This window comes from Pan troglodytes, chromosome 20, assembly GCF_028858775.2.
Source record: "Pan troglodytes isolate AG18354 chromosome 20, NHGRI_mPanTro3-v2.0_pri, whole genome shotgun sequence".
Taxonomy (NCBI): Eukaryota; Metazoa; Chordata; class Mammalia; order Primates; family Hominidae; genus Pan; species Pan troglodytes.
The window spans coordinates 45,612,206-45,754,350 of record NC_072418.2 but is presented as its reverse complement, the minus strand read 5'-3'; the positions used below and the strand labels follow the sequence as shown (position 1 = coordinate 45,754,350).

At 42.3% G+C, this 142,145-nt stretch overlaps 2 protein-coding genes and 1 long non-coding RNA gene across 4 annotated transcripts; 2 read left to right on the top strand and 1 right to left on the bottom strand.

The window, feature by feature from the left end:
* The first annotated feature begins 76,067 nt into the window (after nucleotides 1-76,067).
* On the top strand, nucleotides 76,068-87,873 carry LOC468898 (pregnancy-specific beta-1-glycoprotein 8). The gene is made up of 5 exons (XM_016946915.4): nucleotides 76,068-76,634; nucleotides 77,876-78,241; nucleotides 83,885-84,163; nucleotides 86,902-87,180; nucleotides 87,581-87,873. Exons 1-5 carry the CDS (start codon nucleotides 76,571-76,573, stop codon nucleotides 87,871-87,873), a joined length of 1,281 nt encoding a protein of 426 aa, XP_016802404.2. The 5' UTR covers nucleotides 76,068-76,570.
* A 13,828-nt stretch (nucleotides 87,874-101,701) lies between these two features.
* On the top strand, nucleotides 101,702-118,276 carry PSG3 (pregnancy specific beta-1-glycoprotein 3). 2 transcript variants are annotated; one of them, XM_009435701.5, is made up of 6 exons: nucleotides 101,702-101,861; nucleotides 103,092-103,457; nucleotides 109,113-109,391; nucleotides 112,122-112,400; nucleotides 112,801-113,055; nucleotides 118,193-118,276. In XM_009435701.5, the coding sequence occupies exons 1-6, from the start codon at nucleotides 101,798-101,800 to the stop codon at nucleotides 118,234-118,236; spliced, it is 1,287 nt and encodes a 428-aa protein (XP_009433976.3). In that variant the 5' UTR covers nucleotides 101,702-101,797; the 3' UTR covers nucleotides 118,237-118,276. The 2 variants fall into 2 exon arrangements, with proteins under 2 accessions (XP_009433976.3, XP_063657838.1); XM_063801768.1 differs by lacking the exon at nucleotides 118,193-118,276 and adding an exon at nucleotides 116,495-116,562.
* LOC134809113 (uncharacterized) lies at nucleotides 117,487-130,698 on the bottom strand. Its single transcript, XR_010153882.1, has 3 exons — nucleotides 130,556-130,698; nucleotides 118,109-118,326; nucleotides 117,487-117,581 (listed from the first exon to the last, which is right to left on the bottom strand). It is a non-coding gene; the product is annotated as an uncharacterized LOC134809113 (long non-coding RNA).
* Between the last annotated feature and the right edge of the window lie 11,447 nt (nucleotides 130,699-142,145).

The window sequence follows — 142,145 nt, the reverse complement described above, 5'->3', positions numbered from 1 at the left end:
CAAGAAAGTTCGGAAGTGGTGTGACTAAAGTACTTCTTACCTAGCCAGGTAGTCTTGAGTTTGAAGGCCTGTCTTGTCATTCAGGGGCTGTGGAATGGTCTCACTGTTGGAACAGGGAGTGGCATTTGATGCCTGGTGTCATCCTAACCCCCACAGTCACTATAGTAGTATGCTAGGGCTGCCATGACAAAATACTGCAGAGGAGTAGATAAGCAACAGGAGTTTATTGTATCACAGTTCTAGAAGCTAGAAGTCCATGAACTTTCCTCCTCTGTAAGAGGTCACAGCGTTTCCCATGAGCTCATATATATGGCGGAGGGAGAAACAGAAGGAGCAGGTGCCATGGGAGTCTGAGTCACCCATTGGGTCACTGGTGCCCTGAGACCTGCTTGAGCCTGACCCCATACACAGCTCTCCCTGGGACGCTGGAGGCTGCTGTGCACGCCCCAGGTAACTCAGAGGTCACCACCACATGATGTGTCATTCAGGTCCCAAAGCCCTTGGTGTCCTATGGTCAGGTATTCCAATTCCACTAAGCCCAGGGATAAGCCAAGAGCTGCTTCCTGAATGGTCTTTCTGCTTCCTGAGTGGTCTTTCTCTAGAATCTCCAGTTCTGCACGGTGAATCTTTTGGAGCTTGTGAAAGCCTGCATAAAATAATACACTGCATTTGGAACATAGATGCTCTTCGTTCGTTAATTTCTTTTCTTTTTTTTTTTTTTTGGTTGAGATGGAGATTCCCTCTGTCGTCCAGGATGGAGTGCAGTGGCGCCGTCTTGGCTCACTGCAACCTCCGCCTCCTGGGTTCAAGCGATTCTCCTGCCTCACCCTCCCAAGTAGCTGGGATTACAGGCGCCTGTCACCATGCCTGGGTAATTTTTCTATTTTTAGTAAAGACGGGGTTTCACCATATTGCCCAGGCTGGTCTCAAACTCCTAACCTAAAGTGATCCGCCTGTCTCAATCTCCCAAAGTGCTGGGATTAGACGTGAGCCACCTCGCCCGGCCCATTTTAACCACTTTTAACTGTACATCCAGTGGAGGAAGTACATTTAGGTTGTTGTTCAACCACCACACTGTCCATCCCCACCCAGAACTTTTTCATATTCCTCAACTGGAATTCTTTACCAATTAAACACCAACTCCTCTTTCCCCCTCCCTCCAGCCGCTGACAACCACCTTTTCATTTTCTGTCTATGCATTTCATGACGTCAGGCACCTCTGTTAAGTGGAATCATGCAATGTTTGTCTTTTTGAGTCTGATTATTTCACTTAGCAGAAAGAACTCAAGGCTTATTCATGTTGAAGCACGCATCAGAACCACCGTTCTTGTTACGGCTTAATCCCATTCATTTGTACGTATAGACCACATTTTGTTTATTCATTCATGGATGGATGGACACTGGGCTTGTTTCCAACTTCTAGCTATTGTGAATAATGCTGCTATGAACAAAGACATGCAAATATCTGCTGGGGCCCCTGCTTTCCGTTCTTTTTGGAATACACCAGAAGCCGAATTGCTGCATCTTGTGGTAAGTCTATGATTAATTTTTTGAGAAACGATGACAGTGGGTGCGCCATATTTCATACACACAAACACTACACAAGCATTCCAATTCCTACCTGCCAACACTTGTTCTTTTCTGTTTTTCTTTTTTTTTTTAAGAACACTCATCATAATGGATGTAAGATGGTATCTAACTGTAGCCGTGATTTTTATTTTCCAAATGATTAGTGATATTGAGCATCTTTTCATGTGCTTATTGGCCATTTGTAAATTAATTTTACATTTCCTCCTATGTAATGTAAGAGGTAGCACACCGTGCATTGTTCTGCTTCTTGTTTTTCTCACTGTGCGGTATATCTTGGAAACCTTTCCCAGTACACAGACAGAAAGATACCTCATTCTTTGCCACAGCTGCACAGTATCCATGATGTGGATCACGGCTCATGACCCAGTTCCCTATGGATAAACGTCAAGGTCGTTCCTGGTCTGTGGCCATCACCAACACTGCTGTGACTAGTCTAGAATGGGTGCCATTTCATGCATTTGCAATTCCCAGAAGTACATTGCTTAGTCAGCAGGTGAGTGCATTGGTGAGAGGATGTGACTCCAATCTCAGGAAATATGGAAGCCTTCTTCCCTTTCTAGCTGCAGCACCCCTAGTCTGGACAGCATATGGAAAGCACCCATGATCATTTGAAAATCACAAAATAACTCAATTTCTGCACAAGTAGGTCATCTACCACTTGTCATTCTAATCCCACACTAGGCACTTTAAGAACATGCACCCCTGGGCTTTTGCTACACTCTTTTCTTATGCTGGTACCCACCTTGTGGTGACTGAGGGTACTCTTAATATCTCCAAGTCTGAGGAAACTGAGGCACAATTCGATTATCCACTTATGAAGTGGTGAAGCTGTGGATTAAACTTATAAGACATATCCACTTCACACTCCAGAAAACTTCATCATTCCCAATATTATTGTCTTCCACCATTGGGAAAGAAATACTTTTCTTGGTAATTAGACGAGAAAAGGTGTTTGGTGTTTCATTGTCACTTTCCTGGTGTGGACCAGATACTTGCGGGTCTTTCCTAGGGCCAGTGAGTCCTAACATGTTTGAACATCTACCCATGCTATTTAAGGCAGCACACCAAACACATTCCTGCTTTGACTGCAGTATCTGTTTCATCAAGAAGAGTATTTTCCTTAAATAAGTTTGAGGTGCCTACTACTTGGGGAAATACTAAGCCTTTGGTATGCTTCTGCTCATCTAGGCATGAGAGGGCTCCCTCATTACTTTGGTCTTCAGTTTTCTAAATCTGCTTCTGGAAAACACTGCAAAATGTCATTTTTGAGAACTGCTGCTTTTCAAATACCTTTCATGCCTATGTGATGTGCTGTTATTCTCTCTCATTTCCTTGCTAACGTACAGTCATGTATATGAAGCAAGTTATGAGCCAGTTAAGACTGGATCTGAGTCAACTAGATTTGCATGCATTTTCAGCCACAGTGCAGGTTCCTAAAAGACATCACATGTCTAGTCTCAAAGTTCTTATAGAATAGCATCTGATTATTATTAAGTAGATTTTTTAAGGCCTCTCAAGGATAAAGATCCGAGATATTATATCCATTGCTTTCCTCCCTCACACTGTTTTTGACTTTTATTTCTTCCCTTTCTCCACTTTAATTTCTAGTCTCCCACTGCTAATTCTCCATATGACCCATCCCCACCACCACCATCCTCAACAGCCACCAGTGAGAATTCTTACTACCTGAACTTCACTGTGACAAAAATCAGCCTTGGACCTGTGGGCTAAATTGTTCCAAAAGTCCTGATGAAGTTCTCAGATTCAGGCAAAGCTAGGTCTCCTGATACCCTGTCTTAGTCAGTTTTGCATTGCTATAAAGGAATACCTGAGTGAGGCTGGAAAATTTATAAAGAAAAGAGGTTCATTTGGCTCACAGTTCTGCAGGCTATACAAGAAGCATTGCACCAGCATCCGCTTCTGGTGAGGCCTCAGGGAGCTTCCACTCATGGTGGAATGGGAAGGGGAGCTGCTGTGTGCACAGATGACATGGTGAGAGAAGAAGCAAGAGAAAGAGGAGAGGAAGGTGCCAGGCTCTTTCTAACAATCAGCTCTTGCAGGATTGAAAAGAGAACGCACTCATTACCATGAGGGCAGCACCAAGCCATTCATGAGGGAGCCGCCCCCATGACCCAAACACCCCCCTGTAAATCCTCATCTCCAACATTGGGGATCAAATTTCAATGTGGGGTTTGCATTTTCCTGCAAACTCATGTGCTGTGCACTCCCTCATGTCATCTATGAATGATCACCTGCCCCAGGACTTCCTTGAAGGAACAGCTCAAATCATTTTGTAAGAGTTCTGGGGATAAAAAAGCAAAAAAACTAACTCTACTGACACCCTTCTTTGTCTCCCAGTGTTTATGGAGTGTAACCAGTGTTCATAGCCCTCTGCCAGGCATCGCAGATACAGAGGTCAAGGAGATAGACATAGCCCTGCCCCTGTGGAACTTGTAATATAGTTGGGGAGACATATGAAACCATTGCTCACATAAAGGTCTGATTGCCAATTATTACACAGGCTAGCAAGGGAAAGAACAGAGTCGATGACAGAATGGCTCTGGGCACCTAACTTAATTCAGGTCTTGTAAGGCCAAGGAGTGGGCCTCACTACAGAAATGGTGTGGAAGGTGAAATCAGGAAGGAGTAGAAGTCCAGCTTCTGAAATGTTAGAACACAGACTCATCATACAACACACCAATTCTATTCTTTGATGTCTACCCCCCCAATAAAAATGAAAACATATGTCCACCCAGAAACTTGTACATGCATGTTCACAGCAGCTCTATTGATAATAAAAGGAGGAAATGACAAGAAACTACCAAAAGAGAACAATGTGAAGGACTGGGTGGAAGCTGGTTCTTCAGTGAAATCTCAAAAATTCCAGTGTTTCTAGTACTTGTTACCAACACTTACATGTATTCACCCTAATTAGCTCATGTGAAAAGGATCCTCCTGTATTTCTAACAAGTGTAATTTGGAGAGTAGATAGATCTCAGGTGAGGACTTTGGAGTGTGCCAAATGAATTAATGGACTCAGTCCATTCTCTAACTTAATATCACTCGCTTACTTAACACTCGCTTACTTAACAATACATGATGTTGGTAAGAAGAACCAGCGGAGGACACAGGAAGCAGAAGATGAGCTCACATCTGCCCATGATTTCTATTGCATTTCAGTTTATGTTGTCATTGGAGACTCAGTTTGTGAAGGTAAGCCAATCCTTGCTTTGAGGAAAATATACATCTTTAGGGGATGATGGGTCTTACTAGATGAAAAGATAATAAATGAAAAGAAGGAGAAGGCAATGCATGGTGGCCCCGAGAAGCCAGAGAAGACAATTACATGAACATGGACATCAACTACCAAATGTTGTATAGGTCAAAAAAGAAAAGCAAAGGACTGGAGACCAAGCAGAAGGGCTCACACCCCTACCAGCTACTCAGGAAGATGAGGCCAGAGGATCTTTAGAGCTCAACAGTTTGAGATCAACCTGGGCAACAGAGTGACACCCCTGTCTCAAAAAAAAAAAAAAGAGAGAGAGAGAGACTGGGAAGTAGAAGCTGAGATGATATGAGGGTCACCTGTGGCTTGGACAGGATTAATGCAGGGACCATTGGACATCAGGGACAAACTGGAGAAGGTTGCACTGAAGAAGCAGAGATCATGAATGTAGAAAGCTTGAGAAGTTTTTCCAATCAGGAAAGCCAAGACATGGGGCTGTCACTACAGGGCAAAATGGAGCCTGCAGGGAGTCATGCAAAATTATTTGTCTCTTTTGAAGTTTGGTGTGACATGAGGGATTCAAAGAGAGTTGACAGAGGAGGGGAAGTTTTTAAACTCCAGATGATGAAAGAGCTCAGAAAGGAATCTTAACTTTCTTCCAAAGGGGATGAGATGGACGGAGTTTAAATTTCTCTTTAAAAAATGATGCCTTCAAGGAAACAATAAGAGGAGAGCAAGCTAAGAGGTCAGCCAGGTGGACAAAAAGCATGCTTTTTACACTTAAATGTGTGTAGTCCTGCAAGTGTAACACAGCCAGATAATTCCAGAGCTCCTGGGTCACCACTGCCTCTATCTTCTCAGACCTCACTCAGCGGAAGAGATGTTTGTTTATGGCTCCGCCCAGGAAGCAACTGCAAGCTCCTATGACTTCAGCATCTGAAAAGTACTTCAGATCCAAACTCTCACTTCCTGCCCTGAATGGAGCTCATCCCCACTCCCCTGTCACTCTGCATAAGATTCCAGGGTGGCATTTTCAGATATGGTCATTAATCTCCTTTTAAAAATGCAAATCCCCTCAGAATGTGACTCTGCTCATCAACTGTTTAATCAGATCGCTTCCTTCTCATTTGTAGCTGAGAAGTGCTTTGAAGAGGGAAGCAGGGAAGAGGGCAAGGAAAGAAGGTGAGGATAAGAAGCAAAGCACTTTTGAAGAAGAAGCACAGCAGGAGAGGAAGTAGGTTTGAGTGGGTACTTGTTAGGATGCTGGAGAGGTTGAGTGTAACAGGCCAGAAAGAAAGAGGGAGCTAAGAAGAGGGGTGTCAAGAGATGGGGAGAGGGGGTCTTAGGAAGGGGATGACAGTAGACAGCATGATGTCCCGAGCACTCATGTCTGTTATTCAGTTCTTGGGTGGAGGAGGTAAATGTGCATGTGGGAAGACAGGATTAGAAAACTACCATCTGAGCTGTCAGGGGCCTTTCTTGAATATCAGAGGAGCCTGATACCATTCTTAAAAGTAGAACACCGCATGCATGCTACAAAATTCAAGCACTTATTTTCCTTGCACAATTCAGGGCCTGCTGTCTTCTTTGAAAACTCAGTGGTGCCCCTACTGTGGGCAGCACAAATGTAGCAAGATCAGGTTTGGAGAGGAGCATGGCCTGTACTCTTCAGGGAATAGTGTCCAGTGTCTGGAGGCAAATCACTGCGACCTTTTTTTGTTCCCCTGCCCTTTCCTGGGACACTTCCCCAGGGCAGCTTTTCCATGTGTGAAGAGCCCTGTAGTAGCAGGCACTTGGCTGGCTCTTTTCTATGGTGGGCACAGATTGGATGGGAGTATCCTGTCCTGAACCAGCTCCTAGAGCAGACCCCCAGCTCCGGGTAGGCACAGGTGCCCACACATGAGGGTCTGCATATGAGGGTGATGTTGTGTGGGTCCAGCTTTCCAGGGGAAGCAGAATTGGGGCCCAAGTTCATAAAGAATCCCACCCCCACACCAGTGCCCAGGGTGGGGATGCAGGCCAAGGGGCTGACCACGGGTGCTGGGAGAGTTCCTCCATGCTGAATTTTCAGCCTTTGTTTGGATAGAGAGTTATATGAAAATGGCAGATGTCTGTGTGATGGTCTCTTAACTGTGAAGGTCAGAGGTGGTGAACTCACAGAAAGAAACCCAAAATTCTGTGTTTTAGGATGGGAATGGTTAATATTCCTCCTCCTAACCCAACCATGATATGGCCTGGAGGGCATTTTTAAACATTATTCTGTGCCATTTTCTGCACTGATTGGAGTCTGCATTTCTTCCGAAGAATATCAATATTATGCCCCCAAATTATACACTCACTCATAGCAGCACCCATAAAGATAAAGTTTTGAACTCAACACTGGATAGTCATTTCCAAACCAACATTGTTATACATTATTTAAAGAAAGTCTTTGCACTCCCATTAGGCTGCTCAGGCAGCCATAACAAAGTCCCACATATGGGAAAGCTTAAACAGCAGAAATTGTTCTTACAGTTCTAGAAGCAAGAGGTCTGAGATCAAGGTGTCAGCAGGGATGGTGCCTCCTGAGGCCTCTCTCCTGGGCTTGTAGATGGTGTCTTCTCCCTATATCCTCACAGGGTCATCTATCTGTGTGTGTCTGTGTCCTCATCTCCTCTTCTTATAAGGACACCAGTCCTATTGGATTAGGGCCCACCCATGTGACCTCATTTTACTTTAATTTCCTCCTTAATGACCCATCTCCAAATACAATCACATTCCGGGTACTGGGTGTTAGGATTTCAACATAAGAGTTTTGGGGTAGGTGTGGCACAATTCAGTCTGTAACATTTCTGTTATATAATGCACTTGTAAATATCAGATTAATTTTCAAGTAAACCTTGTTGATGGTTGCTCAAATCTGCCTTTCTTTTAAAAATATCTGTTGTGAGATATTCAAAGGAAAACCTTCCTTCATTAGAAATGAAGGGACACACCTGTAATCCCAGCACTTTGGGAGGCCAGGGCAGAAGATCGCTGAGCTGAAAAGTTAAAGGCCAGCATGGGAAACATAGGGAAACCCAATCAATACCAAAAAAAACTTAAAAATTAGCGGGGCATGGTGGCAAACACCTGCAGTCCCAGCTACTCAGGAGGCTGATGCAGGAGCATCACTTAAGCCCAGGAGTTCAAGGCTGCAGTGAGCTATGATTGTGCCACTATACTCCAGCCTGGGAAAGAGCAATACTTCATCAATCAATCAATAAATAAATAAATACAGAAATAGACCCCATCTCTAAATAAATAAATGCATACATAAGTGAATGAATGAAATGAAGGCACAATCCGAGGAAAGAACAATATTCATCCCAATGGGATCTTGAGCTCTGAGTAAACCTAGGATTTTCTTCCATCCTTTAAATGTATGACTTTTTTTCCTATAATTTCCTTTTTGTTGTGTTAATATAAGTATATGGTAACATGATGTGACTAAGTAATATGTATTCATTTCTTCCCAATCACAATGGTATGAGTTTTGAGAATAATATTGGTCTATTTATCAATTTTGAACTTTTTTTCCCTACCCATTGCACTATACCACTGGGAAGAATCCCTGTTCTTTTTAAACCTTTTAGTTTGTTTATGTCGGTCAAATGCTACAAGCAAGAGGTATCAAAACTAATGTCTTTCTGTAATCTCTCAGAAATCTACACACTCCACCTAATTTTAATTATTTTTAAAGATTATATTAAGCATCATGAAAATGAAAAGAACCCCCTATGTGTTCACTGTTGGGGGCTCTAAGGGTGATTTATACAACAAATTGGAATCCTCTTTCGTGTATTGCCAGCCTAAGTCACATAGCCCAGATGGATGCTCCCTAATATTTCATGTAAATATCTGCTAGGCTCACCTGGGCCAAATGTCTGCTGCACTCATCTGGGCCAACATTTTGGGAACTCCCAAGAGAAGGCTTTCTACACAACAGCATGTTGAGCTCAAGTGGGAAAAACGTACTCTATAGCACTGATAAAATGGGAGGGAAAGAATAAAATGGAAGCTAAGATAAAAGGATATATATATATATATGCATCCTCTGGTGCATTTCAATCAAATACCTTAGAATTGAATGTGACTGTCTATATAAGCAATCTAATTGTTTTGGATTAAAGAAAAAAATGATGGCTATATACATCCCTCTAATAGAATTACAGTTCCTCATCAGGTTTGTTCCTGTAGCTCCTCATCCTCATTAATAGCATTTTTGCATAGTCTGTCCTTATATAGCATTAAAACTGCCATCATGAGACTGGTAAAATTTTCTGTGCCTTATACCTGTGACTTTTTGGATTTGAGTAGACTGGACATTCCCTTCAGTCCTCCCCTCACCCCATGAGATTCATTGGAAAGAAACAAAAAGGAATGAATTTGAAAGAAGGAATTTATCTTTTCTTTTCAAATGGTAGGATATTTTTGTCTCATTTCCTTTATGAAACCAATCCAAAGCAAACAAGAGAAGAAGAAACAAACAAATGTTATCTTGAATGAAGCTACAGATCCCCTATAACACTGGATAACAGTAGATGCAGGAAGACAGCCAAGTGTATGAGAAGTGGATGGAGGTATTTGGGAACTCCAAGAGAAGGTGTATTTCTATGTGTGACTCAGGCAGAGTGGACCCAGCTCATAGTTATCCAAAGTGGATGGGTGGCACCCATTGAAAAGAAATGTGTCTATCCCATGCTTAGAAAGTTAAGATCAAGGTTCATGGCCTGGTTTTGGAAGCCTACATCATGTTTCAATCATGGTATAGGATAGAAGGAAGAGTCAATAAGATAAAAGCTACCTGGCCGTCTTTGCCCAAAGCTGCCTGGTGAAGATAAGTCAAGGTAAAATAATCACATTAAAATGTTCTGTAAAATGCACAGCCTCCTTGTGAGCCTGGAAGATGTCCTGCTATGCTGGACCAGATAACCCACAGGCCAAGTCCAGCTGAGAAACATCCTAGAGATAACAGATTGAAACCCAATCTTCCCATTTGTTTGGCACATTCTTCTTCCCCTTTCCCCAGAGCTTTGCCCAAAATTCTAGTCCAAAAAGATGAGGAACAATGCTACTTAAAAAGGGTGGAGCCAGCGGGGGGCCTTTAAAATGATGCTGAAATAAAAAAGAACAGAACATGATTTACGAAGATGAGAAATGGAAAGATTATATACCACAACGCAGCCAAAAAACATGAACAAAGTTATTTCTAAGGAATCAATTAAAGACACTACTGTTTCTCTGAAATGAGAATTTGAAGAAGCAATATAAGGCTTTAAGGAAGAACTGATAATACATTAGGTTAGACGGGAATGAAAAGTGAGTGGGTAAAGCCTCAGAAATAAATTAGTAATAAATGAGAATGAGAAGCGAGTAGACAGAGTCTTGGAAACAAATTAGAAACAAATGAGAATAAAAACAGAATAGGCATAGCCTCAGAATCTGAGAGAGAGAGAGACACAAAAAGAGACCAAAATCAAAGGTCATGATAGAGGCAGCAAAAGGGAGATGAGACACCACTGAAGGAATTCGAAGGATGGTTTTGAGAAGAAAAAATGAGCATGTGAGATGGAAAAGAACGAAAAGTAAAAGACGGAAGACAGAGATAGAGAAAAAGAGGGGGATGGGAGGGGGTGGTAGGGAAGAGATCAAATATCTTTAACACTAAATGTCTTGCATGGGTTAAAAAATGAATGGAACATGAAAACAAATTTTCAAAGATACAATTCAAGGTGAAATTCCTGAAATACAGTGAAATTTGAATCTACAGACAGAAATAGCCCAAGAATGACAAGGCTGTGTTTATATTGAATAATTAACAAATACCCCAATAAATTCCTGGTATTTGAAGTTATGGAAAGAATTCTGTGGATATTCAGAAAAAAAAAAAACCTAGGAGGCTAAGATTCTTTATGGGACACATGAAATGCTAGAAGACAGTGGGGCAAGATATAAAAAGTCCTGTCCCTTTTGTGTTGCTATAAAGAATACCCGAGGCTGGATAATTTATAAAGGAAAAGGGATGATTTGGCTTATGATTCTGGTGGCTGGAAAGTTCAAAATTGGGCATCTTCATCTGGTGATGGCCACAGTCTGCTCCCACTCATGGCAGTAGAGGAGGGGAAGCCAGCATGTGCAGAGATTACATGAGAGAGGAAGCAAGAGAGAAACCGGGGAGGTGGCCTGCTCTTTTAACAACCAGGTCTTGCAGGAACTAATAGAGGAAGAATTCATTCACCATCAGGAGAGGACATTAATCTATTCAATGGGAGGGATCTGTCCCCATGACCCAAACACCTTCTATTAGGCCCAGCCTCCAATATTGGGGACTAAATTTCAACATGAGCTTTGGAAGGGTCAAATATCCTAACCTTAACAGTCCTCAGGGAAAGAAAATGTGCCCCAAAAATGCAACCAAACAAACTTCCATAAACTTCAAAGGCTACAAATAGCTATGTACAAACATACAATTCAGGAAATATATATTCATGAAGAAAACAAATGAGTAAAGGTTGGATCCTCAGCAACTGAGAGGAGCTGTGTCTAAAAGATTTCTTGTAATCTTTAAGGATGCATTATGGTTAAATCTGTGCAAATTATGGTCACAGAGAAGAAAATAAATACCATCAACTGTGACAATGTACAGATAATGTAAGAAACCAATTAAAAATAAAATAGCAAGTGCAGTTGGAACTGAAACTGACATCAAGAGGACACTGATTTTCTCATTTTTAGTTCCAAGATTCCAATATACGTTGTTTTAAAACTTGTATCAGGCAAAACTGCATGTACGGCATGTGTATTCATTTCAGAAAAATAATTGCATAAGTGGTTAATGACACCAGGAAACCTAATTTTTGCAGACTATATATATATTACCTCAAAGTAAGAATATTATAGCATTATATTCATTTTAAGAATATTTAGTAGTAAACCCATATGTATCTTATAAAAAGTTATAGTCTATTTTGTTCCAATTCAATAAAAATCATTGATATTAATTAAGCAACTTCTATACAGAAGGTGAGTAGTTTTCAACTGTGAGTCTGTTTTGTCTTAAGGAAGTTAATATCCCTTAATCCAAACTTTCAAAATAGTGTTCAAGGAACAGGAATGTTATTCTTAAGTTGAAAATACTTTGCCCATACACATAATCTAGTTGAATCCATCAAGAGATTGTGGTATTTTGATACCTAATAATTTCTTAATTAAAAAAGATTTTATCACCTAATAAAATTAAAAATAACTCTCTATGAAGATAGAGAACTAGACCTGCTGATGTTAAAAATGAAAAACTCACTTGGATGTTGCAGGTTTTCATGAGCAGCAGAGTGTCAGATCATCGGACATGAGCTGTTTCACTTTGCATTTCATAGCCCTGAGTCCAGAAACTTGATTTTGAAGATTAGACAAAGTGGGGAGCAGAGGGCGGTATGGGCCAGTCCTGTAAATTTTGCAGTTCTGCATAGATAGATTATTAGATGGATACACAATAGATAGATCATAGATGGATAATTATGATGACGAAGATAGATAGATACATACATATATACATACATACAGAGATGCATGGATGGACAGATTTGTTTTTTGTAAAAATTAAAATTATAAGAAACACCCACAAGACTCTACAATAATTATTAGAACTAAATCTCTAAGAGATGTATGTCTTGACATTCCAGGCCAGAAATGATATTTTTCTTCTTTTTTAAATACCTTTCCTAGAAAGAGTTGCATGATGAATACTTCTTGAGGATACTGTTGAAAAAAATCGGCCGGGCGCGGTGGCTCACGCCTGTAATCCCAGCACTTTGGGAGGCCGAGGCGGGTGGATCACGAGGTCAGCAGATCGAGACCATCCTGGCTAAAATGGTGAAACCCTGTCCCTACTAAAAATACAAAAAATTATCCAGGCGTGGTGGCAGGCGCCTGTAGTCCCAACTACCCTGGAGGCTGAGGCAGGAGAATGGCGTGAATCTGGGAGGCAGAGCTTGCAGTGAGCCAAGATTGCACCACTGCACTCCAGCCTGGGTGACAGAGCGAGATTCCATCTCAAAAAAAAAAAAACAAAAAACAAAAAAAGAAACAAAAAAAAGAAAAAAAATCTCCACATAGAAGTTTGAACTTTTCATGTAAAAAAAGTGCATGTGTGAATCCAGAAAGCACATTTGTGTTACTCAGTATCACCACTTATATCAGTTGGGATGGTTCAACTTCAAGTTACATAATACCTGAGTCAGATTGGCTGAATCAACATGGACATGGCTGTCTCAAGTTAAGGAAAGGTCCAAGGTAGGGCTGGTGCCCTGCTTTGTCTTGTCCCATCCATACACTTTATTCCAAATCTCTCTCTTCCACCCTACCCTACCCCATAGCCAGCAAACTGTAATATGTCCTCAAATGTTTCTTAGAATATTCTTCTCAACTTCTATCCTTAATTAAAACTAGGTTGTCCTCTGAGGACCCTGACTCTGTTCCTATCTGTCATTGCTTAGGGCTTGGGTGGGTCATAGACATAATTGCTGCTTCAGGACCATCTCCCTTCCTTTCACCTTGAAAAGTCCTGTCTCTTGACAAGTCATGCTATTCTGCTCTATTGGCATTCACCCCTCTCTCTTTGCTGTCTTCTATCAATCTGCTGGTCACACCCCAATACGTATTGACAATTGAAGCTCTGGGGTTCACATGATACCTTCCACCTCACTCTTAGCAGTACATTGGCTTGGTTCAGCATCCATGTTGATGCCCTCCCTCCACTCCAGTTGTTCTTCCCTGAACTTTGTCATCACCACCTTTGGCACCCCCTGTAAAATCCCAATGTACCAATTCTCTCCAACCCCTAGACCATGAGCTCTAGGGAGCCAGGAACTATATGTTCATTACATTCACCCACTCCACACCCCACACTCAGCCCCTGCCACATAGGACACGCTCAACAGATATTTGTTGAACAAATTAATGCCAAAATCAATTTTCCTGTCTTTTACAAATTCATTATTAAATGAAAACTTTAGACTTATTCTCAAGTTTCAGACAGAAAGTCTTTTTGGAGGTTGAGAAGATATTTATTGTTAATTAAGGCATAATTTCCATTTAATAAAAATGCATAACTGTATTACTCAAGGTTCTCTAGAGGAACAGAAGTAGTAGGATAGATGTATATATAAAGGGGAGTTTATTAAGGAGCACTGACTCACATGATCACAAGGTGAGGTCCCACAATAGGCCATCTGCAAGCTGAGGATCCAGGAAGTCAGTCCAAGTCCCAAAGCCTCAAAAGTAGGGAAGCCGACAGAGCAGCCTTCAGTCTGTGTTCAAAGGTCCGAGTCCCAAAGTTGAAGAACTTGGAGTCTGATTTTCGAGGGCAGGAAGCATCCAGCTGGGAGAAAGATGTAGGCCAGAAGACTATACCAGTCTAGTCCTTTCACGTTCCTCTGCCTGCTTTTATCCTACCACGCTGGCAGCTGATTAGATGGTGCACACCCAAATTGAGGAAGGGGCTGCCTCTCCCAGTCCACTGACTCAAATATTAATCTCCTTTGACAATACCCTCATAGACACACCCAGGAGCAATACTTATATCCTTTCAATCCAATCAAGTTGACACTCAATATTAATCATCACAATAACTTTTTGTGGTTTTTTAAAATTCTATTTTGAGTTGTAGCATCTTTTTATATATTCTGATGAGTTTACACAAATATATTCACCTGTGAAAACATCATCCTAATAAAGATATAGAATATTTTCATCACTCCAGAAAATTTCCTCATATCGCCAAACCCCAAAACTTCAGGCAACTGCTGTTCTTATTACCATGGCATTCATGTTGTCTCTTCTAGAACTTTATATAAATGGAATCATGCAACATATTCTCTTTTGTATCTGGCCTATTTAACAACATACTATTTCTGAGATTTATATGTGTTTCCGTTGCAGGTAACAATAGTTATTCCTTTTATTATCTGTTAGTATTATGTCATTATATGAATATGTAACAGTATGTTTATCCATTCATCCTTTGATAAGCATTTGGATTCTGCTCCGATTGAAGTTATCATGAATAATGCTACAATGAATATCTGTGTACAGGTCTTTGTGTGGATGAATATATGCTTTCATATCTCTTTGGTATATATCTATAATTGGAATTGTTGAGCCATAGGGTAGTTATTAAAAGTGTTTACACCATTTTATATTCTCACCTCAATACATGAGCATTCCAATTGCTCCACATCCTCATCAAAACTTAGTATTGTCAGTCGTTTTAACTGTAGCCATTCTAATGGGTATGAGTATCTCATGGTTTTACTTTTTATTTCCTTGATAACTAATAATATTGAGCATCTTTTCCTGTGATTGCTAGCTATTTGCATTTCCTTTTTTGGGAGCTTTTTGTCCAAATAATTTGCTCATTTTCTATTTTTTTTTATTTTTGGCATGTGTTTTTGTTTTCTTTTTGTCTTTTTATATTGAGTTTTAGAATTCTTTTACATATTATGAACAGAAATACTTGGTCTCAAAGTCAGTGAATTGCCTTTTCATCTATCTTGAAGAGCAGATGTATTTTTGATGAAGCACAATTTATGATTTTTTAATGTTTAGTGCCAGGTATTTGTAGAAGGAGTCTTTATCTACCTTTGTTTTATTGTAAAAGCTTCGCAATTTTAGATTTTACGTTCAGATCAAATCTCAGTTAACCTTAATTTAATGCTTGTGCAGAGTATGGGGTAAGGGATCAAAGTTCATTTTTATCCATATAGGTATCCAGTTTTTCCAATTCCATGTGTTGAAAAAGACTATTCTTTTCCCATTGACTTGCATTGCCAGCTTTGTTTAAAAATCCATGGACTGCGTAAGTGGCAGGCAGTTGTTTTTTTTTTTTAATATAATTGAGCCTTTAAAAAGGCCAATCTTTGTTAAAAGTTAAACAAAAGTTAAAAGTGATGATGACAAAGGCCTAACTGGCTGTCCTTGTGGCTTTAAAGCAGATGATGGAACAGTGGAGCGAGTTTAGCGTGGAAGGGTGAAGCAAGCTTTAGGGACACTCATCATTACGTCTCAGGGGAAAGCTGAGACTTTCTTTATACCCAGAGATATATGTCAGCCAATTCTGTTCAGGTTGCATTGCCTCTGATGTCAGTGTCTGAGCATTACCTATTACATGTGTCAGAGACATGTGAACAAGAGCAACTCCATCTTGAATAAAGGCTGGGTAAAATGAGGCTGAGACCCACTGGGCTGCATTCCCAGACAGTTAAGTCATTCTAAGTCACAGGATGAGACAGGAGGTCGGCACAATATACAGGTCATAAAGACCTTGCTGATAAAACAGGTTGCACAGAAGCCAGTGAAACTCCACCAAAGCCAAGATGACAACAAGAGTGACCTCTAGTCATCCTCACTACTACCTTCCCACCAGCGCCATGACAGTTTACAAATGCCATGGCAACATCAGGAAGTTACCCCATATGGACTAAAAAGGGGAGGTATGAATAATACACCCCTCGTTTACCATATCATCAAGAAATAACCATAAAAATGGGCAAGCAGCAGCCGTTGGGGCTGCTCTGTCTATGGAGTAGCCATTCTTTTATTCCTTTACTTTCTTCATAAACTTGCTTTCATTTTATGGACTCGACCTGAATTCTTTCTTGGTGAAATCCAAGAACCCTCTCTTGGGGTCTGGATCTGGACCACTTTCCGGTAACACATCCACCCTAATTATTTTATTTTTGGCAAAATAATGTTAGAGCCAGTAACGTCTGAGAGGCCAACGTTCCATGGCCTCTCGCATATGAGGAAGTACAGTTTACAGAGGGACTAAATGAGTCACCCAGTGTCACCTTGTCAGTGTGTGCCAGAGCCAGAACTGTGCCCAAGCTAGAGAGTGGCCTCCCCTCTCTTCAAGCATATTCCAGAATGTGTGTTTTGCATACTGTTCATCCCACAAGATGGCCTGAGCAGGGGCTGTGCAGGTCTGGGATGCGGGGTGCTATGCCATTCTCCTGGAAATACTCTAAGATTTTCAGCATGGTTAAGGATTTGAGAAGCGTCCAACACAAAACACCGTTTGATTTTGTTTAACTCAGCTTCCCCATTCTCATTTCATCATGGAAGCCTTTTATCAAGTAGCTTGTATTAACTTGCTTCAAAACATTCCCCAAGAGATGTGGATCTAGCACACCATGGGGCAGGTCATATTAGTTTTGTCGTTATTCTTGTCATCTGGATGGCAAACATTTACATGGGCTATCAATACTAGGTTGTGTTGGCCGCCATGAATCTAAAACCCTGGTAGGTCTTGGTGTTTCCTAAAGATGATTTACTGAGATTCCTATAGCAGAGTAAAATGAGAAGGAAAGATAGAAATAGCCAGTGTTTTGGTGAGGACTGACATAATGATTTTTTTAAAATACACCTGATTCTGCATTCTGAATCCTCCAGCCTCCTCAGCATGGGGATGGAGAATTGGAATGGGGCAAGACACACACATGCACACACACACACACACAAGCAGACACACACCCACAGAAATAGTCCTCTGAGGATTCATTTAAGATTGGCTTAGAAGAGCTTTAGAAAAAAAAAGTCAACCTTTCTGAAACTCTCAATGCCTCAAAATTAATCTTTCTTGAAATAACATTTTCAAGACCCTTTTTAGGAGCCTGCTCCCAATCTCCATCATCCCTCCAGCCAATGAGTGTTGGGTAAAGTGAATGAGATCAAATTGCCAGTTAAGAATCTAAATGAAGGCTATTGATTTACTCCATGGCAATGAACAGGTTATCCCCAGAAGGTGGACTGTGAAATGCTTCACTGAATTCCACAAATAAATAAGGGAATTTCTCCCCACCACTGTAATCCCTCAAGTGCCAGTGTCTGCAGGGATATTTTCTTTTACAGCATACTAAATGAAAATCTATCAGGAGACTGAAATAGGCACTAATAAGTGAGCATTTCTCACCTCTATCACTTTGGGCTTGGGGAATGTCCTTGATACGTTCGATTCCTCCCCCTACATGGGGTTTGCCTGAGAAGTCTCTATTACTTAAATTGTATCTTTTCCATATGTCGTTATTTAAGCAACCACTTTCCTCAAAACAAAGACTGAGAACGACCATTAGAAGTCTGCTGTTATGAGCTGAGTCGAGGCCCCCTCACCCAATCCATCCATGGAAGTCCTAGCCCCCAAGACCTCAGAATGTGACTGTATTTGTAGGTAAGGCCTTTAAAGAAGTGATTAAGGCAAAGGAGTCCAATCTTTTGGCTTCCCTGGGCCACAATGGAAGAAGAAGAATTGTTTGGGCCAAACATAAAATACACTAACAATAGCTGATGAGTGAAAAAACAGGTCCGTGTATAAATCTCATGTTTTAAAAAAGTACGAATTTGTGTTGGGCAACATTCAAAGCTGTCCTGGGCTGCATGTGGCCCTAGGGCTGCAGAATGGACAAGACTGGATTAAGGTAAAACAAGGTCACTAGAGTGGGTCCTAATCCAACAGGACTGGTGTCCTTAAAAGAAGAGGAGATGAGGACATAGACCTACACAGAGAGGGACCACCATGTGAGGACACAGGGAGAAGACAGCATCTCCAAGCCCAGGAGAGAGGCCTCAGGAGGAACCAGCCCCGCTCACACCTTGTCTCAGATTTCCAGCCTCCAGGACTACGAGAGAATCAATGTCTGTGGTAAGCAGCCCCTTTAAGGAAAGCCTCATTTCCTGGCTCAACATGGTGGCATCCCATTCAAATGGAAACCATCTTCTATATCCAGAGAAGCTCTAAAAAATAATTCCGTTGTTTCACCAGTGTCTCGAATAGGCACACATTAGAACCTCTTAAGCCCATATTCCCCCAACTGGTCTCCTCATTATCTCTCCAGCATGTCAGACGTCCACAAACCCTCCTTCCACCTCACTTTCCCCAATCTCCCTTTCTCTCTCTCTCTCTCATTCTTCCTGCATCCTCCTTCCAGTACTATTCCTTTTTTTTTTCCCTAAGATAAATTCCTGGATCTTTAAAAAAAATTCTCCCAATCTTTCCTAAATTTTTCATGTTACATCTGAACTCATTATCCTTGCAGAGGCCAAGGTAAAACCTTACTTTTTGCTCTGAAGTTTTCCTGGAAAATAAACTCATGAAAGGCAAAATTAATTGGAGAAAAGTCAAACAAATATACTCTCCTGCACACAGGGAGCATCGTAGGGTAACTCATAGGGTGATTACCCAACCCCATGCCCCGGATGGAGTGCAGAAGATTTCACACCATCTTGCGGTTGAAGAATGGAGGCTTGCATTGTGGCAACACAGGCTATGGGAGGAAGAGAAGAAGAGGCCAAGCTAGCCGAGGTGGTCTTGTCATATAGATGAAACCTCCCGGGTAGCAGGCCTCAGAGAGAATAGATGGCGAATGTTTCTTTCAGACCTTTAAAGATGTCAAACTCTCTGTCCGTCTTTCCTACAGTAGGACGAGGGAGGATGGCCTCTGAGAAAGCCTGGCTGCATCCGTGCAGAATTTATCTGCAGATGCAAATTGCCCCATACAAGACTGCTTTGCAGGGCTCCTCCTGTTTGCTGGCTTTCTGAACAGCCATCTCAAACTATACCATAGAAATACATTTTGAAGTAAAAGAGTTTTATTTGCTTCATCCTGATAAACATAACAGCTGCCTCCTAAATTGACCAGGTGGATATGTTACAGGAAAAGGGTCCCGATCCAGACCCCAAGAGAGGGTTCTTAGCTCTTGGGCAAGAAAATTCAGGGCAAGTCCACAGTGCAAAGTGAAAGCAAGTTTATTAAAAGAGTAAAGTGGTGAAAGTACAGTGACTCCATAGACAGAGTAGGGCATTCCAGAAAGTAAGAGAAGGAACACACCCACCCCAATGTACAGTGCTTATTTATATAGAGAATTAAAAAAGATCATGGGGAGATGTACTCTGCTACAAGGGTTTGTGATAAAGGATTAATTTTTTTAATTACTATATTTTTCAAGAATCAACATTATTATCTTTAAAGCAAAATTAGGAATGCTTCTGTTCTCAAGATATCGGGATATCAGGACACTCCCAATTCTGGGTCTGTTTAGTGAACCTTATCAATCTATTCCCTTAACTGTAAACATCTAGAGGCTAGGAACACCTAACTTTCTGGGAATGCCGACCAGCAAGTTCAAGCCTCATTTTCCTAGCCCTCACTCAAGATGGAGCCACTCTGGTTCAAATGCCTCTGACAGATACAACACCCTTCTTGGAAAGGGAGGGAGGAAGGAAGGCCATGGAGAACCAGCAAGTTAGCATTCATTAGCATTTTTGCATTTATCAATAAATACAATCTCAAAGGAGACCACACTCTCATTGTGTTCCATGGGAATCAACAACATCGCCATTGCAGAAATGAAAAACACATGGCCTGATCTATAAACAATGAATTTTTGTTTCTTTAGCTTTTTGCAACAGTTGGTTTTCTCCAACGTGCATTTAAGATATCAAAACGTCATTCATTCAACTCCTCCAATTTTTCTTTGATTTAGACCCAATACACCAAAGGTGTGCTGGTCATGAGAGACATTTGGGATTATGAGTAAAATTACAATCATATATTATTTTCCTTATTTATAATTGTGTGTGCTTGGTGTTGACCAAAAGATGAAATGAATAGTTCTTTTACTGGAAAGGGGTCCAGATCCAGATCCCAAGAGAGGGTTCTTGGATCTCGCCAAGAAAGAATTCAGGTCGAGTCCATAAAGTGAAAGCAAGTTTATTAAGAAAGCAAAGGAATGAAACAATGGCTGCTCCATAGACAGAGCAGCACCAAGGGCTGCTGCTTGCCCATTTTATGGTTATTTCCTGACAATATGCTAAACAAGGGGTGGATTATTCATGCCTCCCCTTTTTAGACCATATAGGGTAACTTTCTGACGTTGCCACGGCATTTGTAAACTGTCACGGTGCTGGTGAGAGTGTAGCAATGAGGACCACCAGAGGTCACTCTTGTGGCCATCTTGGTTTTGGTGGGTTTTAGCTGGCTTCTTTACTGCAACCTGTTTTATCAGCAAGGTCTTTATGACCTGTAACTTGTGCCGACCTCCTATCTCATCCTGTGACTTAGAAGGCCTTAACTGTCTGGGAATGCAGTGCAGTAGGTCTCAGCCTCATTTTACCCTGCTCCTATTCAAGATGCAGTTGCTCTGGTTCAAACACCTCTGACAATTCCACATGGGCTCATGTTACTTCTGTTTTGGGGGAAAACATTGGGTGGGTTTATACCACTCATCAGGCTTTGGTGTGTATGCAGGTTGGCATGAGTAAAGTAGATCATATATAACATCCAATTCTAGGAAGAACTCTGAGAAATCTCAGCTGCCAGGAGAAAAGAAAGACTTGTTTTTTCTGCTGATGCAGGTAAAATGATATCTATTCTCACTTCCCACAGTCCTACCAGCAAAAGCTGTTTTAACAGCAGGAAAACTGAAAGCAAGATTGCAACTGGAACATAGAACCAAGAACTTGCAATTTACTCTGTCCCATTCCTCATTGCAGTGGGATGTGTGGCCTGAGAAACTTGACAATAAATAATATCTCAGGATGCTGCTGTCATGGGCTGTGAAATATGCAGACTTTATGGTCATAAGAGCCTTTAAAGCAAGGACCTTTGTTTATTCACCTGTTCCCTCACCCTTCCTGAAATAGAGTGAATAGAAGGGCCTTTGAGGAGACCTAAAGAATGTGGTGCATTCGATATGTTTAATTGCAGAAAAAATGCTCTCCTGGCTACTCAGAAACTAACAACATCTATGCAACAATATAACATGAAAATGTGTAAGTGCAATGCCTTAGGCTTCGACTCTGTGTGCAGTGGCAGCTGATAGTGGAGGGTTTCAGCCAGTGGGGTGAAGCCCTGTGACTTTTCTTCAAAAACAGTGTTTGCTGTAAAGTCAACTCCAGAGCCAGGTTATCAATTAGGGGGTCACTGCAGAAGTTGAAGCCCAAGGTGATGGTGCATGGGACCACAGCCATACCATGGCAGGTGGTGGAAAGTGATGGATTCCCGCAGATGGATCTTGTACATGGAAACAATATCCTGGACCCCTGTGGAACTGGAGTCTCAAGGTCTGGGGTTGTGACCAGCCAAACACCACGTCTTTGCTTGCATGAGAATTATTCCCAACATTGGCTCCAGTGTTCCTCTGCCCACACTCTTGACCTCCCCACTGTCCAGCACCCAAAAAGATACTTCCTTCCAGTGCTCCATGAGCAGAGAAAAGACCCTCCTTACTCCCGCTCTCATCTTAATCACAGCATCCTGGCCTCCGTGGCATTAGGGTCACTGAACCTCGTGTGGGCTGGAGGTCATGGAGAAAGGTATAGACCACTCTCTAACACGGTATGAATCCTGAAGTTCAGGAAGGGTCTCAGATGGGCATATGATAAATGTGGATCCCATTATTGAAATGGGTGGGGTCAGGAGGACTTTATCTTATGCGACTCAATCGCTTTTCCTGTCCCTACCCACCAAAGGTGTATGACAGGCCTATGGGTGAGAGCATTCCCAACTGGCTCATGTGGGAGTCACAGTTTGATAGTTAAAAAATAGAGATTCTTATATGAACTTCCCCCATGACCTGAATACTGGTTCTAGGTCTAAGGCTCAGAAAGCAGTACCCCAAAATCAAAGCCTCAGAAGTTCACCACACCTTAAACTCCTGGCCTCAAGCAATCCTCCCGCCTCAGCCTCTCAAGTAGTTAGGACTGCAGGTACATGCCATATACCAGGCTATTTTTTCAAAATTTTTTGCAGAGATGGAGTCTTGAAATGTTACCCAGGCTGGTCTTGAACTCCTGAGCTCAAGGAATCCTTCTGAAAGAGCCTCAGAAGCAAAACTTTCTCTCTGAGCTTCTTCTGCCCTCCTGTCTCTGACTCCCATTCTCCCTGGAGGCACCTTAGAAACTAGAATCCCTCTTCCACATGACGGGTCCTAGAAACCAGAACCCCTTTTCCCCAAGGCCATAAAACCTAAAAATCGGACTCTAATTTTCCCTCTACCTTTCTGTGTAAAAACTGGCCATACAGAAATTATCTGGGTTTGGTGTGGTGGCTCAAATCTGTAATTTCAACACTTTGGGAGGCCAAGGCAGGAGGATTGCTTAAGCCCAAAAGTTTAAGACCAGCCTGGGTAATATTGCAAGACTCCATCTCTGCAAATTTTTTAAAAATTAGTCTGGTATGTTGGCACGCACCTGTAGTCCTACCTACTTGAGAGGTTGAGACTGGCAGATTGCCTGAGTCCAGGAATTTGAGGTTGTGGTGAACCATGGATCAGGCCACTGCACTTCACCCTGGGTGACAGAATCAGACCCAGCCTCTTGAGAAGAGAAAACAAAAGAAGAAATGATCTGACCTACTTTGTTTGACTGTAGGTCCTAAGACCCCCGTTCCAGAAAGTGGGTTATTCATTGGTTCTCTCACCCTTCCTGAAATAGAGTGAATAGAGGGGTCTTTGAGGGGACCTAAGGAATATGGTGAATTTTTCCCACACCCAGAAGGAAGAAGCACTGCTCGGAGAGGCCAAGAAGAATCCAACCTTATTTCTATATGGCTGTCCATACTTTGTCCTAGGCCCCTGTATCTTTGGGTTTTCATTCTAAAGGCTCTCATGTCATAAACAACTGTGATGAAATAAATATTTAAGCTTTTTCTCCTGTGAATCTTCCTTTTGCCAGTTCGTTATCAGCAAACCTTCAGAGGGTGAAGGGGAAGCTTTCCCTTGGCCCCTATACAGACAAGAATTTGGAATGCCTTATTTAATTTTTGCTTTCTCAGTACTAAGCAGAGTAAGAGAGAATTTGATATATTCTGTGTCATCCCAGAGAACAGAAACAAGACCAGGGAGTGAGTAAAAGTTATCCAAAGACAGATTTTGATTTCATATTAGAAAACACTATAAACACTATTAAAAAGTGATGTTAGTTATTATTGCAGTCTTGCAATTTGTTGAATCTTGACTTCCGGTTCCTGACCATATTCTAACCTAATTAAAGGCTCCAGGTTGGGTTAAATGCCTTGAGGTTGCCTAAAATACGCCTCTGTTGTGCTTCATCCTGTTTCTAGAATTTCCTAGATAAGATTAATCTCTAATTTTTTGGCTGTCTTCCACACTAGTTTTCATCTTTTTAGGGACAGAGATTAATAATGTCTTACTCATCTTTGTATTTCTAGCATCTAATACAGTTTTGAATACACAAAGTTACTGAAAATATAACCCTTGAATTAGGAACTGAGGAGTGGTGGAGGTAATTGTATTGACTGAGAGATAGTATTCGATTCATTTTTAAATCCTGCTACACTTGAAGATTCACCAAGTCTGCCCCTACCAAAAGAATCTATTGCTAACTCATCATTACCAAATTAGATGCTACGAATTGGCACCCTAGTAGATTGAGTGCATTCACTCCTACTTTCCAACCTCCAAATTCTGGGTTCATGTTGTGACCACACATTCATGAAATTGATATGGACAGGAGACAGGGAAATACTGGGTAAAGAAGGTAGTTCCCCAGCAAAGGCCCCACCCTCAAGCCTGGAGACCCGCGGCCCTAAGTGGGAAAAGTTGCCTTCTTGCCTGCCATGTCCCCCTATCCTGTACCCATATAAAACCCAAACCCCAGGCTCCAGAAGCAGATGAGGAGATGAGGAGACAAGCAGACAAATGACAGATGACACAGCAGAGAAAGAGAGAAGGGAAGGAACGTGTGAATGCCAGGAGTTAAACTGGGGGTGGTCAGAGGGGAGTTTGGCTGCTGGATGACCAAACTCCAGGGGAAGATCATCTTCTCACTCCATTCCCCCTTCCAGCTCCCCATCCATCCTGCTGAGAGCCACCTCCACCATTCAATAAAACCCCACATTCATCCTTCAAGCCTGTGTGTGTGAACCGATTCTTCTGGGACACTGGGCAAAAGCTGGGAATACAGAAAGCTGTCACACTGGCCCTCTGCCCTTTTGAAAAGGCAGAGGGTCTATTGAGCTGGTTAACACTTAAGCCATTTGCAGACAGCAAGACTAAAAGAGCATTGTAACACTTGGGCTGCAGGCACCCCCCCTCCCCAGACACTACTGCCAGGCTGGAGCCCAAATCACTCACTCCAGCCCCTGCACCTGCCCATCTCTGTGCTCCATCTCCCATTAGGGGTTTGAGCAACCAAGTGGGCGAGCCACACGCCTGTTGCACATCGTGTGAGGTGGATCAGGGAACTCTCCTCCTTCAAAATGGCTAGTGGTAGATATAGAGTATAGATTACAGCTTACATACCAGGGCCAGCACTCTGTTTTAATCACTTTTAGCTCACCAGAGACACTCAGCAAAGCTGACAAAACACAACTTATTCCCATGACAAGAGATTCCCCAAATCAGCATTCCCAAATTACCACATTTGCTGCAGAATCATAGCATGGAAAACCAGCCTATGCTTGCTATTCTAATTATTTTTCTTCTAATTTCATCTCTGGTTGTTGGCCTATTCCCTTGAAGTTGATATTGGATTGATTAGATCCCAGATTCTAGGAGTAGAACTTATTAAAAAGTCACTCAATTTTATTCCCTGGAAAATCAGTCCAAATCTCAGTCATCCTTTTTCAGGACCACTGAATGACATGTGTGATTTTCTATGCCAAGTCTCACCAAAAAAAGGAAGCTTTTGTTAGCACTGGGTCAGAGCATTCACTGTGGTATTATTTTTAACTTCCTGTGCCTAGACACATCTTGAAAACTAATCAGGAGTAAGCCTTTTGAATTCTACTTTTATTTTATTCTTTCAGCATTTAATGTAATTAGTCACTGAATTCTATATCCTCTTGATAAATCAGTCTCCACTTACAGAAATGAAGAAAAAAATTAAGAGTGAACTTAATGCTACTCACATAGAGAGGAAATTACACCCTCCCCCACTACCATCAGACACTTCTATTTTATTCTCACAAATGATCTTTCTCCATATTGCTGAATGGACAATACTTTTAACAGAAGAAAATGCCTTTAAGATCAACAGAGGACATTACGTTTCTGACGAGTTAGGAGCAGGACTCCTGTAGAATAATTCTATACATCCAGGGGCAACCCATTTGCAGAGAGAATTCAAGAGAGTTCCACGATGCACTCAGGTCTGAGTGGCATCGTCTCTCGCCAACCTGTAACGTGTGCACCATCGACTTTGCACATTGGCACTTACACGTAGTCCACTCACTGTTGTGCTTCTGCAGGTTTAAAGTCCTCTCAGTGAGAGAACGAGAGGATCCCTTTTCTTCCTAATCTAATCCCTTCCCATCACCCACCCTGCCTTGCTGGGATCAGCAGCTACTCTAACCATGACTCTGCCAAGCGGAATGAATACCTTTCATCTGAATGTGCGGTAGTGACTCTCTCAGCAAAGAACTATGTCTATCCTTGTGGAGCCAAGGGGATCTCTGTAAAGAGAGAGCTATCAGGAACATGTGTCCAGGTGCTAAAGATATGAGGCTTTAGAAGAGAAATGCTTATTAGTTTCCAAAGATAAAACCTCAGCAGCTTGCTAACAATATTTATGTAGCACCTAAGTGCCAAAAGATCAAAGCTTTTTTCTCCTATAATCACATAACTGGGCTGGCATCCAAACATGTCTCCAGAATGGCTCAGGGGTATCTATTATCCCCATTTTCTCACAAAGGAAACCAAGATAAAAGGTTTAAATGGTTTTGCCCAGAGGGACAGAGGAGACATTAGAAGTAGGGTCAGAAATAGAAGAAAATCACTCAATTATTACTCTAACGGTGTTATACAACTCTCTGAAATAAATAAATGTTTTGATGTGCATATTTATATACACAAATCATACACACTTCTATTCTCCAACTGATACAGTTTCTTGATGTTGTAGTATTTATTTCAAAACATAAATGATCTCAATGAAAATACCTTAATGCTAGTGCAAATGCTAACCTTGATATGAGCCACAGGTTCATAAATCAGACCATAGCAATCAAGTCTTTTCTATGGATGTTGTTTCCAGAAGGTAGGTGCCTACTCAGTTTCTTTTGAACTTATGTTTAGTTCTTGAGCCCTTGAGGGATCCAAGAAATTACTCTAGAGGAGGTTAAAGTGAACATGCTCTGACGAGGAAAGCTGTGGATAGAAACCAAGGTGGGAGAGCAATGTATAAATGCTACCGGGCAGTTGCAGGGGTGCTGCCTGCTCCCCACACCCTTTCTCCCCCAGGCATTTTCTTGTCTTCATGCTGATAGAAAGTCCCCTGGTAATGGCATGAGCATGGTGATGTGCATAAGTAAATGGCTTGTGACTGGAGGAAAGAATGGCAAAGGAGCTATGCTTTCATGAGGGAAGGAAGGAAGGAGGGAGAGAGGGAGGGAGCGACGGAGGGAGGAAAGGAGGAGAGAAGGCAGGAAATGACAGAGTCAGCATACAGTACACTGTTGGGTATTTTCCACTACCAGACACAGTGTACAAATGCTGTTTGTCATCCTGCACCCTCTGTTACTATCTTAAATCTCTAAACGAAATCCAGAACCAAGTGGGCTACTTCCTAACTGATAACCATGATTTCATGGAGAGAAGATTCTGTTGTTTTGCAAGCAACAAAACTGGTGGGAAGTAACGATATCGGAAGATACCTAGGCAGTTCATCTCACTATCATGAGGACGTCCTCATTGTCTGCAATTTGGCTTGTCTCTCATGGGTTCTTACAAACAAGAGGCAGAAAGGTACTCGATATCTCTACAATTCGGTTAATTAATAATCATGGTAGCAATCAAATCCAAAGAGCACATTTGCCCCAATCATTATCAACCCGAGATGTTTCTAATGAAGAGCCTTTAGAACCTGGGTTGAAAGTAGTAATTGATAGTTGAATGGCCAAGGCTTGGCACTGGTTTTCTTGAAGACATTTAATCAGATATGACTCCAGGTTCTCTGTCATAACAGTGCTCACCCTCTTGGATTGTGCCGTGCTGTATTGAATAAAGGAAAGGGTCAGAGTGAGAAACTGTCATCTTGTACCCATGGTGGGATGCCAGGAAGGCCGGGCTGGGCACATTGCTGAGGGCAGTGGGCTTTAGTCTTGGTTTCATGTTAAATGAGCCTGGGGAGATTCCAAACATCCTGATGTCCAGATCTCACCCCATAGCATTACATCAGAATCTTGGTGGGTGGGATTCAGCATGGGTATCTTTCAAAGTTCCCCAGGCAGTTCTGGTGGGTGGCTAAGTTTGAGAAACACTGCTGCAAGGACTTCACTCTGCCCTTTGTCTCTATGGGCATCTTTTCGATGAAGATTTATGGACATTGAATCACATGAGTCAAAAAGTGTGTCTCCCATAAGAGGCTCTGCACATCTGCTGACAGACCAGTGTATCACGTTTAAGACTTTTAAAGGGGCTGTTCATAAGAATATGCCCTTGGATTCAGAACCCTTGGTGCAGCATCCGCAGTGGTGCAGTGTCCATAGTGAATGCGTAACATGGTGTGTGGCCAAGATGGTAGAGAGTCTTGGAAATCAAGCCCCGTGAAGAATGGATGAAGATGCGGAGAGTCTTGGGCTCTAGGGACAGAAGATTTGGGTAGAATGACTGTTCCAGGATATTGAAGTGATGCTTCATGAAACAGAGATGGATTAGCCTTCTCCTACACTAGATGTGAGCAATTTGAGGTATTTTCTGATTGCTCCAAAAGTGCCAATGGGTCCTCACCAGATACGTCTTAAGTGACTATTCCAGGAAAGATTGCTAGGATGAATTGTGGCTGTGACAGTGTATTGACTTCCATGAATGTTTACTCAGCCTTTTTGGTAGACACTGGGGAGGGAGGAGAGCAAAGACAAAATTCAATATGACTGTTTTCATTATTCCAAACATTGGAACCTTCATTCAATGACATATTAAAATTTGACCTTGGGACATCCAAGGACACAATTCTTCTAGCTTGAATTCTGCACCTCTGGAATGTTTTCTTTTTTATTTAGATATAGTTTTCTTTCTTTTTTTATTACACTTTAAGTTCTAGGGTACATGTGCACAATATGCAGGTTTGTTACATATGTATACATGTCCCATGTTGGTGTGCTGCACCCATTAACTCATCATAGATACTGTTTTCACTATTTACCCCAAATAAAGTTCAAAGGACATGCAGCTGTCTCATATCTAGCTCCACTCCAAAAGTAGGTAACATCACCAAACCAATGATGCCGCTAATAATAATAATAAAAAAAAACAGTGCATTCTATGCCTACATCGGTCCTTCATCATAAAGTTCCTTGCTAGATTGATTTGTCTTCCTCAGAATCTGTTTTATGCAAACTTTCCATTCTTTCTGTATGGCCACAGAATTAATTAGCCTTTTCTGAACACTTAAAATAACACCACCTTCATTGTACCCCAGATTAACTAGTAGATGATGCATGTTTTCTTCAAACTACCTTAGCTTTTCTTTTGAATCAAAAACACTTTTTACCCTCCGAAGTATCTGCCTACCCTTCACTTCACTGCTTCCCTACTTTCCTAAATCCTTAAAATTGTCTCATGTCCCTCATTACTTATGATCATAACACTGTATTCCTTTGATTCATAGGAAGAATATACCAACTAAACAAAGTTCTCTAGAAGGCAACTTCGGAGACAATTTGATGCCCGACATTTACATAACATAAATATTTTCATTTCTATCTGTAGTAGATATTTGTTGGACATTCCAAGTGTTTTCTTTGACATTGCATTTTTCTAAAGGTGTTTATTTCATATGTGATAGAGATTATATTTTTCTTAATTAGGTCAGAAATGACTTTATAAAAATCTCTGTCTTATTACTTTCAAGTACTCCTATTTCAGTATCTACTTCTATCTCAACAATTCCATGAAACCACACATTAGAAAATGTAAATAGTTAAGTAGTAAATTTTATTTTTGCTTAACTGGTGTTTGACTACATTGTAAACCTCAATGTAGTCGTTTTAGTCCTTCTAAATTTTTATACTTACTACTCCAAATGCTATTTTCAATGTTTCGTGACCACAATGTCAGATTATTTGGACAAAAACCTTTGAACGCAGGACTTTTCCTTAGGCAGAATGTATTTCTTGATTGTCGTCTTAAGGCATGGGTTCGGTTTATTTCATTTTAAAGCATGGGTTATGGTAAAGAGAGAATGCCATTTGAATGATGTCTATGTCTATGTCCCCATTAGTTACTCTGGGCACAGAATTAGCAAGAAACACCCTTATAAGTAAAGCAGTTAGGGAAGCATTTTCCTACTTCCAGAGAAAAATCAGACACTGAAAAATATTTCTTTGAATGCCAGTGGCCTGGGCTATAGAGAAAGAATGTGCCCTGCCATAGCCATCCTGGTGTTGACCACCGAGGAGCACCACCTGTCCCTGGGTGTTTATGTGTTGTGCAAAGATCATGCAAATATTAGTTGAACTAAATTTAAGTTGTGCCAACACTAAGGCAGTATCAGCTAAGATAAACACCTGACTTAGAGGTGATTCACCTACCTTGGGATTATATGGAAAAGAGAGCACATTAAAAAAAATTTTTTTGGCCGGGTGTGGTGGTTCATGCCTGTAATCCCCGCGCTTTGAATGGCCGAGGCAGGCTGATAACAAGGTCAGGAGATTGGGACCATCCTGGCTAACACGGAGAAACCCCGTCTCTACTAAAAATACAAAAAAAAAATTAGCCGGGCATGGTGGTGGGTGCCTGTAGTCCCAGCTACTCCAGAGGCTGAGGCAGGACAATGGTGGAGCTTGCAGCGAGCCAATATCGCACCATTGCACTCCAGCCTGGGCAACAGAGCAAGACTCCATCTCAAAAAAGAAAAAAAATTTTCTGGGAGAGAGGAGCCAAGATGGCCGAATAGGAACAGCTCCTGTCTACAGCTCCCAGCATGAGCAATGCAGAAGACGGGTGATTTCTGCATTTCCATCTGAGGTGCCGGGTTCATCTCACTTGGGAGTGCCACACAGTGGGCGCAGGTCAGTGGGTGCGTGCACCGTGCGCCAGCCGAAGCAGGGCGAGGCATTGCCTCACTTGGGAAGCACAAGGGGTCAGGGAGTTCCCTTTCCAAGTCAAAGAAAGGGGTGACAGATGGCACCTGGAAAATCAGGTCACTCCCACCCGAATACTGCGCTTTTCTGACCAGCTTAAAAAACGGCGCACCAGGAGATTATATCCTGCACCTGGCTCGGAGGGTCCTACGCGCACGGAGTCTCGCTGATTCCTAGCACAGCAGTCTGAGATCAAACTGCAAGGCGGCAGCCAGGCTGGGGGAGGGGCGCCCGCCATTGCCCAGGATTGATTAGGTAAACAAAGCAGCCGGGAAGCTCCAACTTGGTGGAGCCCACCACAGCTCAAGGAGGCCTGCCTGCCTCTGTAGGCTCCACCTCTAGGGGCAGGGCACAGACAAACAAAAAGACAGCAGTAACCTCTGCAGACTTAAATGTCCCTGTCTGACAGCTTTGAAGAGACCAGTGGTTCTCCCAGCATGCAGCTGGAGATCTGAGAATGGGCAGACTGCCTCCTCAAGTGGGTCCCTGACCCCCGAGCAGCCTAACTGGGAGGCAACCCCCAGGAGGGACACACTGACATCTCTCACAGCAGGGTACACCAACAGACCTGCAGCTGAGGGTCCTGTCTGTTAGAAGGAAAACTAACAAACAGAAAGGACATCCACACCAAAAGCCCATCTGTACATCACCATCATCAAAGACCAAAAGTAGATAAAACCACAAAGATGGGGAAAAAACAGAACAGAAAAACTAGAAACTCTAAAAAGCAGAGTGCCTCTCCTCCTCCGAAGGAACACAGTTCCTCACCAGCAACGGAACAAAGCTGGATGGAGAATGACTTTGAGGAGCTGAGAGAAGAAGGCTTCAGACGATCAAATTACTCTGAGCTACGGGAGGACATTCAAACCAAAGGCAAAGAAGTTGAAAACTTTGAAAAAAATTTAGAAGAATGTATAACTAGAATAACCAATACAGAGAAGTGCTTAAAGGAGATGACGGAGCTGAAAACCAAGGCTCGAGAACTACTTGAAGAATGCAGAAGCCTCAGGAGCCGATACGATCAACTGGAAGAAAGGGTATCAGCAATGGAAGATGAAATGAATGAAATGAAGTGAGAAGGGAAGTTTAGAGAAAAAAGAATAAAAAGAAATGAGCAAAGCCTCCAAGAAATATGGGACTATCTGAAAAGACCAAATCTACGTCTGATTGGTGTACCTGAAAGTGATGATGAGAATGGAACCAAGTTGGAAAACACTCTGCAGGATATTATCCAGGAGAACTTCCCCAATCTAGCAAGGCAGGCCAACATTCAGATTCAGGAAATACAGAGAACGCCACAAAGATACTCCTGGAGAAGAGCAACTCCAAGACATATAATTGTCAGATTCACCAAAGTTGAAATGAAGGAAAAAATGTTAAGGGAAGCCAGAGAGAAAGGTCGGCTTACCCACAAAGGGAAGCCCATCAGACTAACAGCGGATCTCTCAGCAGAAACCCTACAAGCCAGAAGAGAGTGGGAGTCAATATTCAACATTCTTAAAGAAAAGAATTTTCAACCCAGAATTTCATATCCAGCCAAACAAAGCTTCATAAGCAAAGGAGAAATAAAATACTTTACAGACAAGCAAATGCTGAGAGATTGTGTCACCACCAGGCCTGCCCTAAAAGAGCTCCTGAAGGAAGCACTAAACATGGAAAGGAACAATTGGTACCAGCCACTGCAAAATCATACCAAAATGTAAAGACCATCGAGACTAGGAAGAAACTGCATTAACTAACCAGCAAAAGAACCAGCTAACATCATAATGACAGGATCAAATTCACACATAACAATATTAACTTTAAATGTAAATGGACTAAATGCTCCAATTAAAAGACACAGACTGGCAAATTGGATAAAGAGTCAAGACCCATCAGTGTGCTGAATTCAGGAAACCCATCTTACATGCAGAGACACACATAGGCTCAAAATAAAAGGATGGAGGAAGATCTACCAAGCAAATGGAAAACAAAAAAAGGCAGGGGTTGCAATCCTAGTCTCTGATAAAGCAGACTTTAAACCAACAAAGATCAAAAGAGAAAAAGAAGGCCATTACATAATGGTAAAGGGATCAATTCAACAAGAAGAGCTAACTATCCTAAATATATATGCACCAAATACAGGAGCACCCAGATTCATAAAGCAAGTCCTGAGTGACCTACAAAGAGACTTAGACTCCCACACATTAATAATGGGAGACTTTAACACCCCACTGTCAACATTAGACAGATCAACAAGACAGAAAGTCAACAAGGATACCCAGGAATTGAACTCAGCTCTGCACCAAGTGGACCTAATAGACATCTACAGAACTCTCCACCCCAAATCAACACAATATACATTTTTTTCAGCACCACACCACACCTGTTCCAAAATTGACCACATACTTGGAAGTAAAGCTCTCCTCAGCAAATGTAAAAGAACAGAGATTATAACAAACTATCTCTCAGACCACGGTGCAATCAAACTAGAACTCAGGATTAAGAATCTCACTCAAAACCACTCAACTACATGGAAAATGAACAACCTGCTCCTGAATGACTACTGGGTACATAACGAAATGAAGGCAGAAATAAAGATGTTCTTTGAAACCAACGGGAACAAAGACACAACATACCAGAATCTCTGGGAAGCATTCAAAGCAGTGTGTAGAGGGAAGTTTATAGCACGAAATGCCCACAAGAGAAAGCAGGAAAGATCCAAAATTGACACCCTAACATCACAATTGAAAGAACTAGAAAAGCAAGAGCAAACACATTCAAAAGTTAGCAGACAGTGAGAAATCACTAAAATCAGAGCAGAACTGAAGGAAATAGAGACACAAAAAAACCCTTCAAAAAATTAATGAATCCAGGAGCTGGTTTTTTGAAAGGATCAACAAAATTGATAGACTGCTAGCAAGACCAATAAGGAGAAAAGAGAGAAGAATCAAATAGACACAATAAAAAATGATAAAGGGGATATCACCACCGATCCCACAGAAATACAAACTACCATCAGAGAATACTACAAACACCTCTACACAAATAAACTAGAAAATCTGGAAGAAATGGATAAATTCCTCGACACACACATTCTCCCAAGACTAAACCAGGAAGAAGTTGAATCTCTGATTAGACCAATAACAGGAGCTGAAATTGTGGCAATAATCAATAGCTTACCAACCAAAAAGAGTCCAGGACCAGATGGATTCACAGCAGAATTCTACCAGAGGTATAAGGAGGAGCTGGTACCATTCCTTCTGAAACTATTCCAATCAATAGAAAAAGAGGGAATCCTCCCTAACTCATTTCACGAGGCCAGCATCATTCTGATACCAAAGCCAGGCAGAGACACAACCAAAAAAGAGAATTTTAGACCAATATCCTTGATCAACATTGATGCAAAAATCCTCAATAAAATACTGGCAAAAAGAATCCAGCAGCACATCAAAAAGCTTATCCACCATGATCAAGAGGGCTTCATCCCTGGGATGCAAGGCTGGTTCAATACACAAATCAATAAATGTAATCCAGCATATAAACAGAGCCAAAGACAAAAACCACATGATTATCTCAATAGATGCAGAAAAAGCCTTTGACAAAATTCAACAGCCCTTCATGCTAAAAACTCTCAATAAATTAGGTATTGATGGGAGATATCTCAAAATAATAAGAGCTATCTATGACAAACCCACAGCCAATATCATACTGAATGGGCAAAAACTGGAAGCATTCCCTTTGAAAACGGGCACAAGACAGGGATGCCCTCTCTCACCACTACTATTCAACATAGTGTTGGAAGTTCTGGCCAGGGCAATTAGGCAGGAGAAGGAAATAAAGGGTATTCAATTAGGAAAAGAGGAATTCAAATTGTCCCTGTTTGCAGAAGACATGATTGTATCTCTAGAAAACCCCATTGTCTCAGCCTAAAATCTCCTTAAGCTGATAAGCAACTTCAGCAAAGTCTCAGGATACAAAATCAATGTACAAAAATCACAAGCATTCTTATACACCAACAACAGACAAACAGAGAGCCAAATCATGAGTGAAATCCCATTCACAATTGCTTCAAAGAGAATAAAATACCTAGGAATCCAACTTAAAAGGGATGTGAAGGACCTCTTCAAGGAGAACTACAAACCACTGCTCCAGGAAATAAAAGAGGATACAAACAAATGGAAGAATATTCCATGCTCATGGGTAGGAAGAATCAATATCGTGAAAAAGGCCATACTGCCCAAGGTAATTTACAGATTCAATGCCATTCCCATAAAGCTACCAATGACTTTCTTCACAGAATTGGAAAAAACTACTTTAAAGTTCATATGGAACCAAAAAAGAGCCCACATCGCCAAGTCAATCCTAAGCCAAAAGAGCAAAGCTGGAGGCATCACACTACCTGACTTCAAACTATACTACAAGGCTACAGTAACCAAAACAGCATGGTACTGCTACCAAAACAGAGATATAGATCAATGGAACAGAACAGAGCCCTCAGAAATAACGCCGCATATCTACAACTATCTGATCTTTGACAAACCTGAGAAAAACAAGCAATGGGGAAAGGATTCCCTATTTAATAAATGGTGCTGGGAAAACTGGCTAGCCATATGTAGAAAGCTGAAACTGGATCCCTTCCTTACACCTTATACAAAAATCAATTCAAGATGGATTAAAGACTTACATGTTAGACCTAAAACTATAAAAACCCTAGAAGAAAACCTAGGCATTACCATTCAGGACATAGGCATGGGCAAGGACTTCATGTCTAAAACACCAAAAGCAATGGCAACAAAAGACAAAATTGACAAATGGGATCTAATTAAACTAAAGAGCTTCTGCACAGCAAAAGAAACTACCATCAGAGTGAACAGGCAACCTACAAAACAGGAGAAAATTTTCGCAACCTACTCATCTGACAAAGGGCTGATATCCAGAATCTACAATGAACTCAAACAAATTTACAAGAAAAAAACAAACAACCCCATCAAAAAGTGGGTGAAGGACATGAACAGACACTTCTCAAAAGTAGACATTTATGCAGCCAAAAAACACATGTAAAAATGCTCATCATCACTGGCCATCAGAGAAATGCAAATCAAAACCACAATGAGATACCATCTCACACCAGTTAGAATGGCAATCATTAAAAAGTCAGGAAACAACAGGTACTGGAGAGGATGTGGAGAAATAGGAACACTTTTACACTGTTGGTGGGACTGTAAACTAGTTCAACCATTGTAGAAGTCAGTGTGGCGATTCCCCAGGGATCTAGAAGTAGAAATACCATTTGACCCAGCCATCCCATTACTGGGTATATACCCAAAGGACTATAAATCATGCTGCTATAAAGACACATGCACACGTATGTTTATTGCGGCACTATTCACAATAGCAAAGACTTGGAACCAACCCAAATGTCCAACAATGATAGACTGGATTAAGAAAATGTGGCACATATACACCATGGAATACTATGCAGCCATAAAAAATGATGAGTTCGTGTCCTTTGTAGGGACATGGATGAAATTGGAAAACATCATTCTCAGTAAACTATTGCAAGAACAAAAAACCAAACACCGCATATTCTCACTCATAGGTGGGAATTGAACAATGAGATCACATGGACACAGGAAGGGGAATATCACACTCTGGGGACTGTTGTGGGGTAGGGGGAGGGGGGAGGGATAGCATTGGGAGATATACCTAATGCTAGATGATGAGTTAGTGGGTGCAGCGCACCAGCATGGCACATGTATACATATGTAACTAACCTGCACAATGTGCACATGTACCCTAAAACTTAAAGTATAATAAAATAAATAAATAAATAAATAAATCCAAAAAAAAAAAAAGAAAAACAATTTTTTTTTGGTTTAGCATCCTTTGAAACTTCATCATCCATAATAAAGCCCTTGTGTACCTATTAGACTTTGGAATTTGTATAGTTTTCTTGGGGTTTCAAAGAATAAGATAATCGTTAATGAATGATGAAAATCCCCACAATCCTTTTACACTAGGCAGCACCATGATGACCTTCATTTAATAGAGGACAGAGATTAAAGGACTAATCCTGAAGTCTGTCTGTGTCTTCAGTCGTGGAGCTGGCAGCAGGATTTGGACTTCTGTGCCTGTTTTGGTGCCAAATGATTTGCCTGCATAGGAAATACGAGGAATGATTTAAGCTAAGTCTCCACTTGCAGTGCTCATATGGCTGGATCTGGTGAAATTATTAGGGGAGAAGTAGCAAAGTGGCATCTTCAGAGATGCCTCATTGCTCAATATAACTGAGTAGACAAAGGGAGTTCACTGAGCTATACTGTCCCAACACACCACTTGTGTCATGCACTCTGTGTGTGTGTCAAAAACTGCTGGTGTTTTACTTATATTGCATCATTTAACCCTAACTGTGATAACTGGGGGGAAACCAGCTCAAGTTCCACATAGAACTGATATTTACAGGGTTTTTGAATAAACATAGAAATTGACCCATCTGGTCTTAAAACTTGAAACTTAACATTTGTCAGTCATCTGAGTTAGGAAACGGACCTTCAGGCAAGAGACTGAAATTCACCACATCACCATCAGACAATGAGACACCAGACTCCTCATTTATCATGATTGCTTCCTTACCCCTCCTTAATTGTTGTTTTCCCTGCAGGTAGTTACCTCCCTTCCCAGCTATATAAACCCTCCAATTTGAGTCAGCTGGAGAGATGAATTTAAGACTGATCTCCCACCTCCTTGGCTGCAGCACCCAAATAAAGACTTCTTCCCTGGCAATGCTCATTGTCTCAGTGGTGGGCTTTCTGTGCAGTGAGCAATGGGACCTAGACCCAACCCCTGGTGTTTCAGTAGCATGGGAAAACTAAGGCATGTTGTTATCTCACAGAGCCAGGATTTGAACCTCAGATTCTGAACCTAGAGTCTTCTTGCCTGGCCACTGTGCCATTGTCTATTTTTCTGCTTACTTGCTCCTTGAAGCTGATTCTGCATGTTAGAATCACCTTCTTCCAGTGGAAAGTCTCCCTTTCCACCTGTTCTTGTGTCAGTCTCATGTGTAGCCTGCTCACTGTCATCAGGCTGAAATTCTTTAGCAGAGAGCAGTCACACCATGTTCTTGCTCCTGGACCCTTTGTGGCTTCTGGTGAAATTCACACTGAATTTTGGAAAAGGCATTCAACCCCAGCCATGATTGAAACCAAACACACATTCTAATACCTCATACAACTTCTTGTGAAATCAATGGCCCAGCACTAGTGAAACATCACTGGTATTCAAAGATTGCCTTCTCTACCTAAACAACAGAAAAAAAAAATTCAACCCAATTTAACAAAATAGGCAGATGACCTGAATAAACATTTCTCCAAAGAAGATGTACAAGTGGCCAGCAAGCATAGAAAATATTGATCAATATCACTAATCATTAAGGAAATGAAAATGTAAACCACAATGAAATTACACCTTATGCCAATTTAAATGGCTACTCTCAAGGACAAAGCAAAAGCCCCAGAAAATAGTAAGTGTTAATGAGACTGTGGAAAAATTGGAACCCCTGTGCACTATTCATAAGAATTAAAATGGTGCAGCCACTGTGAAAAACATTATGGTGGTTCCTCAGAAAACTAAAACTAGAGGTACTGTATGATTGGCCATTCCACTCCTGGGTATAAACCCAAAATAATTGAAAGCAGAGACCCAAACAGATATTGGTACCTCCATGTTTATAGCAGCATTATTTACAATAGCCAAAAAGTGAAGGCAAACCAAGTGTCCATGGATAGATGAATGGATAAACAAAATGTGGTCTATCCATACAATGAAATATTATTCAGCCTTCAAAAGGAAAAAATTCTCACATATGTTACAACATGGATGAACCTTGAGGACATTATGCTAAGTGAAATAAGCCAGTCACAAAAAGATACACAGTGTATGATCTCATTTATGTAAGTCCCTAGAGCAGTCACAATCATAGAGACACTGGAATAGTGGTTACCTGGGGTGGGGAGGAGGAAGAATGAGGAGTTAGTGTTTCATGGATATGAATTTTCCCTGTTACAAGATGAAAAATACTCTCTGAAGATGGTTGGCGCGGATGGTTGCACAATGCAAATGTACTTCTGAACTGTGCACTTAAAAATTTTTAAGATGGGGTCAGGTGCAGTGGCTCATACCTGTAGTACCAGCACTTTGGGGCTAAGGCAGGAGGATCATTTGAGTCCAGCAGTTCGAGACCAGCCTGGGCAACACAGGAAGACCTTGTCACTCCCAAAAATATAAAAATTAGCTGGGCGTGGTGGTATATGTTTGTGGTCCCAGCTACTAAGGAGGATGATGTACGAGGATTGCTTGAGCCCAGGAGCTGGACGCTACAGAAAGCCATGATTGAGCTACTGCACTCCAGCCTGGGCAACAGACACTGTCTCCAAAATAACAATAATAATATGGCAAATATTGATGTGTATTTTATACCACCATTAAAAAATTAAAACTGCTCACTCTTGCCTCACTCCTGTACCTCTGCTCACTTTCACTCTTCCTGCTTCCATATCCTTGCTTTTAAATCTACCAACTTTTTAAGGTCTAGTCCAACATGACCTCCTCCATGAAAATAGTCCTTCTTGCAAACTGTGGAATGGAACTCTACCTTCTCTGAACGGCCATCAGTTTACTTAGGTTTTGATAGCCCTTGACTCACAAGTCCATACTTAGCGCTGCTCCAGGCAGGTCACACCACCACCCCTAGTGGCCCCCACAAGACTGTGAGTTCCCTAGGGGTAGAAGTCATATTTCCCACCTCTCTTCATCTGACGACTGACTTATACATACACAATAAGCATTCGAGTTGAATAATTTGATAGTTATTTTCCTTTTTGTCAGAAGTTTAGGGAAGATACTGGAATTGTCTCCTGTGCTTCTAAGGCTTTGCATTCTTTCATCATTGGACTATATATGGTTTCTCATATAGCAATTTACATTTTGCAGAAAGACCTCAAACTCGCCTAAATCTCTTTGAATGAATCCAGATAAGCTGCTTCCTAAAGAAAGAACCTCCTGACTTCCTAATACTCCTTTCATACCCTAATCTTTAAACAATGTTTCTAGCAATAATTCCATTTTCCACATATGTAGCAGAAGATCTGAGTATCATCTAAATATAAAATCACTATTTTTCAAATTTTATTAGGTTTCTGCTTAATGGAGAATTATTGCTGTCAGTACATCAGATCTAAACATATGGTCATTTAAAGGAATAAAAGGCAAACCTTTCATTATGATCTCTACGTTGTGGTAAGTTGCATATGTTTGTATAGAAAATTCTGGAAAATGAGCAAACTGTTTGGGTTGGATCAACTATTTCATATCAGTCTTTGTTTGTAAGCCACATTATTGTTAAGGAGTCAGTCAGAACCACCCTTTTTGATAATTTTACCTGGCTCATACTTGGCAGATCTGGCTGTGAGCAGGGTTTAAAATTGGCTTACTATATGGAATTATTTTTAGGACACCTTCAATGCACTCTACACTGAGCTAAAACAAAAAAAAAATGAGGCTTAGCTCCTGACTCTGGACAATCTAAATCTACATTTGCTACATCCAAAGCAAATAATTTCATTTATTTATTTATTATTACATAAGGAGTTCATTCTTATTATAAAAAGCATGAAACCGGCAGGAGCAGTGGCTCACACCTGTAATCCCTGCACTTTGGGGAGCCAAGGCGGGTGGATAACTTGAGTCCAGGAGTTCAAAACAAGCCTCAACAACATGGTAAAAGCCCATCTCTACAAAAAATACAAAAATTAAGCATGTGTGGTGGTGTGTGCCTGTAGTCCCAACTACTCAGGAGAGTGAGGTGGGAGGACTGCTTGAGCCTGGGAGGCACAGGTTGCAGTGAGCTGAGATTGTGCCACTGCACTCCAGCCTAGGCAACAGAGTGAGACCCTATTTCAAAAAATAATTGTCTAAAACCCTTGCTGTCTTTATTATTTATTCCTTCTCCTCTTTTTTTTTCCATGACAGCTGCTTCAGGATAAGAAAGTTCTTTTGGTCTCTCAGTTGGGGACACTGTCAGCATCATGACTGGAGTACTGGCTGGAGTTACTCCCTTTCTTATACCAAACTCTTATCAGAGTTTTAGCAATAGTCATTTTACATGTTGGTCATTCACAGATAGTTGTTTTGGTTCTTCCTGAAAGCATTTGCAATCAGCTACAGTCCAAAATTGCTTCTATTTCAAAAGATTTATGGAAAAGATACTGACAAGTACTCTTGCATACAAGTTTCTGAGCAGTTCAAGATTATATCACTGGACCATCTATAGACTTCCAAAACTTTAACAAACAGGATGATGCCTTCATGAAATATGCCAATCTAGACCAAGCAGAACAAAAATAATTTCATTGAAATAAATGATAATGTGGATAATGTTTTTATAACTTTTATTTGAAAATTTGCTGATTCTTTAAATGATTTTTTCCAGATTTATGGAATTTTTCTTCTTTTAAGCTAGCTATATCTAAAGAAATTTAGTAAAGTATACTTTTGGAAACAATAATTGAAGCTCATTGATTTTTGCTCTTTACCTAACTGTCCCAGGATTGGGAAACTATTCATGAGTATTCATATGATTATGCTGATACAGCTATTTGCACAAGTTTAGTAAGAATCTTCTCTCTTTACAAAAGGACACGTTTCAAAACATTGGTTATATTACCAAGGCTTTGGACTGAGATGTTATATTTGAGAATATACATAGAATGGACACATATGTACTGCAGGCAAAGTCTGAAGATGGCTTTCATTCAGTTTCCGCATCTCAAGAGGTTTGTAAAAGCTTAATCTGAGGCTACTTATAAAAACTTCTAGCGAACCAAACTTTAGGAAGAGCCTCTGTGGTCCATTGCTACTCTTGATGCGCTTATGTAAAGAATCCCAGCAAAGGTTCATAAGACTAAACCTACTTTGTAAACAAATTTGTCCTACTGGGATTGTCTTTGGTAAAAATAGATATGTCTATAGAGAGAAAAATAATGTTGAAAATAAAAAGTGTAGTATACCTGCTATGAAATTGCAGCTCTGTTCATTGTTTTTGAGTTTTTATTATTCACCGGTAGACTGGACTAGACCCTGAATTCTTCTAGTTCCTCCCATCCAGTTTTCTCTTATTGAATCAGTAAGAACAAAATCTGCTCTGTTACTGAAGTCCTATAAGTTGGAGATGGAAAGCTCAATGTAAATTTCACAGGAAAACCCTCGTGCCTGAAGTATGAGTCACTCGGAGCTCACCAATATGTTTGACACCATAACTACAGACACTCAAACTGAAAACCAGGGTAAGAAGTTGACAACTTCATACTGTCAAAAGCTTTTCCCAAGTTGTCAGAACAAGTCTTCACATCAAAATCAGGCTCTTACCCCTCTTAATTTGTCCATGCTTATGCCTGCCTCTTTCACTTGGCAGGATGATGGTATCATTAGAATCTCACGTGAAGTAGCTTCTGAGAGTAGCGTAACAGAGTGACAGATATATCATGTCACCCTCAAATTTTTACATAAGATATCATTTAGTCCACCCAATGGCTGACATTAGCAGCATTTTTAACACAATTGTTTCTTCAAATCTACAGTGGTCCCTTTTAAAGTTACATTTTCAGACTCACTTGTTCTCACTCCCTGTTTTAATTTAATGAGCCGTCGAATGCTACATAATAAAATTGTTCCCTACCAGCTAAAGAGGGAGGAGCCTGTGCAGTTTCTGACACTGATTGTTGCACATAAACAAATACATCGAGTATCATAATGACTCAATCACAGAAGTTACCAAACATACTACTTGGTTAAAATTGCTAGACTCTTCTGGCTCATTCTTTGATCTATTCTATTTTACTTGGTTTGCATCTTGCCTAAAGTGCATACTCCAAACTTTTGGTATTATCCTCCTAATAGTCATACTAGTAGCCTCTCTGGTGTGATAAATTCTACAGGTTTTTAAATTCTACATTTTGGTGTGGTGAATTCTACAAAAGTTTTTAAAAAGTTTTGTGTGCAGCCATCAACAAATACCAAAGGGTCTCCCTTTGGCTGAAATGACAAAAACTCAAAGAAATGTGTGATCAGGAAGACATCATAAACCTATAAATGATGGAAGCCCAAAATGATGGTTACTGAGATGAATGCCAATGCTTTAAATTTTGGTCACACTCTCACCTAAGTGAGAGCCTAGAGACTCCAAAATAGAACCACTCCTGCTAAATGCTACAGTCTACAACTGAAATTTTAATGAAGCAAAGAGATACCAGAACAGACCTTTGTTTTTTGTTGAAAACAGAAGGTTCCACTCTACCTGAGACAGCATAATAAAAGTTTCCTCTGCTTTAACTTTTACAGAAAAGCAACCTGAAGTACCCTAATGTTAACCGATTTATTTATTTATATGGCTTTGTTTACTGGTTCCCACTTGACAAAACCCACTGTTTTGTTATTGTATAGCCCAGGGAGGGCTGTCACTATATTTGTAGAGGGAGAGCTGCCTCAAATAATAAATGAAAAATAAAATCTATAACTACATTAGTTGTAATTTTGTCTTTTGATGCATGCTCACACCCAGCATTGGCCAGTGGAGTTTCACAGGCTCATCATTCTCACACGGATGCCCCTGCTTTTCTTTGTCACTTACAAGGACACTTCTGATTACACTGGGCCCACCCAGATAACCTAGAATAATGTCTACATCTTAAGATTTTAATTTTATCACCCCTGCACTGTGTTTTTACCAAGAAAAGTAAATGCACAGGTTCTGGAGCTAGGGTGCAAACATTTTAGGAGTGCATTATTCTGCAAACACAGGTAACTTTCATAAATGTCACCCACAGCAAAAACTTGCTTTGCCTTCCATGTCTCACATTTCTGTCTGTGCGCAAATGTCAAGGTGAAACATCCAAGCTCTGTGAAGTAGTTGGATGACTCTAGACCACTCATTTGAGCTCCCTCAGCCTCTTTTCTCATCTTCAGCAGAAGGGTGACCCTTTGTGCATCAGAAAATGAAAGTGGAAGAGTAAATCAAAATGTGTAAGATATTAGTCACAAAGCAAGGTACCAGATGAGCCCTTGGGTAAACTTTTTTTTTTTTTTTTTTTTGAGATGGAGTCTCACTCCGTCACCCAGGCTGGAGTGCAATGCTGCATTCTCAGGTCACTGCAACCTCCGCATCCCAAGTTCAAGTGATTCTCCTGCCTTCAGCCTCCTGAGTAGCTGGGATTACAGGTGCATGCCAGCATGCCCGGCTAATTTTTGTATTTTTAGTAGAGATGGGGTTTCACCATGTTGGTCAGGCTGGTCTCAAACTCCTGACCTTGTGATCTGCCTGCCTCGGCCTCCCAAAGTGCTGGGATTACAGGTGTGAGCCACCATGCCCAGCCGGTAAACATTTTTATCAGACCTTTCCTTTCACCATTCCATTTCTGTCACCCTCACCCATCTTCTCCTCTGACTTTTTTCTCTTCAGTGACTTACTCGGTCTAATACGCTGTTTAGCATCAAAAGCCACACTACAAATTCTTTTGTAATTCTCTTGGAATGTTCCTCTGATGCCCGGAACCTTGGAAGCCTAAGTCTTACATCAGTGTGCCCTGAATATGAGATATGGGGTCAACGGAGATTATTTTGGAGCTTTAAGTTTTAAAGACTGTGCTGCAAGGTTTCAGACTTTCATGAGGCCTGTATCCTATTTCTTTCAGCCTATTTCTTCCCTTTGGAATGGGAGTATTTACCCAATGCCTAGACCTCCCTTGTGTCTTGAAAGTAACTAACTTGTTTTTGAATTCACAGGCTCATAGATAAAAGGAACTTGCCTTGTCTCAGATGAAACTTGCTATTTTGGGCTTTTGAGTTAATGCTGGAATGAGTTAAGACTCTAGAGACTGTTGGGAAGCCATTCTTATATTATTAAATATGAGAAAGACATGAGATTTGGGAGGGAAGATGGAGAGAATAATAATTTTTTGGACCTTTACACCCACCCAAATCTCATGTCAAATTGTAATCTCCAAAGTTGGAGGTGGAGCCTGGTTGGATGTGATTGGATCATGGAGGTGGTTTCTCATATGTTAACACCATTCTCCTTGGTGCTGTTGTAGCAACAGTGAGTTTTTATCTGGTTGTTTACCAGTGTGCAACCCTTGCTCTCTTCCTACAGCTCCCATTATATAAGATGTCTTCCTCCACCATTGGCTTTCTCCGTGATTGTGAGTTTTCTGAGGCCTCCTCAAAAGCTGAGCAGATGCCAGAATCATGCTTACTCTACAACCTGCTGAATCATGAGACCATTCCAACTTTTTTCTTTATAAATTATTCATGTTCATGTATTTGTCTGTAGCAATGTAAAAACAGACTTATACAGCCTTATTTTCAGTAGAAAAAAACTAGGGAGTGAACCGTTCTAAATATGTACCAGATGCAAAGCCCAAGACAAAGAACAGAGCTATGAAGAAAATGCCTGGATAATCTCACCTCTCCCAGCATGGCCAAAAGGCACAGCCGGAGGATGGGATGGGTTTTGTCCCCAGTTCTTACTATGGTCACTCATCTAGAACTCAGAATTTAAAGCTTCAAATATAAAGACATAAGCTCACAGACAAATTAAGAAAATGTATATATATGGAAGCAACTGTTTGATGACCTTAAAACATCTAGTAAAGACAATATAAACCTGCCTGCCAACAGACCTAGGCAAAAACATATAAATTAAATTATGAAGATGTTTATACTTTATTTTACCAACAATTTTAAAACTATCTATATTCACCAAAGGTTATTAAAATCACATGTATAGAAAAGCATTTTGGCTTATTCACTTAATTTGTGAGTACTCATTTATTTTTACATTAATTTGAAACTATGTGTCAACAGTATATAAATGTGTGACATATACATATATGTGATAAAACATATATACATGTTCACATAAAGATAGAGAGAGACAAAAGGATTTTAGAATTTTGATTTTAGGGCTTTAGGCATGAGATCAGTAAAACCCACCATTTTAAAGGATACTTGGATTCAAATTGCTTTCTTGTAAATGGTAAAGGTTAACGTTTATCTGAGGAAGGTTTTACCAAGTTTTAGAGAAAATAAATAGCACATTTACATCTCGAAGCAAAGAGAGAGAGAGAGAACTTAAGCTTTTTCAAGAAAAAATTTGGTGTGTTCAAGGAAGATTAAAACGAGATGCCAAGGTAACACAAAAATAATAGAAATTTACCATGGGGTTTTATTTATTTATTTTTTATTATACTTTAAGTTTTAGGGTACATGTGCACAATGTGCAGGTTAGTTACATATGTATACATGTGCCATGTTGGTGTGCTGCACCCATTAACTCGTCATTTAACATTAGGTATATCTACTAATGCTATCCCTCCCCTCTCTTCCCACCCCACAACAGGCCCTGGTGTGTGATGTTCCCCTTCCTGTGTCCATGTGTTCTCACCATTCAGTTCCCACCTATGAGTGAGAACATGCGGTGTTTGATTTTTTGTCCTTGCGATAGTTTGCTGAGAATGATGGTTTCCAGCTTCATCCATGTCCCTACAAAGGACATGAACTCATCATGTTTATGGCTGCATAGTGTTCCATGGTGTATATGTGCCACATTTTCTTAATCCAGTCTATCATTGTTGGATATTTGGGTGGGCTCCAAGTCTTTGCTATTGTGAATAGTGCCACAATAAACATATGTGCGCATGTGTCTTTATAGCAGCATGATTTATAATCCTTTGGGTATATACCCAGTAATGGGATGGCTGGGTCAAATGGTATTTCTACTTCTAGATCCCTGAGGAATCACCACACTGACTTCCACAATGGTTGAATTAATTTACACTCCCACCAACACTGTAAAAGTGTTCCTATTTCTCCATATCCTCTCCAGCACCTGTTGTTTATTTAGAGATGTAGCTTTTTATTTGGTCTCTGTTCTTCAACTGAATCACTGTGCTCAAGGTAGAGCCCATTAAGGAAGAGGGCCAACAAAGTCTTTGCAATTTTTAGATTCTAATCATTTAAATATGTAAAAAAGGGAACCAGTTGGAAGGGACAACATTTAGACATTAAAAATCAAGGATTTCACTGAATCCCAGGTCCCCAAGAAGAGGACAATGCAGTGGGGACCATACTGTGCAACACTTCCACAGAGTACTTTGCTACAAAGGCATTTCCTTAATTGTTTAAACTGTGTCTTTTGCATCTAAACATGCAAGGAAATGAGTAGCACTCTGAAGCCAGAATAATTTATTATAATCACTGTTAGTCACCTTCAAAACCATAGCTCTTACCACTGACCCAGCAACCATTACACACACAAGGTCAAATATTTTTACAGTTCAAAGTAATGTAAAAGGCAAAGAGGTCAGGTAACACAATGGAGAAAAGAGCGGAGTTTTAGACCTGAGAGAAATCCATTCACTTGCAACTCTTGGGGCTCCATGAGAAAAAAAACTATGGTTACTTTCCTACAGGAGAGTCCCTGTCTTCTTTTCTGTTTTCCTAAAGGGGTCCTAATACAGGAGTTATTGAGAAATTATTTTTAGGCAGCTAGAAAGGGTAAAAGAATTCTTGGTGGAATTTTCCTTTAATAAAATGCAGCCCCCAAACCATTTCTAACAGAAAACAGACTGAATGATCAGGCTGCAAGCATAGATAGGCATATACAGATGCAGGCAACTAAGAGCCAGGTACTCCAAATATGGCAGTTCCTGCACTTTTTTCCTTGTCACCACATGTGCAGGTGTCATGGTGACCACCAGGTAGAAGCCACATTGTCATAATAAAAGATTAAGGTGGGAGGGCCAGTCTTTTCTCGGGCTACATAAACAGCACACCAGGTCAAAACAATACCCTGGACCCTATGTAAATCAATCACTGCCTCCTCAAGTCTCTGTACAAAATCAATTGCATTCCACCACAAATTGGAGACCCTCTCTTGGGTGACTGCTTTCTAAGTATGAGAAAGCTTTTTCTCTCTCTCTTCTTTATTATCTGTTAAATTTTTCACTCCTAAACCCACTCCTCATGTGTTTCCATGTCCTGAATTCTTTCTCAGTGTGTGACAAAGAACCATGAATAGATTCCCAAACAGAGCCATTTTATTTGGGAGTTCTCATCCGGGATTGTGATCAGAACAGAAGATAGAAACATCAGAATGGTGAGTATGGAGCAAACCTCAAATCTGTCCTTTAATTTCAAGGTTCTCTTCAAACTAGTTTCCTTTCATGGAGAACCTCACCATCACATGACGCTGGGGGATGTCATGGAGCAGCTGAGAATTTCTGGCCAGGAAACACCCTGATGTTATTCAAAGGCTTCTGGACTGAACACAGCTTCCGGCAGCTCATCCAGATGTTGGTAATGGGTCTCCTAATTTGCTATCCTGTTGAAAATTTGTTCTTCCTGTCTATCCGTGGTCTCTATGTCTCCTGTTCTTTTTGTGTTTGCAATATGTGGAAATTTTTATGGTTCAGGGAAACAGTTCTGTTAGGAAAGATCGGTAAATGCTATAATAACTAACCCAATAGGTCTCTCTCTCTCTCTCTCTCTCTCTCTCTCCTTCCTTTGGTAAGCACATGGTATTTCTAAGCCAACAGTGTCACCTAGTGGAAACAGAAATCCTCCTTATGAGGCACATTGTTGGTCCTTGGCCATAACACTGCACTTTTCCAATTCTCTATTTTTGCACTGATAGAAAAGCCCTTTCTGTGAATGGGAAAGCTCTGCTTTCAACAGTTAGGAGTAAAATGTCTTCCATAGCCAAATTTTAGTTCCGATACTGTCCCAACAGCAGGAAAAACTGCCATTAGGTCCCTATGTTCATTTAAGGTACTTATTCTATCTCCAATTAGAACAGTATTTAATTAGTAAGGACATTTTAAGAACAGAGTTAACCAGGACCACTTTTCTGAGGGTAAGTGTTTTAGCACGGGCCATAACTGGCAACTGGCACATTCCCTCTCTTAAAGAAAGCTTGCTCAAAGGCAACTATTACAATTTCACCAGAGATCCATTTTTCAGGAAGCCAGGCAGATCACAGGCAGATAAGCTAACGTTGCATGGGTAAAGTGTGGCTAATGCCATCACTTCATTTATCCAGTTCCATGGCTTAGAGGGCCACACCTACAACCATGGGTGGCACATTTAACATAGTGCCAGGACTCAGGAACCAAGGAGAGAAAACAGTTGGGGGGATGCTCCCACTGTCTTCCACACCACTCTGGGTCACAATGAAAGAAGGGGGACTATAAGGACACTTTTACTCTCACTTCTTTTTCTCGATGGCTAACAGAGCATCTTCAGCTTGCACCCCTCTGGAGTGCACTCTGAGGCACTAGAACTCTTTTAACCTCAGGACTTTCAAGAGAAAAGCAACTCATTCTATTTTGCACAATGACAGGGCATTTTTACTAAACCTTTACAAGCATTGTAACAGCAACCCAGATTTTTTTAACAGCCATATCAGGAAGGCCTATAAAGAATAATCCCCTAGAATTAGAAAAGCAACTTCCAAGGGAACCATCTGAGAAGAATCTCCATAATTTGGGGTCCCCCCAAGTTCCCTTCTCATTACAGGACCTTAGGCAAATAAAGTAAGACTTAGGCTGATTTTCAGACACTCCTGATAGGTATATAGAAGCTTTCCAGAATTTAAGTCAGGTGTTTCACCTCACATGGAAGGATGTTATGCTGCTCCTAAACCAAACCCTAACTGTAGCTGAAAAACAGCCAGCTCTACAAGCACCAGAGAATTTTGAAGATGAGCAACGTATCTCCTATAATACACCAAAAGGGAAAGAAGGAGATACAGAAAGTGAAGAAATAGCAGAAACACCATTCCAAATAAGAAGTGAAGCAGTACCTCTTGGCAACCCTGATTGAAACCCCAATAGCTCTGCAGATGAATGGAAAAGAAAAACTAAGGCCAGACCTCTTAATTCCTCTAAACTGTCTATGATAGACTCAAAGCCAGATGAGAATCCTGCAGCCTTTATGGATAGGTTAAGAGGGGCACTATTAGCACACACCTTTTTATCTCCTGATTCAGTCAAGCGATAGCCCATTCAAAAAGATAAGTTTATTATACAGAAAGCTCCCAATATTAGAAGGTACCTGTAAAAGGCAAGCTATAGTAGCAGATAGCACCTTGGAAAACCTTCTAAGGGTAGCCACTTCAGTCTTTTATAATAGGGACCAGGAGAAGGCCCAGAAGAAAGAGAGAAAGCTCAAGAGAAGGACAAAGCCTCTAGTAGCTACTTTGCAGAGTTGCAAAGTCCAGGATCCCAGAGCTGTATCCACTAGTTGCTCTCGGTGTGGCAAGCCAGGGCATTTTAGGAAGGAATGTTCAAACAGCAAGAGGAAGCCACCTTGACCCTGACCAGCCTGTGGTGGAGACCACTGGAGATGCAACTGCTCCCAGAGTTGGAGGTCACTGGGTTCAGAACCAGTCTCACAGTGATCCAGCAGGACTGATGGGTCCTGGGGCTCAAACCCCTGGCTCCAGCAGCTCAAACTGCCATTACAGCACAGGAGACACAGGTGATTCTGGAAATTATAGGGAGGAAAGTAGACCTCCTTCTAAGCACTAGATCTAGTCTCTCTCTTTTCTCCTTTCTTATCCAGGCCTCCCCTCTTCCCATAGCACAACCATAAGGGGTGTCTCAGGAAAAATTCTAATCCAATATTTTTCTCAACCTCTTATTTGCCATTAGGAGGACCTATTTTTTACATCTGCTTCCAAACCACTGTCACAATAGCTCTACTAGTCAGAAAAGCCTCCAAATTAACCCTAGGAAAAAACGGTTTACATCCCCACTTAACGTGGCAAAATTACTTTCCTCTAGAGGGAGCTCTTAGCTAACAAACAGCTGGTAAAGCAAGAAATATATATGGCAGGATAAGCAGTAGTCACTCTAAATAACATCTCCCTTCAGGTGCAGGTGCTCAATCAGCTAAACAAATGGTTCTTACAAGAGCACTTAAATTAAGCAAGGGAAAGGTAGCTAACATTTACACTGATTCCCAGTATGCTTTTTTAGTTCTTCATGCTCATGCTGCCATTTAAAATAAAAGGCATTTTCTTACCACTAATGGATTTCCTGTAAAATATCACCAAAAAATTAACAGGTTATTATCCTCAGTTTTCTTCCGTGAGAAATAGCAGTGATACATTATAGGGAACATCAAAAGGGGAACAGATGATGTAGCCAAAGGAAATAGGTTCGCTGATCAGGCAGCTAAATCACTGGCAAGGCATCAACACACCTCAAAGCCTTCTAATCTAGGAAGACTCCATAAGATAAATTAAACCTCAGTACCTTCCTGCAGAAATAAAATAGGCCCCTTCTCAGGGTATTCTTTCCAGTCCTCAGAATGGCTGCAGTCAGAGGATGGCAAACTCCATTTGCCAGCCTTCAGCCAATGGGAAGTCCTTAAAACCTTTCACCAAGCTTTTCACCTAGGAAAGGATAAAACTTATCAGTGTGCTCACAGATTATTTTCATATAGAAAATCTCTGCATTGGTTAAGCATATAACCTCTCTAGCTCACTTCCAACAGGAATTGACACATTTAGCAAAAGCCCAAACCCAGGAAATAGGACCACCCTTATTTAACCCAGATTTGGTATTAGCAGAAACTCTCTTCTCTCTCTCTCTCCCCTTAAGTGGTTAAAATGGCACATTTTATACATATATATATATATATACACACATACACACACATATATATAACCATATACATATATACATATACATATATACACATATACATATATGTGTATATTTATAGAAATGTATCTGTATATTAAATTTATATAAATACACAGTCAAATCTAATGAATATAAGTATGTATGTGTTTCTATATACACACTCAACCACAATTTGGTGAAAAAAAAAACCCACTATGTAAAACACACCCATCCTAATCAGAGAGCCCGCATATACTTCCACGCAGACCTCTCATGACATTATCTGCAGACAGGTTAAAGAAGTACAGTCCAGAAAACAGCACATGCACAACATAAATGTATTTGCAGAGACTGAGAACTAAGCTGGAGGCACGAACCTCAGAACTGCCAGGACACATACCCTCCCCCATGGATTCTGACTTTATCTGACCAAGCCCACTATCCAGATCTTGCTGTGGGGCTGGGGCAGAGAAAGTCCCAAAGCCTGTTCTCTGGACACTCTGTGTGACACTCAAGACCACCCCCACCCCATCATTAGGTCTCCCCACACAGGTCTGACCATCAGGCATCATGAGGAGGACTGTAGCATGGGCTCAGAAATCACACAAAAGAATTAGCCACAGAGAGAAACACTGAGCTAGAGGAGCTGGTTGCTGACATGGAACAGGGTCCCTGTAGTTCACCAGTCCAACCTGGTCTGAATTCCCCTCAATTCATAAGCCAGGCACCCCTCAGAAACAGGTTTATCCCACGGTCTCCTCTGTGGTAACACATTAGGGTCCCTCGCTGTCAAGATTCCAGAGATGGAAGAAACCTGGACAGCACACATCCCAGCTTCACCCTTCCTCCCTCCCTCCCTCCCAGGAATCAGGGCTCGGGGCTCAGGGCTCATAAGGAAAGGCAGAGCCCAGTGAGGCCAGAGTTGGTGAGACATCTGAAAGGTGTTCAGTGAAAAAAGTGCATCCCCCTTTCATTCTACCTGATGAGCCCTGTCCTGCACAGCTTCCTCCACCCTGAGGACTTACCCAGACATCCTCTCTAACAAGATTGATGGTTCCATTTCCTTCCTGCTCACACTGAGGCCTGTCCTGCCTTCTGGGAAATGAAAAATGCACCAAAATCAGCCAGAGTAGCCACCCCTGCCAGGATCCATAATGAGGCAATGTCCCCGGGTCACCAGGAGAATGAGCTTCCACTGTGTCCCAGTCCAGGGCTCTTTCCCTCTGAGAGGCTGACTCATGAAACAGGCCACCCAAAAGAGATCAGTGACTCCTCCATCCATTCTTATAATCACCTGACAGGTTCTTGCCCTCTGCACAGGCAAAGCCAATTTATTGTGAAGGTGATGTGTAGTGAAGAATAGTTTTACTTAGCCCAAGGCTGCCAAATAGGAGGACAGAAATTTATTATGACTCAAATCAGCTTCCCCAATGGCTCTGAGGTTAGAGTTTTTCAAAAACTTTGAAGGGGCAAAGGTCTAAGGAATAAGTACTGTTGACTGGCTGGAGATGAAATGATGCAGGTAGGGGAAATGGTCTGTATTTGTTGAATCTGCCTCTGAGTGGGGGCCACATGACTGGTTGAGCCATTGGTCGTGAGTCTAGATGAGGTCAGCTGGTTGCCAGAATGCAAAAGTCTGAAACATCTCAAAAGATAAATCTCAGATTCTACAGTAGTGTTGCTATCTATAGGAACAACTAGGAAAGTCACAAATCTTGTGACCTCTGGACACATGACTCCTGAGCAGTAAGGGATTATAGAAACTATGCCTGCATTTTAGCAGAATTTGGGCCCCTCCCATAATTCATGGTCTTTTCTTAGATTTACCAAGGTAGCCCCCGACAAGGAGGAGCTAATTTTAGGGAGGGACTATTATCATCCTTGCTTCAAAGTTAAACTATAAATCCTCCCATGCTTACCCTGGCCTATGTCCAGGAATCAGAGAAGAGAGCCAGTATGAGGCTAGAGGTGAGATGCGGGCAGCCAAGCTAGCTTCCTCACACCATCATATGCTTTGCAAAGGTGGTTTCACTTTCTACATTGACTCACCAGGGGGTCAGAGGCCGAAGGACAGATCTGCAGTTTCCAAAGCCCATGGGCTCATTTCACCCATTTCACTCATGACTCCATCCTCAACCTGCTGTGGGGCTCATATCCTCCAGTCATGCCCTAGAGACTTTGAATTTCCGTCAGGCATGTAAGTAGCTTAAAAATTTTCACTCAGTTCTAACAACAAGTAAAAAGCTGAACAAACTGAAAAATCAACAACTCGTTTAGATTTCTCAGGAAGCAAGTTCTCAGTGCTAACTGGCCCACATATTGGAGAGACCCACAGGCAAATACAGAGCAGCGCACCGTACCTGAGCAGAAACACAGGCACAGAAACCCCAGCGGGAACAAGTGCTGGGGTCAGAAAACCTGAACTCTAATTGAGGAAATTCTGGAGGCTCAGTGTGGACACAGTGCAGAGATAAACACACCAGTGGATGGATTAGTCTTGGGAGTAGGGGGACAGATTTATGACTCTTAGCTCCTGGAGCTCTACCAGTTTCTCACAGTCAATATCCAAAAAGAATCCACATCCTTCTTCTAGGAAGAAGGGAAAAAAACACTTGGAAAGTTGTCAGTGAATTATATTCTTCTTGGTAAGACCTAAATTTAAGAGAAACTATTTTACTGCAGCCTAATTAGCTGGGGTTTGATGGGAGCTTAACTGGCCGGGGGGAGGGGAAGCATCCAACTCCAGCCTCCTCAAGTCATCATATACCACCTAATGGAAAGAAAAACCTGAGAGGCACTTGTGACATTCACAGCCCAGGACACAGATCTCATCCAGAACCACAGAACCCTTCCCTCCCAACACTCACCACCGTGTCACTGAATGCCTGCCCACTCAAGTCCCTTTTACCCAGTACATCATGTGTGGTTTTCAAAAAAATACAAGACAGACTATGGCAAAAAAAAAAAAAAAATGCAGTTTGAAAGACAGAGCAAGGATTGGAACCAGACACAGATGTGGTAGGGATGTTGAAATTATCAGACTGGAAATTTAAAACAACTCTGGTTAAGGATTATGATGGAAAAAGGAGACACCTTTCAGGAATAGATGGGTGATTTAAACAGAGATGGCTATTCTAAGAAAGAAGCAAAAGAAATGCTAGAGATTAAAAACACTTTAAGAGAAATAAAGAAGGCCCTCCATGGGCTTACTGGTAGGCTGCACACAGCTGAGGAAAGAATCTCTAGCTTAAGTGTGTGTCAATAGAAACTTCCAAAACTGAAACAGCAAAGTTTAACAAGAGTGAGAAAAAGTGGAACAACATATTCAGCTTCATATTCAATATTTTGTATGGACAATAGCGTATTTTATATTCTGTGATTGTATTTTATATTTTGTAGCCTAAAAAGCTGTAACATACACATAATGGGAATACTGGTGGTTCCTAGGACCAGGTGGAGTGGCCAGGTGGGTGCTGTCTGATTTACTGCCTGTTTCATTCACACCTGTGTATTCATAATAACAACATTGTCATAAGGTGGGGTGCTTCGGTTGGGGAGATGCATGAGCCACTGCTGCCTCACTTGGGCTCTGCTCAATTTAAACAAACTTAATCAAACTCTAATTGTTTGACCCTGCTCAATTCACACTTCACCAATATTGCTGCTCGATCCACACTTCAGAAATCTGTGCATCTCCCACACAGAGCAAGTGGCCCCATGGCCTCTGAGCCCTCAGATCATCATGCATCCATCTGTCTTTTGACACACAGACCTGCTGTGGGCTTTTAAGGACTTGGATTGGCTGAGAGGTGGGAGATGTCAAATCTGATTGGAAAATGCTCGTGGAGAAATCAGTGGTGCCACACAGGGGAATCTTCTCTGTTATCTGCACAGCGAATCTGCCCAAGCCCTATGTCACCAGCAACCCCACAGAGGATGAGGAGGCTGTGGTCTTAACCTGTGAACATGAGACTCATGGCACAATCTACATGTGGTGGGTAAATGGCCATAGACTCACACTCAGTCCCAGGCTAAAAATGTCCAATGACAACAGGATCCTTGCTCTACTCAGTATCACAAGGAGTGACACAGGACTCTATGAATATCAAAGGAAGAATGTAGTGAGTACCAGCCACAGTGACCCAGTCACCTGGATGTTCTCTGTGAGTATCCTCTTTTCCTTCATGGACAAGGCTGCCAGCCCAAATCCACATAACATGAGGCCAAGCCTCTCAGTCCCTCTCAGGTTCAAGTATGAAGACACTTACCCCTGGACCCCCAAGCTGGCCATGACTTCCTGCCCCAGAAAAACCTGGGTAGGCCCAGGAGGGGAGGGGCTTCTCCGGTCTTAGGAGACTCTGGTTCCACAGCTTGTGATGAGAGAACACGTGAATTTCTTAGACTCCTCCAGTTCAGTGAACACAGAGGAAGTTTGGCTGGGACTTTGGGGTTGTGACTTGGCAAAAAGGAACACTGTGTCCCTTTCACAGACCAGGAGCTTCCCATTCCCTCTGATAACATTACCTGTGGCTTTATTCGCTTTGCTCCAGATGGCCCAGATGAACCCACAACTTATTCTTCAGACACCTATTACTATCCAGGGTCAAACCTCAACCTCTCCTGCCTCATGGGCTCTAACCCATCAGCAGAGTATCCTTGGCTGCTGAATGGGAATAACCAGCAAATAGGACAAGAGCTCTTTATCCCCCAAGTCACTACTGAGAATAGTGGGGACTATCTGTGTTATGTCCATAACCCTGTCACTAATGGCAAAAACTTCGCAACCAAGAAAATCAGAGTCCCTGGTAAGTGGATCGCTGGAGCATTGGCAATATGCTTTCAGGTGAAGCCTATCTGGCTTTCCAAGAAAGAGCCAGGAAGACATTTTTATTCTCAGCCTGTATCCCATGCACAAAAGTAAATCCCAAATTTTTCTCCTGAACCCTCCCAATTCATATCTACAGATTCTCTTCCCTTTGTTTTCTGGATTTCTGGTGGATGACCTCGGGTCCAGCCTGAGAAATGTAGGGAAATGGCTTTATCAGCCCCAAGCCCTATGCAGTGTAAGGGCCTTCACAGAGGGAGAAAGAGGAGGGTCCTCATGGTCAAGCTGTTTCTGTCACCAAAAAATCCCTTCTGTCTCCTTTGTGTGTGTGTCTCTGTGTGTGTACTCCATGAACTGCAATGAACATCAGAGGCTTCAAAACAAGCCCACACTTTTCTCCAATGAGAGGAGGAAGCCCATTGGGTGAGGGAGAAGCAGCTCAGACTCTGCTCCCTGCATTACTGTGGGCTCGCCCAGTGACTGACCCTGCCCTGACTCCATCTGGGCTGGGGCCAGGGCATGTGGATAAGGTGCCTGGGTGGCCGGTTCTGAATCTGGCTAAATCGAGCTGCCAGTAGAAGCCAAGCCTCCTATGGGTAAGGCTTTAAAAAATGGGAATAGGGCTGTGTCCTGGCTCTGAAGTCACTGCCTGTCTGAGTCTGTGGACACAGCTCCTGGAACACAACAAAGGGGACAGTGAGTGATGGACACTTGGAGAAATAGGGAGATTAACTCGCAGAAGCTCCCTATGGCAGGGAAGGAACAGTGACAAAAAGCGTGTATTTATAGAGAGGGTAAGAGCACCAGACACTATACATCTAAGACTTACTATTAACTGTTTCTAAGAGTGCAATTTAGTGTTGTGTTACTATCAACACTATCTATTTCCAGAGCTTTTTTTATCCTACTATACTAAACCTCTGAACCCAATAAATGATAACTCTCATTCCTTCTCCCCTTAACCCCTGGTAATCACCATTCTAATTTGTCTCTAAGTAACTGACTATTCTAACTATCTTACATAAATGGAAGTATATAATAATTATCCTTTTGTGTCTGGCTTATTTCACTTCGCATAATGTCTTCAAGATTCATCCATTTTGCACCATGTGTCAAAATTTTATCCCTTGCTAAGATTGAAGAACATTCCTAAGTATGGATATACCTTTTTGTTCATCCACTTATCTTTCAATAGACTTTTCAGTTGTTTCCACCCATTGGCTATTGTGAGTGATGCTGCTGTGAACATCAGTGTACAAATACCTCTTCAAATATTTTTCAATACTTTTGGCTGTATGTCCAGAAGTAGAATTGCTGGTTCAAGTGGTAATGCTTTAATTTTTTTTAAGAAACTGACATACCATTTTCTTTTCTGTTGTTGATGTTGAGACAGGGTCTTGCTCTGTCACCCAGACTGGAGTGCAATGGTGCAATCTTGGCTCACTGCAACCTCCACCTCCAAGGTTCAAGTGATTCTCATGCCTCAGCCTCCTGAGTAGCTGGGATTACAGGCGCATGCCACCATACCCAGCTAATTTTTGTATTTTTAGTAGAGATGGGGTTTCACCACACTTGCTGGGCTGTTCTCAAACTCCTGACCTCAAGAGATCCACCCATCTCGGCTCCCAAAGTGCTGGGATTACAGGCATGAGCCGGCCGTGCCATGCCATTTTTTCCACAGCGGCTATAACACTTCCCATTCCCATCGGCAACACACAAAGAGCTTCAATTCTTCCACGTACTTGAAAACACTTGTTTTGTGATGTTGTTGTTCATGTTGTTTTTATCAAAGCCATCCTAATGTGTGTGAGGTCATGTATCACCGTGGTTTTGCTTTGCAAATCTCTAAATATTAGTTATATTGAGAATCCTTGCATGTCCTCATTGGCCATTTGTATATCTTCTTTAATAAAATCTCTCTTTCAGTCTTTTGTCCATTTTTTAATTGGGCTTTTGTGTTGTTGCTGTTTTTGATTTGTAGTGTTCTTCATGTATTCTGGAAATTAATCCCTTATCAGATATATGATTTGCAGATATTTTCCCTATGTCATAGTTTGCCTTTTTACATTCTTGATAATGGCCTTTGATATATGAAAGTTTTTAATTTTCATGAAGTCCAATTTATCCCTTTTTTGTTGCCTATGCTTTTGTAGTTATAACTAATAAATCATTCTGAAATTCAATATCATGAAGCTTTTTCCTTATGTTTTCTTCTAAGAGTCTGGTAGTCTTCACTCTTCCATTTAGGTCTTTGATCCATTGTGGGTTCATTTTTTTGTATATGGTGTGAGGTAAAGGTTCAACTCATACTTGTCCATGGATAGCCAGCTTTCCCAGTATCACTTGTTAAAAAGACTGTCCTTTCCCCATGGAATGGTCTTGGCACTCTTGACACAAATCATTTGGCCATATATGCAAGCTTTCTTTCTGGGTTCTCTATTCTATGTCATTCGTTTCTATGTCCTCCTTTATGCCAGTATCACACTGTATTGATTACTGTAGCTTTGCAGTAGATGCTGAAATCTGAAAGTGTGAATCCTCCAGCTTCCTTTTCCCTTTTCAAGATTGAAGTTTTTAATTCCATCTTGGACATGCTGCACTCAGATATTTTTGAAGGTTTTGGGATGTGAGAAAGGCTGATTGCTATTTTCTATGACTTTAGAACTTTTCACCTTTTCATAGTTGCATCTTTCTCCTAGTGTCTCAGTTGTGGCAGCCATGAATGGCCTCCATGGCAGGGACTTGACTGACAGAGGGCCCAAGTCAGAGCATTCCAAATTCACCTTATATATGATAAGTCTATTGTGTATATACTTATTTATATATGATAAAATTGGCATTTATATTACATCTGTGAATTTTATATATAAATGGCCTAGTGTTTATATGTTACCTTTTTTCATAGATATGGAAATATGCATATATTTTAAATTGTTATATATTCTATATTTTTAGATAATTATATATTGTATATAAATATATACAGAGAAATATGTATATGCTTTTTCTATATATATATAGAAAAAGAGAACACATAAAACACTAGGAGGCTGTGGACACAGCACATGGGACACAGCACAGAGGACAGTGAGTGACACAAACCTGGAGAAGTAGGGAGATTTGGCCATAGGAGCTCTGCATGGGAAGGAAGGAAGGGGCAGTGACAAAAAGTGTGTATTTATAAAGAGGGTAAGACTACCAGACACTACATACATATATAACATATGTCAATTTTATTATATGTAAATGTCCTGGTGTTTTATGTGTTACCTCTTTTTCCATATACATATATGGAAAATATGTATATGTTTTACATTATTATACATTTTATATTACACATTTTATTATATATATTACATATAAATAAGTATATGGAAATATATTTTTTTTTCCTATACACATGAAAAAAGAGGTAACACATGAAACACTAGGACATGGTTACTGGCTACATGTGGGAGAGACAGAAAAAAGCTAAGTGCAAAAAAATCAAGCCTGGTATGTTAGTTTATGCCCACTGAGATGCATCCAAGATGAGATTAGACATGCAGGATAATGTATTAGGAAAAATGCCTGGGAGGGAAAGTGGGGCAGGCATGAAAAAAGTCTGGGGAACTTTGGGACCACTATGCAAATCTCATTCCTGTGAAGGAGAAAGACAAAGATTTACCTACAGTTCAAAGAGAGCATGGGAAGACTGATAGGGAGTCTTCCCACCAGTCACGCAGGAGAATAAAACAGAGTCTCATAGAACTGGGCTTGCTTTCATATCCCTGCTGAGAGCTTCAGGAAAGTGAGGACTCTATGCAAAGTAGGTAGTCAGTTTGGAATGCACTGATCTGCGCCTTCTGCCAATCAAGTCAGTTGATTATTAATTAATCAATTATTAGCTGAGAGTGCTAGAATTACCTAGGGAAATTTTTCAACATACATAAGCCTATACTTTCTCGGCCCTATTCATTAATGGGCTCCACCAAGGACTCAGTAATCCTCTTGAGAAACACAAGCTGCCATGGAGACCTGACAGAGTCTTATTCATGCCTACCACAACTGACACACTGAGAAAAAGATGCTACCATGAAAGGGTAGAAAGTTCTAGTGACAGAAAATAGCAGTCAGCCTTTCTCACATCATAAAGCTTTCGAAAATATCTGAGTGCAGCATGGTCAGGATGAAATTGACAGAAGACTGATCATTAACCTAGAAACACGTTGAGAGAGAAAAAAACTGCAACAATATAGTTGGCTAATCATCTACCAGCAACCGTCCCACAAAATTAATGTAATCCCCAAAGGAAAAAGTAGAAACTACTAAATACTTAGTGATGGTTCCTAAGGTACCACGCTGTAAAATAACATCACCTTTATTCCTTCTCTTCTTTTCTTTCCATGACAGATACTTCAGTACAAGGAAGTTCTCTTGGCCTTTCAGGTAGAGCCACTGGCAGCATCATGACTCAAGTACTGGCCAGTGTGGCTCTGATCTAGCAGCCCTGGTGTAGTTTATTTCAGGAAGACTGGCAGGTATGATGGCTTTTCCTTTTGTCCTGTTTCCTGCAGGGCTGACTGCCTTGCTTGGGAGAGGGAAAGGACTTCTTTGCCGGTATTTGGGACTGGATCTCCTCCTCCTCCCACTAAACTCCTGCTTCTCAGCACTTATTCCTGCAGGTCTCTTCTCCCCTGTTCTTCATGCTCCCTGTACCCCACTGTCTCCTACAAATGATTATCCTCAGCCTCTGCTCATTTGTTTCCCAGATTCAATACCTTATAAAACCCTCTTGATCCTTTTTTATAACATTTCTCACTTTTGTCATTCTCTCCATTCCCACAACCTCAACAACTGCTAGAGGTACTGCTTGACTTATCTCCAGTCTTTGAAATCTTCCTTGTGTATGACTGTCTTATTAGCTTCCTAAATTCTAGTTAACTCACCTATTCAAAAATCTTCAGGGATCTACTCTTGCCTATTTGATAAGTTCACATTTCTTCTCTTTACTAATTTTTGTTGCTTTAATTACCTCTATTCCCTAGTATAATTCCTCCATTCTAATTAAATCTGTCTTTCTACACATCCCTTCCCCTCCACCTGATATACACATAGAATGCTTAGTTCCAATGCTATGGCTGAAAACAGGGTGATCTCCCATCTACCATCTGCAGTATGGGCTTACCCATACCCTTCATCACAAGCAACCTCTGACCTCCCAGAGAACAATGACTCAAGCATTAATGTGTAAACCTGAGACTCAGAACACAACCTACATGTGATTGAGAACATTTTCCTGATGACCAACTCATATGTTCGTGAAAGATACAGAAATGAAGAAGGCAAGGTTTCTTCCCCAAGGAACATAAAGCCTAAGATAGAAGATAAGACCCAAAAAATAATTATAATAGCAAAATAGAAAAAAGTGAATGCCACAAGAAATCAGAGAAATCTGAGGGGAAATACAGCTACACATTGGAATCACCGGAAAACATTTTTTTAAATGGATGCCCAAGCCCCACCCATAGGATCCAATTTAATGGTCTAAAGTGAGACTCAGGCATTGGTAATTTTTAAGTCTTCCCAGGTGCTACTAATTTGTAACCAGAATAAAGAACAGCTGTTCTAATAGGTAAAACTTAGACCTAAATTCATGATTATTAGCTGGGAGTATTGGAATTATCTAGGGAAATTTTTCAGCATACATAAGCCTATACTTTCTTGGCTCAATTCATTAACGGCCTCCACAAAGAACTCAGTAATCCTGTTGAGAAACACAAGCTACATGGAAAAGCCACTTTATTTGATATGTAAAATTATATGAAAAGCATTTTCAAATCATAAGTGGTAAAGGATGCTAAACCTTCTCTATGTTATATTTATGGATATGTTACTGATATGATTGTTCCAGAAATTGTATGAGATTCCTAGAAATTAAGTATGTTATCAGCCACAATGTCATATACCACAGAAGTAACTAACTTTTTATGTGAGCTGTGTTATCAATGAATTCTCATCAGAGTTTTAACCACAGTCATTTAAAATCTTCCCCACTAACAGACGTTGTTTTCATTCTTCCTCAAAGCATTTCCAATCAGCTACAGTCCAAAATTGCTTCCTTCTCAAGGAGATTCATGGAAAAGATGCTGACAAGTACTCTTTAATACAAGTTTCTGATAACTTTCACATTACCCCATCGGACTGTCTAAGAACTTCCAAAAACTTTAACAAACAGGCTGATATCTTCATAAAACTCTCAGCCTACCAAGCAGGAAAAACATTGATTTCATTGAAATATTGATAATAATGAGGATAATGTTTTTATGATTTTTATTTGAAAATTTGCTGATTCTTTAAATGGTTTGTATTCTACATTTATGGAATTTTTTTCTTTTAATCTATCTATAGCTTATAGCAGTTCAATAAACTATACTTCTGGGAACAATTATTGAAACATTTACTTTTGCTCTCTACCTGACTGCCCCAGAATTGGGCAACTATTCATAAGAATTGATATGTTTATGGTAATACACATATTTGCACAAGTACAGTAACAATCTGCTTTCTTTGTAACAGGACACATTTCAAATCATTGGTTATATTACCAAGGCTTTGACTGGGATGTTATATTTAAGAATATAGATACAATGAACCAGTATGAACTGCAGGCGAAGTCTGAAGTCAGCCTTCGTTTGGCTTCCTATTCTCAAGAGGTTTGTAAAAGTTTAATCTCAGATTCCTTACAGAAACTTAGAGCAAAGAAAATTTTAAAAGAGATCCAACATGGTCCATTGCTACTCTTGCTGCACTTACGTAAAGAATCAGACCACGTTGGCAGAAACTCAACCTATTTTGCAAACAAACTTATTCTACTGAAATTATCATTGGTAAAACTAGAGATGCCCATAGAGACAAAAATTATGTGGAAAATAAAAACTGTAGTACACCTGTTATGAGATTGCAGCTCTGTTCATTGTTTCTGTGTTTTTATTATCCACCTGTAGACTGGACATTACCCTGAATTCTACTAGTTCCTCCAATTCCATTTTCTCCCACGGAATCACTAAGAGCAAGACCCACTCTGTTCCAGAAGCCCTATAAGCTGGAGGTGGACAACTCAATGTAAATTTCATGGGAAAACCCTTGTACCTGATGTCTGAGCCACTCAGAACTCACCAAAATGTTCGACACCATAACAACAGCCGCTCAAACTGTAAACCAGGACAACAAGTTGATGACTTCACACTGTGGACAGTTTTTCCCAAGATGTCAGAACAAGACTCCCCATCATGATGAGGCTCTCACCCCTCTTAACTGTCCTTGCTCATGCCTACCTCTTTCACTTGGCAGGATAATGCAGTCATTAGAATTTCACATGTAGTAGCTTCTGAGGGTAACAACAGAGTGTCAGATATGTCATCTCAACCTCAAATTTTACATAACATCTCAGAGGGAAATGTGGCACTCTCCACCTTGCATACAGGGCTCCCAATAGAAATGAACACAGAGATATTGCGTGTGTGTTTGCAGAGAAGATGGTTTCTATAAAGAGTAGGAAAGCTGAAATTATAGTAGAGTCCCCTTTAAATCCACATAGTGTGGATGGCTCTCACCATTTCCTAAGAGATACTTTGTAAAACGTGACAATAAGACTGATTCTAGCAGAATAAAACATGTACCACATTTGCTAATACTGTTCTCTTAAAATAATTTTAAAAGAATGGGGTGGGCCCTCCCTTGTGTCCAGGCCAGGTCTCTGAACACAATCCTCCATCTACAGTAACAATGCCTAAGAAGATGACATGGACTTGGTCCTGATATGCAGCCATTCCTGTATACCCTTCCCCTGCTGCAGGGCCGTACCAGCCCAGGGCCCAAATCTTCAGCTGCAGAGCTGACAGAGAACATGGGATACCCAGCATCCCTTACCTTCTTCCAGTCCACTTCAGTGGCTACCGGCATCGCCCATGTACCCGTGAGGACACCCATCTGCTGACCCACGGTTTCTAAGAGTCAGACTTTCCTGGCCTCTCTGAGCCTCAGCTACTTTCACTCTGCTTAACCTTTCTTCTCCCCACAGGTGTCATTGCCTTAGCAGACACCTCTTTCAGCTGCAGCTAACAGGCAAGCCAAGACCAAGACCCCAGAGGATAAACAAGGATTTCAAAACCTACTGTGTCCAATGGAGATGCCCACTTGTGGGCGGCAAGCCACCCAGGTGCTGAGGCAAAAGACTGAGGGCACGAGCCATTCCAGTATAATAAAATATAAAAGAAGAATAGTTATACCAGATATAGATCTTAGATATGATTATATGTGAATATCATTAATCATTAGTTGGTAGCAATTACTCTTTATTCCAATATTATAAAAATCCTTGGTCTATAATCATAACCTAGGAAAAGCCAGGCCATACAAAGACAGGAGCTGGGGAGACATAGTGAGAAGTGACCAGAAGACAAGAGTGTGAGCCTTCTGTTATGCCCAGACAGGGCCACTAGAGGGCTCCGTCGTCTAGCGGTAATGCCAGCGTCTGGGAAGATGCCCACTGCCAAGCGGACCGTGGTCTAGTGGTAGCCTCAGTGTCAAGGAAAAACACCCACTACTTAGCAGACCAGGAAAGTGAGTCTCCCTTTCCCCGGGAGAGTTTAGAGAAGACTCTACTCCTCCACTTATTGTGGAGGGCCTGACATTAGTCAGGTCCACCTGCAGTTATCCAAAGGCCTGACCGCCTCCCTGTGATGCTGTGCTTCAGTGGTCACGCTCCTACTCCCCCTTCATGTTCCATCCTGTACACCTGGCCCTGCCCTTTACTTAGCAATAGCAAATTAGTGAAAGTACTAAAAGTCTCTAATAAGCAGAAATAAAGCTGTAAGCTCTCTCTCTTTCTCCTCTCTCTCTCTGCCTTGCCTGCCAGGCAGGGAAGGGCCCCCTGTCCAGTGGACATGTGACACATGTGGCCTTACCTATCACTGGAGGTGGCTCACACTCCTTATCCTGACACTTTGTCTTGTATCCAATAAATATCAGTGCAGCCTAGCATTCGGGGCCACTACTGGTCTCCGCATCTTGGTGGTAGTGGTCCCCCAGGCCCATTTGTCTTTTCTTTTGTCTCTTTGTCTTGTGTCTTTATTTCTACAATCTCTCATCTCCGCACACGGGGAGAAAAACCCACCGACCCTGTGTGGCTGGTCCCTACACCCACTGTACAGAGACATAAAGAAGTAGAGATGTATACAACTCCCCCAACAACATTGTATCCCAAAACACTGTCCTCTCTGCCCCTCATCATGGAATTCACTATCTCTCACCATGTGAGCAAGAGCTTCCAGGGTCTCACAATTCTTCCACAAGAGGCAATGCACACTTTAACATAGCACTTCAGCAAATAAAATGGTGACAGTTTACCTACTTAGATTAAGTTTCTTAAAAGATTCTCCCAAATTTCCCCATGAAGAAGACAGAAAAGGCTTTCCCAATTGTGAAATATTGGCCTCCCCACTTTTCAAAAAAGGACCCCTGAATAGCCAAAACAATCTTGCCAAAATAAATTGTAAGACTTGAACTTTCTTATTTGAAATCTCACAAAGGAGTACACTTATTAAAACAGAAGCTGCTGCCAAAGAATAGACGTAAGCTGCTGGCAAAAGAATAGACATAAAGATAAATGGGATAGAATTGAGAGTCTAGAAATAAACCCTCACACTTATGGTCAATTACTCTTTGAAGAGGGTGTCAAGCCAATTTAATGGAGGAACAATTCTCCTTTCCAATGATAGTGCAGAAACAACTAGATAACCACATGCAAAACAGTGAATTTAGATAACTCTACCTCCCACCATATCAAATAATTCTCTAAAAAATTCATCAGTGAGTTAAATATAAGACCTAGAACAATAAAAACATCTCAAAATAGACATAGAGGTAAATATTGATGACCTCAAATGTGCAATGGATTCTTAGATATGATACAAAAGCATGAGAAACAAGAAAAACAAGATAAATAGGGCTTTATCAAGATGTGAGCATTTTGTGCATCAAAGGAAATTATTAAGACAATAATTAATAGACACAGAATGAGAGAAAATATTTGCAAACCACATATAGGCAGTTTTCATGTCCAAATAATATCAAGAACTAGCTACAACTCAATAACAAAAGGACAAACCATCCAGTTTATAAATGGGCAAAAGACTCAAATAGACATTTCTTCAAAGAAGGTATACAAATAGTCACGAAGGACATGAAAAGATACTCAACATCATTAGTCATTAGGAAAATACAAAGTCAAAGCTGCAATGAGACACCACACCACACCTACAAAACTGGCTACAATTCTTTTAAAATGTTAAATAACAGGTAGCAGCATTATGTAGAATTTGGAATCCTCATACATTGCTGGTGAGAATATAAAAAGGTACAGCCACTAGGAGAAACAGTTTTGCTGTTCCTCAAAAAGCTAATCACAGAATTCTCATTTGAAACAACATCCATTCCTGGGTATAGGCCCAAAGAATTTAATCCAGGGACTCAAACAGGTACTTGCATGGAAATGTTGATTGCAGCATTATTCACAAAAGATAAAATATGAAAATAAGGAGTAGGAGCCAAGATGGCCGAACAGGAACAGCTCCAGTCTACAGCTCCCAGCGTAAGTGATGCAGAAGACGGGTGATTTCTTCATTTACATCTGAGGAACAGGGTTCATCTCACTAGGGAGTGCCAGACAGTGGGCGCAGGTCAGTGGGTGCGCGCAACGTGCGCAAACCAAAGCAGGGCGAGGCAATGCCTCACTCGGGAACTGCAAGGGGTCAGGGAGTTCCCTTTCCTAGTCAAAGAAAGGGGTGACAGATGGCACTTGGAAAATCAGGTCACTCCCACCTGAACACTGCGCTTTTCTGACGGGCTTAAAAAACGGCACATCAGATTATATCCCGCACCTGTCTCAGAGGGTCCTACGCCCACGGAGTCTCACTGATTGCCAGCACAGCACTCTGAGATCAAACTGCAAGGCAGCAGCGCAGCTGGGGGAGGGGCGCCTGCCATTGCCCAGGCTTGATTAGGTAAACAAAGCAGCTGGGAAGCTCGAACTGGGTGGAGTCCACCACAGCTCAAGGAGGCCTGCCTGCCTCTGTAGGCTCCACCTCTGGGGGTAGGGCACAGACAAACAAACAGACAGCAGTAACCTCTGCAGACTTAAATGTCCCTGTCTGACAGCATTGAAGAGAGCAGTGGTTCTCCCAGCACACAGCTGGAGATCTGAGAACTGCCAGACTGCCTCCTCAAATGGGTCCCTGACACCTGACCCCTGAGCAGCCTAATTGGGAGGCACCCCCCAGCAGGGGAAGACTGACACCTCACACGGCCGGGTACTCCAACAGATCTGCAGCTGAGGGTCCTGTCTGTTAGAAGGAAAACTAACAAACTGAAAGGACATCCACACCAAAAACCCATCTGTACATCACCATCATCAAAGACCAAAAGTAGATAAAACCACAAAGATGGGGAAAAAACAGAGCAGAAAAACTGCAAACTCTAAAAAGCAGAGCGCCTCTCCTCCTCCAAAGGAATGCAGTTCCTCACCAGCAACGGAACAAAGCTGGACGGAGAATGGCTTTGAGGAGCTGACAGAAGAAGGCTTCAGACAATCAAATTACTCCGAGCTATGGGAGGACGTTCAAACCAAAGGCAAAGAAGTTGAAAACTTTGAAAAACATTTAGAAGAATGTATAATTAGAATAACCAATACAGAGAAGTGCTTAAGGAGCTGATGGAACTGAAAACCAAGGCTCGAGAACTACGTGAAGAATGCAGAAGCCTCAGGAGCCGATGTGATCAACTGGAAGAAAGGGTATCAGTGATGGAAGATGAAATGAATGAAATGAAGCGAGAATGGAAGTTTAGAGAAAAAAGAATAAAAAGAAATGAACAAAGCCTCCAAGAAATATGAGACTATGTGAAAAGACCAAATCTACATCTGATTGGTGTACCTGAAAGTGATGGGGAGAATGGAACCAAGTTGGAAAACACTCTGCAGGATATTATCCAGGAGAACTTCCCCAATCTAGCAAGGCAGGCCAACGTTCAGATTCAGGAAATACAGAGAACGCCACAAAGATACTCCTCGAGAAGAGCAACTCCAAGACACATAATTGTCAGACACACCAAAGTTGAAATGAAGGAAAAAATGTTAAGGGCAGCCAGAGAGAAAGGTCAGGTTACCCTCAAAGGGAAGCCCATCAGACTAACAGCGGATCTCTTGGCAGAAACTCTACAAGCCAGAAGAGAGTGGGGGCCAATATTCAACATTCTTAAAGAAAAGAATTTTCAACCCAGAATTTCATATCCAGCCAAACTAAGCTTCATAAGTGAAGGAGAAATAAAATACTTTACAGACAAGCAAATGCTGAGAGATTTTGTCACCACCAGGCCTGCCCTAAAAGACCTCCTGAAGGAAGCACTAAACATGGAAAGGAACAACCGGTACCAGCCACTGCAAAATCATGCCAAAATGTAAGGACCATCGAGACTAGGAAGAAACTGCATCAACTAACAAGCAAAATAACCAGCTAACATCATAATGACAGGATCAAATTCACACATAACAATATTAACTTTAAATGTAAATGGACAAAATGCTCCAATTAAAAGACACAGACTGGCAAATTGGATAAAGAGTCAAGACCCATCAGTGTGCTGAATTCAGGAAACCCATCTCACGTGCAGAGACACACATAGGCTCAAAATAAAGAGATGGAGGAAGATCTACCAAGAAAATGGAGAACAAAAAAAGGCAGGGGTTGCAATCCTAGTCTCTGATAAAACAGACTTTAAACCAACAAAGATCAAAAGAGACAAAGAAGGCCATTACATAGTGGTAAAGGGATCAATTCACAAGAAGACCTAACTATCCTAAATATATATGGACCGAATACAGGAGCACCCAGTTTCATAAAGCAAGTCCTGTGTGACTTACAAAGAGACTTAGACTCCCACACATTAATAATGGGAGACTTTAACACCCCACTGTCAACATTAGACAGATCAACAAGACAGAAAGTCAACAAGGATACCCAGGAATTGAACTCAGCTCTGCACCAAGTGGACCTAATAGACATCTACAGAACTCTCTACCCCAAATCAACAGAATATACATTTTTTTCAGCACCACACCACAACTATTCCAAAATTGACCACATACTTGGAAGTAAAGCTCTCCTCAGCAAATGTAAAAGAACAGAAATTGTAACAAACTATCTCTCAGACCACAGGGCAATCAAACTAGAACTCAGGATTAAGAATCTCACTCAAAACCGCTCAACTACATGGAAACTGAACAACCTGCTCCTGAATGACTACTGGGTACATAACGAAATGAAGGCAGAAATAAAGACGTTCTTTGAAACCAACGAGAACAAAAACACAACATACCAGAATCTCTGTGATGCATTCAAAGCAGTGTGTACAGGGAAATTTATAGCACGAAATGCCCACAAGAGAAAGCAGGAAAGATCCAAAATTGACACCCTAACATCACAATTAAAAGAACTAGAAAAGCAAGAGCAAACACATTCCAAAGCTAGCAGAAGGCAAGAAATAACTAAAATCGGAGCAGAACTGAAGGAAATAGAGACACAAAAAACCCTTCAAAAAATTAATGAATCCAGGAGCTGGTTTTTTGAAAGGATTGACAAAATTGATAGACCACTAGCAAGACTAATAAAGAAGAAAAGAGAGAAGAATCAAATAGACGCAATGAAAAATGATAAAGGGGTTATCAACAGCGATTCCATAGAAATACAGACTACCATCAGAGAATACTACAAGCACGTCTACGCAAATAAACTAGAAAATCTAGAAGAAATGGATAAATTCCTCAACACATACACCCTCCGAAGACTGAACCAGGAAGAAGTTGAATCTCTGAATAGACCAATAACAGGATCTGAAATTGTGGCAATAATCAATAGCTTACCAACCAAAAAGAGTCCAGGACCAGATGGATTCACAGCCGAATTTTACCAGACATACAAGCAGGAACTGGTACCATTCCTTCTGAAACTATTCCAATCAATAGAAAAAGAGGGAATCCTCCCTAACTCATTTCATGAGGCCAGCATCATCCTGATACCAAAGCCAGGCAGAGACACAACCAAAAAAGAGAATTTCAGACCAATATCCTTGATCAACATTGATGCAAAAATCCTCAATAAAATACTGGCAAACGGAATCCAGCAGCACATCAAAAAGCTTATCCACCATGATCAAGTGTGCTTCATCGCTGGGATGCAAGGCTGGTTCAATATACACAAATCAATAAATGTAATCCAGCATATAAACAGAGCCAAAGACAAGAACCACATGATTATCTCAATAGATGCAGAAAAGGCCTTTGACAAAATTCAACAATGCTTCATGCTAAAAACTCTCCATAAATTAGGTATGGATGGGACATATCTCAAAATAATAAGAGCTATCTATGACAAACCCACAGCCAATATCATACTGAATGGGCAAAAACTGGAAGCATTCCCTTTGAAAACTGGCACAAGACAGGGATGCCCTCTCTCACCACTCCTATTCAACATAGTGTTGGAAGTTCTGGCCAGGGCAATTAAGTCAGGAGAAGGAAATAAAGGGTATTCAATTAGGAAAAGAGGAAGTCAAATTGTCCCTGTTTGCAGACGACGTGATTGTATATCTAGAAAACCCCAGTGTCTCAGCCCAAAATCTCCTTAAGCTGATAAGCAACTTCAGCAAAGTCTCAGGATACAAAATCAATCTACAAAAACCACAAGCATTCTTATACACCAACAACAGACAGAGAGCCAAATCATCAGTGAATTCCCATTCACAACTGCTTCAAACAGAATAAAATACCTAGGAATCCAACTTAAAAGGGATGTGAAGGACCTCTTCAAGGAGAACTACAAACCACTGCTCCAGGAAATAAAAGAGGATACAAACAAATGGAAGAACATTCCATGCTCATGGGTAGGAAGAATCAATATTGTGAAAATGGCCATACTGCCCAAGGTAATTTACAGATTCAATGCCATCCCCATTAAGCTACCAATGACTTTCTTCACAGAATTGGAAAAAACTACTTTAAAGTTCATATGGAACCAAAAGAGAGCCCGCATCACCAAGTCAATCCTAAGCCAAAAGAACAAAACTGGAGGCATCACACTACCTGACTTCAAACTATACTACAAGGCTACAGTAACCAAAACAGCATGGTACTGCTACCAAAACAGAGATATAGATCAATGGAATAGAACAGACCCCTCAGAAATAACGCCGCATATCTACAACTATCTGATCTTTGACAAACCTGAGAAAAACAAGCAATGGGGAAAGGATTCCCTATTTAATAAATGGTGCTGGGAAAACTGGCTAGCCATATGTAGAAAGCTGAAACTGGATCCCTTTCTTACACCTTATACAAAAATCAATTCAAGATGGATTAAAGACTTAAACATTAGACCTAAAACCATAAAAACCCTAGAAGAAAACCTAGGCATTACCATTCAGGACATAGGCATGGGCAAGGACTTCATGTCTAAAACACCAAAAGCAATGGCAACCAAAGCCAAAATTGACAAATGGGATCTAATTAAACTAAAGAGCTTCTGCACAGCAAAAGAAACTACCATCAGAGTGAACAGGCAACCTATAAAATGGGAGAAAATTTTTGTAACCTACTCAACTGACAAATGGCTAATATCCAGAATCTACAATGAACTCAAACAAATTTACAAGAAAAAAAAAAACAACCCCATCAAAAAGTGCGTGAAGGACATGAACAGACACTTCTCAACAGAAGACATTTATGCAGCCAAAAAACACATGAAAAGATGCTCACCATCACTGGCCATCAGAGAAATGCAAATCAAAACCATAATGAGATATCATCTCATGCCAGTTAGAATGGCAATCATTAAAAAGGCAGGAAACAACAGGTGCTGGAGAGGATGGGGAGAAATAGGAAGACTTTTACACTGTTGGTGGGACTGTAAACTAGTTCAACCATTGTGGAAGTCAGTGTGGTGATTCTGGAACTGGAAATACCATTTGACCCAGCCATCCCATTACTGGGTATATACCCAAAGGACTATAAATCACGCTGCTATAAAGACACATACACATGTATGTATATTGCAGCACTATTCACAATAGCAAAGACTTGGAACCAACCAAAATGTCCAGCAATGATAGAATGGATTAAGAAAATGTGGCACATACACCATGGAATACTATGCAGCCATAAAAATGATGAGTTCATGTCCTTTGTAGGGACATGGATGAAATTGGAAATCATCATTCTCAGTAAACTATCACAAGAACTAAAAACCAAACACCGCATATTCTCACTCACAAGTGGGAACTGAACAATGAGAACACATGGACACAGGAAGGGGAACATCACACTCTGGGGACTGTTGTGGGGTGGGGGGAGGGGGAAGGGATAGCATTGAGAGATATACCTAATGCTAGATGATGAGTTAGTGGGTGCAGCGCACCAGCATGACACATGTATACATATGTAACTAACCTGCACATTGTGCACATGTACTCTAAAACTTAAAGTATAAGAATAATAATGATTTTTAAAAAACAGACTATTAAACAGAAAAAGAAAAAAGAAAAGAATATGAAAATAATCCAAGTGCTCATCAACACATAAATAAATAAATATGGTGACACATACAACAGAATGTTAATCTGCCATACAGAGGAATGAAGCTCTGACACCCGCTGGAACATGCATGGACTTTGGAAACATTATGCTAAGTGAAATATGTCAGAAACAAAATAACACAATTGTATAATTCCATTTATATGAAACATCAAGAATAGGCAAATTCATAGAGACAGAGTAGAGAAGATCAAGGTCTAGGGTGGAACATACAGGGAGTTATTGCGTAAAAGATACAAAGTTTCAGTTTAAAATGATAAAAATTTTCTAGGAAAAATAGTGGTGATGGTAATTTAACACTGTGTAAGTGGTTAATTTCATTTGATTCAGCATTTTAAAGTGGTTACAGTAGCACATTATTCACAGAACTGTGAAAAATAGATTTCTATTATTTAATTCACCCAGGCTAAGGTGTTTGTTATGGCAGCTGAAGCCCATGAATACATCATCTGACCCAGTGTTTCAATGAAAGGCATCAGATTTTCAATCAAGTTAGCTGGAAACTCCTGTCCCCAGGAGAACCAGAGGCCCCAAAACAAGAGCTCCAGCAGGGGCTCAACCAGCACAGGTCCCATAAGGCAGCCTCAATGTCAGGCCCTGGATGGCATGTGAGGCTACAATGATACAACCACAACGTGAAAATGTAAGTATTTTTACTATTTACAGACACTAGGGAGCACTCAGCACACCTGGAGACCACAGACACAGAGGTCAGTGAGCCCAGACAGGGAGAAGAGACCGGTGAGCCAATGGCTTTATTAAGTCCAGGGTGTTATCTGACAGGTTTCCAGCAGGGAGCTTTAATGGATGTGTTCAAAGCAAGCAGCAAACACTGGGACCAGGAGCTCACGCTGTGACTGAGAGGTGGTCACTTTTAATGTGAGGGCGAATGTCAGAATTATCAGTTTAAAGAAAGCAGCTGGAGAGAGGGAAACCCAGCACACCAAGCAGCAGAGATACCTCTAAGATTTTATCTCTGGACACCAACTGGAGCCACTTGAACCAGATACAGTATTGAAAACTGCCATGGTGACCAAGCCCTGCCTCTGATTTGAGGCAAATAAACTTACACCTTATAAAAATGAATGCCAAGACAACATGACACTATGAGCATCATGACATCCAGGGACACCAGCAGGGTGTGGTACTGTGCCCTGGAGTCAGAATCCAGGGTTCTGGTCCCTGGGAGTAAGAAAATGAAAATGACTTGTCCCTGCCCCCTGACATTGATCTTCCCACCCTGCTGCTCCCTCTTCTGCTTCCAAGCGCAATTGCAGTGCTCAGCCCCAGACATCACTGCCCCCAGGGTATACACAGTGCCGCCTGCTGCACACAAACACAAACTCACAGAAGGTGACAAAAATCTGTGTTTGGGACATCTGATTGTGAAAGAGGGAGAACACTGAACGTAGAGCCACACAGACTGGGACTCACGGGGCTGGAAGGTGAAGGAGCTGTAACATAACATATGTGTGACCTCGTGTGAAGTGTGCAGATCCATGTGGAATAAAACATGCAGCCTGGCCTGGGATTGCTGCCGTTCACACTTCCCTCCCTGTCCACCAGAGGGCGACAGAGTCCCTCCCAGCCTGGAGCCTTCCCAGGGGATGCCAACCGCCCTCAGCGGAACCCACAGCCCAGCAGGGTCCACCCTCACCAGGGTCACTTCGGCCCAAGTCCTCAGCGCCCTCCATGCTCCACACACGGACTCTGCCAGCTCCTCTCTGACCTGGTGGCCGCCAACCTAACACCACTCCCTCTGCAGGGAGCTCCTCCCCACACACCTGCTCCTTCCCTGGGCCCAGCTAAAGGCATCTCCCAGGGCAGCGCTGGTGCACGCGACGCCACACTAGGCGCTTTCCCCTCGTGGCCTCCCTCCATCCTCATCAACTCTTTCTGTCACTGCTCCCTAAATGCCCGCCCCTGCTCCATCTATCCTGTTCTCTGGGGCATCCCAGGCCAAGCCTCTCACTGACACAGAACAGCGGCTGCCTGAGGGCCCACAGCCTCCCCGGGAATCAGCCAGGCACCCTATGACCTGCCTGCCCACTGCACCACGGGGTGCTCAGAGCGCGTGTGATTGTCACACACAGGCACCATTCGGGATGTGGCCACCTGCCCCAGCTGTCCCTTGGGAAGACAGACCTCTCCTGTGTGCTTGCAGGGAGAAGCGGGATGTTATTGCTCTTTGCTCCCAGAACACAACTCACCCACACACGCCCCCTCAGGTGTGAGCAAGGTCCCTCCAGACAGGCTCTCTGGCCACTGCCTGTTCCTCCTCTACACACAGCAGCTTGGCCAGGTCAAAACCCTCAGGACAGACCCCTGGGTATGTCAGCACATGGAGGGCTGAGCCCATGATGGCCACGGAGTAAGTTGGGATGAATCTCTCCAGCTCTGAACCCCTGCCCTGTCCCGGGCACCCCCTCCTGCGTCTCAACGAGCCATCTCCCTCGGGGTTCCTCGGTAACTCCCCACTTCCTCCTGCACCACAACGGGGAAGGTGTGGTGACCACAGGACAATCAGCTGGGCAGAGAAGAGAGGACATCAAAGATGGTCAGGAAGAACATGAGAAACCCTGAACTCCAGCTCAGCCGCCAGAACCCAGGGAGCCATAGAGTGACCGAGAACTGTCCCTTTAACTATGGGACTCACAGCCCCCACTGAGCAACCAGCACAGGCCTCTCCTCCCAAGAGGCATTAGAGATTCACCCTGCACACCTCCAGGAAGGACAGTTTCCTCTGGGACACCCAGGTCCTGAGTGTCCATCCTTGGAAGCTGCAGCCAAGCTAGACACGATTAGAGAAAGGAAGGGTCCCTCTCACCAGGCAACACACAGCTCACCCACAGCACAATGGGGTGTCACTGTGACAGGGACCTGGTGCAGCTCCAGCCTCCTGCACTGAAGGGGAGAGCCAGATGGGGATGAAAGAGGCCAAAGGGCATGAATGTGCACCCCGACCCAGAGCCATGGGGACAGCAGGAGGCTGAGGCCCAGGACTCTGCTTGCCCAACCTGCAGGGTATGTTTCTGACTGTGTGGGTCTGTGTGTGTCTCTTCTGTGTGTGTGTGTGTGTGTGTGTGTGTGTGTGTGTGTGTGTGTCTTCACAAAGTGTGTGTTGAGGTTTGGTGAAAGAATCACTGCTGAAAAAGGCAGAGGCCTCCACAATTCCCAGGGACCTGAAACACAGACAAAAGGAAAAACAGGAGGGACAAGGAGGCAGGACTGAGAGAGGAGGGGACAGAGAGATGTCCTGGGCCTGACCCCGCCCATGAGCTTGAGAATTGCTCCTGCCCCGGGAAGAAGCTCAGCGCAGAAGGAGGAAGGACAGCACTGCTGAGAGCCGTGCTCAGGAAGCTTCTGGATCCTAGGCTCAGCTCCACAGAGGAGAACACACAGACAGCAGAGACCATGGGGCTCCTCTCAGCCCCTCCCTGCATGCAGCACATCACCTGGAAGGGGCTCCTGCTCACAGGTGAGGAGAGAACTTCCTGGGAGAGGACAGGAGGAGGAAGCAGAGTGACTGGATGGGGTCTCCTGGAGAGGATGGGGTTCTAAAAAATGAAAGAAGCCAGCACTTTGAGAGGCTGAGGCGGGTGGATCATGAGATCAGGAGTTCAAGATCAGTCTGGCCAACACAGTGAAGCCCTGTCTCTACTAAAAATACAAAAATTTAACCAGATATTGTGGTGTGCTCCTCTAATCCTAGCTACTCGGGAGGCTGAGGCAGGAGAATCACGTGAACCCGGGAGGCAGAAGTTGCAGCTAGCTGAGATAGTGCCACTGCACGCCAGCCTGGGAGACAGTACGAGACTCCATCTCAAAAAAAAAAAAAGAGAAAAAAGACAAAAAGGAAAGAAGGCTCTGTTGGAGTCTGGATAGGGGAAAATACACCAGAGAGGGACAGGGGTCAAAACAGGAAAGTCATATTGAACCAGAATTGGTAAGAGGTAGGAAAATCTTAAGTGTTCTGTTTTCCTGATTAATCATCTGGGGCCACCACATTTTGAAATATGATAATAATAACTGTATCAGATGACACTTCACATAAAAATATACACAGGGCATGAAACACTGTCCTCAGCAAGAAACCTCAACAATTGGGGGGAAAAAAAACACCAAGGGCGTGGAGGGCCCTGAGAACTCTCACATCTACAGGAGTCTGCAGCCTGTTCCAGGCACTGGGGTGCAACCAAGATCACAAAAATCCCTGTCCTCATGGAGCTCACGCTGTCATGGGGGGGAAGACACACATGCAAAGAGATCTAGAATGTAAGGTCAGGTGTTGAGAAGAACCCTGGAGGGAGCAGAGCAGGGAAAGGTCAGAAAGGGAAGACCCAGGGTATCTGAAGGAGGTGTCAGGAAAGAAGTCTAAGGATGCCCTGATGTGAGCAGGACCTGAGGGCAGTGTGGGGGGGGCCGTGCGGACCCCTGGGGAAGAGGATTCCAAACAGAAAAATGCCAAGGTCAGAAGTGTTGAAGGAATGGGGGGTCATGCTGCTGACCTTGACCTAGTAGGATAGTAGGACACACACACATACACACACACAAACACACATGCCCCTTTTGTGTGTGTGTGTGCGTGTGTTTGTATGTGTGTGTGTGTCTGTGTCTTCAAGGCTGAGGACTGAAGAGAACTTCTCAGGACCCAGGGCCCCATCTTTTCACACCAATACATAGGTCTCAACATTGACGGATGCTCTCTCCACCTCCTAGCATCACTTTTAAACTTCTGGAACCTGCCCACCACTGCCCAAGTCACGATTGAAGCCCAGCCAACCAAAGTTTCCGAGGGGAAGGATGTTCTTCTACTTATCCACAATTTGCCCCAGAATCTTACCGGCTACATCTGGTACAAAGGGCAAATGAGGGACCTCTACCATTACATTACATCATATGTAGTAGACAGTCAAAGAATTATATATGGGCCTGCATACAGTGGACGAGAAACAATATATTCCAATGCATCCCTGCTGATCCAGAATGTCACCCGGGAAGACGCAGGATCCTACACCTTACACATCATAAAGGGAGGTGATGAGACTAGAGGAGTAACTGGACATTTCACCTTCACCTTATACCGTGAGTGATTCCACATGATCCCTGGGTATTGGGGGACAGGGGTCACTTCTACTTCACACACACAGGATTGTCAGGCCTGGACTGTGCCTGTGTCACTCTCTGCACTATGTCCCATGCTGGGGTTTGGGCATTTAGTGCAGGACACACACAGAGGAGACAAATTTCAACAGATCAGAATTCCTTTCCCGCATCCAGACCCTGCAGACACGTGCTACAGAGGAAGGACAGTCTGATGGGGGGGTTCAGCAGGAGGAGATCAGTCTCAGCCAAGCACATCATGCCCTCTTCATAAATTTGACCCTGAGAAAGACCCTGGAAAACTGAGTAGGGCTTGGCCTCAGGGGCCCCTGAGATGCTCTCAGAGAAGCTCAGCCCTAGAAGCCTCAACCCCAGACCCTTGTCCCTAAATCCTTGCTCCAGATAAATCTGAGGAGCCTGTGCTGGGGCTGGGTTGTGGCTTCTCGGGCAGGGCTTACTGGGACCAAGGATTTACCAGCTGTCAGAGGACTGTGTCTCCTGGAGCTGTTCACCAGCCAGGGCTCAGCCCTCAGAGCCTCATCTGGGCAAGGACAGAGCTTTCTTCACCTGACACTCAGAGTGGAGAGGACAGAAAGACAAGCTTTGTAGGCCATCAGACAACTGCCTTAGGAGGCTTAGGCCAGTCCATAGAAAGTCTAATGTCCCCAGAAGCAGAAATACAAGAGAGAAGATGTACCTGGTAGCAGCTTGTCCACAGGGATCTGACACAAAGGGGCTTTCTCATGGAAGCAAATTAATAATCAATGCTGTTTGTGTGAAACCTCCACTGTGCCAAGCATTAGGTCAGGTGACTGTGAATAATTTAACATTTATTCACAAATAGCATGAAAAGCCACTGTCCATTTGCCATTTAGCTTATCTGATTGACAGAAAACTGAGGTACAGGAAGACACAGTCACTGAGCCAGAGTCACACAATCACAAAGGGGAGATCAGGGTCACATAAGGTCTGTCCGCAGCCACAGGCCCATCCTCTCCTCCACCAGAAGTGAGGGCTTACTGGGTTCCAAGCACCCCATAGTCATTTATTGGCTCAAAACCTCTCTTCTTAGGCATCCAAACCTCAGAGGGGTGAGAGCAAATGGTCAGCTGATTAGTCTGTACTCCAGAACTAAATCACCTGCCTCAACCATCAGAGTCAGCGGAAAAAACATGTCCAGGCCTCCCCCTCAGATCTTAGCCCCCATCACTGAACCTGAAATCCTGTGTTTCCCAAAGTGTCCATGTCACTGTCATGAGAGGATCAAGGAGAGGACCTTGTTTTCTTTCCCCACTCACACCCTACACCACCACAGGCCGAGCGAGAGAGACACACACTCAGGAGCTCTCACATAACAAATGAAGGAATGGAATGAAGAAATGAATGATCCAAAACCTCTTTAGAGACTGAATCTTGCATGCAGAATCCTAGGAGGTTCTAGCCACACCTGTCCCTTGTCCTTCAGAGGCTGACAGCCATGTTTCATCCCCCCACTACCTCTTGCCCCTAAAGCAACCCCACCTCATGTAACTCTGAAGCTCTTTGGCCACCGGAGCTTTCTCGGGGCTCCTGGGTCCCGGACTGTGGAACTGGGAGCACCTGGTCCCTGGGGTCTCTGAAGTCAGTGTAGCCCTCACTGCTCACTGCCATGGTGTCTCTGCCTCTCTCTGCTTCTCTGTGTCCCTCATCTTCCTCCCACTTCATTCTGACTGGCAAGCCCTGTCCTGCACAGCTTCTTCCTCCACCCCTAGGCCTTCCCCAGACACTCCCTCTAATTAGTCTGGCTGTTCAGTTCCCTTGCCGCTAACACTGTGGCCTGGCCCACCTCCCAGGAAATAGGAAAGGTGCAGAAATCACCTGGAGTTGCCACTCCTGCCAGGCTTCATCTCGAGCCAATGACCCCAGGACACTAAGAGAATGAGCTTCCACTGTATTCCCAGCCAGGGCTCTTTCCCTTTGTGAGGCTGACCTGTGGACAAGACCATGGGACAGGGATAGGCAGTTCCTCCATCCACCCTTATCATTGCCAGACAAATTCCTCTGGCCTTCTACACACACACACACACACATACACACACACAAATTATTGAAATGGTGGTTTGTAGTAAAGAAAGATTTTAACGACTCCAAGTCTGCCAAACAGGAGGACAGAGGTTTATTATTACTCAAATCAGCCTCCCCAGTGGATCAGGGCTTAGAGATTTTCAAAGGTAGTTTCAGGAGCACAGGACTAAAAAATGAGTACTGCTGATTGTTTGGTGATGGAATCATGTGGGCAGGGGGAAATGATGTGTTAGTGCTTGAATCTGCCTCTAGGTAGGGACCACATGACTGGCTGAGCCATTAGTCATAGGTATGGATGAGGTCAGCTGGTTGCCAGAATGCAAAAGAATGAGAAACATCTCAAAAGACCAATCTCACGTTCTACAATAGTGATGTTATCTATAGGAGCAATTAGTTACAAATTTTGTAAACTCTTGCCAAATGACATCGGAGCAGTCAGGGATTATAGAAACTGTGCCAACATTTTAGCAGAATTCAGTTCCCTCCTATAATCTTAATCTCGTGGTCTTTCACTAGTTTTACAAAGGCAGTCCCTGGGCAAAGTAAGGGTGTTAGTTTTATGGAGGAACTATTATCATTCTTGCTTCAAATTTAAACCATAAACTAAATTCCTCCCAAGGTTAGCCTGGCCTATGCCCAGCAATGAGTGAGGACAGCCAGCCTGAGACTAGATGCCAGATGGAGTCAGCCATGCTAGTTTGCTGTCACTGTTGTAACCTTTGCACGGACTCACCAGGGTGTCAGAGGCTGGACAGGCCTGCAGTCCCCAAAGCCCATGGGCTCATTTCACTCGTGACTCCATCCTCAACCTGCTATGGAGCTCACATTCTCCAGTCACTTCCTAGAGACTTCTGGCTTCCTGTCAGGCATATAACAAGCTTGAAATTTGTCATTCGGTTCTAACACTAAGTAAAAAGCTGAACAAACTCAAAAGTCAACAACTCGTTAAACTCCCTCAGAGATGGCTGGGCACAGTGGCTCACACCTACAATACCAGCACTTTGGGAGGTCGAGGCGGGCACAAGGTCAGGAGATAGAGACCATCCTGGCTAACATGGTGAAACCTCGTCTCTACTAAAAATACAAAAAATTAGCCAGCCATGGTGGCGGGCCCCTGTAGTCCCAGCTACTTGGGAGGCTCAGGCAGGAGAATGGCGTGAACCTAGGAGGCAGAGCTTGCAGTGAGATGAGATCATGCCACTGCACTTCAGCCAGGGTGACAGAGCGAGACTCTGCCTCAGAAAAAAAAATGCTGTTAGAGGAATGAATAATGCTTTTGATGCTTACTGGTAGACTGCACACAGCTGAGAAAAGAATCCCTAGCTTGAGGATACATCAATAGAAACTCCCAAAACTGAAACAGGAAAGTTCAAAAAGAGTGGGGAAAAAAAGTGGAACAACATTTCAACTTCATATTTAATATTTTGTTTTGACAATAGCAATTTTTAAATTGCGTAGCTGTGGGACAACTACAAAGGCTGTAACATACACGTAATGGGAATACTGGTGGTTTTGGGGACCAGTTGGAGGTGGCCAGGTGGGTGCTAACTAATGGTTTTACTGCCTGTGCCACATACAACTGTTTCCTCATGATGATGCCGTTTTCATAAGTTGGAGTTCTGCGTGTGGGGAGACACACGAGCCATTGCCATCTCACTTAGACTCTTCCTAATTCACACAAACTTAAACTCTAGTGGTGTTTCCTGAGCTTAAGAGAAAATGAAGAAAGCATTTCACATACCTGTTTTGGGGTCCTCCCCATTTTTCCTAACTCTGCACAGAATTTAGAAGCAGGGAGTTCTTTCTATATTTACTAACATAACACACATCACTTCTTTTAATTTGGCGTCCTTCCTCCCTTTATGTAATTGACGCACTGACCAGTTCTGTCCTTTTAACGGGACTCTCTCTACTTAAGGAGTTGCTAATTTCAAATCACCTTTGGCATCTTTCTTTGACCATAATGTGATCCTGCTGGAATTCATGGCACACCTAAACCTTACTTTGGTCTCAAGAGAAATACTACTACCAGCAATTCATCTTAGATGTTTGGACCATCAGTAAAAATTTCCACTTATGAAAACATTTTAATGTTTCCTCCAAATATTTTTTGTTACTAGAGTCAGAACATAACATGAGGTCTAAATTCCTGACAACTTTTTGTGGGAAAATTACAGTATTACAAATTGAGCATCCCAAATCCAGAAATCCACAATCTGAAATGCTCCAAAACTCAACACTTCTGACCACTGATGTGATGCTAAAAAGAAGTGCTCACTGGCGCATTTTGGATTTTAAATTTTTCAGATTTGGGATGCTAAACCAGTACATATATGGCAAATATTCCAAAATTTAAAAAAATTAGAATTCCAAAACACTTTGTTTTAAGCTTTCTGCATAAGGAGCACTTTATCTGTATGAACTATAGACATGAGGCTGTACAGGAGATCTCTAGAACCTCCTTGTCCTGCATAACTGAAACTGCACAACCATGGAACAACGCCCTATTGCCCTGATCCCAGCTCATAGAAACTCCTATTCTACTCTCTGATTCACTCTGGAATCCACTGATATGAGGTACATAGAGTAGTCAAACTCAGAATCAGAGAGTAGAATGTCTAATGAGAGAAAGTATCTGCAAGACTTCTTCCCAAATATTGGTCTAATATCCACCAAACACATATGGTCCATGAGGGCCAGACTTCCATCATCTGTTCATGTTTGCCCTTTCCACCAGTCGGTTCTGCATTTGCAAACATCCACATGTATTTCCAGAAAGATCCACATGGTCCTCACCTGCCCTCTACAGGGGGAAGGGAGCATCATGGACCCAGAACAGGGAACGTGGTCTTGGTCCAAAGCTATCAGCTCTTGCCTGTCCCCTTCACTCTTTGTAGGTCATTCCTTGGACTCTGCTCTACCTTTAGAGGTCACTGGCTCAAGTCAGCCACTATGAGACACCTGGGAAAACTGCCCCACCTTGTGGCTCCACTGCCTGATGACTGAACTGACCTCCAGGCTTGACTCTGTTCTCCCCTGTGTTATTTCTGCTGAAGTACCCAGTCCCAGGCCAGGCTTTCCAGTATCCAAAGGGTTTAAAGACAATTGGAAGTTCCATCACCCATCTCTAGGATGTCCTTGGCAAGGGAAGCTGCAGAGAAAACATACCTCGGGGGAAAAAGTAAGACTGAAACTAAGAAGATTCCAGCACTGCATGCTCCAAGTGAGGACCACAAGGTGGGCCAGGCAGGCACTTGGAGATGGAGGGACTCAGAGAGGCACCAGGGGCTGTGACTGCTGGTCCTGTGTCTTTCCGTGACCCAATGCTGCTGCTCAATTCACACTTGAGAAAGTCTGTGCTTCTCCTACATGAAGCAGGCAGCCTCACAGCCTCTGAGCCCTCAGATTGCCCTGCATCTGTCTTGCAACACACACACCTGCCATGGGCTTTTAAGGACTTGGGTGGGCTGAGAGTTGGGAAATGCCAACTCTGATTGAAAAATGCCTTTGGAGGAATCAAAGGTGCCACACAGGGCAATCTTCTCTCTGTTTTCTGCACAGTGGAGACTCCCAAGCCCTCGATCTCCAGCAGCAAATTAAACCCCAGGGAGGACATGGAGGCTGTGAGCTTAACCTGTGATCCTGAGACTCCGGATGCAAGCTACCTGTGGTGGATGAATGGTCAGAGCCTCCCTATGTCTCACAGGTTGCAGTTGTCTGAAACCAACAGGACCCTCTTTCTATTGGGTGTCACAAAGTACACTGCAGGACCCTATGAATGTGAGATACGGAACCCAGTGAGTGCCAGCCGCAGTGACCCAGTCACCCTGAATCTCCTCCGTGAGTACTTTCTGTTCCTCTGGGAGCCAGGCTGCCATCCCAAATACACGTGGCCAGACACCAGGCCTCTCAGTCCCACTCAGGTCTAAGTACAGAGACCTTTACCCCTGGACATCAAACCTGGCCATGACTTTGTGTCCCAGGCAAACCAGAGTAGGCCTAGGCTTGATCAACAATAGGAGAAAAGAGGCTGCTCCTGTCATGGGAGACTCAGCGTCCACAGCTTGTGATGGGAGAAACAGGTGAATGTCTCAGACTCCAGATCAGTGAACACAGCTGGGATTTGGCTGGGACTTCAATGTTGTGACTTGGCTCACTGGGTCACTGTGATTGTGGCGCTTCCACAGACCAGATTTTCCCTTCCCTCTGACAATATCGCCTGTGACATTATTCTCTTTGCTCCACATGCCCTGCATGCCCCCACCATTTCCTCCTCATACACCTATTACCATACAGGGGAAGTCCCCAAGCTCTCCTGCCTCACAGACTCTCACCCACTGGCAGAGCATTCTTGGCTGATTGATGGGAAGTTCCAGCAATCAGCACAAGTGTTCTTTATCCCCCAAATCACTAAAACATATAGAGGGGTCTATGTCTGTTTCATCCATAACTCAGCCACTGGTGGAACAAATCTCATAATCAAGAGGATCATAGTCCCTGGTAAGTGGATCCCTGGAGCATTGGCACTATGTTTTCCAGTGAAGTCTATCTAGCTCTCAGGGAAGAGCCACCTGCCCTCTGCAAAGGGAGAGGGAAAATCAAAAACCCAGGACAGGGAATATGTTTCTGCTCCAAAACCACCAGCTTTTGCCTGTCCCCTTCACTCTTTCTAGATCATTCTGTAGACTATACACTAACAATGAACAATCTGAAAGGAAATTAAGGAAAGAATTTCAGTTCACATTAACATCAAAAGGAATAAAATATTTTGGAATAAGTTTAACCAAAAAGTCAAATGATTATACCCTGAAAACTACAAAAGATTGCTGAAACAAGTTAAAGACGATATCAATATATGGAAACACATTTAATTTTCATGGATTGGAAGAATCAATATTGTTAGAAAGATAATATTCCCAAAGTGAGTTGCGGATTCAATGTAACCCCTAACAGAATCCCAGTAACATTTTTTGCAGAATTAGAAAACTCTGTCCTAAATCTCACCTGACAGGCTCTTATTAATGACTGCCACAACAGAAACACTGAGAAAAAGAGGTAACCATGAAAAGGTGGAAAGTTCTGATGACATAGAAAATAGCAATCAGCCTTCAAAGGCTTCACATCCCAAAGCCTTCAAAAATATACGAGTGCGGCATGGCCACTATGGAATTCACCGAAAACTAATCACCAAGCTAGAAAAGTGGTGAGAGAAAAAAAAAGGGCAAGAATATCTTTGGCTTATCACCACCCACTTTTGCCTACTAATCTGATGCTGAAAAGAAATGCTCACTGAAGCATTTTAGATTTTGAATCTTTCAGATTTGGGATGCTAAACCAGTAAGTATATGACAAATATTTCAGAATCAAAAAATGTCAGAAATCCAAAACACTTTTTGTCCTAAGTCTTATGCATAAGAAATACTCAATCTGTGTGAACTGTAGGCATCAAGCTCTACAGCAGATCTCTAGAACCTCCCCACCTTGCATAAATGAAACTGCACACCCATGAACAACTTCTGATTCTCCCCACTCCCAGCTCCTGGAAACCAGCAGTCTCTTCTCATATTCACTCTGGAATCCACTTACATGAGGTCCCTAGAGTAGTCAAACCCATGGAATCAGAGAGTAGAATGTCCAATGAAAGAAAATATTTGCAAAACTTCTCTCCAAATTTGTCTCATATCCGTCAAACACACATGGTCCATGAGGACCAGATTTCCAGCAGTTCATTCCCACCCTTTCCACCAGTCAGTGCTGCATTTGCAAATGTCCACATGTATTTCTGGAAAGATCCACATGGTCCTCACCTGCCCTCTGCAGAAGGAGAGGAAACTTAAAGAACCCAGGACAGGGAACATGGTTCTGCTCCAAAGCCACCAGCTCTTGCCTGTCACCTTCACTCTTTCTAGATCATTCCTTGCACTCTGCTCTATCTTTAGAGGTCACTGGTTCAAGTAAGTCATCATGAAACACCTGCAAAAAACTGCCCCACCTTGAGCCTCCACTGCCTGATGACTGAACTGACCTCCAGGCTTGATTCTGATCTCCCCTGTGTTATTTTTGCTGAAACATCCAGTCCCAGGCCAGGCTGCTCAGTATCTTCAGGGTTTCAGGACCATGGGTAGTTCCATTATTACTCATCTCTAGAATGTCCTTGGAAATGGAAGCTGCAGAGAAATCACATATAGGGGGACAATGTAGGATGGAACTTGGAAGGGTCCCACCAGTTGCACATTCCAGGTAAGGAACCCAGGGTGAGCCAGCCAGTCAACTGATTAGGGAGGGACTGGGAGGGATACCAGGGGCTGTGACTCCCACTGACATGTCTGTCCATGACCCAACACTGCTGCTCAATTGACACTTGAGAAAGTCTGTGCTTCCCTAAGACAGAGCAGCTGGCATCATAGTCTTTGAGCCCTTAGATCATCATGCATCTGTCTTGTGACACATGCACCAGCTATTGGCTTTCAAGGACTTGGGTGGGCTGAGAGGTGGGAGATGCCAACTCTGATTAAAGGATGCCTGTGGAGGAATCAAAGGTGCCACACAGGACAATCTTCTCTCTGTTATCCACACAGCGAAGCTGCCCAAGCCCTACATCACCATCAACAACTTAAAACCCAGGGAGAATAAGGATGTCTTAAACTTCACCTGTGAACCTAAGAGTGAGAACTACACCTACATTTGGTGGCTAAATGGTCAGAGCCTCCCGGTCAGTCCCAGGGTAAAGCGACCCATTGAAAACAGGATCCTCATTCTACCCAGTGTCACTAGAAATGAAACAGGACCCTATCAATGTGAAATACGGGACCAATATGGTGGCATCCGCAGTTACCCAGTCACCCTGAATGTCCTCTGTGAGTATCTTTTGTTCCTTTGTGGGCCAGGACACCAGCTTAAATCAAAACGACCAGAGGCCAGGCCTCTCACTCTCTCTCCGGTCCAAGTATAGACACCTTTACTTCTGGACATCCCAGCTGGCCATGACTCCCTGCCCTGGGAAAACCTGGGTAGGCACAGCCTTAACCAAGAGTATAAGGGGAGTGGACGCTCTTGTCATGGGAGACTTGGGGCCCACAGCTTGTGATGGGAGAAACAGGTGAATACCTCAGGATTCGGCTCAGTGAATATAGCGGGGTTTTGGCTGGGACTTGAGGGTGTGTCTTGGCTCAGAGGGTCACTGTGTCCCTTTAAGAAACCAGGAGCATCCCCTTCCCTCGGATGACATCACCTGTGGCTTTATTCTCTTTGCTCCAGATGGTCCAGACCTCCCCAGAATTTACCCTTCATTCACCTATTACCGTTCAGGAGAAATCCTCTACTTGTCCTGCTCTGCGGACTCTAACCCACCGGCACAGTATTCTTGGACAATTAATGGGAAGTTTCAGCTATCAGGACAAAAGCTCTTTATCCCCCAAATTACTACAAATCATAGCGGGCTCTATGCTTGCTCTGTCCGTAACTCAGCCACTGGCAAGGAAAGCTCCAAATCCATGACAGTAAAAGTCTCTGGTAAGTGGATCCCAGTATCCTTGGCAACAGGGATTTAGGTGGAGTCTATCTGGCCTTCAGGGAAGAGTCAGGAAAACATTTTTATTCCCAGCCTGTGTCCCATGGGCATAAGCAAATCCCAAATTCTCCTCCTAAACCCTCCAAATTTGTCTAAGAACTTTGAAAACTTTAACAAACAGGCTGATATCTTCATAAAATTCCCAGCCTAGACCAAGCAGGAAAAACATTGATTTCATTGAAATAATTGATAATAATGAGGATAATGTTTTTATGATTTTTATTTGAAAATTTGCTGATTCTTTAAATGGTTTGTTTTCTACATTGATGGAATTTTCCTCTTTTAAACTATCTGTAGCTTATAGCAGTTCAATAAACTATACCGCAGTTTATTGAACCGTAATTGAAATATTTACTTTTGCTTTCTACTGACTGCCCCAGAATTGGGCAACTATTCATGAGAATTGATATGTTTATGGTAATACACATATTTGCACAAGTACAGTAACAATCTGCTCTCTTTCTAACAGGTCACATTTGAAATCATTGGTTATATTACCAATGCTTTGACTGGGATGTTATATTTAAGGATATAGATAGAATGAACCAGTATGAACTGCAGGCAAAGTCTGAAGTCAGCCTTGGTTTGGCTTCCTATTCTCAAGAGTTTTGTAAAAGTTTAATCTCAGATTCCTTATAAAAACTTGGAGCAAAGAAAATTTTAAAAGAGAGCCTACACGGTCCATTGCTACTCTTGCTGCACTTATGTAAACAATCAGACCACGTTTGAAGAAACTCAACCTATTTTGCAAACAAACTTATTCTACTGAAATTATCATTGGTAAAACTAGAGATGCCCATAGAGAGAAAAATTATGTGGAAAATAAAAACTGTAGTACACCTGTTATGAGATTGCAGCTCTGTTCATTGTTTCTGTGTTTTTATTATCCACCTGTAGACTGGACATTACCCTGAATTCTACTAGTTCCTCCAATTCCATTTTCTTCCATGGAATCGCTAAGAACAAGACCCACTCTGTTCCAGAAGCCCTATAAGCTGGAGGTGGACAACTCAATGTAAATTTCATGGGAAAACCCTTGTACCTGAAGCGTGAGCCACTCAGAACTCACTAAAATGTTCGACACCATAACAACAGATGCTCAAACTGTAAACCAGGACAACAAGTTGATGACTTCACACTCTGGACATTTCTTCCCAGGATGTCAGAACAAGACTCCCCATCATGATGAGGCTCTCACCCCTCTTAACTGTCCTTGCTCATGCCTGCCTCTTTCACTTGGCAGGATAATGCAGTCATTAGAATTTCACATGTAGTAGCTTCTGAGGGTAACAACAGAGTGTCAGATATGTCATCTCAACCTCAAACTTTTACATAACATCTCAGGGGGAAATGTGGCTCTCTCCACCTTGCATACAGGGCTCCCAATAGAAATGAACACAGAGATATTGCCTGCGTGTTTGCAGAGAAGATGGTTTCTATGAAGAGGTAGGAAAGCTGAAATTATAATAGAGTCCCCTTTAAATGCACATTCTGTGGATGGCTCTCGCCATTTCCTAAGAGATACATTGTAAAACGTGACATTAATACTGATTCTAGCAGAATAAAACATGTACCACATTTGCTAATACTGTTCTCTTAAAATAATTTTAAAAGAATGGGGTGGGCCCTCCCATGTGTCCAGGCCAGGTCTCTGAACACAATCCTCCATCTGCAGTAACAATGCCTAAGAAGATGACATGGACTTGGTCCTGATATGCAGCCATTCCTGTATACCCTTCCCCTGCTGCAGGGCCGTACCAACCCAGGGCCCAAATCTTCAGCTGCAGAGCTCAGAGAGAACATGTGATACCCAGCATCCCTTACCTTCTTCCAGTCCACTGCAGTGGCTACTGGCATGGCCCATTTACCCCTGAGGACACCCATCTGCTGACCCACAGTTTCTAACATTCAGACTTTCTTGGTTTCTCTGAGCCCCAGCTGCTTTCACTCTACTGAACCCTTCTTCTCACCACAGGTGGCATTGCCTTAGCAGACACCTCTTTCAGCTGCAGCTAACAGGTAAGCCAAGAACCAGACCCCAGAGGATAAACAAGGATTTCAAAACCTACTGTGTCCAATGGAGATGCCCACTTGTGGGCGGCAAGCCACCCAGGTGCCGAGGCAAGAGACCGAGGGCATGAGCTGTTCCAGTATAATAAAATATAAAAGAAGAATAGTTATACCAGATATAGATCTTAGATATGATTATATATGAATATTATTAATCATTACTTGGTAGCAATTACTCTTTATTCCAGTATTAAAATAATCCTCATTTCTATAATCATAACCTAGGAAAAGCCAGGCCATAGAGAGATAGGAGCTGAGGAGACATAGTGAGAAGTGACCAGAAGACAAGAGTGCGAGCCTTCTGTTATGCCCAGACAGGGCCACTAGAGGGCTCCTTGGTCTACCGGTAACGACAGCGTCTGGGAAGACGCCCATTGCCAAGCGGACCCTGGTCTAGCGGTAGCCTCAGTGTCAAGGAAAAACACCTGCTACTTAGCAGACTGGGAAAGCTACTCAGAGTCTCCCTTTCCCCGTGGGAGTTTAGAGAGGACTCTACTCCTCCACCTCTTGTGGAGTGCCTGACATTAGTCAGGTCCACCCACAGTTATCTGGAGGCCTGACTGTCTCCCTACGATGCTGTGCTTCAGTGGTCACACTCCTAGTCTGCCTTCATGTTCCATCCTGTTCACCTGGCTCTGCTGTTTAGTTAGCCGTAGCAAATTAGTGAAAGTACTAAAAGTCTCTAATAAGCAGAAATAATGCTGTAAGCTCTCTCTCTCTTTCTCCTCTCTCTCTCTGCCTCAGCTGACAGGCAGGGAAGGGCCCCCTGTCCAGTGGACATGTGACCCCTGTGGCCTTACCTATCATTGGAGATGGCTCACACTCCTTATCCTGACACTTTGTCTTGTATCCAATAAATATCAGTGCAGCCTGGCATTCGGTGCCACTACTGGTCTCTGCATCTTGGTGGTAGTAGTCCCCTGGGCCCACCTGTCTTTTCTTTTTTCCCTCCATCTTATGTCTTTATTTCTACAATCTCTCATCTCTGCATATGGAGAGAAAAACCCACCTACCCTGTGTGGCTGGTCCCTACACCCACTGTACAGAGACATAAAGAAGTAGAGATGTATACAACTCCCCCAACAACATTGTATCCCAAAATAACATCATCTCTGCCCCTCATCGTGGAATTCACTGTCTCTCACCATGTGGGCAAGTGCTTCCAGAGTCACAATTCTTCCACAAGAGGCAATGCACACTTTAACATAGCACTTCAGCAAATAAAGTGGTGACAGTTTACCCACTTAGATTAAGTTTCTTAAAAGATTCGCCCAAATTTCCCCATGAAGAAGACAGAAATGGCTTTCCCAATTGTGAAACATTCGCCTCCCCACCTTTCAAAAAAGGACCCCTGAATAGCCAAAACAATCTTGCTGAAATAAATTGTAGGACTTGAACTTTCTTATTTGAAATCTCATAGAGGAGTACAATTATTAAAACAGAAGCTGCTGCCAAAGAATAGACATAAGGTGCTGGCAAAAGAATGGACATAAAGACAAATGGGATAGAATTGAGAGCCTAGAAATAAACCCTCACACTTATGGACAATTACTCTTTGAAGAGTGTGTCAAGACAATTTAATGGAGGAACAATTCTCCTTTCTAATGATAGTGCAGAAACAACTAGATAACCACATGCAAAACAGTGAATTTAGATAACTCTACCTCCCACCATATCAAATAATTCTCTAAAAAATTGATCAGTGAGTTAAATATAAGACCTATAACCATAAAAGCATCTTAAAATAGACATAGAGGTAAATATTAATGACCACAAATGTGCAATGGATTCTTAGATATGATACTAAAGCATAAGAAACAAAAAAAAAGATAAATTGGGCTTTATAAAGATGTGAGCATTTTGTGCATCAAAGGAAAATATCAAGAAAATAATTAATAGACAAGGAATGAGAGAAAATATTTGCAAACCATATATAGGCAGTTTTCATGTGCAGATAATATCAAGAACTAGCTACAACTTAATAACAAAGTGAGAAACCATCCAATTTATAAATGGACAAAAGACTCAAATAGACATTTCTTCAAAGAAGATATACAAATAGTCAAGAAGGACATTAAAAGATACTCAACATCATTAGTCATTAGGAAAATACAAAGTCAAAGCTGCAATGGGACACCACATCACACCTACAAAACTGGCTACCATTCTTTTAAAATGTAAAATAACAAGTGACAGCATTATGTAGAATTTGGAATCCTCATACATTGCTGGTGAGAATATAAAAAGGTACAGTCACTAGGAGAAACAGTTTCGCTGTTCCTCAAAAAGCTAATCATAGGGTCCTGGAGCAAAGATGGCCGAATAGGAACAGCTCCAGTCTCCAGCTCCCAGCGTGACAGATGGCACCTGGAAAATTGGGTCACTCCCACTCTAATACTGCGCTTTTCCGACGGGCTTAAAAAATAGCACACCAGGAGATTATATCCCGCACATGTCTCAGAGGGCCTTATGCCCACGGAGTCTCAGTGATTGCCAGCACAGCAGTCTGAGATCAAACTGCAAGGCAGCAGCGCAGCTGGGGGGAGGGGCGCCCGCCATTGCCCAGGCTTGCTTAGGTAAACAAAGCAGCCGGGAAGCTCGAACTGGGTGGAACCCCGCACAGTTCAAGGAGGCCTGCCTGCCTCTGTAGGCTCCACGTCTGGGGGCAGGGCACAGACAAACAAAAAGACAGCAGTAACCTCTGCAGACTTAAATGTCCCTGTCTGACAGCTTTGAACAGAGCAGTGGTTCTCCCAGCATGCAGCTAGAGATCTGAAAACGGGCAGACTGCCTCCTCAAGTGGGTCCCTGACCCCTGACTCCCAAGCAGCCTAACTGGGAGGCACCCCCCACTAGGGGCAGACTGACACCTCACACGGCCGGGTACCCCTCTGAGACAAAACTTCCAGAGGAACGATCAAAGAGCAGCACTTGTGGTTCACGAAAATCTGCTGTTCTGCAGACACAGCTGCTGGTACCCAGGCAAACACGGTCTGGAGTGGACCTCTAGCAAACTCCAACAGACATGCAGCTGAGGGTCCTGTCTCTTAGAAGGAAAACTAACAAATAGAAAGGACATCCACACCAAAAACCCATCTGTACATCACCATCACCAATTACCAAAACTAGATAAAACCTCAAAGATGGGGAAAAAAGAGAACAGAAAAATGGAACTCTAAAAAGCAGAGTGCCTCTCCTCCTCCAAAGGAACGCAGTTCCTCACCAGCAATGGAACAAAGCTGGATGGAGAATTACTTTGATGAGTTGAGAGAAGAAGGCGTCAGATGTTCAAACTACTCCAAGCTACAGGAGGAAATTCAAACCAAAGGCAAAGAAGTTGAAAACTTTGAAAAAAATTTAGACGAAGATATAACTAGAATAACCAATACAGAGAAGTGCTTAAAGGAGCTGATGGAGCTGAAAGCCAAGGCTCGAGAACTATGTGAAGAATGCAGAAGCCTCAGGAGCTGATGCAATCAACCGGAAGAAAGGGTATCAGTGATGGAAGATGAAATGAATGAAATGAAGTGAGAAGGGAAGTTTAGAGAAAAAAGAATAAAAAGAAATGAACAAAGCCTCCAAGAAATATGGGACTATGTGAAAAGACCAAATCTACGTCTGATAGGTGTACCTGAAAGTGACGGGGAGAATGGAACCAAGTTGGAAAACACTCTGCAGGATATTATCCAGGAGAACTTCCCCAATCTAGCAAGGCAGGCCAACGTTCAGATTCAGGAAATACAGACAACGCCACAAAGATACTCCTCGAGAAGAGCAACTCCAAGACACATAATTGTCAGATTCACCAAAGTTGAAATGAAGGAAAAAATCTTAAGGGCAGCCAGAGAGAAAGCTTGGGTTACCCACAAAGGGAAGCCCATTAGACTAACAGCGGATCTCTTGGCAGAAACACTACAAGCCAGAAGAGAGTGGGGGCCAATATTCAACATTCTTAAAGAGAAGAATTTTCAACCCAGAATTTCATATCCAGCCAAACTAAGCTTCAAAAGTGAAGGAGAAATAAAATACTTAACAGACAAGCAAATGCTGAGAGATTTTGTCACCACCAGGCCTGCGCTAAAAGACCTCCTGAAGGAAGCACTAAACATGGAAAGGAATAACCTGTACCAGCCACTGCAACATCATGCCAAATTGTAAAGACCATCGAGACTAGAAAGAAACTGCATCAACTAATCAGCAAAAGAACCAGCTAACATCATAATGACAGGATCAAATTCACACATAACAATATTAACTTTAAATGCAAATAGACTAAATTCTCCAATTAAAGACAAGGACTGGCAAATTGGATAAAGAGTCAAGACCCATCACTGTGATATATTCAGGAAACCCATCTCACGTGCAGAGACACACATAGGCTCAAAATAAAAGGATGGAGGAAGATCTACCAAGCAAATGGAAAACAAAAAAAGGCAGGGGTTGCAATCCTAGTCTCTGATAAAACAGACTTTAAACCAACAAAGATCAAAACAGACAAAGAAGGCCATTACATAATGGTAAAGGGATCAATTCAACAAGAAGGGCTAACTATCCTAAACATATATGCACCGAATACAGGAGCACCCAGATTCATAAAGCAAGTCCTGAGTGACCTACAAAGAGACTTGGACTCCCACACAATAATGGGAGATTTTAACACCCCACTGTCAACATTAGACAGATCAACGAGACAGAAAGTTAAAAAGGATACCCAGGAATTGAACTCAGCTCCGCACCAAGCGGACCTAATAGACATCTACAGAACTCTCTACCCCAAATCAACAGAGTATACATTTTTTTCAGCACCACACCACACCTATTACAAAATTGACCACATACTTGGAAGTAAAGCTCTCCTCAGCAAATGTAAAAGAACAGAAATTATAACAAACTATCTCTCAGACCACAGTGCAATCAAACTAGAACTCAGGATTCAGAAACTCACTTAAAACTGCTCAACTACATGGAAATTGAACAACCTGCTCCTGAATGACTACTGGGTACACAACGAAATGAAGGCAGAAATAAAGATGTTCCTTGAAACCAATGAGAGCAAAGACACAATATACCAGAATATCTGGGACACATTCAAAGCAGTTTGTAGAGGGACATTTATAGCACTAAATGCCCACAAGAGAAAGCAGGAAAGATCCAAAATTGACACCCTAACATCACAATTAAAAGAACTAGAAAAGCAAGAGCAAACACATTCAAAAGCTAGCAGAAGGCAAGAAATAACTAAAATCAGAGCAGAACTGAAGGAAATAGAGACACAAAAAACCCTTCAAAAAATTAATGAATCCAGGAGCTGGTTTTTTGAAACGATCAACAAAATTGATAGACTGCTAGCAAGACTAATAAACAAGAAAAGAGAGAAGAATCAAATAGATGCAATAAAAAATGATAAAGGGGATATCACGACTGATCCCACAGAAATACAAACTACCATCAGACAATACCACAAATACCTCTATGCAAATAAACTAGAAAATCTAGAAGAAATGGATAAATTCCTCAACACATACACCCTCCCAAGACTAAATCAGGAAGAAGTTGAATCTCTAAATAGACCAATAACAGGATCTGAAATTGTGGCAATAATCAATAGCTTACCAACCAAAAAGAGTCCAGGACCAGATGGATTCACAGCCGAATTCTACCAGAGGTACAAGGAGGAACTGGTACCATTCCTTCTGAACTATTCCAATCAACAGAAAAAGAGGGAATCCTCCCTAACTCATTTCATGAGGCCAGCATCATCCTGATACCAAAGCCGGGCAGAGACACAACCAAAAAAGAGAATTTTAGACCAATATCCTTGATCAACATTGATGCAAAAATCCTCAATAAAATACTGGCAAACCAAATCCAGCAGCACATCAAAAAGCTTATCCACCATGATCAAGTGGGCTTCATCCCTGGGATGCAAGGCTGGTTCAATATATGCAAATCAATAAATGCAATCCAGCATATAAACAGAACCAAAGACAAGAACCACATGATTATCTCAATAGATGCAGAAAAAGCCTTTGACAAAATTCAACACTGCTTCATGCTAAAAACTCTCCACAAATTAGGTACTGATGGGACGTATCTCAAAATAATAAGAGCTATCTATGACAAACCCACAGCCAATATCACACTGAATGGGCAAAAACTGGAAGCATTCCCTTTGAAAACTGGCACAAGACAGGGATGCCCTCTCTCACCACTCCTATTCAATATAGTGTTGGAAGTTCTGGCCACGGCAATTAGGCCAGAGAAGAAAATAAAGGGTATTCAATTAGGAAAAGAGGAAGTCAAATTGTCCCAGTTTGCAGATGACATGATTGTATATCTAGAAAACCAAACTGTCTCAGCCCAAAATCTCCTTAAGCTGATAAGCAACTTCAGCAAAGTCTCAGGATACAAAATCAATCTACAAAAACCACAAGCATTCTTATACACCAACAACAGACAAACAGAGAGCCAAATCATCAGTGAACTCCCATTCACAATTGCTTCAAACAGAATAAAATACCTAGGAATCCAACTTACTAGGGATGTGAAGGACCTCTTCAAGGAGAACTACAAACCACTGCTCAATGAAATAAAAGAGGATACAAACAAATGGAAGAACATTCCATGCTCATGGGTAGGAAGAATCAATATTGTGAAAATGGCCATACTGCCCAAGGTAATTTATAGATTCAATGCCATCCCCATCAAGCTACCAATGACTTTCTTCACAAAATTGGAAAAATCTACTTCAAAGTTCATATAGAACCAAGAAAGAGCCCGCATCGCCAAGTCAATCTTAAGCCAAAAGAACAAAGCTGCAGGCATGACGCTACCTGACTTCAAACTATACTACAAGGCTACAGTAACCAAAACAGCATGGTACAGGTACCAAAACAGAAATATAGATCAATGGAACAGAACGGAGCCCTCAGAAATACTGCTGCATATCTACAACTATCTGATCTTTGACAAACCTGAGAAAACAAGCAATGGGGAAAGGACTCCCTGTTTAATAAATGGTGCTGGGAAAACTGGCTAGCCATATGTAGAAAGCTGAAACTGGATCCCTTCCTTACACCTTATAAAAAATTAATTCAAGATGGATTAAAGACTTAAACGTTAGACCTAAAACCATAAAAACCCTAGAAGAAAACCTAGGCATTACCATTCAGGACATAGGCATGCGCAAGGACTTCATGTCTAAAACACCAAAAGCAATGGCAACAAAAGCCAAAATTGACAAATGGGATCTAATTAAACTAAAGAGCTTCTGCACAGCAAAAGAAACTACCATCAGAGTGAACAGGCAACCTATAAAATGGGAGAAATCTTTGAAATCTACTCATCTGACAAAGGGTTAATATCCAAAATCTACAATGAACTCAAACAAATTTACAAGAAAAATACAAACAACCCCATCAAAAAGTGGGTGAAGGACATGAACAGACACTTCTCAATAGAAGACATTTATGCAGCCAAAAAAAACATGAAAAAATGCTCACCATCACTGGCCATCAGAGAAATGCAAATCAAAACCACAATGATATACCATCTCACACCACTTAGAATGGCAATCATTAAAAAGGCAGGAAACAACAGGTGCTGGAGAGGATGTGGAGAAATAGGAAGACTTTTACACTGCTGGTGGGACTGTAAACTAGTTCAACCATTGTGGAAGTCAGTGTGGCGATTCTGGAACTGGAAATACCATTTGACCCAGCCATCCCATTACTGGGTATATACCCAAAGGACTATAAATCACGCTGCTATAAAGACACATACACACGTATGTATATTGCGGCACTATTCACAATAGCAAAGACTTGGAACCAACCAAAATGTCAAACAATGATAGACTGGATTAAGAAAATGTGGCACATATACACCACGGAATACTATGCAGCCATAAAAAATGATGAGTTCATGTCCTTTGTAGGGACATGGATGAAATTGGAAATCATCATTCTAAGTAAACTATCGCAAGAACAAAAAACCAAACACCACATATTCTCACTCACAAGTGGGAATTGAACAATGAGAACACATGGACACAGGAAGGGGAACATCACACTCTGGGGACTGTTGTGCGGTGGGGGGAGGGGTAGGGATAGCTTTAGGAGATATACCTAATGCTAAATGACGAGTTAATGGTGTGCATGGCACACCAGCATGGCACATGCATACATATGTAACAAACCTGCACATTGTGCACATGTACCCTAAAACTTAAAGTATAATAATAAAAAAAGCTAATCATAGAATTCTCATTTGAAACAACATCCATTCCTAGGTATATACCCAAAGAATTAAATCCAGGGACTCAAACAGGTACTTGCATGGGAATGTTCATTGCAGCATTATTCATAAAAGATAAAATATGAAAACAAACCAAGTGTTCATCAACACATGAATAAACAAATATGGTGACACATACAACAGAATGATAACCTGCCATAAAGAGGAATGAAGCTCTGACACCCGCTGGAACATGCATGGACTTTGGAAACATTATGCTAAGTGAAATATGTCAGAAACAAAATAACATAATTGTATAATTCCACTTATATGAAGCATCAAGAATAGGCAAATTCATAGAGACAGAGTAGAGAAGATCAAGGTCTAGGGTGGAACATACAGGGAGTTATTGTTTAAAAGATACAAACTTTCAGTTTAAAATGATAAAAATTTTCTAGGAAAAATACTGGTGATGGTAATTTAACACTGTGTAAGTGGTTAATTTCACTTGATTATGCATTTTAAAGTGGTTAAAATAGCACATTATTCACAGAACTGTGAAAAATAGATTTCTATTATTTAATTCACCCAGGCTAAGGTGTTTGTTATGGCAGCTGAAGCCCATGAATACATCATCTGACCCAGTGTTTTCAATGAAACACATCAGATTTTCAATCAAGTTAGCTGGAAGCTCCTGTCCCCGGCAGAACCAGAGGCCCCAAAACAAGAGCTCCAGCAGGGGCTCAGCCAGCACAGGTCCCATAAGGCAGCCTCAATGTCAGGCCCTGGATGGCATATGAGGCCACAGTGATACAACCACAACGTGAAAGTGTAAGTATTTTTACTACTTACAGACACTGGGGAGCACTTGGCACACCTGGAGACCACAGACACAGAGGTCAGTGAGCCCAGGGAGAGAGGAGAGAAGAGACCTGTAAGCGAATGGCTTTATTAAGTCCAGGGTGTTATCTGACAGGTTTCCAGCAGGGAGCTTTAATGGATGTGTTCAAAGCAAGCAGCAAACACTGGGACCAGGAGCTCACGCTGTGACTGAGAGGTGGTCACTTTAAATGTGAGGGCAAATGTCAGAATTATCAGTTTAAAGAAAGCAGCTGGAGAGAGGGGAGCACAGCACACCAAGCAGGAGAGATGCCTCTAAGATTTTATCTCTGCACACCAACTGGAGCCACTTGAACCAGATACAGTATTGAAACTGCATTGGTGACCAAGCCCTGCCTCTGATTTGAGGCAAATAAACTTACACCTTAAAAAATGAATGACAAGGCAACATGAAACTATGAGCATCATGACATCCAGGGACACCAGCAGGGTGTGGTACTGTGCCCTGGAGTCAGAATCCTGGGTTCTGGTCCCTGGGAGTGAGAAAATGACAATGACTTGTCCCTGCCCCCCTGACATTGATCTTCCTACCCTGCTGCTCCCTCTTCTTCTCCCAAGCCCATGTGCAGTGCTCAGCCCCAGACATCACTGCTCCCAAGGTATACACAGTGCCGCCTACTGCACACAAACACAAACTCACAGAAGGTGACAAAAATCTGCTTTTGGGACATCTGATTGTGAAAGAGGGAGAACAGTGAACATAGAGCCACACAGACTGGGACTCACGGGGCTGGAAGGTGAAGGAGCTGTAACATAACATATGTGTGACCTCGTGTGAAGTGTGCAGATCCATGTGGAGTAAAACATGCAGCCTGGCCTGGGATTGCTGCCGTTCACACTTCCCTCCCTGTCCACCAGAGGGGGACAGAGTCCCTCCCAGCCTGGAGCCTTCCCAGGGGATGCCAACCGCCCGCAGCGGAACCCACAACCCAGCAATGTCCACCCTCACCAGGGTCATTTCGGCCCAAGTCCTCAGCGCCCTCCATGCTCCCCACACGGACTCTGTCAGCTCCTCCCTGACCTGGCGGCCGCCAACCTAACACCACTCCCCCTGCAGGTAGCTCCTGCCCCACACACCTGCTCCTTCCCTGGCCCAGCTGAAGGCATCCCCCAGGGCAGCGATGGTGCACGGGACACTACACTGGGTGCTTTCCCCTCGTGGCCTCCCTCCATCCTCATCAACTCGTTCTGTCACTGCTCCCTAAATGCCTGCCCCTGCTCCATCTGTCCTGTTCTCTGGGGCATCCCAGGCCAAGCCTAGCACTGACACAGAACAGTGGCTGCCTGAGGGCCCACAGCCTCCCCGGGAATCTGCCAGGCACCCTGTAACCTGCCTGCCCCCTGCACCACGGGGGGCTCAGAGCACGTGTGATGCTCACACACAGGCACCATCCGGGATGTGGCCACCTACCCCCAGCTGTCCCTTGGGAAGACAGACCTCTCCTGTGTGCTTGCTGGGAGAAGGGGGATGTTATTGCTCTTTGCTCCCAGAACACAACTCACCCCCACACGCCCTCTCAGGTGTGAGCAACGTCCCTCCAGACAGGCTCTCTGGCCACTGCCTGTTCCTCCTCTACACACAGCAGCTTGGCCAGGTCAAAACCCTCAGGACAGACCCCTGGGTATGTCGGCACATGGAGGGCTGAGCCCATCATGGCCACAGAGTAAGTTGGGATGAATCTCTCCAGCTCTGAACCCCTGCTCTGTCCCAGGCTCCCCCTCCTGCATCTCAATGAGCCATGTCCCCCGGGGTTCCTGGGTAACTCCCCACTTCCTCCTGCACCACCACGGGGAAGGTGTGGTGACCACAGGACAATCAGCTGGGCAGAGAAGAGAAGACATCAAAGATGGTCAGGAAGAACATGAGAAACCGTGAGCTCCAGCTCAGCCGCCAGAGCCCAGGGAGCCATAGAGTGACCGAGAACTGTCCCTTTGACTATGGGACTCACAGCCCCCACTGAGCAACCAGCACAGGCCTCTCCTCACAAGAGGCATGAGAGATTCACCCTGCACGCCTCCTGGAAGGACAGTTTCCTCTGGGACCCCCAGGTCCTGAGTGTCCATCGTTGGAAGCTGCAGCCAAGCTAGACACGATTAGAAAAAGGAAGGGTCCCTCTCATCAGGCAACACACAGCTCACCCACAGCACAATGGGGCATCACTGTGACAGGGACCTGGTGCAGCTCCAGCCTCCTGCACTGAAGGGGAGAGCCAGATGGGGATGAAAGAGGCCAAAGGGCATGAATGTGCACCCCGACCCAGAGCCATGGGGACAGCAGGAGGCTGAGGCACAGGACTCTGCTGGCCCAACCTGCAGGGTATGTTTCTGACTGTGTGGGTCTGTGTGTGTCTCTTCTGTGTGTGTGTGTGTGTGTGTGTGTGTGTGTGTCTTCACAAAGTGTGTGTTGAGGTTTGGTGAAAGAATCACTGCTGAAAAAGGCAGAGGCCTCCACAATTCCCAGGGACCTGAAACACAGACAAAAGGAAAAACAGAAGGAGGGACAAGGAGGCAGGACTGAGAGAGGAGGGGACAGAGAGGTGTCCTGGGCCTGACCCCGCCCATGAACCTGAGAAGTGCTCCTGCCCCGGGAAGAGGCTCAGCGCAGAAGGAGGAAGGACAGCACAGCTGAGAGCCGTGCTCAGGAAGTTTCTGGATCCTAGGCTCATCTCCACAGAGGAGAACACGCAGGCAGCAGAGACCATGGGGCCACTCTCAGCCCCTCCCTGCACACAGCGCATCGCCTGGAAGGGGCTCCTGCTCACAGGTGAGGAGAGAACTTCCTGGGACAGGACAGGAGGAGGAAGCAGAGTGACTGGATGGGGTCTCCTGGAGAGACTCCTGGGGTTCTAAAAAATAAAAGAAGCCAGCACTTAGGGAGGCTGAGGTGGGTGGATCACGAGATCAGGAGTTCGAGATCAGTCTGGCCAACACAGTGAAGCCCTGTCTCTACTAAAAATACAAAAATTTAACCAGATATTGTGGTGTGCTCCAGTAATCCTAGCTACTCGGGAGGCTGAGGCAGGAGAATCACGTGAACCCGGGAGGAAGAAATTGCAGTGAGCCGAGATAGCGCCACTGCACGCCAGCCTCGGCGACAGTACAAGACTCCATCTCAAAAAAAAAAAAAAGAATGGAAAGAAAAAAGAAAAAAAGGAAAGAAGTCTCTGTTGGAGCCTGGATAGGGGAAAATACACCAGAGAGGGACAGGGGTCAAAACAGGAAAGTCACAGGAACCAGAATTGGTAAGAAGTAGGAAAATCTTAAGTGTTCTGTTTTCCTGATTAATCATCAGGGGCCACCACATTTTGAAATATGATAATAATAACTATATCAGATGACACTTCAAATAAAAATATAAGCAGGGCATGAAACACTGTCCTCAGCAAAAAACCTCAACAACTGGGGGAAAAAATAACACCCAGGGCATGGAGGGCCCTGAGAACTCTCACATCTACAGGAGTCTGCAGCCTGTTCCAGGCACTGGGGTGCAACCAAGATCACAAAAGTCCCCGTCCTCATGGAGCTCACGCTGTCATGGGGGGGAAGACAGACATGCAAAGAGATCTAGAATGTGAGGTCAGGTGTTGAGAAGAACCCTGGAGGGAGCAGAGCAGGGAAAGGTCAGAAAGGGAAGACCCAGGGTCTCTGAAGGAGGCATCAGGAAAGAAGTCTAAGGATGCCCTGATGTGAGCAGGACCTGAGGGCAGTGTGGAGGGGGCCATGCGGACCCCTGGGGAAGAGGATTCCAAACAGAAAAATGCCAAGGTCAGAAGTGTTGAAGGAATGGGGGTCATGTTGCTGACCTTCACCTAGTAAGAGAGTAGGACACAAACACATATACACATGCCCCTTTTGTGTGTGTGTGTGTTTGTATGTGTGTGTGTGTGTCTCTTCAAAGCTGAGGATTGAAGAGACCTTCTCAGGACCCAGGGCCACATCTTTTCACCCCAATGCATAGGTCTCAATATTAACTGATGCTCTCTCTACTTCCTAGCATCACTTTTAAACTTCTGGAACCCGCCTACCACTGCCCAAGTCACGATTGAAGCCCAGCCAACCAAAGTTTCCAAGGGGAAGGACGTTCTTCTACTTGTCCACAATTTGCCCCAGAATCTTGCTGGCTACATCTGGTACAAAGGGCAAATGACGGACCTCTACCATTACATTACATCATACGTAGTAGATGGTCAAATAATTATATATGGGCCTGCATACAGTGGACGAGAAACAGTATATTCCAATGCATCCCTGCTGATCCAGAATGTCACCCGGGAGGACGCAGGATCCTACACCTTACACATCGTAAAGCGAGGTGATGGGACTAGAGGAATAACTGGACATTTCACCTTCACCTTATACCGTGAGTGATTCCACGTGATCACAGGGTGTTGGGGGATGGGGTCTTTACTTCACACACAAAGGATTGTCAGGCCTGGACTGTGCCTGTGTCCCTCTCTGCACTATGTCCCATGCTGGGGTTTGGGCACTTACTGCAGGACACACACAGAGGAGACAAATTTCAACAGATCAGAATTCCTTTCCCGCATCCAGACCCTGCAGACACTTGCTACAGAGGAAGGAGAGTCTGATGGGGGGACTCAGCAGGAGGAGATCAGTCTCAGCCAAGCACATCATGCCCTCTTCATAAATTTGACCCTGAGAAAGACCCTGGAGAACTGAGTAGGGCTTGGCCTCAGGGGCCCCATGAAATACTCTCAGAGAAGCTCAGCCCTGGAAGCCTCACCCCCAGAACCGTGTCCCTAAATCCTTGCTCCAGATAAATCTGAGGAGCCTGTACTGGGGCTGGGTTGTGGCTTCTTGGGCAGGGCTTACTGGGACCAAGGATTTACCAGCTGTCAGAGGACTGTGTCTCCTGCAGCTGTTCACCAGCCAGGGCTCAGCCCTCAGAGCCTCATCTGGGCAAGGACAGAGCTTTCTTCACCTGACACTCAGAGTGGAGAGGACAGAAAGACAAGCTTTGTAGGCCATCAGACAACTGTCTTAGGAGGCTTAGGCCAGTCCATAGAAAGTCTAATGTCCCCAGAAGCAGAAACAGAGGAGAGAAGATATACTAGGTAGCAGCTTGTCCACAGGCATCTGACATAAAGCTGCTTTCTCATGGAAGCAAATTAATAATCAATGCTGTTTGTGTGAAACCTCCACTGTGCCAAGCATTAGGTCAGGTGACTGTGAATCATTTAACATTTATTCACAGATAGCATGAAAAGTCACAGTCCATTTGCCATTTAGCTTATTTGTTTGAGAGAAAACTGAGGCACAGGAAGCCACAGTCACTGAACCAGAGTCACACAAACACAAAGGGGAGATCAGGGTCACATGAGGTGTGTCTGGAGCCACAGGCCCATCCTCTCCTCCACCAGAAGTGAGGGCTTACTGGCTTCCAAGCACCCCATAGTCATTTATTGGCTCAAATCCTCTCTTCTTAGGCATCCAAACCTCAGAGGAGTGAGAGCAAACGGTCAACTGATTAGTCTGTACTCCAGAACTAAATCACCTGCCTCAACCGTCAGAGTCAGTGGAAAAAACATGTCCAGGCCTCCCCCTCAGATCTTAACCTCCATCACTGAACCTGAATCCTGTGTTTCCCAAAGTGTCCATGTCACTGTCACGAGAGGATCAAGGAGAGGACCTTGTTTTCTTTCCCCACTCACACCCTACACCACCATAGGCCCAGCGAGACAGACACACTCAGGAGCTCTCACATAACAAATGAAGAAATGGAATGAAGAAATGAATGATCCAAAACCTCTTTAGAGACTGAATCTTGCATGCAGAATCCTAGGAGGTTCTAGCCACACCTGTCCCTTGTCCTTCAGAGGCTGACACACACGTTTCATCCCCCCACTACCTCTTGACCCTAAAGCAACCCCACCTCATGTAACTCTGAAGCTCTTTGGCCACCGGAGGGTTCTCAGGGCTCCTTGGTCCTGGACTGTGGAACTCGGGGCACCTGGTCCCTGGGGTCTCTGAAGTCAGTGTATCCCTCACTGCTCACTGCCATGGTGTCTCTGCCTCTCTCTGCTTCTCTGTGTCCCTCATCTTCCTCCCACTTCATTCTGACTGGCAAGCCCTGTCCTGCACAGCTTCTTCCTCCACCCCTAGGTCTTCCCCAGACACTCCCTCTGACTAGTCTGGCTGTTCAGTTCCTTTCCCGCTAACACTATGGCCTGGCCCACCTCCCAGGAAATAGGAAAGGCGCAGAAATCACCTGGATTTGCCATTCCTGCCAGGCTTCATCGCGAGCCAATGTCCCCAGGTCACTAAGAGAATGAGTTTCCACTGTATTCCCATCCAGGGCTCTTTCCCTTTGTGAGGCTGACCTGTGGACAAGACCATGTGACAGGGATAGGCAGTTTCTCCATCCACTCTTATAATTGCCAGACAAGTTCCTCTGGCCTCCTGCACACACACACACACACACACACACACACACAAATTTATTGAAATGGTGGTTTGTAGTAAAGAAAGATTTTAATGACTCCAAGTCTGCCAAACAGGAGGATGGAGGTTTATTATTACTCAAATCAGCCTCCCCAGTGGATCAGGGCTTAGAGATTTTCAAGGATAGTTTCAGGGGCACAGGACTAAAAAAATGAGTACTGCTGATTGTTTGGTGATGGAATCATGCGGGCGGAGGGAAATGATCTGTTTGTGCTTGAATCCACCTCTAGGTAGGGACCACATGACGAGCTGAGCCATTAGTCATAGATATGGATGAGGTCAGCCGGTTGCCGGAATGCAAAAGAATGAGAAACATCTCAAAAGACCAATCTCACGTTCTACAATAGTGATGTTATTTATAGAAGCAATTAGTTACAAATTTTGTAAACTCTGGCCCAACGACATTTGAGCAGTCAAGGATTATAAAAACTCTGCCAACATTTAAGCAGAATTCAGTTCCCTCCTATAATCTTAATCTCATGGTCTTTCACTAGTATTACAAAGGCAGTCCCTGGGCAAAGTAAGGGTATTACTTTTACAGAGGAACTATTATCATTCTTGCTTCAAAGTTAAACAATAAACTCAATTCCTCCCAAGGTTAGCCTGGCCTATGCCCAGGAATGAGTGAGGACAGCCAGCCTGAGACTAGATACCAGATGGACTCAGCCATGCTAGTTTGCTGTCACTGTTGTAATCTTAGCACTGACTCACCAGTGTGTCAGAGGCTGGACAGGCCTGCAGTCCCCAAACCCCATGGGCTCATTTCACCCGTTTCACTCGTGACTCCATCCTCAACCTGCTATAAAGCTCACATTCTCCGGTCACTTCCTAGAGACTTCTGGCTTCCTGTCAGGCATATAACAAGCTTGAATTTTGTTCCTCGGTTCTAACACTAAGTAAAAAGCTGAACAAACTCAGAAGTCAACAACTCATTAAAATCCCTCAGAGATGGCTGGGCACAGTGGCTCATGCCTATAATCCCAGGACTTTGGGAGGCCGAGGCAGGCACAAGGTCAGGAGATGGAGACCATCCTGGCTAACATGGTGAAACCCCGTCTCTACTAAAAATACAAAAAATTAGCTGGGCATGGTGGCAGGCGCTTGTAGTCCCAGCTATTTGGGAGGCCAAGCCAGGAGAATGGCGTGAATCCAGGAGGTGGAGCTTGCAGTGAGATGAGATCATGCCACTGCACTCCAGCCTAGGTGACAGAGCGAGACTCTGTCTCAGAAAAAAAAAAAAATGTTTTTAGAGAAATGAAGAATGCTTTTGATACTTACTGGTAGACTGAACATAGCTGAGGAAAGAATCCCTAGCTTGAGGATATGTCAATAGAAACTTCCAAAACTGAAACAGGAAAGTTCAACAAGAGTGGGGAAAAAAAGTGGAACAACATTTCAACTTCATATTTAATATTTTGATTTGACAATAGCAATTTTTAAATTTTGTAGCTGTGGGACAACTACAAAGGCTATAAGATACACGTAATGGGAATACTGGTGGTTTTGGGGACCAGTTGGAGGTGGCCAGGTGGGTGCTATCTGATGGCTTTACTGCCTGTGCCACATACAACCGTTTCCTCATGATGATGCCGTTTTCATAAGTTGGAGTTCCGCGTGTGGGGAGACACATGAACCATTGGCATCTCACTTAGACTCTTCCTAATTCACACAAACTTAAACACTAGTGGTGTTTCCTGAGCTTAAGAGAAAATGAAGAAAGCATTTCACATACCTGTTTTGGGGTCCTCCCCATTTTTCCTAACTCTGCACAGAATTTAGAAGCAGGGAGTTCTTTCTGTATTTACTAACATAACACACATCACTTCTTTTAATTTGGCATCATTCCTCCCTTTATGTAATTGACACACTAACCAGTTCTGTCCTTTTAACGGGACTCTCTCTACTTAAGGAGCTGCTAATTTCAAATCACCTTTGGCATCTTTCTTTGACCATAATGTGATCCTGCTGGAATTCATGGCACACCTAAACCTTATTTTGGTCTCAAGAGAAATACTACTACCAGCCATTGATCTTAGATGTTTGGACCATCAGTAAAAATTTCCACTTATGAAAACATTTTAATGTTTCCTCCAAATTTTTTGTTGTTGTTGTTACTAGAGTCAGAACATAAGGTCTAAACTCCTGACAACTTTTTATGGGAAAATTACAGTATTACAAATTGAGCATCCCAAATCCAGGAATCCAAAATCTGAAATGCTCCAAAACTCAACACTTCTGACCACTGATGTGATGCTAAAAAGAAGTGCTCACTGGCGCATTTTGGATTTTAAATTTTTCAGATTTGGGATGCTAAACCAGTACATATACAGCAAATATTCCAAAATAAAAAAAATTAGAAATCCAAAACACTTTGTTTTAAGCTTTCTGCATAAGGAGCACTTTATCTGTATGAACTATAGGCATGAAGCTGTACAGGAGATCTCTAGAACCTCCTTGTCCTGCATAACTGAAACCGCACACCCACAGAACAATGCCCTATTCCCCTGATCCCAGCCCCTGGAAACTACTATTCTACTCTCTGATTCACTCTGGAATCCACTGATAGCAGGTACATAGAGTAGTCAAATTCAGAATCAGAGAGTAGAATGTCTAATGAGAGAAAGTATCTGCAAGACTTCTTCCCAAATATTGATCTAATATCCACCAAACACATATAGTCCATGAGGGCCAGACTTCCATCATCTGTTCATGTTCGCCCTTTCCACCAGTCGGTTCTGCATTTGCAAACATCCACATGTATTTCCAGAAAGATCCACATGGTCCTCACCTGCCCTCTACAGGGGGAAGGGAGCATCATGGACCCAGAACAGGGAACGTGGTCTTGGTCCAAAGCTATCAGCTCTTGCCTGTCCCCTTCACTCTTTGTAGGTCATTCCTTGGACTCTGCTCTATCTTTAGAGGTCACTGGCTCAAGTCAGCCACTATGAGACACCTGGGAAAACTGCCCCACCTTGTGGCTCCACTGCCTGATGACTGAACTGACCTCCAGGCTTGACTCTGTTCTCCCCTGTGTTATTTCTGCTGAAGTACCCAGTCCCAGGCCAGGCTTTCCAGTATCCAAAGGGTTTAAAGACAACTGGAAGTTCCATCACCCATCTCTAGGATGTCCTTGGCAAGGGAAGCTGCAGAGAAAACATACCTCGGGCGGCAAAGTAAGACTGAAACTAAGAAGATTCCAGCACTGCATGCTCCAAGTGAGGACCACAAGGTGGGCCAGGCAGGCACTTGGAGATGGAGGGACTCAGAGAGGCACCAGGGGCTGTGACTGCTGGTCCTGTGTCTTTCCGTGACCCAATGCTGCTGCTCAATTCACACCTAAGAAAGTCTGTGCTTCTCCCACACGAAGCAGGCAGCCTCACAATCTCTGAGCCCTCAGATTGCCATGCATCTGTCTTGTAACAGACACACCTGCCATGGGCTTTTAAGGACTTGGGTGGGCTGAGAGTTGGGAAATGCCAACTCTGATTGAAAAATGCCTTTGGAGGAATCAAAGGTGCCACACAGGGCAATCTTCTCTCTGTTTTCTGCACAGTGGAGACTCCCAAGCCCTCCATCTCCAGCAGCAACTTATACCCCAGGGAGGACATGGAGGCTGTGAGCTTAACCTGTGATCCTGAGACTCCGGACGCAAGCTACCTGTGGTGGATGAATGGTCAGAGCCTCCCTATGACTCACAGCTTGCAGTTGTCCAAAAACAAAAGGACCCTCTTTCTATTTGGTGTCACAAAGTATACTGCAGGACCCTATGAATGTGAAATACGGAACCCAGCGAGTGCCAGCCGCAGTGACCCAGTCACCCTGAATCTCCTCCGTGAGTATCTCCTGTTCCTCTGTGAGCCAGTCTGCCATCCCAAATACATGTGGCCAGAGGCCAGGCCTCTCAGTCCCTCTCAGGTCCAAGTACAGAGACCTTTACCCCTGGACATGAAACCTGGCTATGACTTTCTGCCCCAGGCAAACCAGAGTAGGCCTAGGCTTGATCAACAATAGGAGAAAAGAGGCTGCTCCTGTCATGGGAGACTCAGCGTCCACAGCTTGTGATGGGCAAAACAGGTGAATGTCTCACTCTCCAGATCAGTGAACACAGCAGGGATTTGGCTGGGACTTCAGTGTTGCGACTTGGCTCACAGGGTCACTGTGGCCCTTCCACAGACCAGGATTTTCCCTTCCCTCTGACAATACCACCTATGACATTATTCTCTTTGCTCCACATGGCCTGGATGCCCCCACCATTTCCTCCTCATACACCTATTACCATACAGGGGAAGTCCCCAAGCTCTCCTGCCTCACAGACTCTCACCCACTGGCAGAGCATTCTTGGCTGATTGATGGGAAGTTCCAGCAATCAGCACAAGTGTTCTTTATCCCCCAAATCACTAAAACATATAGAGGGGTCTATGTCTGTTTCATCCATAACTCAGCCACTGGTGGAACAAATCTCATAATCAAGAGGATCATAGTCCCTGGTAAGTGGATCCCTGAAGCATTGGCACTATGTTTTCCAGTGAATTCTATCTAGCTATCAGGGAAGAGCCACCTGCCCTCTGCAAAGGGAGAGGGAAAATCAAAAACCCAGGACAGGGAATATGTTTCTGCTCCAAAACCACCAGCTTTTGCCTGTCCCCTTCACTCTTTCTAGATCATTCTTTAGACTATACACTAACAATGAACAATCTGAAAGGAAATTAAGGAAAGAATTTCAATTCACATTAACATCAAAAGGAATAAAATATTTTGGAATAAGTTTAACCAAAAGGGTCAAATGATTATACCCTGAAAACTACAAAAGATTGATGAAAGAAATTAAAGATGATATCAATATATGGAAACACATTTCATTTTCATGGATTGGAAGAATCAATATTGTTAGAAAGATAATACTACCCAAAGTGAGTGGCAGATTCATTGCAACCCCTACCAGAATCCCAGTAACATTTTTTGCAGAATTAGAAAACTCTGTCCTAAATCTCACCTGACAGGCTCTTATTAATGACTGCCACAACAGAAACACTGAGAAAAAGAGGCAACCATGAAAACGTGGAAAGTTCTGATGACATAGAAAATAGCAATCAGCCTTTCTCACATCCCAAGGCCTTCAAAAATATACAAGTGCAGCATGGCCAGTATGGAATTCACCGAAAACTAATCACCAAGCTAGAAAAGTGGTGAGAGAAAAAAAAAAGGGCAAGAATATCTTTGGCTTATCACCTCCCACTTTTGCCTACTAATCTGATGCTGAAAAGAAATGCTCACTGAAGCATTTTAGATTTTGAATCTTTCAGATTCGGGATGCTAAACCAGTAAGTATATGACAAATATTTCAGAATCAAAAAATGTCAGAAATCCAAAACACTTTTTGTCCTAAGTCTTACGCATAAGAAATACTCGATCTGTGTGAACTATAGGCATCAAGCTCTACAGCAGATCTTTAGAACCTCCCCACCTTGCATAAATGAAACTGCACACCCATGAACAACTTCTGATTCTCCCCACTCCCAGCTCCTGGCAACCAGCAGTCTCTTCTCATATTCACTCTGGAATCCACTTACATGAGGTCCCTAGAGTAGTCGAACCCATGGAATCAGAGAGTAGAATGTCCAATGAAAGAAAATATTTGCAAAACTTCTCTCCAAATTTGTCTCATATCCATCAAACACATATGGTCCATGAGGACCAGATTTCCAGCAGTTCATTCCCACCCTTTCCACCAGTCAGTGCTGCATTTGCAAATGTCCACATGTATTTCTGGAAAGATCCACATGGTCCTCACCTGCCCTCTGCAGAAGGAGAGGAAACTTAAAGAACCCAGGACAGGGAACATGGTTCTGCTCCAAAGCCACCAGCTCTTGCCTATCCCCTTCACTCTTTCTAGATCATTCCTTGCACTCTGCTCTATCTTTAGAGGTCACTGGTTCAAGTAAGTCATCATGAAACACCTGCAAAAAACTGCCCCACCTTGAGCCTCCACTGCCTGATGACTGAACTGACCTCCAGGCTTGATTCTGGTCTCCCCTGTGTTATTTCTGCTGAAACATCCAGTCCCAGGCCAGGCTGCTCAGTATCTTCAGGGTTTCAGGACCATGGGTAGTTCCATTATTACTCATCTCTAGAATGTCCTTGGAAATGGAAGTTGCAGAGAAATCACATCTAGGGGGGCAAAGTAGGATGGAATTTGGAAGGGTCCCACCAGTTGCACATTCCAGGTAAGGAACCCAGTGTGAGCCAGCCAGTCAACTGATTATGGAGGGACTGGGAAGGGTACCAGGGGCTGTGACTCCCATTGACGTGTCTGTCCATGACCCAGCACTGCTGCTCAATTGACACTTGAGAAAGTCCGTGCTTCCCTAAGACAGAGCAGGTAGCCTCACAGTCTTTGAGCCCTTAGATCATCATGCATCTGTCTTGTGACACATGCACCAGCTATTGGCTTTCAAGGACTCGGGTGGGCTGAGAGGTGGGAGATGCCAACTCTGATTGAAGGATGCCTGTGGAGGAATCAAAGGTGCCACACAGGACAATCTTCTCTCTGTTATCCACACAGCGAAGCTGCCCAAGCCCTACATCACCATCAACAACTTAAACCCCAGGGAGAATAAGGATGTCTTAGCCTTCACCTGTGAACCTAAGAGTGAGAACTACACCTACATTTGGTGGCTAAATGGTGAGAGCCTCCCGGTCAGTCCCAGGGTAAAGCGACCCAATGAAAACAGGATCCTCATTCTACCCAGTGTCACTAGAAATGAAACAGGACCCTATCAATGTGAAATACGGGACCGATATGGTGGCATCCGCAGTTACCCAGTCACCCTGAATGTCCTCTGTGAGTATATTTTGTTCCTCTGTGGGCCAGGACACCAGCTTAAATCAAAACGACCAGAGGCCAGGCCTCTCAGTCTCTCTCTGGTCCAAGTATAGATACCTTTACTTCTGGACATCCGAGCTGGCCATGACTTCCTGCCCTGGGAAGATCTGGGTAGGCACAGCCTTAACCAAGAATATAAGGGGAGGGGACGCTCTTGTCATGGGAGACTTGGGGCCCACAGCTTGTGATGGGAGAAACAGGGGAATACCTCAGGCTTCAGCTCAGTGAACATAGAGGGGGTTTGGCTGGCACTTGAGGGTGTGTCTTGGCTCAGAGGGTCACTGTGTCCCTTTAAGACACCAGGAACATCCCCTTCCCTCGGATGACATCACCTGTGGCTTTATTCTCTTTGCTCCAGATGGTCCAGACCTCCCCAGAATTTACCCTTCATTCACCTATTACCATTCAGGAGAAAACCTCTACTTGTCCTGCTTCGCGGACTCTAACCCACCAGCAGAGTATTCCTGGACAATTAATGGGAAGTTTCAGCTATCAGGACAAAAGCTCTTTATCCCCCAAATTACTACAAAGCATAGCGGGCTCTATGCTTGCTCTGTTCGTAACTCAGCCACTGGCATGGAAAGCTCCAAATCCGTGACAGTCAAAGTCTCTGGTAAGTGGATCCCAGCATGCTTGGCAATAGAGTTTTAGGTGGAGTCTATCTGGCTTTCAGAGAAGAGTCAGGAAAACATTTTTATTCCCAGCTTGTGTCCCATGGGCACAAGCAAATCCCAAATTCTCCTCCTGAACCCTCCCAATTTGTCTCTACAGACTCTCTTCTCCTTTTTTTTTCTGTTTTCTCATGGCTGACCTTGTGTTTGGCCTGAGAAAGGTAGAGAGGGGGCTTTATCAGCCCTGAGCCCTATGTGGTAGAAGAGGCTTCAGAGACGGACAAGAAGGAGAGTCCTCAAGATCAAGTTGCTTCTCGCTGTCACCAACACATCCCCTTCTGCCACGTCTTTGTTTTCTTGTACCTATTCCATGAGCAACAAGGAACATCTGAGGCTTTGAAATAAGCTCACACTTTTCCCCCAAATGAGAGGAGGAAGCCCCTTGGGTGAGGGAGGAGCAGCTCAGACTCTGCTTCCTGCTCTGCTCCGGGCTGCTCTGGTGACTGGCCCTGCCTGACTCCACCTGGGTGGGACCAGCGTGTGTGGAGAAAGATCCCTGGTGGCCTGTCCTGAATTTGGCTAAATCGAGTTACCAGTTGAAGCCAAGCCTCCCCCGGGCCAGGCTGCAGGGAAACAAAACGAGAGGGAGCCTCAGGGCAGACTCCTGAGCTGTGTCCTGGCTCTGAAGTCACCGGCTGTATGAGGCTGTGGGCGCAGCACCTGGGACACAGCACGGAGGACAGTGACTGATGCAGAGCTGGAGAAATAGGGAGATTCACCCCTAGGGCTCTGCATGGCAGGAAAGGGGCAGTGCCAAAAAGTGTGTAATTATAGACAGGGTAAGACTACCGGACACTTTATATATATCTAATATAAGACTTACCATTAACTATTTCTAAGTGTGCAATTTAGTGTTGTGTAACCGTCACACTATCCATTTCCAGAACTTTGTCCTCTTACCATATTAAACCTCTGTAGCCAATAAACAGTAACTCTCACTCCTTCTCCCCCTAAACCTTAGCACCCACCATTCTACTTTCTGTCTCTGTGTAACTGGCTATTCTAACTATCTTTTATAAATGGAATTATATAATAATTATCCTTTTGTGTCTGGCTTATTTCAGTTAGCATAATATCTTCAAGGTTCATCCCCTTTGCACTATGTATTGGAATTTTATTCCTTGTTAAGGTTGAATAACATTTCAATGTATAGATACACCTCATTTGCCTACCCACTTATCTTTCAATGGACTTTTCAGTTGTTTCCATTTTTTGGCTAGTGTGAGTAATGCTTCTCTGAACATCAGTTTACAAATATTTGTTCAAATTTCTTTCAATTCTATGGGAAGTATGTCCAGAAGTGGAATTGCTGGATCAAATGGTAATTTATTGTTTAATTTTTTGAGAGAGAGCCACACCACTTCTTACAGTGGCTATAACATTTCCCATTCCCATCAGCAATGCACTAGAGCTCCAATTTTTCCATCTACTTGAAAACATCTGTTCTTTTGTGTTGCTGTCATTGTTGTTGTTTATCAAAACCATCCTAAAGTGTGTGAGGTGGTGTAACAATGTGGTTTTGATTTGCATATCTCCAAGTATTCCTGATGCTGAGGAACTTTGCATGGGCTTATTGGATATTTGTATATCTTCCTTGGAGAAAACTCCATTTTAATCCTTTGTTCATTTTTTAATTGGGTTTTTGGATGTTTGCTGTTGTTGACTTGTAGCTTTTCATGTATTCTGGAAATTAATTTCTTATCACACATATAATTTGCAAATATTTTTATCATTTCATGGGTTGCTTTTTACTTTCTTGATAGTGTTCTTTGATATATAAAAGGTTTTGATTTTTATGAAGTCCGATTTATCCATTTTATTTGTTGCCTATGCTTTTGTTGTTACAACCAAGAAATCATTGTGAAATCCAGTATCATGAAGCTTTTCTTCTAAGAGTTGTATAGTTTTTGCCCTTACATTTAGATCTTTGATCTATTGTGGGTTACTTTTTGTACATGGTGTTAGGTAAAGGTTCCACTCTTCTTGCCCTTGGATATCCAGCTTTCCCAATATCATTTGGTGAGAAAACGGTCCCTTCCCCATTGAACGATCTTTGCACACTCGACGAAAATCATTTGGCCATATATGCAAGCATTTCTTTCTGGGTTATTATATTTCATTAATTTCTATGTCCTCCTTTATGCCAGTACCACACTGTATTGATTACTGGGGCTTTGTAGTAAATGCTGAAATCAGGAAGTGTGAGTCCTCCAGCTTCATTCTTCCTCTTCAAAGCTGTGTGTCTATTTAGAGTCATGAGATGCAATATAAATTTTAGGACAGATTTTTCTTTTTCTGCAAAAATGTCACTGAGATTCTGATAGGAATTTTATTGAATCTGCAGCTCACGTCAGGTAGCACTGTCCTCCTAACAATATTGAGTCTTCCAATTCATGAAAACAAAATGTCTTTCAATTTATTGATGTCATCTTTCATTTCTTTCAGCCATATTTTGTAGATTTCAGGTATAATCATTTTACCTCTTTGATTAAACTCATTCCTAAATATTTTATTCTTTTTGATGTTAATATAAATTGAAATTTTTTTTCTTAATTTCCCTTCAGATTGTTCATGGTTAGTGTATTGAAATACAACTGATGTTTGAATGTTGATTTTGTATTGTGCAACATTACCGAATTTATTTATTAATTCTAATAGGTTTGTTCCACCTTTAGGATTTTCTACATATAAGTTCAAGTTATCTGTAAACAGAAATAATTTTACTCCTTCCTTCCAATTTTAATGTCTTTTTTTAAATTCTTGCCTAATTTTTCTGACTAGACCTTTCAATACTATGTTGAATAAAAGTGTCAAAAGCAGGCACCCTTGTCTTGTTCCTGCTCATACAGGGAAAGCTTTCAGTCTTTCTCTGTTGAGTATGATGTTAGCATTGGGTTTTTCACATATTGCCTTTATGTTGAGGTGGTTTCCTTCCATTCTTAGAAAGTTTTTATTATGAAAAAATATTGAATTTCATCAAATGTTTTATTGATTCAATCTTATTACTGATTATAGTTCCATTCATATTTTTGTGTGTTTCTAGGGGTTTGTCTACTTCATCTAGGTTATCCAATTTATTGGCATACAATTATTTATAGTACTTTTGTAATCATTAGTTTATTAGAATTGGTAGTAATCACTTCATTTTTCTTCTTTTTTTTTTTTTTTTTTTTTTTTTTTTTGGTTGTTGTTGTTGAAGAGAGAGAGACAGGCTCTCACTCTGTAGGCCAGCCCAGGATGGAATACAGTGGTGTGATTATGGCTCACTGCAGCCTCAACCTCCTGGGCTCAAGTAATTCTCCTTCTTCAGCCTCCCAAGATGCTAGGACTACAGGTGCATGTCACCATGCGCAGCTAATTGGCTTTTTTATTTTTTTGTAGAGACAGGGTCTCCCCAGGTTACCTATGCTGGTCCAAACACCTGGTCTCAAGAAATCCTTCTGCTGTGACCTCCCAAAGTGCTAGGATTAAAACATGACCCACCATGCTCAGAGTCCATTTTCATTTCTGATTTTAGTAATTTTAAACTTTTCTCTTTTTTTCTTAGTCAATCTAGTTAATGGTTGTCAATTTTGTTGATTTTATTTTGAAGAATCAACTTTTGGTTTCATTAATTTCCTCTATTCTTTTTCCATTCTCCATTTTATTTATATCCACTCTAATCCTTATTATTTCCCTCATTCACTGTGCTTGGGTTTAGTTTGTTCTTCTTTCATATCCTGAAGTATTAAAGTAGGTTGTTGACCTGAGATCTTTCTTCTTTTTTAATGTAAGAGTTTACAGTTATAAATTTCTTGCACAAGACTCAACTTCTCTGAACCTCTGATACCTCACTTGAAAACTGCAATAAGAGTGCTTTCTTCATACCTTTCTTTTAAAGGTTTAATGCAGTCAATAAAACAAGATGCCACACACAGAGGAACCAATGTCAGCTGCTATATTACTACCATCATCATTAGCCTTGAGGTCAAATAGTCCTAGAATCAAATCTCAGATCCACCTGTCACTAGCCATATGACACCAGGAAAGTTTTACACCACTCTAAGCTTCTGTCTTTTCATCGGCAAAATGGAAATAATGTCTACCTGACAGGGTTATTGTGTGGATTAAATGAGATACAGGGAAAGTATTTAGCACAGGGCCTGGCACATAGGAAGTGCCCCTCAACAGTACCTTCCTTTTTCCATATATATATATATATATATATATATATATATATATATATATATGGAAAAAGAGGTAACACATAAAACACTAGGACATGGTTACTGACTACTTGTGGGAGAGAAAGAAAAGAAGCTAAGTGCAAAGAATCAAGCCTGGTATGTTAGTTTTTACTAACTGAGATGCATCCAAGATGGGATTAGACATACAAGATAATTTATCAGGGAAGACACCTGTGAGGGAATGTGGGGCAGGCATGAAGGTAGTATGGGAGAACCCACAGACCACTATGCAGAGCTGATTCCTGTGAAAAAGAAAGAGAAAGAAGTTTTAGGTACCAATGCAGTTCTAAGAGTTTTTGCAATGCTGATGGGGAGTCCTCCAACCAGTCACCCATTAGAGTTAAAGAGAGCCTCAGAGAACTGGGCTTGCTTTCACGCCCTTGCTGGGAGCCTGTAGGAAAGAAGCTTTCTGTGCAAAGGAGGTGGTGAATTTGAAATGCACTGACCTGGGCCTTCTGTCAATCAAGTCCCTGCCATTGAGACCTGGCAGGGTCTCATTCATGACTGCCACAACAGAGACACTGAGAAAAAGATGCAACCATGAAAAGGTGCAAAGGTGGCAAGTTCTAATGACATAGAAAATAGCAATCAGCCTTTCTCACATCTGAAAGCCTTCCAAATATCTGAGTGCAGTAGAGAATTGACAGAGGACTGATCACCAACTGAGAAACATGGTGAGAGGGAAAAAAAAAACTGCAAGAATATAATCATCTCCCATCAATTTTCCAACAGAAATAACGTAGTCCTTGAAGAAACAATTATAGAGTACCTCATGTTACATGCTTGTTCCTGAGGCTCCCCCATGTAAAATAACATCATCTTCATTCCTTCTTTTCTTTTTTTTCCATGACAGCTCCTTCAGAAACAGGACATCTTCCTGGCCTTAATCCATTATAGCAGCCGTGATGTCATTTCTGTATTTCAGGAAGACTGGCAGGTATGATGACCTTTCCTCTTATCCTGGTTCCTGCAGGGCTGACTGCCATGCTTGGGAGAGGGAAAAGACTTATTTGCCTGTATCTGGGACTGGATCTCCTCCTTCCTCCACTAACTCCTGCTTCTCAGCACTAATTCCTGCAGTTCCCTTTCTCCCTGGCCTTTATGCTCCCTGTACCCCACTGTCTTTTAGACATAATTATCTCCAGCCTCTCTCTCTGCTCATTTGTTCCTCAGATTCAAATGAAAAACACAATTTCACATGGTGAAACCCTCTTCATTATTTTTAACATCTCTCAATAGTGTAATTCTCTCCATTCCCATAAAGCTCAACCACTTCTCAAAGTATTGCTTGACTTCTTGTCTCCAGACTTTGAAATCTTCCTTGCATATGACTGCCTCATTACCTTTCTAAAATCTAGTTAATTCACTTAATCAAGAATCTCCAGGGGTCTACTCTAGCCTGTTTGATAAGTTCACATTTCTTCTATTTACTAAGCCTTCTCACTTCCTTTACCTCTACTTCCTAGTATAAATCCTCCATCCTAATTAGAACTGTCTTCCTACACATCCCTGCCCCTTCACTCATATAGACATAAAATTCTTAGTTCCAATGCTATGTCTGAAAACAGAGTGAAATCCCCTCTACCATCTGCACTGCAGACTTAACCACACCCTTCATCACAAGCAACATCTGACCTCGTGGAGAACTAAGACTTTAGGATTAACATGTGAACCTGAGACTCAGAACACAACCTATGTGTGGTTGAGATCTTTTCCTGATGACCAGTTCATGTGTTTAAAAAAGATACAGAAATGAAGAAGGCAAGGTCCCTACCACAAGAGACATAAAGCCTAAGACAGGAAATGAGACCTGAAAATAATCATGATACCAAAATAGAAAAAATTGAATGCCACAAGAAATCAGAGAAATCTGATGGGAAATAGTGCTACACATTGGAATCACTGGAAAACATTTCTAAAAGTGGATGCTCAAGCCCCACCCATTAGTTCCAGTTTAAAGGTCTGGAGAGGGACCCAGGCATTGGTAATTTTTAAGTCTTCCCTGACACTACTAACATGTAACAAGGATGGAGAACTCTTGTTGCAATAGGTAGAACTTAAAACTAAATCAATGATGTTCAGCTGGAAGTACTGGAATTACCTAAGGACCTTTTTCAACATACATAAGACTATACTTTTTTGGCCCTATTTATGAATGGGCTACACCAAGAACTCAGTAATCCAGTTAACAAACAAAAGCTGAATGGAAAAGCCACCTTATTTGATAAGTTAAATTATATAGAAAGCATTTTCAAATAAGTGATAAGTGATGCTAAACCTTCTCTAAATAATATTTATGGGAATGTTAATAATATGAGTATTCTAGGTTGGGTGCGATGGCTCACGCCTGTCATCCCAGCACTTTGGGAGGCCAAGGTGGGCGGAACACAAGGTCAGGAGATCGAGACCATCCTGGCTAACATGGTGAAACCCCATCTCTACTAAAAATGCAAAAACAAAATTAGCCGGGCTTGGTGGCAGGCACCTGTAGTCCCAGCTACTCAGGAGGCTGAGGCAGGAGAATGGCAGGAACCCGGGAGGCGGAGCTTGCAGTGAACTGGGATCGCACCACTGCACTCCAGCCTGGGTGACAGAGTGAGACTCCGTCTCAAAAAAAAATTTTTTTTAATGAGTATTCTAAAAATTATATGAAATTTCTGGAAATCAAATATGTTATCATAGTGTCATATGCCACAGAAGTAACTAGATTTTGTGAGCTGTGTCTTTACCATAATAAATTCTCATTAGATTTTTAACCATAGTCATTTTAAATCTTTGTCATTCCCAGACAGTTGCTTTCATTCTTCCTCAAAGTATTTACCATCAGCTACAGTCCAAAATTACTTTTTGTTCAAGGAGATTTATGGAAAAGACTCTGACAAGGACTCTTGAATACAAGTTCCTGATAACTTCAAGATCGTACCACTGGACTAAGAACTTTCAAAATTTTAATGAACAGGCTGATACTTCATGAAATTCAAGACAAAGAAAAAAACCCAATTTTATTGGACTAAATAATCAAAACAATGTTTTCATAATTTTCTATTTGAAAATGTGCTGATTCTTTGAATGTTTTATTCTCCAGATTTATGCACTTTTTTTCTTCAGCAATTGGTAAAGTATACTTTTGTAAACAAAAATTGAAACATTTGCTTTCGCTCCCTAAGTGCCCCAGAATTGGGAAACTATTCAGGAGTATTCATATGTTTATGGTAATAAAGTTATTTGCACAAGTTCAGTAAGGATCTGCTCTCTTTATAACAGGACACATTTGAAAACATTGGTTATATTACCAAGGCTTTGACTGGGATGTTATATTTGAGAATATACATAGAATAAACCCATAGGGAATGCAGGCAAAGTCTGAAGTTGGCCTTGGTTTGGCTTCCTAGTCTCAAGAGGTTTTTGGAAGTTTAATCTGAGATTCTTACTAAAAACTTCTAGCAAAGGGGAGTTTAAAAAGAGCCTCTATGGTCCATCGCTACTCTTGCCGCACTTAGGTAAAAAATCTGGGCAAGTTCGGTGAGACTCAACCTCTTTTGCAAACGAGTTCATCCTACTGGAATTATCTTTGGTAAAAATAGAGACTCCTATAGACAGAAAAACTATGTTGAAAAGAAAAACTGTAGTACACCTGTTACCAGATTGAACCACTGTTCATTACCTTTGAGTACTTATAATCCACTGGTAGACTGGACTGGACCCTGAATTCTTTTAGTTCTTCCAATTTAATTTTCTCCAATGAAATCATTAAGAACAAGAGCAGCTCTGTTCCTGAAGCCATATAAGATGGAGGTGGACAACTCAATGTAAATTTCATGGAGAAACCCTCGTGTCTGAAGTGTGGGCCACTAAGAGCTCACCAAATATTCAACACCATAACTTAGAGACACTCAAACTGCAAACCACGACAAGATGATGACTTTACACTGTGGACAGCTTTTCTCAAGATGTCAGAACAAGACTATCAGTCATGATGAGACTGTTACCTCTCTTAATTTGTCCTTGCTTCTGCCTGTCTCCTTTGCTTCCCAGAATAATGCTATACTTAGGATTTCACAAGAAGTAGCTTCTGAGAGTAAGTTAACAGTGTCCGATATATCATGTCAACCACACTTTTTTTATTTATAAGATGGAGTTTCGCTCTTGTTGCCCGTGCCGGACTGCAATGGCACAATCTTGGCTCACTGCAACCTCCACGTCCTGGGTTCAAGTGATTCTCCTGCTTCAGCCTCCGGAGTAGCTGGGATTACAGGCATGCGCCACCACACCCACCTAATTTTGTATTTTCAGTAGAGACAGTGTTTCTCCATGTTTGTCAGGCTGGTCTCGAACTCCCGACCTCAGGTGATCTGCACGCCTCAGCCTCCCAAAGTGCTGGGATTACAGGCGTGAGCCACCGCACCCAGCCCACGCATTTGTACATAAAAAGAGATCCTTTAGTCCACCCAAAGGCTGATGTTAGCTGCATCTGTAACACAAATTTTTCCTCAAATGTATGGAGTTTTTTTTAGGCTTCCACTTCTATACTTGCCTATTCTCACTCCCTGTTTTAATTTATTTTTTAATTTATTTATTATTATTATACTTTAAGTTTTAGGGTACATGCGCACAGTGTGCAGGTTAGTTACATATGTATACATGTGCCATGCTGCTGTGCTGCACCCACCAACTCATCATCTAGCATTAGGTATATCTCCCAATGCTATCCCTCCCACCTCCCCCCACCCCACAACAGACCCCAGAGTGTGATGTTCCCTTTCCTGTGTCCATGTGTTCCCATTGTTCAATTCCCACCTATGAGTGAGAATATGCAGTGTTTGATTTTTTGTTCTTGTGATAGTTTACTCAGAATGATGATTTCCAATTTCATCCATGTCCCTACAAAGGACATGAACTCATCATTTTTTATGGCTGCATAGTATTCCATGGTGTATATGTGCCACATTTTCTTAATCCATTCTATCATTGTTGGACATTTGGGTTAGTTCCAAGTCTTTGCTATTGTGAATAATGCCGCAATAAACATACATGTGCATGTGTCTTAATAGCAGCATGATTTATAGTCCTTTTGGTATATACCCAGTAATGGGATGGCTGGGTCAAATGGTATTTCCAGTTCTAGATCCCTGAGGCATCACCACACTGACTTCCACAATGGTTGAACCAGTTTACCGTCCCACCAAGTGTAAAAGTCTTCCTATTTCTCCACATCCTCTCCAGCACCTGTTGTTTCCTGCCTTTTTAATGATTGCCATTCTAAGTGGTGTGAGATGGTATCTCACTGTGGTTTTGATTTGCATTTCTCTGATGGCCAGTGATGGTGAGCATTTTTTCATGTGTTTTTTGGCTGCATAAATGTCTTCTTTTGAGAAGTGTCTGTTCATGTCCTTTGCCTACTTTTTGATGTGGTTGTTTTTTCCTTGTAAATTTGTTTAAGTTCATTGTAGATTCTGGATATTAGCCCTTTGTCAGATAAGTAGGTTGTGAAAATTTTCTCCCATTTTGTAGGTTGCCTGTTCACTCTGATGTTAGTTTCTTTTGCTGTGCAGAAGCTCTTTAGTTTAATTAGATCCCATTTGTCAATTTTGGCTTTGGTTGCCATTGCTTTTGGTGTTTTAGACATGAAGTCCTTGCCCATGCCTATGTCCTGAATGGTAATGCCTAGGTTTTCTTCTAGGGTTTTTGTGGTTTTAGGTCTAACATGTAAGTCTTTAATCCATCTTGAATTGATTTTTGTATAAGGTGTAAGGAAGGGATCCAGTTTCAGCTTTCTACATATGGCTAGCCAGTTTTCCCAGCACCATTTATTAAATAGGGAATCCTTTCCCCATTGCTTGTTTTTCTCAGGTTTGTCAAAGATCAGATAGTTGTAGATATGCGGCATTATTTCTGAGGGCTCTGGTCTGTTCCATTGATCTATATCTCCGTTTTGGTACCTGTACCATGCTGTTTTGGTTACTGTAGCCTTGTAGTATAGTTTGAAGTCAGGTAGTGTGATGCCTCCAGCTTTGTTCTTTTGGCTGAGGATTGACTTGGTGATGCAGGCTGTTTTTTGGTTCCATATGAATTTTAAAGTAGTTTCTTCCAATTCTGTGAAGAAAGGCATTGGTAGCTTGATGGGGATGGCATTGAATCTGTAAATTACCTTGGGCAGTATGGCCATTTTCACGATATTGATTCTTCCTACCCGTGAGCATGGAATGTTCTTCCATTTGTTTGTATCCTCTTTTATTTCATCGAGCAGTGGTTTGTAGTTCTCCTTGAAGATGTCCTTCACATCCCTTGTAAGATGGATTCCTAGGTATTTTATTCTCTTTGAAGCAATTGTGAATGGGAATTCACTCATGATTTGGCTCTGTTTGTCTGTTGTTGCTGTATAAGAATGCTTGTGATTTTTTGTACATTGATTTTGAATCCTGAGACTTTGCTGAAGTTGCTTATCAGCTTAAGGAGATTTTGGGCTGAGACAATGGGGTTTTCTAGATATGCAATCGTGTCGTCTGCAAACAGGGGCAATTTGACTTCCTCTTTTCCTAATTGAATACCCTTTATTTTCTTCTCCGGCCTAATTGCCCTGGCCAGAACTTCCAACACTATGTTGAATAGGAGTGGTGAGAGAGGGCATCCCTGTCTTGTGCCAGTTTTCAAAGTGAATGCTTCCAGTTTTTGCCCATTCAGTATGATATTGGTTGTGGGTTTGTCATAGATAGCTCTTATTATTTTGAGATATCTCCCATCAATACCTAATTTATTGAGTTTTTAGCATGAAGGGTTGATGAATTTTGTCAAAGGCCTTTTCTGCATCTATTGAGATAATCATGTGGTTTTTGTCTTTGGTTGTTTATATGCTGGATTACATTTATTGATTTGTGTATATTGAACCAGCCTTGCATCCCAGCGATGAAGCACACTTGATCATGGTGGATAAGCTTTTTGATGTGCTGCTGGATTCGGTTTGCCAGTATTTTATTGAGGATTTTTGCATCAATGTTGATCAAGGATATTGGTCTAAAATTCTCTTTTTTGGTTGTGTCTCTGCCCGGCTTTGGTATCAGGATGATGCTGGCCTCATAAAATGAGTTAGGGAGGATTCCCTCTTTTTCTATTGATTGGAATAGTTTCAGAAGGAATGGTACCAGTTCCTCCTTGTACCTCTGGTAGAATTCGGCTGTGAACCCATCTGGTCCTGGACTCTTTTTGGTTGGTAAGCTATTGATTATTACCACAATTTCAGATCCTGTTATTGGTCTATTCACAGATTCAACTTGTTCTTGGTTTAGTCTTGGGAGAGTGTGTGTGTCGAGGAATTTATCTATTTCTTCTAGATTTTCTAGTTTATTTGCGTAGAGGTGTTTGTAGTATTCTCTGATGGTAGTTTGTATTTCTGTGGGATCGGTGGTGATATCCCCTTTACCATTTTTTATTGCGTCTATTTGATTCTTCTCTCTTTTCTTCTTTATTAGTCTTGCTAGCGGTCTATCAATTTTGTTGATCCTTTCAAAAAACCAGCTCCTGGATTCATTAATTTTTTGAAGGGTTTTTTGTGTCTGTATTTCCTTCAGTTCTGCTCTGATTTTAGTTATTTCTTGCCTTCTGCTAGCTTTGGAATGTGTTTGCTCTTGCTTTTCTAGTTCTTTTAATTGTGTTTTTAGGGTGTCAATTTTGGATCTTTCCTGCTTTCTCTTGTGGGCATTTAGTGCTATAAATTTCCCTCTACACACTGCTTTGAATGCATCCCAGAGATTCTAGTATGTTGTGTCTTTGTTCTCGTTGGTTTCAAAGAACATATTTATTTCTGCCTTCATTTGTTGTGTACCCAGTAGTCATTCAGGAGCAGGTTGTTCAGTTTCCATGTAGTTGGCCTGTTTTCAGTGAGATTCTTAATCCTGAGTTCTAGTTTGATTGCACTGTGGTCTGAGAGATAGTTTGGTATAATTTCTGTTCTTTTACATTTGCTGAGGAGTGCTTTACTTCCAAGTATGTGGTCAATTTTGGAATAGGTGTGGTGTGGTGCTGAAAAAAATTTATATTCTGTTGATTTGGGGTGGAGAGTTCTGTAGATGTCTATTAGGTCCACTTGGTGCAGAGCTGAGTTCAATTCCTGGGTATCCTTGTTGACTTTCTGTCTTGTTGATCTGTCTAATGTTGACAGTGGGGTGTTAAAGTCTCCCATTATTAATGTGTGGGAGTCTAAGTCTCTTTGTAAGTCACACAGGGCTTGCTTTATGAATCTGGGTGCTCCTGTATTCGGTGCATATATATTTAGGATAGTTAGCTCTTCTTGTTGAATTGATCCCTTTACCATTATGTAATGGCCTTCTTTGTCTCTTTTGATCTTTGTTGGTTTAAAGTCTGTTTTATCAGAGACTAGGATTGCAACCCCTGCCTTTTTTTGTTTTCCATTTGCTTGGTAGATCTTCCTCCATCCTTTTATTTTGAGCCTATGTGTGTCTCTGCACATGAGATGCGTTTCTTGAATACAGCACACTGATGGGTCTTGACTCTTTATCCAATTTGCCAGTCTGTGTCTTTTAATTGGAGCATTTAGTCCATTTACATTTAAAGTTAATATTGTTATGTGTGAATTTGATCCTGTCATTATGATGTTAGCTGGTTATTTCGCTCATTAGTTGATGCAGTTGCTTCCTAGTCTCGATGGTCTTTACATTTTGGCATGATTTTGCAGCGGCTGGTACCGGTTGTTCCTTTCCATGTTTAGTGCTTCCTTCAGGAGGTCTTTTAGGGCAGGCCTGGTGGTGACAAAATCTCTCAGCATTTGCTTGTCTGTTAAGCATTTTATTTCTCCTTCACTTATGAAGCTTAGTTTGGCTGGATATGAAATTCTGGGTTGAAAATTCTTTTCTTTTAGAATGTTGAATATTGGCCCCCACTCTCTTCTGGCTTGTAGAATTTCTGCTGAGAGATCCGCTGTTAGTCTGATGGGCTTCCCTTTGTGGGTAACCCAACCTTTCTCTCTGGCTTCCCTTAACATTTTTTCCTTCATTTCAACTTTGGTGAATCTGACAATTATGTGTCTTGGAGTTGCTCTTCTCGAGGAGTATCTTTGTGGCGTTCTCTGTATTTCCTGAATCTGAATGTTGGCTTGCCTTGCTAGATTGGGGAAGTTCTCCTGGATAATATCCTGCAGAGTGTTTTCCAACTTGGTTCCATTCTCCCCGTCACTTTCAGGTACACCAATCAGACGTAGATTTGGTCTTTTCACATAGTCCCATATTTCTTGGAGGATTTGCTCATTTCTTTTTATTCTTTTTTCTCTAAACTTCCCTTCTCGCTTCATTTCATTCATTTCATCTTCCATCGCTGATACTCTTTCTTCCAGTTGATCACATCGGCTCCTGAGGCTTCTGCATTCTTCACATAGTTCACGAGCCTTGGTTTTCAGCTCCATCATCTCCTTTAAGCACTTCTCTGTATTGGTTATTCTAGTTATACATTCTTCTAAACTTTTTTCAAAGTTTTCAACTTCTTTGCCTTTGGTTTGAATTTCCTCCTGTAGCTCGGAGTAATTTGATTGTCTGAAGCCTTCTTCTCTCAGCTCCTCAAAGTCATTCTCCGTCCAGTTTTGTTCCATTGCTGGTGAGGAACTGCGTTCCTTTGGAGGAGGAGAGGCGCTGTGCTTTTTAGAGTTTCCAGTTTTTCTGCTCTGTTTTCTCCCCATCTTTGTGGTTTTATCTACTTTTGGTCTTTGATGATGGTGATGTACAGATGGGTTTTTGGTGTGGATGTCCTTTCTGTTTGTTAGTTTTCCTTCTAACAGACAGGACCCTCAGCTGCAGGTCTGTTGGAGTACCCTGCCGTGTGAGGTGTCAGTCTGCCCCTGCTGGGGGGTGCCTCCCAGTTAGGCTGCTCAGGGATCAGGGGTCAGGGACCCACTTGAGGAGGCAGTCTGCCTGTTCTCAGATCTCCAGCTGCGTGCTGGGAGAACCACTGCTCTCTTCAATGCTGTCAGACAGGGACATTTAAGTCTGCAGAGGTTACTGCTGTCTTTTTGTTTGTCTGTGCCCTGCCCCCAGACGTGGAGCCTACAGAGGCAGGCAGGCCTCCTTGAGCTGTGGTGGGTTCCAACCAGTTCGAGCTTCCATGCTGCTTTGTTTACCTAAGCAAGCCTTGGCAATGGCAGGCGCCCCTCCCCCAGCCTCGCTGCCGCCTTGCAGTTTGATCTCAGACTGCTGTGCTAGCAATCAGCGAGACTCCGTGGGCATAGGATCCTCCAAGCCAGGTGACGGATATGATCTCCTGGTGCGCCGTTTTTTAAGCCCGTCGGAAAAGGGCAGTATTCGGGTGGGAGTGACCTGATTTTCCAGGTGTCATCTGTCACCCCTTTCTTTGACTAGGAAAGGGAACTCCTTGACCCCTTGGGCTTCCCGAGTGAGGCAATGCCTCGCCCTGCTTCGGCTCGTGCACGGTGTGCGCACCCACTGACCTGCGCCCACTGTCTAGCACTCCCTAGCGAGATGAACCCGGTACCTCAGATGGAAATGCAGAAATCACCCGTCTTCTGCATCACTCACGCTGGGAGCTGTAGACCGGAGCTGTTCCTATTTGGCCATCTTGGCTCCTCCCATTTTTTAATTTAACATAGACATGCAATGATAGATAATAGAATTGCTCTCTACCAGCTGAACAGCGGGGAGCCTGTGCAGTTTCTGACACTTCTTGTTGCACATGGATAAATACATTGGGTATTATAAAGACTCGGTTGTAAAAATCAATAAATTTGCTGCCTGGTTAAAATGACTAGACTCTTCTGGCTTCTTCTTTGATCTATCCTATTGTAGTTGGTTTGCATCTTTCCTAAGGTGCATATTCCAAACTCTTGATATTTTCCTCCTGATAGTCATACTGGTAGTCTCCCTCATGTGGTGCAATCTACAGATGTTTTTATTTGTGTGAAAATATTTGTGTGCAGCCATTCTTGAAATATCAAATGGTTTCTCTTGGGCTGGAATTACAAAAACTCAAAGAAATGTGTGATTTATGGGCTGGGCGCAGTGGCTCACATCTGTAATCCCAGCACTTTGGGAGGCCAAGGCAGGCAGATCACCAGGTCAGGAGTTCGAGATCAGCCCGTTCAAAATGGTGAAACCCTGTCTCTACTAAAAATACAAAAATTAGCCAGGCATGGTGGTGCGCACCTGTAGTCCTGTAGGGAGAACCCCTGAAACTATTGTTACAGAATAAAAAATGAAATGCTCCTGATTATTGTAAATACAAAGTTGCATGCAGGATTGTGTAAAGACAATGCCAGATTGGCTGCCAGAATGAGCCTACAGCGCGTGATGTGCTTCTGTTATATGGACGGGAGATAGAATTATGAGTTTAGAACATAGATTAAAAATTTACTGTGATAGGAATACTTCTGATTTTTGTATAACTCAGTTCCAATATAATGAGTCTGTTCACAATTGGGAATCAGTAAAATCCCATTTACAAGGAAGTGAAGATAATTTAAGTTTAGACTTAAGCAAGCTAAAAGAACAGATTTTTGAAGCCTCTCAAGCACACTTAACTGCTTTACCCAGTGCTGAAGTTTTAGACAGTATCTCTGAGGGGTTATCTAATCTCAACCCCATTCAATAGGTAATATCTTTGGGAGGATCCACTATCGTTAATTTTGTTCTGTGTATAATTTGTGCTATCGGTTTATTGTTCATATGTAAAATTGGAAAAAAATATTCTTCAATCCAATCGTGATCAGTGCCAAGCTATGATTGCTATGGTTCATTTAAATCAGAGGAAAGGGGGAGATGTAGGGAGACCCCTTGAAACTATTGCTAAGGAATAAAAGATGAAATGCTCCTGATTATTGTAAATACAAAATTGCATGCAGGATTGTGTAAAGACAAATGCCAGGTTGGACTGCCAGAATGAGGCAACAGCACGTGATGTGCTTCCCCCGGCAGAGAGCCTATGAACAGACGTGCAGTCAGGGAGGTTTCACATTACCAAGATTCCTATACCAGAAAAGCAGATGTCCACAGCTCTGGGAATGGAATGCAATGCTTGTGGAGAGCCTATAAATGACCCTAAATCCCTCACTAACCTAACCCCGCTCTCACTAAACTTAATAATAAATGCTGGTATATCCAGTGCATTGGCAGCATTGCAGGACCAGAAGGCGGTGACCCCTCTGGACCCAGCTTTCACTATCTTGTGTGTGTCTTTTATTTCTCAACCTGCTGATCTGCCTGGGAACAAAGAAAGAGCCACGTTGCATTGCAGGCTGCTGGCCAGATCCCGCAATATAGTCCCAGCTACTTGGGATGTTGAGGCATCTGTAGAGGGAGAGCTGCCCCAAATCATAAATCACAAATAAAAGCCAATTACATCTGTAACTAAATTAGTTGTAATTTTGTCTTATCACACATGTTCACAGGAAGCAATGGCCAGTGGAGTCTCTCAGGCTGCATCTTTCTCACCCTGACCCACCTGCCTTCCTCTTTCACTTACAAGGACGCTTATGATGACACTGGGAGCCACCCAGATAAGCCAGAATAAGCTTTCCATCTCAAGATACTCAACTTCATTAACTTTGAACAGTGTTTTTGCCAAGAAAAGTAAATGCATGTGTTCCAAGAGTTAGGATGTGGATTTTTTTTTTTTTTTTTTTTTTTTTGAGACAGAGTTTCACTTATGTTGCCCTGGCTGGAGTGCAGTGGCACAATCTCAGCTCACTGCAATCTCCGCCTCCCAGGTTCAAATGATTCTCCTGCCTCAGCCTCCCAAGTAGCTCGCATTACAGGCGCCCGCCACCACACCCAGATAATTTTTGCATTTTTAGTAGAAACCGGGTTTCACCATGTTGGCCAGGCTGGTCTCGAACTCCTGACCTCGTGATCCACCTGTCTCAGCCTCCCAAAGTGCTGGGATTACAGGTGTGAGCCCCTGCGCCCGGCCCGGATGTGGACATTTTTAAGAGGCCATTATTCTCCCTCATACGGGTCACTTTCATAAACATCACCCACAACAAAAATGTTTTGCCTTCCTTCCATGTCTCACTTTTCTGTCTGCACAAACCACAGTGAAACACACTAGCTCTGCTATGAAGTGGCTGGATGACCCTGGGCCACTCATTTGACCTCCCTCAGCCTCTTTCCTCACCTGCAGTGTAAGACTGACTCTTACTGCATCAGAAAATGACAGTGGAAGAGTAAATTAACATGTGTAAGACATTAGTCACAGAGCCTGGTACCTGATGAGCCCTTGGTAAACATTCCTTTCAGTCCTTTCCTTTCACCTTTGCATTTTTCTTGCCCGCACCCATCTTCTCCTTCAACTCCTTTCTCTTCAGTAACTTACTCAGTCTAACCTGCCAATTAAAGAAGCCACACTACCCATTGTCTCATGACTCTGCTGGAATGTTCTTGTGATGCGGTCTGCTATCCACTCAAGGCAATGGGTATTATTTATATAGAGAGGTCAGTTTGCAACAAGAAATCCTTTTTCTGTTCACCCAAAATTTATACACAATTTCTCTTAACTTACACGTACCAGTCTCAATTCTACCCTGTTATTTCATACATGTACTTCATTATTTTATTCTTTGGTCTTTCTCCTTACACCTTAAAAATTAGGATAGTACAAAAGCAAAAATAATGGCCTGGACCAGAAGAGGGGATTCCTTTAGCAAGATGAATGCTTTCCTTTTTCAAGATGAATGAATGCTATGTGCAAGGCAGCCCTGAAGCCCATTTCCGGGTTTGGCTTACATGAAAGCCATTTGACTCTAGGACACATTCTTAGATTCCCAGGAGATAATGATTGCCATGGAAGCCACACCCACTCTGAGTATTCCTACTGTTGGGTAAAGGAATGTTTACAGAATGTTGTGCATTCTGTTTACTCCTCCTAAATTCTTTCGCTCCTGGAAGTTAAGCTTTCCCACTAATCAGCTTCATCTCCAGCTGGCCTGCCTGGACCCTGACCAGAAAATACCTCTCCACTCTGGATGGCCAGGGTGGCACCTTTGCCTATTCCCATAATTATAATAGCTCACACTGATGCAGCACTCACTATGCACCGGGCACTATCCTAAGGGCTTTCCAGGTAACTACAGTCCTCACCAAAAAAACCTGAGTGTTATCATCCCCATTTTTACAGATTTAAAAAAAAACTGAGGCAGAGAAGTATGTGCCCACTGTCACCTAACTCCCTAATTCAACCTCATCCTCCACTTCATCTGGTAAGAGGACACTCTAAGATGTACAAGGTCTCCTGAATGACATCCTCCTTCAAAAATGATTTCGGCCCCCTCTACTTTCAGGATTTGACAAACAGCCAGCATTTTGTTTTCTGTCTCACCCTTCACTTATGCACCTGTTCCCTAAAACTACACTCACAACTACACAGCCCTGCATAAAAGCTAGTTTTTATGGAAACCTCAATCTCTTTTGGAAGAAAGAAAGGCCAGCTTCCAAGTCTCACAAAAAGTCATTTTTTATTCTATTGTCAACTATTTGCATGGCCATTCTCTGGTCATAAACGAGTGCACTAGAAACAGAAAGTGTACTGAGAAGAAAGTAGGAGGAAGGTGAGTTTCTAGACAGACACACAGGGAAAAGATTCCGAATCCAGAAAAATTCACAAAATGCACCCAGGGTGTGTGGCTTTGAGCAATGACAGCCCCACCTGCCACTTTCCATGGCTGTTGGCCTCTTACTTCCTTCTCAACCTGCCCCTCCTGGTCTTGCTTTCTTAGACCAATACAAACAACCTGGGAGCTGGGGTCAGATCAGAGCACACAGCACTGAGTGGTAGGGTTGGGAAAGACAGAAAAGGAAGATGAGTGTTTGACTCATGAAGACCTGACTCACCTGGGTACACATCACCTAGGCAGGCAATAGATTACTGAAGGGCTTTGCAGGACTCATGGTGGTTATCCAGAATGACTGACTGAGGCAAGGGTCTTGACCAATTGAGTTTTATTGAGCCAGAGCTTGATGGTGCACCCTGGGAAAACATGAGTTGCAAAAAACCTCTGTGGCTTGTGTTTTCTCTGAAGAGGTTTCAGGAGACTTAGTGTTTATACATTTGATTAAAGGGGAGAAGGCAGGTTGGAAGAGATGGAGTGGGCATAAAAACAATTGACCTAATCTTGTCTTTCTTCTGTGCCTCAGAAAATAAATTATCAGAATGAGAGTTAAAATACTTCAGTTTTAGGAGCTAGATTTTGATTGCTCACTTAAAGTTACAATTGGCATGTCTTTCTTTTACAAAGTAATATACATCTTGAAAGGTTTTGAAGCCAAGAAAAAACAATTTGTTCAGGCAATCATCTGGAGATGCCCGAGATCTTTGGCTTTCCTGTTTACCCCGTTCTTTTTCTTTTCTTTTTTTTTTTTTTTTTTTTTTTTTTTCTTTTAGAGACACAACCTTGCTCTGTCACCCAGACTGGAGTGCACTCACTACAGCCTTGAACTCCCGGGCTGAAGCGGTCCTCCCACCTTAGCCTCCCAAGTATCTGAGACTATAGGCATGCACCACTGCACCTGGCTAATTTGATTTATTTTATGTTTTGTAGAGACGTGGTCTCCCTTTGTTGCTCAGGCTGGTCTTAAACTCCTGGTTTCAAGTGATCCTCCTGCCTTAGACCCTCAAAGTGCTGGGATTACAGGCCTGTGCCAGCACACCTGGCCCCCCGGTTCTTCAAAAGCTTTCAGAGAAAGCATTGTAGAAGATATGACTTTGTGACTGTATGTTTCATCTCATCCTACATCACTAGGAAGGCTCATTCTTAAGAAGTCACGCCCCATGGAAAAGGGGATGAAGACAAATCAGAAAAGGGCAAAGGGAAGTCACAGCAAAAAAGGGACAGTATAATCCTGGAACCTTATTAAAGTCACACAACTGCTGCTTCAATTAGAGCAATTCGTTTGGCAAACACCGCTCTAACCCTTTCAGTTGTATGTTGGCTCACCTGTAATGTCTGGAGCAGTCTATAGACTAGGTTTTCTAGAGTTTCTGAAGCATCTTCCAATTACAACGGCAATCTGACACATTTCTGAATTGCAGTCTGAATCCAGTGTTCATGTGTACCTTTTGTGTAGTCCACATCAGCAGGCACAAAGGTTGTTTATATATAAGTTGCTATGATTTCTCCAGAAGTTTACATAAGTCGTCTAGTTTCAGCTTGCAAGGTTTAATCTATCCATCTTACAAACGGCTAATATCCAGAATCTACAAGAAACATAAACAAATTTACAAGAAAAAAACAAACAACACCATCAAAAAGTGTGCAAAGCACATGAACAGACACTTCTCAAAATAAGACATTTATGTGACCAACAAACATATGAAAAAAAGCCCATCATCACTGGTCATTAGAGAAATGCAAATCAAAACCACAATGAGTTATCATCTCATGCCAGTTAGAATGGTGATCATTAAAAGGCCAGGAAACAACAGATGCTGGAGAGGATGTGGAGAAATAGGAATGCTTTTACACTGTTGGTGGGAGTGCAAATTAGTTCAACCATTGTGGAAGACAGTGTGGCGATTACTCAAGGATCTAGAACAAGAAATATCATTTGACCCAGTAATCCCATTACTGGGTATATACCCAAAGGATTATAGATCATTCTACTATAAAGACACATGCACACGTATGTTTATTGCAGCACTATTCACAATAGCAAAGACTTGGAATCAACTCAAATGCCTATCAATGATAGACTGGATAAAGATAATGTGGTACATGTACACCACAGAATTCGATGCAGCCATAAAAAACGATGAGTTCATATCCTTTGCAGGGACATGGATGAAGCTGGAAACCACCATTCTCAGCAATCTAACACAGGAACAGAAAACCAAACACCGCATGTTCTCACTCATAAGTGGGAGTTGAACAATGAGAACACATGGACACAGGGAGGGGAACATCACACACTGGGGCCTGTTGAGGGGTGGGGGACTAGGGGAGGGATAGCATTAGGAGAAATACCTAAGGTAGATGATGGGTTAATGGGTGCAGCAAAACAACATGGCACGTGTATACCTATGTAACAGACCTGCAGGTTCTGCACATGTATCCCAGAACTTAAAAGTGTAATAAAAAAAGATAAAAATTTTAAAAGCACAGTTTTAATTTACAATATACCAAAATGGAAGAAAAATGGAAGAAAATTCTGAAACCATTAGTTTTGAAATTTGTAGCCAGGAAAAAATTTAGGATTCAGTCCAAATTGTAGGTAAATAACAAAGTTCAAAAAAAAAAAGAACAGATCTAAAATTCAATAACTGTTGTTCTGTTGTTTTCTTCTGAAAAATAATTTTCCCCCTCCTGTCTACCATTTTTATGAAATAGAAATCATATGGGACCAATGTATTTCCAAAATAAGTTTTAGTCTTATACCTGGATTGTTTACATGAAGTGCAGCAAGAATGTAGATTCAAGGCCTCTATGAATACATATATTATATATCTATGTATAAATATAAGAATATATATATATTCTATCATGTAGAATGGCACTAAAGTATATTAGTGGCAGCAAATCTGTAGAAGTCTGCAGCAGCCTCAATTCTTGCTTCTTCAGAAGAAAGAATTCAACCAAGAGTCATAAAGCAGAAGAAAAGACTGAGACAAGTTTTAGAGCAAGAGTGAAAGTTTATTTAAAAGCTTTAGAGCAGAAATTAAAGAAAGTAAAGTACACTTAAAACAGGGCCAAACAGGCGATGAGATTTCAAGTGTGTGGTTTGACCTTTGACTTAGGTTTTGTATGTTGGCATAATTCTGGGGTCTGCATCTCTTCTCCCCTGATTCTTCCCTTAAAGTGGGCTGTCTGCATGTGCAGTGGCCCACCAGCACTTAAGGGAGCCTGTGTAGTGTGTTTCCTGGAGTACAGTTGGAAAACAGAGACCAAAATAAAAGCTATGTATGGAAATAAAATTGGTCTCCTTATAAAATCCTGTTATAAATTTCTATCATTTTTGTGTTACCTTGGCATCTATTTTTAATCTTCCTTGAACACACCCAAATTCCTTCTCTCTCTCTCTCTCTCTCTCTGTGCTTTGAGATGTAAATTTACTACCTACTTTCTCTAAAACTCAGCAAGGGCTTCCTCAGATAAATGTTAACTTTTTCTATTTACAAAAGCACAATTTAAATCCAACTTTTTTTTAATAGTGAGTTTTATGGGTTCTATGCATAAAGTTTTAAAATCAAAAATCTGAAGTATTTCTGTCTCCCTCTATCTTTATGTGCACATGTATATGTTCTATGTTGTATCACATATATGTATATGTCCATACCTATGTTTATATATTGTTTATACAATCAATATCAAATTAATGCAAAAATAAATGAGTACTCATCAATTAAGTAAATAATTAATGCAAAATAAATTATCAAATTATCAAATTAATGCAAAAATAAATGAGTACTCATCAATTAAGTAAATAATCCCAAATGCTTTTCAACACATGTGATTTTAGCAATCTTCAATAAGGGAAGAACACCTCAAATGAGCATGCATACCTATCTGCAGCCTCCTTAAAAAAAATTATCAGCCAAGAATTTTGTATCCAGCAAAACTAAAGTTCATAAATAAAGGAAAGATAACAGTCTTTTTCAGACAAACAAATACTGAGAGAATTTGCCACTACCAAGCCTGCACTACAATAACTGCTAAAAGGAGCTCCAAATCTTGAAACAAATCCTGGAAACACATCAAAACAGAACCTCTTTAAGCATGAATCTCACAGGACCTATAAAACAAAAATACAATAAATAAATATATAAAACCAAGGTATTCAGGCAACAAATAGCAGGATGAATGGAACAGTACTTCATGTCTCAATACTAACATTGAATGTAAGTGGTCTAAATGCTTCACTTAAAAGATACAGAATTGCAGAATTGATGATAATTCACCAAGCAAGTATCTGCAGCCCTCAAGAGACTCCCCTAAGCACAAAGTGTCACGTAAACTTAAGGTAAAAGGGTAGAAAAAGACACCCCATGCAAATGGCCACAAAGTGAGCAGGAGTAACCATTCCTATATCAAAAAAACTAACTTTAAAGCAACAGCAGTTAAAAAAGACAAAGAGGGATATTATACAATAATAACAGGACTTGTCCAACAGGAAAATATCACAATCCTAAATATATATACACCTAACACCAGAGCTCCCAAATTTATATAGCTATTACTACTATACCTAAGAAATGAGATAGACAGTAACACAATAATAGTGAGGGACTTCATTAGTCCACTGACAGCACTAGACAGGTCATCAAGACAGAAAGTCAAGAAAGACACAATGGATTTAAACTATGCCCTCGAGCAAATAGACTGAAGAGATATTTACAGAATATTCTACCCAACAACCACAGAATATACACTCTATTCATCAGCACATGGAACTTTCTTTAAGATAGGCCATACTATAGGCCACAAAACAAGTCTCAATAAATTTAAGAAAATTGAAATTATATGAAGTACTCTCTCAGACAACAGTAGAATAAAACTGGAAATCAACTCCAAAAGGAACCTTCAAAACCATGCAACCACATGGAAATTAAATAACTTGCTCCTGAATGATCATTGGGTCAAATATGAAATCAAAATGAAAATTTAAAAATTCTTTGAACTGAACAATAGTGATGCATCCTATCAAAACATCTGGAATACAGCAAAGACCATGCTAAAAGTTCATAGCCTTTAATGCCTACATCAAAAAGACTGAAAGAGCACAAATAGACAATCTAAGGTTACATTTCTAGAAACTCAAGAAACAAGAACACACCAAACCCAAACCCAGCAGAAGAAAGAAAATAACCAAGATCAGAGCAGAACTAAATGAAACTGAAACAAAATAATACAAAATATAAACAAAATGTAAAGCTGGTTTCTTGGAAAAATAAATAAAATTGATAGACCATTGGCAAGATTAACCAAGAAAAGAAGAGAGAAGAGCCAAATAAGCTTAATCAGAAATGAAATGGGAGCTATTACAACGAATGCCACAGAAATACAAAAGATCATTCAAAGGTACTATGAACACGTTTATGTGCATAAACTAGAAAACCTAGAGGGGATGAATAAATTCCTGGAAATGTAAAACTCTCCTAGATTAAATCAGAAAGAATTAGAAACCCTGAGCAGACCAACAAAAAGCAGCAAGATTGAAAAGATAATTAAAAAATTAACAACAAAACAAATTCCAGGACCAGACAGATTCACAGCTGAATTCTACCAGACATTCAAAGAAGAAGTGGTACCAATTTAATTGACACTATTCCACAAGCTAGAAAGAGAAGGAATTCTCCCTAAATCATACTATGAATCCAGTATCACCCTAATACCAAAACCAGGAAAGGACATAACAAAGAAAACTACAGACCAATATCCCTGATGCACACAGATGCAGAAATTCTTAACAAAATACTAGCTAACTGAATCCAATAGTACATCAGAAACATAATCCACCATGATCAAGTAGGTTTCATACTAGGGATGCAGGAATGGTTCCACATACACAAGTCAATAATGTGGTACACCACATAAACATAATTTAAAAATCACATGATCCTCTCAATAGACACTGAAAACGCACTTGACAACATCCAGCATCATTTTATGATTAAAACTCTCAGCAAAATTGGCACACAAACCCACAGCCAACACGATACTGAATGAGAAAAAGTTGAAAGCATTCACTCTGAGCAGGGGAACGAGAAAAGGATGCCTGCTCTCACCACTTTTATTCAACAGAGTACTGAAAGCCCTAGCCAAATCAATCAAACAAGGGAAATAAATAAAGGGCATCCAAATCGGCAAAGAGGAAGTAAAACTGTCTCTGTTTGCTGACGATATAATCGTATACCTAGAATACCCTAAAGACTCCTCCAAAAAGCTCCTAGAACTGACAAATGAATTCAGCAAAGTTTCTGTATACAAAATTAATGCGCACAAATCAGTAGCTCTGCTACACACCAACAGCGACCAAGCAGAGAATCAAATCAAGAACTGAACCCCTTTTATGACAGCAGTTATAAAAAAATAATAACTAGGAATGTATCTAAACAAGGAGGTGAAAGACCTCTACAAGAAAAACTACAAAACACTGCTGAAAGAAATCACACATGACACAAAAAATGAAAATGCACCCCATGCTCATAGATGAATAGAATCATTATTGTGAAAATGACCATGCTGACAAAAGCAATCTACAAATTCAATGCAAGTCCTATTAAAATGCCACCATCGTTCTTCACAGAACTAGAAAAAACAATTCTAAAATTCATATGGAACCAAACAAGAGCCCACATAGCCAAAGCAAGACTAAGCAAAAAGAACAAATGCGGTGGTGTCATATCACCTGACTTCAAACAATACTCTAAGTCCATAGTCACCAAAACAGCATGGTGCTGGTATAAAAATAGACACATAGACCAACGGAACAGAATACAGATCCCAGAAATAAACCTAAATACTTACAGCCAACTTATCTTTGACAAAGCACACAAAAACATAAAATGGGTAAGGGACACCCTATTCAACAAATGGTGCTGAAATAATTGGCAAGCCGAATGTAGGAGAATAAAACTGGATCCCCATCTCTCACCTTATACAAAAATCTACTCAAAATGAATCTAGGACTTAAATCTAAGACCTGAAACTATAAAAATTCTAGAAGATAACATTGGAAAAACCCTTCTAGACATTGGCTTAGGCGAAAAGCTCATGACCAAGAACCCAAAAGCAAATGCAACAAAAGCAAAAATAAACAGGTGAGACTTAAACTAAAGAGCTTCTGCACAGCAAAGCAACAGTCAGCAGACTAAACATATAACCCACAGAGTGAAAGAAAATCTTCGCAATCTATATATCTGAAAGATAACCAATATCCAGAATCTACAAGAAACTCAGATTAGCAAACAAACAAACAAACAATCCCATCAAAAAGTGAGCTAAGAACGTGAAGAAACAATTCTCAAAAGAAGACATAGAAATGGCTAACAAACATAAGAAAAAATGCTCAATATCACTAATGATCAGGGAAATGCAAATCAAAACCACAATGTGATACCACCTTACTCCTGCAAGAATGTTCATAATCAAAAAATGAAAAAATAATAGTTGTTGGCCAGGCGCAGTAGCTCACACCTGTAATCCCAACACTTTGGGAGGCCGAGGTGGGTGGATCACCTAAGGTCAGGGGTTTGACACCAGTGTGTACAACATGGTAAAACCCTGTCTCTACTAAAAATACAAAAAAATTACCCGGGTGAGGTGGCACATGCCTGTAATCCCAGCTACTCCAGAGGCTGAGGCAGAAGAATGGCTTGAACCTGGGAGGCAGAAGTTACAGCGAGCCAAGATCATGCCACTGCACTCCAGCCTGGGCGACAGAGCAAGACTCCATCCATCTCAAAAATAAATAAATAAAAATAATAGATGTTGGTGTGGAAGCAGTGAAAAGGGAACACATCTACACTGCTGGTGCGAATGTAAACTATAAACGAGTGGATAAAGAAATTGTAGTATATATATATGATTGAATACTACTCAGCCATAAAAGGAATTAATTAATGGCATTCGCAGCAACCTGGAAGAAACTGGAGACTATTATTCTAAGTAACTCAGGAATGGAAAACCAAACACTATGTTCTCACTCGTAAGTGGGAGCTAAGCTCTGTATCATCTAAGAATGATACAATGGACTTGGGGAAAATGGTGGGAAGGGGGTGAGGGATAAAAGACTACAAATTGAATTCAGTGTATACTGCTCAGGTGATGGGTGCACCAAAATCTCACAAATCACCCCTAGAGAACTTATGTAATTAAATACCAAATCCCTAAAAACCTATGGAAATAAAAGATTTACAGATTTAAAAATAAAATAAAATAATAAAAAATTTAAAAACATAGTTCCTAAAAAATGATGCTTCTAAAATGTAAAAAAAAAAAAAAAAAGTCCCTAGAAGGTCATATACCAGAAATTCTATTATGTTGCCTCTTAATATGTATATTTGAGCCCACTTGCTCAACTTCTGAGAACTTATTGGGAAGCTGCTGATCACCTGTTTCAGGTGTTTTCTATCTATTGTGAGACTATCTCTCCCTGGCACTACCTGCAACCAATTATTACTTTAGAGACAGTTAACAACCACCTGACTTGACCATCACCTGGTGATGATCACTTGACATTTCTAGTGTGTGGGGGTGGAAAGCTCTCTCCTGCCCTGCTCATGTCTAACCAGCTACCTACTGTAACACTTTCAGATTTTCTTTTTTTTTTTTTTTTTTTTTTGAGATGGAGTCTCGCTCTGTCACCCAGGCTGGAGTGCAGTGGCACGATCTCGGCTCACTGCAACCTCTGCCTCCTGGGTTTATGCCATTCTCCTGCCTCAGCCTCCTGAGCCGTTGGGATTACAGGTGCCCGCCACCATGCCAGGCTAATTTTTTGTATTTTTAGTAGAGACGGGATTTCACCGTGTTAGACAGGATGGTCTCGATCTCCTAACCTCCTGATCCGCCTGTCTCGGCCTCCTAAAGTGCTGGGATTACAGGTGTGAGCCACCGTGCCCAGCCTCAGACTTCTTAATATCAGATTTTAGGTAGGACAAACAGCTGATATTTCTGGCTTTTGATTTTTTTTTTTTTAACCAAAAGTATCCTCCCAAATGAAACTAATAAGCCTTAACCAAGATTATGGCTTAGCCAAGGATGTATGAGGCATCTCCAAAGAGGTGAAGGAGCACCTCAAAAACTCAAAAATCACACAAATATCAGAACAAGTAAGGCTGGTTCCCTGACCCAAAATTAAATCCAGGCTGCAGCAGTAAAAGCATAAGATTTTAACTATTCAATGACAAGGTAAAGTGGCTTCTATTCTTATTTTCTCAGATGATCTAAGTCAAGCAGTTTGAGCTTACAAAAAAAAACTTTGTTTTAGGTGAGATTTTTGCTCTGTAATTTAGTCAAAAGAAATTTTAAGGCTAGCCATAACACTATCAGGTGTCTTTCTTTGAAATTCAATCCTCTGATCAACTGTTTGGAATAAGAGATCTCTAAAATATTTTTTAACTTAGATGTCCCAATTTAAAGAATCCATCTTCTGGCCATGGACAATTAGAATTTCCAGTGGTGTATTGATTCTAAGTGACTCAATCCAACAGCCTTTTCAGTGAAAAGCCAATCCCAATGATCTTTTCCCCCACCCCAAAATAAAATATGTACTCTCAGGAATAGGCTTAGGAAAGCAAAAGACTCTTGTTGCCACAGCCCTATCCAAGCAACAAGACTTGGGAATGACAAAAGTCCCTGATGGATGGGACTTTTTTATTTTTTTTATTTTTATTTTATTTTATTTTGAGAGGGAGTCTCACTCTGTCGCCCAGGCTGGAGTGCAGTGATGCAATCTCGGCTCACTATAAGCTCCGCCTCCCAGGTCCACGCCATTCTCCTGCCTCAGCCTCCCGAGTAGCTGGGACTACAGGCACCCTCTACCATGCCTGGCTAATTTTTTTGTATTTTTAGTAGAGATGGGGTTTCACCGTGTTAGCCAGGATGGTCTCAATCTCCTGACCTCGTGATCCGCCCACCTCGGCCTCCCAAAGTGCTGGGATTACAGGTGTGAGCCACCGCACCCAGCCTGGATGGGACTTCTTATGACAAGCCCTCCTGGGAGCTTAACACATTTGGAAAACAAAACAAATAAAAAACCTCAGGGTCTCAGCCATGTTACAGCTGGTCACCTAATGTGACTCAAAAATGACTCCTCCCCCTGATGGTGGAGACCAAGAGTGAGTGCTCTGACTTGGTCACAAATCAA

What these genes read in the sequence shown, in the direction of transcription:
- LOC468898 (XM_016946915.4), top strand. Translation starts at nt 76,571, where the DNA reads ATGGGGCTCCTCTCAGCCCCTCCCTGCATGCAGCACATCACCTGGAAG. An exon ending in TTTCACCTTCACCTTATACC is followed by an intron (nt 78,242 to 83,884) that starts GTGAGTGATTCC and finishes TTTTCTGCACAG; the next exon opens with TGGAGACTCCCAAGCCCTCG. An exon ending in AGTCACCCTGAATCTCCTCC is followed by an intron (nt 84,164 to 86,901) that starts GTGAGTACTTTC and finishes TTATCCACACAG; the next exon opens with CGAAGCTGCCCAAGCCCTAC.
- PSG3 (XM_063801768.1), top strand. Translation starts at nt 101,798, where the DNA reads ATGGGGCCACTCTCAGCCCCTCCCTGCACACAGCGCATCGCCTGGAAG. An exon ending in GAAGGGGCTCCTGCTCACAG is followed by an intron (nt 101,862 to 103,091) that starts GTGAGGAGAGAA and finishes TCTACTTCCTAG; the next exon opens with CATCACTTTTAAACTTCTGG. An exon ending in TTTCACCTTCACCTTATACC is followed by an intron (nt 103,458 to 109,112) that starts GTGAGTGATTCC and finishes TTTTCTGCACAG; the next exon opens with TGGAGACTCCCAAGCCCTCC.